The sequence below is a fragment of the Sciurus vulgaris genome (assembly GCF_902686455.1).
Source record: "Sciurus vulgaris genome assembly, chromosome: 3".
In the NCBI taxonomy this organism is placed as follows: Eukaryota; Metazoa; Chordata; class Mammalia; order Rodentia; family Sciuridae; genus Sciurus; species Sciurus vulgaris.
This window is the reverse complement of record NC_136463.1, coordinates 81,418,872-81,540,767: the sequence shown is the minus strand read 5'-3', so window position 1 is coordinate 81,540,767 and position 121,896 is coordinate 81,418,872. Positions and strand designations below refer to the sequence as shown.

At 48.2% G+C, this 121,896-nt stretch overlaps 2 protein-coding genes, 2 long non-coding RNA genes and 1 pseudogene across 5 annotated transcripts; all 5 read left to right on the top strand.

Annotated features, from left to right (window-relative positions):
* The first annotated feature begins 4,058 nt into the window (after nucleotides 1-4,058).
* RALB (RAS like proto-oncogene B) lies at nucleotides 4,059-48,110 on the top strand. The gene is made up of 5 exons (XM_079132186.1): nucleotides 4,059-4,218; nucleotides 26,697-26,862; nucleotides 39,381-39,589; nucleotides 43,800-43,977; nucleotides 46,583-48,110. The coding sequence occupies exons 2-5, from the start codon at nucleotides 26,749-26,751 to the stop codon at nucleotides 46,700-46,702; spliced, it is 621 nt and encodes a 206-aa protein (XP_078988312.1). The 5' UTR covers nucleotides 4,059-4,218; nucleotides 26,697-26,748; the 3' UTR covers nucleotides 46,703-48,110.
* Nucleotides 26,869-29,534, top strand: LOC306656689. Its single transcript, XR_013762607.1, has 4 exons — nucleotides 26,869-27,295; nucleotides 27,332-28,131; nucleotides 28,162-28,790; nucleotides 29,234-29,534. It is a non-coding gene; the product is annotated as an uncharacterized lncRNA (long non-coding RNA).
* LOC306655978 (coiled-coil-helix-coiled-coil-helix domain-containing protein 2-like) lies at nucleotides 34,871-35,678 on the top strand (annotated as a pseudogene). Its single transcript has one exon. The product of its transcript is annotated as a coiled-coil-helix-coiled-coil-helix domain-containing protein 2-like (transcript).
* A 10,737-nt stretch (nucleotides 48,111-58,847) lies between the features above and the next one.
* Nucleotides 58,848-67,881, top strand: LOC306656913. Its single transcript, XR_013762664.1, has 3 exons — nucleotides 58,848-59,583; nucleotides 66,618-66,822; nucleotides 67,709-67,881. It is a non-coding gene; the product is annotated as an uncharacterized lncRNA (long non-coding RNA).
* Nucleotides 67,882-92,547: 24,666 nt separating this feature from the next.
* INHBB (inhibin subunit beta B) lies at nucleotides 92,548-104,128 on the top strand. The gene is made up of 2 exons (XM_079131236.1): nucleotides 92,548-98,971; nucleotides 101,405-104,128. Exons 1-2 carry the CDS (start codon nucleotides 98,524-98,526, stop codon nucleotides 102,178-102,180), a joined length of 1,224 nt encoding a protein of 407 aa, XP_078987362.1. The 5' UTR covers nucleotides 92,548-98,523; the 3' UTR covers nucleotides 102,181-104,128.
* Nucleotides 104,129-121,896: the final 17,768 nt, after the last annotated feature.

Genomic DNA, 121,896 nt, shown 5'->3' with positions numbered 1-121,896 from the left:
ACAGGGATGCTGGGGCTTGTCTGAGCTCTTTCTAATAATATCATCTATTTATATATCCTGCCAGCTCAAGGAAGCAAGTCTTTAATGCCTGGTGATGTTCGAGGAAATTGGCCAGCTGTCCTTTCCACACCCTCCCCCATTTCCTGTATGGCTTTTGAGCACCCACCTCCCTGTGTCAAAGCACCTCTGGGGACCTGTATTGCAAACATTTCCTCAGGCTCCTCTGGGGTTTGGCAGCAGGACTCTCAGGGTTTTCTTTCCAGCTCTCTTGCTCCTCTCATCTTGCAAACTCCCCACATGGTCCTCTTATCTGAGGAATGAGTCCCCTCTCTAGCTTCTGCCTCTCTGGACCTCTGGAATGGCCTCCTAACCTTCATTCCCACATCTGCCCCTTACTGTTCATTTTCCAGTTAGAGAGATCTTTTAAACACTATGTTACTTGGCTTTCCATTACTGTGACAAAATACCTGAGATAAACAACTTAAAAGGAGAAAAAAATATTTTGGCTCACGGTTTTAAAGGTTTCAGTCCACGATCACTTAGCCCTGGTCTCAGCCTTTAGCAGCACAGTATCTCATGGCAGGAGCACACGGCAGACTTCTCTGTTTACCTTATGGCAAAGAGAGACAGAAGGGGCCAAGGGCTCAATATCCCTTTCAAAGGCACACCTTCAATGACCTAACTTCCTCCAACTAGGTTCCACTTCCTAAATGTTCCATCTTCTCCCAAGAGCGCCAAAGACTGCTGAACAAGCTTTCAATGCATGGGCTTTTGGAGAACATTCAAGATTCAAATTGTAGCAAAAACCTAAATCAAAGCATGTCAGCCTCCTGGCTTGGACCTTGTTGGCAGCTTCTAGCACACAGCAGTAACCTACTTAGCAACACCTAGAAACCTCTGCATGATCTGCCTCCCATCCCTCTCCAGCCTTGTGTGGCTCAACTTCCTTGCTCAGTTCCAGTTCTCCTGGCTGTTCTCAGTACCATGGTTCTTTCTTTTTTTTTTTTTTTCCTTTTCTCCCTTCAGATCTTGCACAGATCTTTTACTCTGCCTGAAATATTCCTCTGTCCTTCCTCTCAGCCCCAACTTTGGCCAGGATGGATCAGTTCCTCCTCATTCTTCAAGTACTAAGTCACCTTCTAGGAGAGAACATTTTTTATTTCCCAGTCTAAAACAATTTATAAGAGCACACTGCTTTTTTGTTTACTGGTTTATCTGTTCTTTGGTCTGGGTTGTCCATCACTATATTCCAGCACCATGCTTGGCACATCATTGGACCTTTTATCAGTCAGTATGGGCCAAGTTATGCTGCAGTAATAAACGACTTCCAAATCTTAATGCTATGGTTTTGGTGTGATTTGCATGTCCCTAAGGCTCCATCATGATTAAAACCTTGGTATTCAGGATGGTGCTGTTGGGAAGTGATTGAACCTCTGGGAAATAGGGCCTAGTAGGAGGTCATTAGGTCATTGGGGGTACTGTCCTTAGAAGTGATTGTGGTGCAGCAGTTTTTCTCTGCTTCCTGTTGGAGATGTGACTACTCACTCTTATTTGTACTCCTACCATGATTTGTCCCATCTATTGCATTCACCAGAGATCAAATCAATACTCCCCAATCTGACCTTGGACTTTGAGCTTCCCAAACTGTAAGCTTAATAAACCTTTCCTTTTCACAAGTTAGCTGCCTTAGTTATTGTGTTATAGTAACAAAGAACCAACAAATATAGTGTCTTCAACCCATAAAGGTTTATTTCTCAGTTATGCTGAATGTCCATCAAAGGTTGGTTAGGGGGGTTGTGCTTATTGTAGGAGCCCAGGCTAATGGAGAAGCTACCCTACCACACATTTCCAGTACCAAGGATGAGAGGGCTCTTCAGGGATTCACTTTGGCAATTAAATTCTCCAGCCCAGAAAAATGTATATGTCATTTCTGCTCACAAGTCATTGGTCAGAGCTAGTCACATGGCTCCAACCAGAGGCATCTAAGAAGTTCAGTTCTATCATTCTTAGAGAAGTAGAAATATTTGCCAAACGACACTAAAGACTCACACAGTACTTAATAAATAGTTCTGAAGGAGGGACTGCCTAGGATGTTTCCATAGCACAGTGAGTTAGAGGGGCCTTACAGAGTCTTGCTGCTCAAGCCCCTGGCTTTACCAGGAGCCAGACTTCTGGCAGGAGAAGCTCAGCAGAAAAGAGATCCTCTGAGACCTGGCATGAGCCATCCCAGAGACAGCTGAGGCCACTGGCCTCTCAGTGCCCTTCCCCAGGAGGGACAATTATCTGGCCCAGTATCCTGTATGAAGCAGCAAAAGGGTTCACACAAAAGGGTCCTACCACTTCTCTTTGACTTTGCCACACTCAGCCCAGGGCCTGGCAGGAGCTGAATAGATGATCCTGCTGCTGGAGTCCCAGTAGGATCCTTTAGAGTTCTGGAGGTGGAGGGGGTGAGTAAAGAGTGAGTTAGCCTTTCTTAGACAGTCCAGCACATCCTGCTGCTAATACAAAGGAAAGGTAATCACCCAAGAAAGTTATTTTAACAGGGTCTTGAGTGCCCATCATAATCTCTGGCTGCTGCCACAGGTCACAGCGTAGACTCGCATTTGTGGAGTTCCCACTGAATTAGCACTGGGCACCGTACTTTGAGCTGTAGGTGTAATTTCACTTAAATCTTTATGCCTACAGTGTGTACTCAGCTGCTCCTATTAGACAGCTGGGAAACTGAGGCCCACAGAGGTTAAGTAACTTCCTAAGTAAGTTACATGTACAGCCTTCCTTTGAGACTAAGCTTCCTGACTCCAAACTATCATAAATCCATAGGAAAAAGTTTTGGTGTGATTCCCTTTCCAGGTCATAAAGACCGGAGAACATCCTCTTTGAAAAGTCTCCTACCATTTCTTCCTTAAGAGTACCCAGCAAAGTTTGTCATATCATTAACACTAAATCCTACCTATGCATTATTACAGTAAAAGCCGAATACTTAAGAGACAAAAAATAGGGCAGTCTTCTGGTTGCATTTTTTTTTTTTTATTAAACCTCTGGGCCTTTTGCTATAGATATTGAAGAGGTATCTGGATCTGCTAATATATAGTGGTCTAATCAAAGCACAAAGCTGCTAATATAATATACATGTATCCAACATAATGATTAACAACAGAAGAAGTAATTATTCTGTGCTAGCTGCTGCGGGTAGCACATTGAACAAATTTGGAGCAGAGGCCTACATTTAAATTACAATACAGTGTAACCTGCCATGTTTGTGTCAGTGAGGCCACAAAATGTGTGGAGGTGCAGGTGGTTAGTAAACTCTAGAAAGGGAAGGCTAGTTAGGAAAATCAACATGGGGAGAAGGCCTATTTGATAGAAAACCACAAGTGTTGGGGCTCTGAAGGATGGGTAGTTTCTGGAATAGTTTACTGGAGAAAACCTCTGGCCTTGAGCTTGCCCATTGTACTTACTGTTTCCATCTTTACAGGGGTTAGGGTTCTGGCCCTTGGTTGTGACCTCGGTTAAGTTACAGTGAGGTACGGGTTAAAAAACTCCATTACTGCTAATAGGATGTCATTAGCTAAACTAGTGGTGGGGCGCATGGAGGTGCCAACCCAAGAGTCCCTAGCTGGTGTCTCCAGGATTATCTGGACCCTTCCGAGCACACTTGGCCTCCTCTTAATTTTCCGTGGTTTCTGTTTATCAGGTCTATCCTTCCCTTTTGCTTTTCCTTACTTTGGCTTCGCCTGGCCTACATCTCACAATCCGAGCGCAGCTCCACCCGCCCACGCCCAGCGTCCCCAGACCAGTTCCCGGCTCTTCCACTGCAGCAGCGGTCACGTGCAGCTAGTCCGGCCAGGGCAAGAAGGAAATTGAGGTGGGCGGGGCAGGCCTACCTGGCCCGCCCCTACGGCTGGAGTCGGCTTCCTATTGGCGAAGTCTCCTTCCCGGCCTCCCGCGGCTTGGAAGACCCGCTTCGGATTGGCCGATAGGCGCCAAAAGGGCGTGGCCTCAAGGAGAAGGGCGAGAGCGGAAGGAAGGGCGCGCTCTTGAGAGGAGAGGTTGCCTAGGCGACGCCGGGGGCGCGCTCGGGGGTGGGGAAGCGAGCTGGAGCTGCTCAATGACAAATCGGCTGGGGACTGCTGGGGTCCGGCCCCGGGAGGGGGCGGGGCGCGTTTAAGAGCTGCGGGCCGGGCGCGGAGGGCCAAGGCGGCGCGAGAAGGGTCCCAGGTAAGAGCGCCGCGCCGGGGCCGGGCCCCCTCCGGGCGGGGTGGGGCGCGGACTGGGGAAGTGGGTGCGCCGCCCTGTGCCCTGCAGCCTGTTCGCACGTTCTCCGCGCGGGGCTGTGGTTGGGCAGCGACCGGACACGTCTCTCCCCGGGGCCCGCGGAGGGCGATGCCCGGGCAGCTGCCCCGTTTGGCTCGGGGAGATCCACCCTGGGGCAGTCGCGGGCCTCTCACATCGGCTGGGGCTGAGGAAATGGGAGCGGTGCCCCAGCCTCTCCCTGGTCGCGGTTCCTTCCCTTTTCCCACAAATGGCCACTGCTTCCACTTCCTGCCCTTTCGGGTCTCCAGTCTGAGGATGGTTCACTCCCTCGGTTCCTTAATTGCCGCTGCGCTCAGGAAAAGAGCGATAAAGTGTTGCAAAAACTTATTACCATAGGAACGCGTACTGGGGGGGACCCGGGGCCGGCTTCTAAAAGTTTTTTGGTTTGCTGTTTGTTTGGGGTCTTGTTTTGTGAAGGAGCACAGTTCCTTCACCCCCGTTCCTTTCTGATGGTATAGAAGCACCCGGACTTTATCTGCTCTGATCCGGCGTCTCTGTTCTTTCCTTCTTGTTAGTAGAGTGTCGGTGGTTGGTTCAGAACTAACTGCTGGTGGCAGAGATCGCTGCGTCCAGACTGCTTGTTTGAACAAGTGCCCTTCCTCTCTGCTCATTTTCAGGTGAATTCTAGAAACGTTGGAACTTTGATGTTGTTATCAAGCGAGTTTTCTGGGGAGAGGTTCTCCTGTCAGGTGGACTGATTTTGTCCGAGGAAGAGCCTTGGGTGATTGTTCATTTGAGTTATCTGTGACTTGACTTCAACTTGTAGAACAGAACTTTCTGCCCTGTCCTAGTTTCCTAACCCAATTTCTTCTTGTTAAGTTTTGGGAATGGAGAGTGGGCATTGATTGGCAGAGGGTATAGCATATCTTTTAGATGTGCAAATGACAGATTTTCTAAGCGGATCAGCAAGATTCTTGGATGTCAGACCTCAGAACGAGGCCGTGTTCCTTAAACCTGGAGCAGTAGAAACACAGTTCTAAGAAACGGGGTGACCATGAAAGGTGGTGCTAAATATTGACAAGAACAGCAGAAGAGTTGAGTTTGTGGAGCTGAGTTGAATACTGGTTCCGGAACTTTGTTAGTGGTCTGATCTGGAGCATTTTTTAAAGTTTTTTTTTTTTTTTTTTTTTTCCCTCCGACCTCCAGAATCAACTGTTTTGGTCATAGTTATTGTCATTGTTAGGATTAAATTAAATAAGAACTATTTAAAGTGTTTTCTGTAGTAATGGGGGTGGTGATGTGCTTTGGTGTTATCCAAACGCAGGTGTATTCAAGTCTTGTTTGCCATCCTCTGGTGCTGTCCTGAGGTGGTAGAACCTTTAAGAGGTGGTGCCTAAGTAGGAAGATTAGGTCTCTGGAGGTTGTGCTCATGAAGGGGTTATTTGGGACCCTGGCCTCTTCCTCTTTTTGCTTCCCAGTCACCATTAGATGAGTAACTTGTTCCACCACACACTCCCATCGTGATCAAAACAGGCCCCAAAGCAACAGACCAACCAACTATGGATTGAAACCTCCCAAAGTGTGAGCCAGAGTAAACCTTTCCTTTTTTTTAACTTGAGTATCTCAGGAATTTGGTACAGTAACAGAAAACTAACACAGGAAGAAGCATCAGGTAGTCTACTTTATTCTGACCACATCTTCTGTGACTTTCCTTCCTTTTTTGGGAGGGAGGAAGAGAGGGTTCTAGGAATTGAATACAGGGCCTCATGTATGCTAAGCATGCTCTATTCCACTGAGCTACACCCCCAACCCCTTTTCTTCCTGTTTACATTCTCATTGGAAATAGCAGATACTCTTATTTGAGATCCTAGCAAGACTCTCCTATGTCTGAGTAGACATTTTCCCAGAATTTGGTGTGGAAAAAGTATAGATATAAATTACTGGATATCTTTTGGGAAAATGGAACGTAGACACATAAAGAGAGGAAAACAAGAATTAAAACCTTAAGTGGAATTTGAAGAGGTCTTGGTGAAAGGTGGAAGAAGTAGAAAAGTTCTAAATTCTTGCCTTTAAATTCAAGTTTCTTGTCCGTAGAAGGCTTGAGACTTCATGAAAAATGTTAAACCTGAGAGTTGAGATATTCCTTTGTACCATACCACTCAATCCCACTAGGCCTATCCACATTCAATCACTAAATTCTTACTTGCTCATCTAATATGAGAGTCAGAAACATTGATGACCTTTTCTGAAAGCTTAATTTGGAGACAACATAACAACCTAGAACTGCAGGGTTGGAAGAGATCTTGGTGAACTTGGAAGAGAACTTGGAGTATTTGAAGGTTTTCAGTGTAACTGGTCTCAAGATAAAGTACAGGACTCCCACTTTTCATTGGCTCCAATTACTGCTAAACAGTCCCCTGCTGTAGGACATGCAGGACACTTGTGTGTTTTGTGTGTATGTGGAGGGGGTGGTGGTAAATGATGCATATTGTTGAGAATTCTGAATGTTAGGGAGCCCAGGGTGCCAGGGAGAATGGGACTCTTCCTTACTTAGGTGATGGGGTGTGTAATAAGGAGAGAAATGAATATCGAGCATCAGTTATCTATTTGGCAGACAACCCACTGATGTAACCAATGACATATAGATATGTGGCCTCGAAGATTTGACAGTGAGCTATTTTCTTTAGTGCCATAGTTCTTCTGGAACTTAGGAATATGAACAATGGTGTGTATATGCACATATTCTTAGATGTTCCAAAAAAGTAATGGGGCCAGTAGGCAAGAAGGTGTATAAGCTTTTGGATGGCAAGAGAAAAAAGAAAGATATAGAGAATGCGGAAACTGAGTGTCAAAGTGGAAAGTATGTGTGGTTATTATGACAACTAGAAAATGCCAGCCAACTCTCAAATTAAGTTTATAACACTTAAAGAGAAAACTGCTTACAGTTTTCCTGAGTGTCCTCTTGAGGGTCCCTCTACCCCCTGCAGTGCTGGGGATTGAACACAGGGACTTGGCATGCTAGGCAAGTGCTCTGCCACTGAGTTAGACCACTGCCTGTGAGTTTGTTCTCCCCACTCCCGCCAGTTAACATATAGATGTAACCAGGTGTGGTGGTGCACACCTATAATCCCAGTGATGGTGGGGGAGGCTGAGGCAGTAGGATTCCAAGTTCAAGGCCAGCATGGGCAATGTAGGGAGATCTTGTCTCAAAATAAAAAATAAGAAGGCTGGGGGCACAGATCAGTGGTAGAGCTACTCAATCCTCAGTACTGGGAAAAAATGCAGAAAAAGGTGTTATTAATTGGTAATCTATGTTGTTGCCATTGCTTTTTGTCATTGCTCCATGGGTAATTTATAGCACATTTTAGACCTACTAGATTAGTAATTCACAGAGCAAGTTAGGCCTGATCTAGATTGAAATATTCCAAGCTACATAATTTTACTTAGTATATGACATGAGTTGAAGGAAATACAGAAGTGGGCCCTTTGTGATTGGCTACCTCTAAAGTGTATTTGCCTTTTGAGTGAGTTTTCTATGGTTTGTAACAAATTTCCCTAAATTCAGCAGTCTATAAACTTTAGTAATTATTTCACATAATATATATTTAGTATTATTTCACACAGTTTCTGGAGTTCAGGAATCTGTTCAATTGGCCAAGTGCTTTTGGCTCAGGCTCTCCCTTGAGGTAATAGTCACCTGAAGGCTTGATAGCTGGAGGAACTGCACTTCCATGTCTGTTGCACTCACATGTCTGTTGGCTGGAGGTCTTGGTTTCACACCACGTGTGCCTCGCTGTATAGGCGACTTCACAAGATGGCAGCTAACTTTCTCCCCAGAGCTAATGGCCTGAGGGAGGAAGTATAAGATAGTGCTCAAGATGGAAGCTACAGTATCTTGGTATCTAATCTTAAAAATGACAGAACATCACCTCTGTCAGTACACAGAACAAATCTGATACAGTGCGAAAAGAGACTATCTAAGGGGCCTTTGGCGTTCTTGGTGGCCAGGTACTACATTGTTTGTTTTGGCAACAATGAGGATTGAACTCAGGGATGCTTTACCACCTAGCTACACCCCCCAGTTCTATTTCATTTTTTATTTTGTTACTGGATGTCCCTAAGTTGCTGGGGCTGGCCTTGAACTTGTAATTCTCCTGCCTCAGCCTTCTGAGTAGCTGGAACTACAGGCATGGGTCAGAGTACCCAGCTCACTTTTTTTTTTTTTTTTTTTTAAACCTTTAGACCAGACATTATTGAAAAAACTATTTAAGATGATTACTAAAGTTTGTAGTACTATAGGAGATTAAAACAGCTGGAGTTTTTGCTGTTCTGAAAGCTTTTGGTAATATACTTGAAACTTTATGTTCTTTCTTCTGGTTCTTCATTGTCAGATGCTAGAATAATTAGCCAAATATGCAGTAGCTTTGGAAATTAGAAATTTAAATCTTGCTTGTCCCTAAACCAAATGGAACAGCTGAGATTTTTTTTTTAACCCTAAAACAAGTTGGTAAAAAACTTATTGCCAAAGTGATTTTCTTGATGAACAGCTTAAAATTAGTCATTAATGATTTGTGTATTCTAAAAAATAAAGCTCATTGGCAAAGTAGCCAAAAAGTTTTAGAGAATTTAAACCCTCTCTCCTTGCCTGCATAATTTAAATCTTTGGACAATGTTTATTTGCCTAGCAATTCTTCAGTTCTCTCTCAATCCTCACACGTTTTAATTATCCACTTGGGTAGAAGGACTTCATTCTTCAGCATCCACATGAAATCTTTCTGAGTGACTATAGGTGGGGAGCAGAGTTTAGGAAACCCTAGCCTGCAGCCTGGCTAAAAGACCTCCCTGTTTTCTTTCATCTCTGAAATTTCTGTGATTCTAATATTTTCATGTAACAAATCTCTTTGAATGAAATATTTATAACAAGAAAGATCTCATTAATCATGTTAAGTTGCAAGAATTGTATTTGTTCTTTGCAACCCATTTGATTATTGGTAGAGTCACAATCAGAAAAGTCGCACAATTTGCATTTTCTCCTCTTCCTATTTTTGGCCCTAGTCCCATCCTCTGTCCTACTTATGAGCTAGTTCCTTTCTTTTCTTTCATCCTACCTTTCCCACAATCCCCCTTCTTCCTTCCGCAGGAAAGGATTGGTGGCGTCATTTATTGTTGGTTAGCTAGTCCTATTGTTAGGAAAGATTTTTATTTTACTTTTTTTGTGGTGCTGGGGATTGAATCCAGGGCCTCCCACATGCTAGGCAAATGCTCTTCTGTTGAGCTATATCCCCAACCTTTAGGAATGAACATGAGCTAATGGACTACCTCTGTTAATACTTGCATATTAAAAATTTTTTAAATTTCAAGTTGTATCTGTTTGTTCAGTAATTGCTGCCATTTTTTAATGTCCTAATTGTTCTAAAATCTAGCCACTTCCCCCACGTCTACTGTCATTACCTTTGTCAAGCCACATTGTCCCTGGCTTGACTTGCTCCATCTCACACATTTGTTCTTGGTTCCTCTGTTTTCCACTCCATAGCTAGAGTGACCTTTTCAACATGCAGGCCCAGTGATGCCACTCATTTGCTGGAAACACTTCATTGGCTTTCCAGTGCCTGTGGGGTCTTGAGTGATCTGGCCCTTATTTACCTCTGGAGTCTTATTGCATGCCAGACTCTGCCTCTTTCTTTTTGCTTTAGAGAGTCACAAAGGTCTTTCTTCAGCTGCCAGTCTGTACCTTGTTCCCCTTTGCTTTGGTTCTTCATAAATGCCCTGAGAGGGGAGCAGAGCATGTGAATGGAACCATAGGTAGGAAGCACTTAGTGTGTTGATGAGACTGAAAGAAGGTTGGCTGGGCAAAGATCTTGCAGACTGCAGTCAGTGGAGGGTTTGGGTTTTAGGCATGGTGAGCCATTAGACCATTAAGCACACTGTCATTTACGTCCTTAAAAAATTTGCACGGTGGGCCGTCTGGACAGCAGATTAGATTGAAGAGGGGTTAAGGTGGCAGCAAGGAGGAACCAGTTGGGAAGCTGTGGCTGGGACTCAGCTGTGACAGAGAAAGTGGACTAAGTGTTTGGATTTGAAGGGTATTTTGGAAATGAAATCAATAGAACTGGTCACAAATTGAGTTGGGGAATCAAAAATAACCTTAAGGCTTCTGGTGTTTATAACAGCATGGGCACACCTGGGTTTTTTGGCAGCTTTTAGATGGGGAGTGAATAGTGGAGAAGGAACAAATTTAAGGGGGAGGAGCAACAGTTCTATTTTGGGACTAAGTTTGAGATTCTGATGAGAGAGCCAAGAGGGGTAGCAGGAAGGCAGAGGGGTCTGGGTTGCTTCTCAACAGTTTGCAAGCTGTGCAGAAAGCCACTAGAATGGATGCCGTTGCCTAGGGAGAGGGAGCGGGAGCGAGATGAGAGGGTGTGTGTCCAAGCCTCAGGAATACTGAAAGGCAGATGCCAGGTAGAGGAGGAAGACCTGGCTTGTAAACATGCAGAAAGCCGCAGACAAATGAGAGCCGTGGAGAGCATGTGAGCTCTAGATGCTGGAAGGGAAGTGTGAGGAGACCTTCCCTTTTCCAGGCAGAACTTCATTGTAGTTGCTCTGTGCTCATTTTAAAAAGGGGGAGAGGTTGGAGAGAAGGAGAAAAGTTTTCTTTGGAGTCAGTTACATGGTGTTTGTTGGTGACCTTACAAGAATCAGTTTGTATGAGACGATGTGAGGGAGTAAGTCAGATTAGAATGTAGTAGTGAGAGAAGGAAGCCCCGGCCTTTGCTATTCAAAGAGGGCTCTGTGGGCCCTGAGCATCACTGAGGTAGGTTACGACTGCAGAAACTTGGGCTCCACCCCAGTCCAGCTCAATCCAAATGCACATTTAACAAGAGTCCCAGTTCATTTGTCACTACATTAGAGAAGCATTGGTTCTATGGCTTGGATGCAGTTTGGCCTAAAAGTTTGTGTGCTGGATGCTTTGTCCTCAGTGCAGAGGGCTTGAGGCAGTGGAACCTTTAAAAGTGGGAGATGGTTGGCTCATAGATTAGGGACATGTGCTGCCCTCGGGAAAGAACAAGGTTCTTGTGGGACCTTGGGTTTAAAAAAGAGCCAGCATGACCCCTCCCTGTTCTCTGACACGTGTTCCTGCCCTGATTCCATTCTTCATGAGGCCCTCACCCGAGAGGCTGAAGAGATGGGGCTGCCTGATTTTGGACTTTCAGACTCCTAAACTGAGCGAAATAAGCCTCTTCTCTCTGCGTGACCTAGCCTCAGGTATTTTGTTTTAGCAATAGAAAATAGACTAATACAATTAGTATAGTTAACCAGATAGTTCCAATTGTGTGGGTAGATAGAGGGACATATGGGGATCAGAGTATGTATGTGTTTAGGATGAAGATGGAATGGAATTGTGTCTTTGCTATGGGGATGATTGTGCAGCAGGAGAAAACTGTTCAATGAGGAGCCATGAGGGAGTTTGTGCTTGGTGGCTTCTATGTTCTCTGGGGAAAATGAGGCAAGACCATCTCTCAGGAGTGGGCATGGGGAGGGAGAGTCATGGCGAGATTTCTAGAACATGTGGCCTGAATGTGCAGTTCTGATTTGTAATCATAAATGCATTAAAAGTGAATTCCATGGGACTGGTTACATGCTTTCATTTCTTGCCAGGTCAGGTGTGGAGAGGAGAGCAGTGGTGTGAAGGAGCCTCGAGGAGGCGCAGAGGCGAGGCGCTGGGGAGAGGGCACTTAGGATGTTGTGCTGAGGGGCCTAAGAGGTGAAGGAGGGCATTGGAGCCCAGAGGAGTTGGTAAGCAGAGAGAACCTGCTGGAGGCCAGTGCCTGAGGTGTCACAAGGGTGGAGAGTTATGGCAGGGGCTATTTATAAATAGCAAGGGAGGGTTGGGATATAGCTCAGTTGGTAGAGTGCTTGCCTCACAAGCACAAGGCCCTGGGTTCAATCCCCAGCAGCACCAAAAAAAAAAAAAAAAAAAAAAAAGAAAGCAAGGGATCTGGAAGGATTGAGGCTGGAGGGTGGGAGGAGAGAACTGTTTGTTTGGTGATGTTCATGTTCAGGGTATGACCATGGCTGTGTTAGGTACAATGAAGGAAAAGGTTTTTGGAGAAGAAGAGGTCAAGTCTTTGAGAGCTCTTTGCTGGGTCATCCATGTGGGTATAGAAGTCACTGAGGAGGAGGATGGAGCTGGGGTAGGAAGGAAGTCTGTGAACCAGAAGCGGATGTCCCTAATAAATGAGGGAAGTGACCGGGAGATAGTAACAGGGTGAGGGACTGGGTATTATAGCTGGGAAGTCCAGGCCTCAGAGATACAGCATTCTGGAACATGGAGGGGACAAGAGAGGCACTGAACTGAAGTGACAGTGGAGAAGGAGGAAGAACACTTATCTGGTCCCCTGTGGCCTGGAGGCACATGGTATGAGAGGTGAAACAGTTGCTTTTAGAATGTGGAGTCCCCAGGGCACACCAGGTATCAGGCAAAGTCAGAGTTGAGAAGGTTTTAGAAGAGGCAGAGGCAGAGGCTCTTGGAGGCTTTGCTGATGTCCCTGAGAGTGCAGGAAATAGGGGCTTAGTCGTTCCAGGGGGTGACTGCAGTTCTGTTGGGCTACATCCTAGTAATGAGGAAGCTTGGGGATGCCTGCCTTTCTGGTGGTGACTTGGTCAGAGTGATGTTCAGGGGTGTGCCACCCTTTGGAGAAGGGTGGGTCTCCTTCTAGAGCTGTTCTTCCCAAGCCTTGGCCGAGAGAAGCAGCTCGTGCATCACACACTGACACAGAGGGAAAAAGATGAGGGACTTTCTCTTAGAGCAGTTCCAGGAGCTGCTGGGGGAAGTTAGGATAAGCCTGTCCTACAAGGCCCATTGAGCTGGTGTGCTGGCGTGCAACCACAGTCCCAGCTGTTCAGGAGGCTGAGGGGGAGAGGCAACATGGCAAGACTCTGTCTCAAAAACAACAACAAATGCCCATTGGCGATACCTCTGAAGGTAACGACATTGTCTTTCGGGGTGATGGAGAAGAAAGAAGGGTGTCAGGGACCAATGCTGATGGGAATATGCCTAGGCTGATTTCTGTGTTGATGGTGCATTTGGTTCATAGCCCACATTTGCCCCTGCCTGGTTGCCCTGTAAGATGGGCAGGGCAGATCTTGGCCTGTTCTTCAGTGGTGGTGGAGGCCCAGGGGATGAAATGTCTTGCCTCTGCGGCCAGGTAGGGGGCACGTCGCTGAGACTAGAAGGCAGGCCTCTGCCTTGCAAGCATATGCACTGGATACTGACTGGCCTCTGTATGAAGAAATCTCCCTGCCCTTTCTTCCTTCTTTAAGGACCAGCAGCTCATCCTGACATAGCATAGACTTGGCTCTGAGGCTAATGTCTTCCTTAAGGCTTTCTAGAATTTTAGAGTTGATAGGTATAAAGCAGTTCCATACTTATTCAGAACTTATTTTGACAGGTACATTTTCATTTGATCTCCCTAACAAACGGAGGAGAGAGCTATCTTCTATTTTTTATGGCTCAAACTGTGGCCAAGAAATGTTAACCAAAGTTATTATCTTCCCAAAGGCAGATTTCAGACTTCAAGTCAAATGTTTTTTTCCTGGCTTATACTGTAGTTGATATATAACTACTTTTCAAAACATTGTGGTAAAACATTCATACATAAAGTTTACCATTTTAACTGTTTTTAAGTGTCTTGAGTCGCATTAAGTCTGTTCCTATGGTTTGCAACCATCACCACCACAACCACCCATCTCTAGAAGTTTTTCATCATCCCATATGAAACTCTGTCCCCATTAAACAAGTCCCCATTTCTCCCTAACCCCAGTGCCTGGCAATCACTTTCTGTCTCTGAAGTTGATTATTCTAGGTGTCTCATGAGATTGAAATCATACTATATATGTGCTTTTTTTTAAAAAAAATATTTTTTTAAATGGTAGATGGACCCAGTACCATTACTTATTTTTATGTGGTGCTGAGGATGGAACCCAGTGCCTCACACATGTGAGACAAGCGCTCTACCACTGAGTCATAGCCCCAGTATATGTGCTTTTGTGCCTGGCTTATTGCACTCAGTGGAATGTCCTTAGGTTCATTGGTGTTGTAGCATGTGTTCAAATTTCCTTCCTTTTAAGGCTGAACTATGTTCTATTGTAGCTGCAGGCCACAGTTTGCTTATCTGTTGATGATTCCTTGGGCTCTTCCCACCTTTTGGCTATTGTGAATAACACTGATGAACATGGATGTGAAGCTATCTGTTCAAGTCCTTGCATTGAGTTTTTTTGTATGTAGTACATTTCCTCCCAGGTCTTTGTATTTGTGTCTCTCTTTAAGGAGCTTTCTGACCCCATATTTCTGGGTCCCTGTAATAAGTTTCAGTATTTCAGGCCCATATTCAAAGGGCTTCCCCACCCCAATCTACACTGTAGACAGTGTAGTGGCTCAGAGTTCTGACTCTAAACCTCAGACTGCTGGGGTCCCAGTCCCAGCTCAGCCTCCTCTCGTTAGGTGAGCTCAGGCAAGTTATGCCAGCTGTGTGGGTATCTAGGCAGGTGATGGAGGAAATATTTCAGTAGAGGGTGCAATTATATATATTTAGTTGTAGGTGGACACAGTAACTTTATTTTACTTTTATGTGGTGCTGAAGATCAAATCCAGGGCCTCAGGAGTGCTAGGCAAGCATGCTACCACTGAACCACAACCCCAGCCCTCTTGGACCTTTTTGATGAGAAGGTCTATCCTGGAAAAGGACTAACATGAGCCTAGACGCATAAACCAGAAGCCGGGTGCTTCTGATAAGAGACTTCAAAGCTTTTATTTTTTGTTCTAGTTTACTTCATTTGTTTTTGTTAACCTAGGTTTATTATTATTTTTTTAAATTTTTCATGGGGATCGGGGGAACGAATAAAAGAGCTATTCATTATTCAGCAGAAATACCTCAAACAAATTTCTTTAGGCACACCTCTGTGTCAATTTGAATTGTTTTAAAGATCTAATATCAGGGGGGAAATCCCCCAAATTAACAGGGAACTTAAGATTGTTTAATTCAGCTCCCTCGTTTTTGTAAATATGGAAACTGAGTCATGCATATAAGTGCATATAAGTGTTCCCTGGCACTAATGACAATAGCAGCTACCCAAAGAAGGGGAGTTTGACCAGGGAGGGCACTTGACCCAAGTGAGTTCTGGGTATGAGACTGAGAGGGCTGGGTCCCTCATGGCTATGCTGGGGGCTGGGAGCCAGAGGGTCCTGTGCATGAGTGAAGCAGGTAGAGGAAGACAGGAGCGGCCCCTCCTGTGGCCTTGCAGACAGTGCAGCCCCTTCCAGAAGCACCGGCCTTCCTCAGCACCAGCCAATTGCCTGGATTTAGGAATGTCAGACTTCTCATTTTTCAAGAGGTGCCAAAAATTTGGACTTGTATGTAAAATTCCCTTTAAAAATGTTAATAATTAAATCAATTTTTAAAAGCACTGTGTGAGCAAACAAAGCATGCCTGCAGGCTACCAAATTTTACAAATTGGCAGCTCTGTTTTTTGCCAAGTAGTGAAAGCTGATCTATAGCAAGAAAGAGACAGAGCCAGCACATGGAGGGAAACACAGTGACAGTCTTGGCAGCATGCAGGGTGCTGATTCCAGCTGCCCCCAAGTCCCAGCCATGTCTTCAGCCTCCTTCCTATGCTTGTGGATTTTTTTTTGTTGTTTATGTTTTCTTCAAAAAATTTTTTCTTTGTATTAGTGATATACACTAGTATTTTCCTGCTAAATCCCTATGGGTATATGAGTTTATTTACCTTATGTTTCTTTGTAATGGGTATTTTTAAACATATACAAAAGTACAGAGAAAAATATAATGAGTTACTCTGTCCCTATCAGGTCAGTGTCAATCAATTTATTACTAATCTTATTTCACCTCTATCTCTATTCACTCTGTTTCCCTTGATAATTTTGAAGCAGCTCTTGCACATCACTTAACCTCATTACAAATGAGGTTAAATGAGGTATTTAAAAAAATTAAAACACTAATTCCTTAATATTATTAAATCTAGCTAGAATTTCCAATTTCCCCAGTTTTCTTATTTTGTTTATTTAAATTAGGATCCAAAAAAAGTCTCTTTGTTTCAACTGGTTGATAGTCTCTTGAGTCTTTTAATATATAGGTTGCTTCTCCTTTTCTTTTTCCCTTGAAATTTGTTTATTGGAGAAATTGGGTACTTTGTTCCTTTGAGCTTCCTACAGTTTATCTATCTCTGCTGTGCATCTCTGTTCCTTGGTCTCCTCGAACTGCTATTAATTGATGGTTTGATTTAGAAGAAGTATTTTTTTTTTTAATTTCAAGAAAGTATCATTGATGTTATATCTTTTTCAGATGTCATTTATGCCAGATTGTCTTTTTTTTTTTTTGAAACAGGATCTCACTATGTCTCTCAGACTGGTCTTGAACTCCAGGGTTCAAATGATCCTCCTGCTTCAGCCTCCTGAGTGGCTAGGACTTCAGGCACATGCCACTGCATCTGGCTGTGTTGTCTCTTTTTGTGGTGTTAGCTGTCATTGATGTTCTACAGCCAGATGCTTAGCATAAGAAGGTGTAAAAAGGTGCTGCCCAAATTTTTCCATTCCTTGGTTTGTGAGATTATTTCTAGAAGGAAAAACTTTGCTTCAGCTGTTAGTTACCCAGTGTTACAGTTTGCATGGAAGCAGGGTACATTTTTGATTATTTCCTTTTATTTGCCTATTTTAAAAATAATGAGTTGTCACCTCCAGAGGTGACAAATGAGGTGCTTTTTAAGTAGCACCATGAACAAATTTGATGTTTCAATCTGTTGCAGTTATCTTTCTTGATCTTTAACTGCCTCTCTGACTAGTCTCTTCAAATTGTCTCCTGAGTATGTGGGGGTGGGCAAGTTTGTATTTTTAATTTGTTATTTTTGGTAGCTAGTAACATTTATTGTTAAACCACACTAAAAATCTCTGGGAACGCTGCTACTTTAAATGCTGCCCTTCTGGACAACATTTCTTTAATGGAATGTTAATGAGAAACATGGAGCATGTGTAGAAGAAAATTGTTTACAACGAGTCCTCTTTTTCTTAAAGCTCTTCACTCATGATTCTTCCATCCCTTTATTCATCCTCTGGGCATTCCTGGGTTTCTAATGCCCTGTAGCTCAAAGCTGTCCCTGGGGACTCACATGTGATTAAGATAGAGCTTCTCTGGCAACAGACTGGACATGACACGTGTTCTAGATAGCTATAGGGTTTGTGACGTATCACTTTAACAGTGTGTAGGGACTCCGGGAAGGAGAGGGAGGACCATCAGTGAATGTATGCTTATGTGCACAAACACGCAAACATGGACACTCATAGATGCAATTCCTAGATTGGTGATCTTGTCACAGCTAGTAGTAATTTGGTATTAGATGCTAAGAAGTAAGACTCCAGATTGATTTTCAGTACTAGTGGAAAATGAGAACTACGGGACAATGTCACTGAATTTTACTTTTAAATTATGCAACACTTATAAACCCTGAGCGTCAGTTTGTTTCCTGTGCTACTTCATATGTGAGAGAGCTACTCCAGGGGGTGAATCCTTCATGACTGAAATTTAGGTCATGAGGTTCCTAATTTGGATGGTAACAGGAAGTGGTATAAACAAATGGAATTTGCTTTGGCACCTAGCATGGGACTACTTAAACTTTACTGTGCAGAGGATTCCCCTGGAGACTTTGTTAAAGTACAGATTCTGGTTCACAGGTCTAGGGTACAGCCCGAGAGTCTGCATTTCCCATAGGCTCCTAGGTGTGACTCAAAATGCAGTCCAGACCCGATTGTAAACATCTTTGTAATAGCTTCTCTCCGCAAACTGTAGGGACTTAATGGGGAAAAAATCCTGGTTAGTTTATGTGTTATCTAGCTGTTTAATTTTTAAATCAAACTTTAATATTTTCTTTTATAAAATTCATCATATAACTTACATTAATTTTGAAAATTAAATGAAATGGAGATGTGTACAAGAAAATTGAAGTTGTCCTACTGGCAGTCTGACTCCATTGTTGCCAGTACTAACAGTGTATATATTATTATAAATTTATATATAAATGATCTTATTATGATTATATATACATATGTGCATATATTTTTTTAACAAATGACATTACATTTTGTGAAACTTGTTTTTTTCTACTTAATGATACATCTTCACATTTTTCTAGGTCGGTACATACATATTTTCCTCTTTCTTTTAAGTGGTTGTATATCTAAAATTTGGTTTTATTATAATATATGCAAGTATTCTTATGGGTGGATTTTTTTTCAGATTATTAGAGTATTCTGTGTAATCACAAAAAATCATTCTTACAAGAATATATTTGCATTTTTATAGACTACTCTCCTATAAGTTTTTCAGATTTTTAAAATTTTTAATTAATTTTTGTTAATTTTTCCTCAAAAGGTTGTTGCAATTAATATATGATCAATAGTATCCATTTTCCCAGATTCTTGACAGTACTTTTTTAGCCAGACTGAGGTTTTATTTGCATTTCCTTGAGTAATAGAGAAATTGGATATGGCTTCATTTACTTATTTATGAGCTATGTTCACTTCTTTTCCTGCGAATTACTTATTTTTTTTTTTTTTTTTTTTTTTTTTTTTTTTTTTTTTGGCCCATTAACAAACTGGGTTATTTGACTTATTGGTTTTCAGGGACTTTTTATATTTTATAGATACAACTTTGTCATATGTTGCAAATATTTTCTCCCAATGTATTTGTCCCTCAATCCTTATACTTCTCTCTTGTTCTTCATTGCTTTTTCACTTTTATGACTGTTTAATTTAAACTTTATTGCTATGTTTGATTCCCTGCATCTTTCCATTATTGTTTCCTGTTGGGAACACTTGTTTGAAGAAAATATAGAGGTTGAATATTTATCTTCCTCATTGAGCATGAGATTTTATAAATAAACATGAAATTTCCTTGTTAGCCTAATGTCTAAGCATATAATCTGCAGCTATAGTCTACCAAATACAGTACCACATGAAGTAGTACTGAACTTGAAATAAATAATAATTGCTTAATAAAAGCCTCCTCCCCCTGTACCATGTTCTTGCTTCACTGTGTGGGGCAAAGATGGTTCCTGGAACCTTTGTTAAGCTACATGTACAACGTTTAGGGGGCTGTGGACGCACCTGGGGATTTTACCAAACCTAAAGAGGAACTCTACAATGTTCTCCAGGATACTTGAATTTTATGTGGTGTGTGGGGGAGTGAGTTTCCTCTAGGCTGGTAACCTTCATATCTTTCTTTAACCCCTGGTATCTGAGTATTGTGGAAGGAGCTCAAGGGATGAAATTCTCAGCACCAGTGGTTGGCCCTTCTTTGGCAAGGGAATTTTTTTAGGTAATTGTTATCCAGATCCTGTTAATTATCTTTAATGTGATTAAGAATCACCTGAAAGATCCAGGCTCAGTGGTGCAGGCCTGTAATCCCAGAGGCTCATGAGGCTGAGGCAGGAGGATTGTAAGTTTAAGACCAGACTTAGCAAGACCCTGTCTCAAAATAAAAAGGGCTGGGGATGTGGCTCAGTTTTTAAGGGCCTCTGTATTCAATCCCTGGTGGAAAAAAAAGAAAACAGAAAAAGGAAAAGAAAGAAAAAAAAAATCACCTGGAAGAGTTCGTTTTTGTTTTTTGCCCTGAACTATTGAGAGTAAGTTGTATAAATCATGACTTTATTTCTGAGAATATAGATATTCTCTTATCTGAATATACTCCAGGTATTAACGCCAGTACATTTAACATTGAAACAATACTTGAATCTTGAATCTATTCTTGGATTCCAGCTTTGTCAAGATGAGGGTCTGTTCGACGTGTCCTTATGGCTAAATGTCCTGAAGGTGCATGTCTACCTGCCCCACCTTGGTGTTATTAATTTTGATTATGTGATCAAAGTATTATCTGCTTTTCTCATGCCATACGTACTGTTTTTTCCCTCTTGTAAGTAAATCTGGGGAGACACTTTAAGATCATATCCTTTAAATATCCTTTTCCTCATCCAGATTCTCCCCTTAGATTTAGCATACACTGATGAGTCTTACCTGCCAGACTTTAAACTTGTAAAATACTGATTTTCCAATTCAGGTATATCCTCTGCATTTACCAGGCTGTCCTTGGCCTTCTATAAGCAAGAGTCTCCCTTCTCCTTTGTTTATTTAATATTTATTTTAGGTCTAGATTCCTAATATTTCAGTGATTTGTTTCAATGCTATCTTTGTTTTGGTGCTGAAAGTGTCTCAGAGTAATGCTTGTTATTAAAAGGATTGAAAACCTGGATAACATTTTGGGAGACTCAGATATTGTGACATCCAGGTTACCTTCAATTCATACTCTCTGGGGAAAAAGTGCTAAATTCAGTTCTTTGCGGTGTGTCGTGTTGGGCAATGTGCTGTGTGCTTTGCATACCGAATTACCGGGCTATTGAATTTTTTGAGGTATCTGGGAGAGTTGGCGTCCCCTAGGTTTTCACATTGTTACTTGAGTTTCATGACAACCCTATGATACAGGCAACATGGCAGTTGGATTCTTTTACCTACACATTTCTTCCTTGATTAAATTGAAAAAAAAAAGACTAGTGACTGTCCTCAGCCTGTTAGACTAAAATTCACTGGAAACACCCCTTCTTCCTAATACACGTGGATGGTTTATGTTCACTGAGATTTGCTTTCAAAATACATTTTACTTCTCAAGTGTGTATGTGTTCTGGTATTTGGCTTTATGCTAAGTGGTCCTATCTAATATTACTGTATTAGAACATTATGTAGAAAAAACATTTCTGAACTCTCTTGATTCTTTCCTAAGCTGATTAAATGAAGCATTCTTAGTTTGGAGCATCTTGTTTTTTTTCTCTTTTTTTGCACCAAGGATTGAACCCAAGAGCACTTAACCACTGAGACATACCCCCAGCTCTTTTTTATATTTTATTTAGATAGGGTCTTCCTGAGTTGCTTAGGGCCTTGCTGAATTGCGAGGCTGGCTTTGAACTGGAGATCTTCCTGCCTCAGCCTCCCGAGCTGCTGGGATTATAGGAGTGCGGTGCACCTTGCCCAGTGCATCTTGTTTTTCTTTCCAGTGTCTGTGTTTATTCTTATTGATTCAGTGCTCCTTACAAACTAAGTGGGGCTAGAGAACTCACCTTGCAAGGGCTCCCCATTTGCTCCAGGATTAAGCACATTTTCCTTAATCCTGGAAATGATTTTAGGCCCATTTGAGGATGGACAGATCTATATTTCAAGACTCATCATTCAGGCACTTCCCCTCTCATACCTTATGTGTTAGTATTATGTGACACCTGACCAGACTCTGATCTCCTGTGCCTTTTCTTTAAGATGCTTTGCATCTTTACCATTTGCAAGCTGCACAGAAAGCCCCTGGACTGGATGCCATTGCCTAGGGAGAGGGAGCAAGACAAGAGGCTGGAGTGCTCTTCATCAACTTTGTCTGCTGAGTGGGCTCTGACTGAACTTTGGAGCTTTCCCATTTCCTTTTTCCTAGAGTTCATATATCTTTCCATTACATCATGTATCATCTTTATCAATGCATGTGATATATTAAGATATTTGTGTATATGTCTTTCATAGAAGTCTAAATTTTCTAAGGACAAGACCTAAAACTTGGTTCAACATAGAGTCTAAATGGTTTTTGAGCAAAAATGATTCACTAGAGTGCTTTTGTGCTGGTAGGTGTGCTGTGCTAGTCACCTTGGGCTGCCATAGTAAAATTCCATAGTCTGGGTGGCTTAAACAGCAGAAGTTTGTTTTCTGACAATTCTGGAGGCTTGAAGTCTGAGGTTGAGTTGCCCTCATGGTCAAGTTCTGGTGAGGGCCTCTTCCAGACTTGCAGACAGCTTTCCAGCTGTGTCCTTACATGGTGGAAAGAGCTCTGGTGTCTCTTACCCTTCTTACAAGCACTCCATATCTGTAGTGTCGGGACTCTGCTCTTGTGGCCTCATTTAACCCTAATTGCCTCCTTATGAGTTCAGTCCTTATGAGTTCAGTGACATGGGGCAGGGTTAGAGCTCAACATATGAATTTGAGTTCGGTCCAGGTAGGTGCCTGTTAGGATGTTTCTAGAGTTCCCTGTAGAAGACTGTAAGGTAAGAAACGTGCCAAGATGTGTAATGGGCTCCACTTTCTCCCTTTTGGGAGATGTGTGTTGTGCTTGTTTTGAATCTGCTATCATCCCAAATAATTCATTGAATAGATGAGGAAGTTTGCAGGTGATCCTAGCCCCTTAGATATGGTTCTGAAATGGTTCTCAAAGTCAGTGGGGGAATTACTTGCTTTGGAAACAATAGAAGTCTATGCCAGAGTTAGGGATAAAGTATACTGCTGTCTGTAACTTACACGGAAATGGATCAGAAAATAAGATGCACTGATTAGTGGATAGAAGGATCACAAGTGAATGAGTGAAGCAAAAATGTTGATCATAGAATCCATGTGGGTTTATGGATTCCCTCTAAGGTTACTTCTTTCTCTTTTTGGTAGGGGGAATTGAACCCAGGGATGCTTAACCACTGAGCCCCAGCCCTAGCCCTAGCCCTAGCCCTTTTGTTTTGTTTTGTTTTGAGATAAGGTCTCACTAAGTTGCTTAGGGCCTTCCTAAATTGGTGAGGCTGGCTTTGAATTTGAGATCCTCCTGCCTTAGCCACTAAGATTACAAGCATGCACCACCACACCTGGCCCCCTGTAAGGTCTTTAAACTTGGCTAAATGTTTGAATTTTCCAGAATAAACTGTTGAGGAAAAGGATGCCTGTAATTTTTTTAAGAGCACATGTATCGACTAAGTATATCTATTATAAACTACCTATTAAATCTATAATCTGTTAAATCATACACATGAACTTCCCAAGCTTCATGGAGTCTTCTATTTTTCCCCCTCTCTTTAGTTAACTCCTTCAAGTCTGAGTCTGTAAGTTGCTTTCTCCAGGAAATAGCTGTCTTCGGTTTCTAGAGTGCCCTTTGAATACTTCACCCTAGAATTTGTCACCCTGTACTGTCATCATTTACTGTGTTTGAACAAGTAGACTGTCATTCAAACAAGTTTGTTATGGACAAAGACTATGTTTCTGTAATGTTTTCGGGCATAAGTAAAAACAAAATCAACAACAGTAAGTAGACTCTCTGAGACTTCAGCAGTTAGAAGTTTCTTATCTCTAACACCAGGAGTCTGAAGGTCAGTATTTCTAGGAGTGGTTCAGTGAGGGGCACTTGGCTGCCATTTCTGCCTTTCTTCTATCCTTCCCCTCAGCATGCCAAGTTGACAGAAGCAATGACGTAGGTTGGAATTGTCCACCATAGTTATTTCCGGTTTTGGACTTAGAGCATAGATGTTTTAGCAAACATCTGTGGATTTGTCGAATAGCCTTCAGTTTATTTGTGCTTGTTTCTTCTAGAGAAATTGATGGTGCTTCTTGAAAATAGTGGTTCAGAATTAGACATATTCATGTGTTTGGATAGACCTCTGTTTTTAACCTGGAAAAATATTTGTCCATTTTTCATATAGTTCACAAAAGGTTGCCTTGGAGAAATTGTGGGACGCATGGCTGACTGATTTGAGTGTTGCAGCCTCATTTGGTCTTTAGGAAACTGCCGGGGGCCAGAAATGAGGCCAGAAGTAGTTGCATGTTCCTAGACTGAAGCCTTTGGGGGAGGCCTGCCCCTTATCCCATTTCTTTTATTTTAGTCACAATTCAGATGTGCTTAATTATCTAGTTAATTGCTTTGCTCACTTATTAAAAAGCACATAATTAGCAAAGAGGGAGTGGAAAGAGTGCCTGGTGTAGGCAGGTAAAAAGATTGTGAAATGCAAGGGTGGAGAACCAGTGGATGAGCAGAGCTGTGACCTTGACTTAGAGCAGCCCAAGGCCATTCACATGCCTGTGTGCAGCTGAGGAACCATAAATCAATGTGAAAGCCTGAATTTGGTTCAGTCCGCCTATTTCAGAAAATAGGTATAGCACCTGGAAAACTTGCAAATTATTTAAATATGATCTCAAACTTCTTTTAAATGTAGGAATATATAGATTAAAATACTGGCAGGAAATATAGTTAACAGTGGATATTTCCATATGGGTGCTTTTTTTCAAAGATTGTGGGTGTGTGTGTGTGTGTGTGTGTGTTTTGCAGGTCTGCTACAGAATATTAACTTTTCTTTTTAAATATTAAAAAATATTTTAGGCATTTAGAGTGGTTCTTATTAAAATCTGATCTTTTGATAATATTGTGTTTCTATTATATGTGTGTATATATATTTATTTATTTGGGGGAGGGGTACTGGGTATTGATCTCAGGGGCACTTAACCACTGAGCCACATCCTCAGCCCTTTCTTTTCCTATTTTAGAGATAGGGTCTCACTGAGTTCCTTAGGACCTCGATAAGTTGCTGAGGCTGGCTTTGAACTTGTGATCCTCCTGTCTCAGCATCCTGAGGTGCTGGGATTGCAGGTGTATGCCACAGTGCCCGGCAATATTGTTTTAAATGTTGCTTTTTGTTTTTATTACAGTTGATCACATAATCCTTTGTCTGTTACCTTTCTGAAAAGCACTTGTTGTGTATGCTGACTCCTCTGTGGTGATTTTCCTGTGTGTTCCACAAGTTGGGATGGTGGGCGTTAGCTGTGACACTCCCCAGTGGTCTCCATTGCCCTCGTCTCCCCAGACAGGTTTTAGTGAGCACTCTGCCCGGCACTCCGGTGCTCCTACCAGCCTGGGATCACTTTGCATGTTCATTTCTTGGTTTTGGAGGACTGCTGTGGTTGTAGATTTTTAAGTAAAACTTCCCAACAGCAGGGACTTTGGCACATAAGCTTCTTTGTCATTGTCCCCTGTTGGTGAACATGTCTTTCTACTCCATTCTCCTTCTGTGCTCCTTCAAAGGCCGTGGCCTCTCAGTTCTCAATTGAGAGGTTGTTACAGTTCTCACTCCTCTCTTGTGTGGGTGTTGAGTCTCCTAGCTCTGTGTGTTAAATCCTGTTACCAAAAGCAGCCATTCAGGATGGCAAGATGAGCAATTCTTACTGCTGAGTGTCCCTGTCCCCCCTCTGGGGATTGCTTCTTTTTCATTGAGCTCAGCTGTGCATTTCAGAGAATTTCTCAGCCTTGACTGCCTACTAGAGTCACCTCGGAATCTTTAGAAGTCCCCAGTTGCAGGTTGCATCCCAGACCTATCCCATCAAAATCTCTGGGGTGAGACCTGACACCAGAATGTTGTTATAGCTTCCAGGTGATTCCATTGTGCAGCCCCAGGGATGGGAACCACTGATTTAAGATGATGTTTTATTTTACCCAGTAATTTGTGTGTTGTGTGTATTTGTTTTTTTCTAGTGGGGGTGTTTTCAACTTGGCAACAATTCAAATAGGAGCCCACGATGTTGTAATTAAAAAAATACCATGTTAAAATTGGGCAACCACCATTATTACATCCCTACTCTGTGCTAGATCCTGTGCTTAGGCCTTTCACATGTTGTCTCCTTTACTCCTCAGAACCATCCTGCAAGTTTAGATATTGATTCAGTTGTATTTGCAGATAAGAAAACTATGTAACTTAGAGAAATTTAATAACTAGTCCTAGGTCATAAATGGCGCATAGCTCACAAAAGGCAGAACTAGATTTGGGTCCGTTACCTTTTGCTGAGGTGTATGTGAAATACAGCTCTACCCACCATTCAGTTTTTTTTTTTTTTTTTAAAGATTAGCTCTTGGGTCAGAATAGTGTCTAGGTATCTGTTGAGTTTACTTACGGGGAATATTTCATCTCCCATAATGCCAGGATTGCTCTACTCATTTTCTTACTTTTGAGGAGGACAAAATAATAGATTATTATTTTTTAAAATTTTACATTCTTTTAGTTCATTACTTTAAACAATTTAAATAATTACATGCTTCTTTTAAGTCTGTCCTGCATCATGAGGGAGTATTTACTATTAAAAAATATATTTACTTGTCCCTCTTCAACCCACCTCCTTAATCTATGTAGAGTACTATTAGTGTGTGTGTGTGTTGGGGGAAGAGGGACAAGGACAAGGAGAGGAGTGAGGATAAAGAACTGGAGATCCTGGTCCCCAAGTTGTTCCCTGTTGCACCAGGTGACTTGGGCGAGCGGTGGGGAATTGGGACTTGGAGCCTACCTTTTGGCCATTCTGCCTCAGTGAAGCACTGTGCGGGTGTATTAACTCTTAGTGACAGTGTCCTCCCCACCCTCCCCAGTGATACAGACTTGGGCTATGTGTGCCTGTGTCTTTTCTGTTGACTTGGCATTATTTTGGCCCTGGGTTCTGTGGGGGTAAATGACTTCCAAGTGGTCACAGGACTCTTATCTTTGCCTAGAGCTGAGAAAAATCCCCCCAATTCCCAAAGCATAAGAGTGTTGTACTGCCTCTAAGTCTTTGTCTTTGTCACCGGCAGCTCTCCTACTGGCTCTTCTGTCCCTGTGCCATCACATCCATAAGCCAGCAGGATGGCTACAAACAAGAACAAGGGCCAGAGCTCCCTGGCCCTTCACAAGGTGATCATGGTTGGCAGTGGAGGGGTCGGCAAGTCAGCCCTGACGCTTCAGTTCATGTATGATGAGGTAAGACACACTAGCACGCACTGCCTATGTGAACTCATTGGCTGTGGCAATGTCCCAGCCATGTTTTGGTGCCCTTCCCCCCATGTGCATAGGGATTACTGGAACAAATTTGTTCAAGGCGGGGGTTTCTCAATAACTTTATAGGGGGACTTTCCAGCATAAGATCTGGGGTGCTGATTTTAGATAGTAACTTCAGCTCTGGCGGATATGTGAGGAGTCTCTGCTCATATTATTTCCATTATTGTTCTTGAGATTTCTTTGTGACAGGAGTAAGGGAGGAGAGAGAGGCCTTTGTATAGGTACTATAGTTGGGATCTGGAATGTTCCTCAAAGGCCCATGTGTTAAATCTTGGTCCCCATCCTGGGGTGTTATCAGCAGGTGGTAGGACTTTTAGGAGGTGGGGCCTACTGGAGAAAGCTAGGTCATATGGAGGTGTGCCCCTACTGGAGAAAGTTAGGTCATATGGAGGTGTGCCCTTAAAGGAGATTTTGGGACCTGGCCCCATCTTGTTTCTCTCTTTGGCTTCCCAGCTGCCACGAGATGAGCACCTTCTTCCACCTTGTGATCCTACCATGATGTGCTGCCTCACCACAGGCTCAAAAGCAACAGGGCTTACTAACCATGGACTGAAACCATAAGCTAAAAATAAACTTTTCCTCCTTTAAGCTGATTATCTCAGGTATTTTTTTAAAGTGTTGGACACTGACTAACGCCAAGTATTTCTAAAGAACATGTTAAATAGTTAGCTTTGTGCCTAATCAATTTGGGGGGAGAAGGAAAAGGGAGTTGAATTCTTATAAGAATCTAATCTTTTCCTAAGTGATAGACATCAAATTCTTGATACTCTATGCAGTAATAGAGCTTGTGCCATCCTTGCCCAACACTTTTATTATTTACTTCATGTGATATCAGTGGTGTTGAGTCCAATATGACAGCACAGTCTTGAGTCCTCTGGCAACCAGAGTTCCTGCTGGATGGCCATTAGCTGGAACTTTAGCTAGAGGGCATGGTCAGAGCAAAGCCTACACCTCAGGGCCTTTCCTGTGCATAGCATTCACACAGGTGTATGCTCTGTGAAATTTGCCAAAGAGTGATACTAGACGACAGTTGGCAAAGATCACTATCTCTCTACTAGACTTTTCTTTGTCCCACTTCCTCTTATGTTGGGTGCTGTTGGAGTGGCCATGGGCATTTCAGTATCTAGCTGAGGGAAGTTCAATTAAGGATAAGGGTCAGTTGGGGAATACTGTGTGTGTGTGTGTGTGTGTGTGTGTGTGTGTGTGTGTGTGTGTATGGAGTCATGATAGTGTATGGTTAACTTGGTTAACTTGTGGCTAGCTATGGGAATATTCCTGCCACCCACTGTGCTGACTCACTGCCATTGTGATGTGTATTGCAGGGCCTGGGTGGATCGCAGCATGAACTTGTCCTGTGGTTACCTGGCACTGCAAGTGTGGGGGTGGTGGAGAAGAAACAAGGGCAAAATACATGGAGTTAGCAACTGATCTGGAAAGTTCTTTCAGATCGTACATAGATCTTACATCTATTTCATAGATGTTTCCTTAATGTGACAGTGTATTTGTCTCTTTGTATCTGTGAAGGATTGGTTCCAGGACCTTCCAAAGATTCCAAAATTCATAGTCCCTTTATAAAATGGCATAGTATTTGTACATAATCTACACACAGCCTTTCATATACTTTAAATCATCTCTAGGTTTCTTGTAACACCTAACATAATGTAAGTGCTATGTAAATAGTTGATATATTGTTTTATAGAGGGAATAATGACAAGAAAATAAGTATACATGGCTGTATAAATATTTTCCCTCTGTGATTGGTTGAATTCACAATTGGGAAACCCAAGGATATGGAGAGCAGACTATAGTATTAAAATTTCCATTACCAATAATGTCATGTACTTGTGAATGTTGGAGGCCGCTGCCCTGTAGGGCCCGCAGTGGTAGCTGGCCTCGCCCTAAGATGGCGCCGAGAATCCCAACCGCAAAGAAAAACAACTTTAAGGAAGTGCTTTCTATTGGCTGACTGATCTCCTCCGCATCAGTGCTTAGCTTGTGATCAGTACATGTCCTCATTACCCACCATTAAGTGTCCACGAGTCAAACGCCTGACCCGTTAGGTGATTGGCTGTTACATCCCATAAAGCTGTGTACTTTTCGCGGCGGAGAGGGGCAGCAGCTGCGCGAGAGAGAAGAAGAGAGAGAGCTGTGCGGCGAGAAGAAGAAGAAGACAGCGGCGGTGGAGGAAGAAGAACCAGGCACTCGGCTCAGAAGCTCTCCCATAAAAATTAAGACCTTAAAACTCCATCTGAGAGCCGAGTCTTCATTGTACTTGCTGGACGAGACAGTGAAGCTGAATAAACCTTTTAAAACTGTCAGTACAAGAGAAATTTCCATCAACCATGGCTAAATTATTTTTTATTCTTTATAGAAAATATTTTAAAGTTGTTGGCATATGACAAGATAGAGTATACAGTCAATTTTTAAAAAAGATACTCTAGAGATATCAAGCAGTTAATAACAATATTATATTATCTGGCTGAATTTTGTGATGTCAGTATTTGTACTATTTTCTATAGACATGTAATAGATGACTGCAATTTTAGCAAATACATGTTGAAAACCATTCTCAATTTCCATGGGTCAAGAGTTGGAGTATGATCTTGTCTGAGGCTCAGTTTTCTTCCATGTTCCCTGATTCTTGGCAGAGTCTAGTTGTTTGTGGATGTAAGGCAAAGGCCCTCACTCTACAAGTTGCTCACAGTCCCCTGCCACATGACCTTCTTTATAGGCAGTTCATTTGATGGCAGCCATCTTCAAGGCCAGCAGGAGACTTTCTGGGCTTTACTCAGCTAAGACAGAGTCTTATACAGTTGTTGTTTGGTATCTATGGCGGATTGGTTCTAGGACTTTCTGCTGATACTAAAGTCCACAGATGCTCAAGTTCCTTATGTAAAATGATGTAGCGTATTTTAGTCAGCTTTTTGCTGCTGTAATTAAAAGGACCCAGCCAGAACAACTGCAGAGGAGGAAAAGTTTATTTGAGAGCTCACGGTTTCAGAGCACTTAACCTCTAGACAGCAGGTTCAATTTCTCAGAACTTCAGGTGAGGCAGGACATCATAGCAGAAGAGTGTGGCAGAGGGAAATAGCTCACATGATGAAAAGGAAGCAGAGAGAGACCTCACCTGCTGAGAGAGATCCCAAAGCTATACCCCCAGTTCCCACCTCCTGCAGCCACCCCCTATCACTTCAGTTACCACTCAGTTAATCCCTATCAGGGGATTAATTCACTGTTTGGGTTAAGACTCTTACAACCCAATCATTTATCCTCTGAACTTTCTTGCATTGTCTCACACATGAGCTTTTGGGGGACACCTCACATCCAAACCATAATATAGCATTTGCATTTAACCTACCACATCCTCCTGCATACTTTAAATTATCTCTAGATTACTTATAATACCTAATACAATGTAAATGCAATGTAAGTCGTATAACAGTCTACATTGTTGAGGAATAATGACAAGGAAAAAAGTCTATCCTTGTTCAGTACAGATGAAACCATTGTAGGCCTAACGACATTTTTGATTTGTGGCTGGTTGAATCTGTGGATAGAAAACCTATGGATATGGAAAGCGGGCTGTATAAGGAAAGGGATTCTTGGGCCTAATTCCATCATGGCTGCCATATTCTATGACTAGAAGCAGTTCCAAGGTGTCTCCCTTCACGGGAAGTGCATTATCCACGGGCATGACTCACTGGGGGTTGCCTGAAAGTATATGTGCCCTATCTTTCAATTTTTATAATGAATTGTGATCGCTTCTCTCATCAAGATACTCACTTTTGCATCCAATATTACTTGTGTAATATTGAGTCCTTTTCTTAAGGAGGATCCCTCAAATCAATAAGCATCAGGCCAAAACCTAGATCTCCTTCTAGGTCATACCACTTGTTTTTTTTTTTTTTTTTTTTTTTTTCCAGTGCTGGGGATTCATCCCACGGCCTTATGCTTGCAAGGCATGCACTCTACCAACTGAGCCATCTCCCCATCCCATACCACTTGTATCTTACAGTGAGACACTTTTGTGGTTGATGCCTACTTCTTTTTATCTTAAACTAGGTGCTGAAGTGGATAAGTCTAGCACAATCTGCTAAATATACTTCAATCATTTTTGCTTAAAAGAAGAGAGGAAAGTTGAGAACTCTGCTGTGGAAGTCTTTCTTGTTTGTTTTTGCTTAATAACTTGTAAATTGTTTTCTAAAACTTACATATTCTTCTTTTGTAACAGAGCCTGGGGTAGGGGTAAAAGAATGAGGAGGGAGTTAGGATGAAGGAGAAAGATTAGAAATGCAGTTGTTAACAGAGGTGGGGAAGGGGATTTTGTCTTCAAGGGATATTCAGCAATGCCTGGAGCCATTTTTTTTTTTTTTTTTTTTTTGCGGTACTGGGGATCGAACTCAGGGCCTTGTGCTTGCGAGGCAAGCACTCTACCAGCTGAGCTATCTCCCCAGCCCCATGGAGCCATTTTTGATTGTCACAGCTGAAGGGATTTTTGATTGTCACTGCTAGAAGATAGAGGCCAAAGATGCTGCCGACCATGCTACCATGTACAGGACAGCCCCACAACAAAGAATTATCCACTGTAAAATGATTCTGTTGAGAAACCCTTTTGGGACTGTCTTTGTCTATTTTCTGTTGCTCTAACAATAGCTATGATTGGGAAATTTATAAAGAAAAGAGGTTTATTTTGGCTCGTGGTTCTGGGAGTCCAAGAGCATGGTCCTGCATCTGCTTGGCTTTTGGTGTGGGCCGTGCGCTGCTGCATGCATGCTGGAGAGCAGAAGGGCGAAGAGGAATGTGCAAAGAGAGGAGGGTACAAAGCAGCCAGGTGCCGTATGACCATCACTGTCATGGTAACTAACCCACTCTTGCAGGAATGCTGTTTCCTTTGTGAGGGTGAATCCATTATGGTCTAATTGCCTTGTGAAAGTCCTCTCAGCTCGTAGTATCCTTACGTTGCCAGCTAAATTTCAGTGAGTTTTGTTGGAGATAGCCACATCCAAATCATAGCAGAGTTATGGTGGATCAGAGAATGGAGACTCCTGCAGAGCAGGTGATTGAGAGGCCTCAGGGAGTCAAATGCAAGGGCAAGTTCAGATAGAGTCCAAGTCCCCGGTGACACTAGGACCTATTTTACAGCTCAACCATGCTATTGATGCTAGGAGACTAGGAGAGCCTAGTCTGGATTTGTGTGTGGGGGTGTGTGTGTGTGTGTGTGTGTGTGTGTGTGTGTGTGTGAAGGGGGGGGAGGGGAAAGATGCAGAAAAATCAAGAGGGTTTTTTTTCTTTCCTTCATAAAGACAAGGGAAAGCAATGCTTTCTTTGTTTTTCTTGCAGGCTAAGATTATTTGAAGATCAGATATTGGTGGTTTTTTGAAGAAGTGGTAAAATAAAATCAGGACAGGGTAAGAATAGAAGTGAAGTGATGTGTATCTGGGGGAGTCTTTAATTGATTTTCTAAAATGCTGTTGTGTAGTACATTTGAAATGTGGTTAGTAACTACTGTATCAGCAAGATAGCTCTGGGGTCAGAATTTGCTTAGTAACTCAGTAATTATAATTTGCTTACTAAAATTTTCTGATTTTTCTTCTATAGTGTAACAGAGGCTGGGGACATTGAGGGGGATTAGGATTTGGGATACCTGTGACTATTATGCACTTGAAATGTGGCTGTAGGCCACAATATTGGGCAGGATAGTTCTAGAATCATAATTTTGGAGCTTGAGGAGACCCCGGGCAGTGATTCCTAAGCATAGCTTGAAATAGACTCTCCTTTTTAAAAAGTCTCCTTTTTAAAAAAATGCCTTCTGAAAAACATTTCTGGAGTTTAGACCTAGCCTCCATTTCTATAATGCTCTCCAGGTGCTTCTGATGTATGGCCAGGTGTGATAACTCCTACCTGAGAGATCATGAAGTCAAGCTAGATTTCACAGAGGAGGACACTGAGTCTTATGGTCAGGAGGCCAGCTAACTCATGGGGCATGAAATTCTTTGTTCCTAGTCCAGTGCTTTACCCTTATGTTAAAAACGTTTTAGCTTATATGATGGATTTTTTAATGAAAATTGGATTATGGAAGGAGCCAGTCTTTATTTTTTTCTAAGTTCTCACTTTGACAGTAAATTAGAGAGAACTGCCATGGGGGTGATCAGAGATTTTAAATTTCTAATCCTTGGCCTAACATACTTGAAGATTGTGTTAGTACTATGACAGATATCTGAGATAATAAATTCATAAAGAGGAAACATTTACTGTGACTGGGTTTTCATCTCTGTGTTCAGTGGGCCCTGCTATATTTGGCCTGTGACAAAGCACATATCCTGGTAGGAGTACCTGGTGGAGAAACCACTCACTTCGTGTCTGGAGTGCCAAAGAGAAAGAAGAGACTGGGGTCTCACAGTCCTGTCAGGGGTGCCCTCCCAGGGCCTGAGGGCATCCAGTAGGTGCCACCTCTTACAGGTTTACCGCCTCCCCAATAGCTCCATGGACTGGGACGAGCCTTTAACACATGGACCTTGGGGGATGTTCCAGGTCTAAACTACAGCAAAGATTTTTAGTTTTTAGCTTTTTGCTTTTCCTGGGAATGTGAAGTTGGGGATGAGTATACTTTGGCAGCAGCCACTTCAGACTCAGTCTCCCCCAGTCATCCTAGAGATGGCTCAATAAGAAGGGGTGTGAGGACTGGGGTTGTGGCTCAGTGGTAGAGCGCTCACTTCCCACATGTGAGGCACTAGGTTTGCTTCTCAGCACCACATAAAAATAAATAAAATAAATGCATTGTGCCCATCTACAACTAAAAAAAAAACCAGAACCAAACCAAACCAAAACAAAACCAACTACAAAATGTGTTAAAAAAAAAAAAAAAAAAAAAAAAAAAAGAGAGAGAGAGAGAGAGAGAGAAAGGAGGCATCTGAACCTGAATCACACAAAGCTCTGCAGGGCCAGGAGAGGATGAGTATGTTAAATATTAATGGAGATTTTGGTGATTTTCTGATTCCACCTAAAAAATGTAAACATCAGGGTTGCAATAGAATGTCCTAATAATCCCAGGCTTTACTTAGTGCCGAGGTATGTGGGTTATGTCTGGAAATTCAGACTTCCCTTATCAAAAGGATCAGTGAAACTGGCTGGCTTTCTTCTTGGAAGCTCAGAAACACACAATTGAGATGTTTATGGTAGTATGCAGAGATTCTAAGTGATGGAGGGGTGGTGGTTTTGTCTTTTTTTTTTTTTATCATGTATTGGTCTCTTTGGAAAGTTAAAAGAACAGATACTGTTGCAAAGCATACACAAGTTTTCACATTATAATTATTAGTATGAAGTTAAGGGCTGGGGATATAGCTCAGTTGGTAGAATGCTTGCCTTGCAAGCATAAGGCCCTGGGTTCAAAAAAAAAAAAAAAAAAAAAAGTATGAAGTTAAGATAACCCAGTATTTAAATATTTTAGGATTTTTTTGTATTGGGGATTGAACCCAGGGTCTTGCACATGCTAGGCAAGCACTCTGTCCCTAACCCATAACTTTAGGATTTAAAAAATTTTTAGATTTCAAATCATTTAAACTGGTAGCCATTAATTGGTAATACAAAGCTCTTTTTAGGAGTGTTCTTTGAAGGACCCTTAAATTTTGTTGATATTTGCAATTCAGTTTTTCGATTATAAATTTTTGTTACAACTTTGAGTATATTTCACGTAGCATAAAAATCACTGTTAAAGTGTATAATTCACTTCTTTTGTATATTTATACAGATTTTCAACATTCACCATTGTCTAAATTTCATCACTTAAGAAAAAATCCTCATGTGTTAGCACCCATTACTCCTTTCTCCTCTCCTGCCCCTGGCCTCTGGCAACCACTTTCTGTTTTAATGAATTTTCCTATTCTGGACATGCCATATAAATGGAACTATACAATATGTTGCTTTTCCCCGGCTTCCGCTTGCTTGCGGTGCGGGTCGCCCGCGCCTCGCATTTTGGCTTTCTGGACACCGAGCCGACGAGCAGTTAGAATGCCGCGTGGAAGCCGGAGCTGCACCTCGCGCGTGGCGCCCGCGGCCAGCCGGGCCCCTCAGATGAGAACTGCGCCCAGGCCGGCACCAGCAGCTCAGCTGCAGTGGGCTCACCTGCTGCAGCACCCCGGCAGCCAGGTCTGATGGCCCAGATGGCAACCACTGCGGCAGGTGTGGCAGTGGGCTCTGCTGTGGGGCACACACTGGGCCATGCCATCACAGGAGGCTTCAGTGGAGGGAGTGCTGTGAAGCCCTCAAAGCCCGATATCGCCTACCAGGAGCCTCAGGGAGCCCAGCCAGCGCAGCAGCAGCAACTTGGTGGCCCTTACTTTTATGAAATAAAACAATTTTTGGAGTGTTCCCAGAACCAGGCTGCTGTTAAGCTTTGTGAGGGTTTCATTGAGGTGCTAAAGCAGTGCAGAATTGCTAACGGATTAGTCTAATCGAGAGGCTCAAATTGAAGAAATGGAAAATCGGCTCTGATGACCAAGTAACTTTAGCATAAAAATGTAATCGATAGTGAAAGTATGAAATGTAAGACTGCAGTGTAAATCCTCACCTAATAGCTTCAATGTTTCTGAATGGCAGCAAAAGAGAGTTCTAATTGTGTGGAAGTTCAGTGAATTGGTTCAGATTTGGGGCTGGTCAAATGTTTTGTGCCCTCCTTAAGCCAGCTGTTCTGATGTTCTTTGAGTTTATTAGAATAAAGTGATTTTCTCCTGAAAAAAAAATGTTGCTTTTATGTCTTTAACTTAGCATCATATTTTGCAAGTTCATCCATGTTGTAGCATGTAATAGTACTTCATTCCTTTTTTTTAAAAAAATTGTGATATGATTCACATAAAACCTTCTCTTTTAAAGTATACAATTTAGTGATGTCAAGAATATTCACAGAGTTGTACAACCATCAGCACTATCTCATTCCAGAACATTTGAATCATCCCAAAGGAAACCCAATATCTATTAGGAGTTTTTTCCTATTCCTCATCCTTCAGCCTGGTCAGCTACTTACTACCTACTATCTAATCTGCTTTCTATCTGCAAAGATTGGTCTGTTCTGGATATTTCATATAAATAGACTCATACAATATGCAGTTTTTTGTGTTTGGCTTTTTTTTTTTTTTTTTTTTTTACTTAAATTCGACAAGATTCATCCAAATTATAGCATGAATTGGTACTTCATTACTTTTTTTTTGGTACCAGGGACTGAACTCAGGGTGCTCAACCACTGAGCCACATCCCCAGCCCTTTTTTATATTTTATTTAGACAGGGTCTCTCTGAATTGCTTATGGCCTTGCTAAGTTGTTGAGGCTGGTTTTGAACTCATGATCCTCCTGCCTGAACCTCCCGAGCTGCTGGGATGCTGGGATTATAGGCGTGTGCCACCGTGCCCGGTCTACTTCGTTACTTTTTATGACTGAATAATATTTCATTGTTTGGATAGGCCACATTTTGTTTTTCCATCAGTTAATGGACATTTGGGTTGTTACTGCTTTTTGGCTCTTATGAGTAAGTTGCTGTGAACATGGGTGTTCAAGATAAAGCCATCTTAAATCCCTTTGGGTGTACTTGCAGAGGCACGTGGTTACTCTATTATAATTCTTTGATGAATTGACAATCTGTTTTCCACAGCATCTGCACCATTTTTTCACTCTTACCAGCAATATTTGAGGGTTCTAGTTTCTTCATATTGTAATTGTTCCCACTATTTTTTTTTTGGTCCTGGGAATTGAACCCAGGAGTACTTTACCACTAAGCCATAGCCCCAGACCTTTTTCTGTTTTGAGACAGGGTTTTGCTGAGTTGCTTAGGGCCTTACTAAGTTGTTGAGGCTGGTCTGAAACTTGAGATCCTCCTGCGTCAGCCTCCCAAGTAGCAGGGATTTCAAGCATGTGCCACCACATGCTTATTGTCTCGTCTGTTATAGCCGTCCCGTGGGTTTGAGGTGGTCTCTCATTGTGGCTTGACTTGTGTTTCTCTAATGATGAATGACGTAGAGCATCTTTTCATGTGCTCATTTCTTCTTTGTTTATCTTCTTTGGAAATTGTTGATTTAAATTCTTTCCACCGTCTTTCCCTTTTTTTGGTCCTGAGGATTGAGCCCAGGGCCTCATGCATACTAGCCATGTTCTACCAGGGAGCCACATCCCCTGTCCCCTTTGCCTGTTTTTAATTGGGTTCTCTCTTTTTTTATTGTTAAGTTTTAAGAGTTCTTTATGTATTCTAGAAATCCTTAATAGACATGTGATTTACAAGTATCTCTCATTCTCTGGGTTGTCGCTTACTTTTTTGATAGTGTCCTTTGAAGCGTGAAAAATTTTAATTTCAATGAAGTCCAGTTTACCTGTCTTTTCTTTGTTGCTTGTTCTTTTGGTATCATATCTAAGAATCCATTGCCAAATCCTAGGTCATGAAGATTTGCACTTTTGTTTTCTTCTAAGAGTTTATAGCTTTAGTTCAAGTCTTGACTGTTTTATTCATTCATTCATTCATTCATTTATTTATTTATTTATTTATTTATTTATTTATTTATTTATTTATTTTTGTGGTGCTGGGGATTGAACCCAGGGCCTTGTACATGAGGCAAGCACTCTACCAACTGAGCTGTATCCCCAGACCATTAAGTTAATTTTTTGTATGTGGCATGAAGTAGGTAATCCAGCTGTACTAGCACCATTTACTTTTTAAAAGTACATTGTCCTTAATTTATTTCTTGATTTTTAGATTCATTAAGATCACTTATTTTATACATACCAATATAAAGAAAAGCTTTTAAATAATATCATTATTACTAAACAATACAACCACTGAGAGGAAGTTTAAGATTTCTTTTGAGTTTTTTGTCCTTAGTTTTTTTAAAAAACAGAATGCATTTTTCACAATTCTCTTCTGAGTCTCATAAGTTAATTCTTTTCCTGTGTGTCTTCATTAGCAAATGAATATTAAGGTAGGCTCATTTGCTTCAGTTTTTCTGTTTAACAGCTTTCAATTTTGTCCTTTCAAGGTATCTTTTTGGAAATACATACGTATGTAAAATTGCTCTCCCTATTTCCTTGCGCGGAAGGTTTTTATGTATTGGAGGTCTCAACATATTTGTGGCTGCACAGTATCTCCTGAAATCCCATTGCTGGCTGTTTGGGAAGTTTTTAATCTGCAGTTACACTCAGTGTCACAGTGAGTTACTTTGTAACTTCTTGTGCAGGCTTTCTGGAACTTAGATTCCTAGAAGCAGGATAGCTAGGACAGAGGGTAAAGAATTTCTCTAATTTTATCAGCTGTGACAAATTCTTCCTTATGGGAATTGTCCTGCTTTCCACACCCATTAGCGATGTATGACAGCAGTCTTTTCCCTAATGTTTTCAGACTTTTGGAATTTTGCCAGCTGGTTGGTGAAAAATGGTGTCTCAATGTAGTTTTAATTTTAATTTTTTTTTAAACTAGTGAAGGTGAACATCTTTTTATGTGTTTAGCACCAGGGATCTATTTTTCAGTGAATTATTTATGCCCTAATGGATTGTTGATATTCTTCCTCTGTTTCTAGGAACTTTTTATGTATCAAAAAGATTAACTCTTATAATACGGATTCAGATATTTTTTTCCTGTTTGTCATTTGCCTTTGTTTATGGTGTGCTGTGCAGTACTGAAACACTTTTTTTTACAACTTTTTTCTTACATGGCTTCTGGATTTTGAGTCATAGTTAAAAAGGCCTTTTCTACTTCAAGGTAATAACAGGATTTCACCCATTTTTTTCTTCTAGTCCCTTAGTGGTTTTCTTTTTAACATTTAATCTCTGATCCATTTGGAGCTTTATGATATTGTAAGCCTCTTGCTAAATGACTTTTCAGGTGATTTTTATATTTCTGTTAATTCTGAATAAGAACTGTTTCTCATACTTTCCAGTGTTCTATTATAATTTTATACTGTACTGACAATAATATTGCCAAATGTTCTGCTTTGTGTTTGGTTTTCTCGTCTGTAAAATGGGAGTATCTACCCCTGTTGTTTAAAGTCAAAATAAAAAATAGGTTGAACATAGCTATAAAGAAGTGAAGTTTTGCTATTACACACCTGTAATCCCAGCAGCTCAGGAGGTTAAGGCAGGAGGACTGAGAGTTCAAAGCCAGTCTCAGCAATGACCAGGTGCTAAGCAACTCAGTGAGACTCTGTTTCTAAATAAAGTAAAATAGGCCTGGGGGTGTGGCTCAGTGGTTGAGTACTCCTGAGCTCAATCCCCAGTACTCAAAAAAAAAAAGTGATGTTTCATATAAAGTGTTATTTTATAGTGCCTTTTACATCATATGATAATTATAGGCACCCAATGAGTACTCAGGTGGTTATAAGCAAAGTACCTATATATTGAATGTATTTTGAGGCCACTTTTCTTCTCCTTAACATTTTGCTAATTACCGATAATGTTGTTTATTTCCTCAGTTTGTAGAAGACTATGAACCTACCAAGGCTGACAGTTACAGAAAGAAAGTGGTTCTTGATGGAGAAGAAGTCCAGATTGATATTCTGGACACTGCTGGACAAGAGGACTATGCAGCTATTAGAGACAACTACTTCCGGAGTGGGGAGGGGTTTCTGCTAGTGTTCTCCATCACCGAGCATGAGTCCTTCACAGCAACTGCCGAGTTCAGGTGTGTTTGATATGAAGTAACCTGGGCTCTTCCCTTCCTCTCATATGCCTCAGACTAGAAGGAGCCTGGGGCTCGGCATAGGTGGAGCTTGGAGAATTCTGCCAGAGTGCTCTAAGACTTTCTGAATCTCGGCACATTGTATGCCACCATTGTAATCTCTTCAGGTTTTCTTGTTTTAGGATTTCTGGGTGTAAATTATCTTAAGAATCTTGTCTCTGACAGATGAAGCTATTCCGTATACTCAGGAATGTAATTTTGTTCATATAAATCCAGAGACGCAGTGATGAGTTAACTTTTTAATTTTTAAAATAATTTTACTTATAAATGACAATTTTGATCTATTTTGGTGTTTATGAGACATGGGTAGACAGTGAGCAGTGTGAGTCAGAAAGACCATTTGTTGCTACTGCAAGGACTTTCATGGAAGGGAAGAACCTGGTTTAAACTCTGATTAGACCTGCTTTGAATGAATCCTCTTTGCTATTTACCAACTTTTGATCATGGGCAAGTTTACTGAGCATCAGAAATTGTTTCTTTCTCTGAAAATGCAGGTGTTAGTGGAGAAATGAAGTGAAACCATGCATTAGACTGAATTCCATTCAGATAGGAACTGCAAAATCCATTGTGTCCCTGGCCCCCTCACAGTGCAGGCATATGACATATGACACAGTGGGATATTTACTGCTATAATTCCTTTTGAAGTGACAGTTAAAAGATACCTTAAGTATGTTTTATTATAAAGAAATAGTCTTTTGGACATCCTTCCTATCTTCTCTACCATTTACCCTTTCCATTTCTTTTATACAATTGCATATTACCATACTTGTAAACATAACTGTGTTAGCGAACTTTCCGTTGCTGTGACATAGTACCTGACATTAAAAAAAAAAAAAAAAGGAGGAAAGGTTTATTTTGGCCCATGGTTTCAGAGGTTTCAGTCCATGGTTACTTGGCCTGTTGCTTTTGGGCTTATATAAGTCAGTACATTGTGGTGTAAATTCATGGCACAGGACACATGGCCAGGAAGCAGAGAGAGACTATAGTCCCAGGATGCTCCCAGTGACCTAATTCTCTCCCGCTAGGCTCTTGGTCCTAAAGATTCCATCACTTTCCAGTGGCACAGACTGGGGGACAACCTTTCAATAAGTGGGCCTCTGGGGACATTTAAGATGTAAACCATAGTCATATCCAGATGATATTTTAAGAACCAGAACTACAGTCTAACAAGGAAGTAAAGAGATAAGAAAACAAAACTCAAGTAATTTTCTTCATTCTTTAACAAGTTCTGATCAGAAAGTAAGATAATAACCAAAGGTGAAATGAGGCCACTAAACATCTCCCCAAAATTTGGAAGAAAGCATCAGTGAGCCAGGGAGGCCTTGAGGGGTGATCGCAGGTAGTCCAACAGAGAGAGTGGAAGGGAATGAGGTAGGACTTCAGTTGTTCAGTTGAATGTTCCAGTTCTGTGAAACTGTAGTGTGTATGTAGTAGTAACTGGTTAGAAGACTGGGACTTGTTATGAGAAGTCTTATTAATTTTTCAACTTTTCAGACATACTTAGAGGTTTCAATATTGGATTATAACCCATGCATTCATAATTATGTTTGCCTCTACATAGTCCTGTTTCGATGCTGTCTTGAATATAAAAGCAGGACAGAGGTACACACTACCTTATTTTCTTCCCTGTCCTGAGCCTTCTGATTTCCCATTGCTCCATAACTCACCAAGAAGGGACCTGCTGGACAGTAGCAGAGTCATCTCTAGAAGACAGTTTCCCCTGTCCAGCCCCCTGGTTCACCACACACATGCAAAGAGTATTCATGTGTTCTCATAGAGTTACAGCAAGCCTTGCCTTACCATGGAGAAGGGTTTTGGTCATAAGGGTTTTGGTGGGAAGAGGGCTCTTTAGAAGAAAAAGGATAGATAAATCCCTGAAACAAAAAAGAAAGGGAAATTGGTTCTTCCTATGTGAACTCTGGACTTCGAGACACAAATCTCAGAACTCTCTAGGTTTCCTATGTGTTCGGAAACAGAAGAATGGAGGTAGATCTTCTGAGCACTGGTGCTGACCTCAGTCACTTCAGGTCTGTTAGCAGTTTGAACCCGTAGCATTTCTGTATTTATCTTCTAAATGGAAAGGCCCTAGCATAAAATGAAACATTAATACTTTCTATCTTCCATGAAACTTTTTCTGGACAGTATCCCACGAGCTAAAGAGAGATAGCATGTCATAAGATTCCAGAAGTTGGTACTCCCGTTCTTGGAGCAGTATGTTGATTAATCAGGTATTTATGCCCTGCAAAACTAATGAGCCCAGAATCTATCAGTTTTTTACTCTTTATAGTTTATATTAATTGCATAACTTCTAAGTGTGTTTTGTTCTTTTTTAAATTTTTATTTATTTAATTTATTTTTTTGGTACCAGGGTTTGAACCCAGGGGCACTCAACCACTGAGCCACATCCCCAGCTTTTAAAAAATATTTTATTTAAAGACAGGATCTCACTGAGTTGCATAGAGGCCCATTAAGTTGCTGAGGCTGGCTTTGAAATGGTGATCCTCCTGCCTCAGCCTCCCGAGCCTCTGGATTACAGGCGTGCACGACTGCACCTGGTGCATCATGTTCTTTGACCTCTGTTCAAATGTAGGTTATAACAAAGCTACTTAGAGGTAGTTTTCACGCATCAACTTTTCTTTCTTTTCATTTGTCTTAAAATATTTGATATCTGGTACTTAAATTGATTATATGGAAACTTTCCAGAACTATTTTTAGTATTGTGAAATGTTGCCCTGTCATATAAATACTGGTGCAGAGCTCTACAGAATTGTTTCAGAGGGGACTGTCTTTGGAATTTAGTAGTAAAAGTGTCCCTACTGGTGCTCAGTGGTAGAGTACTTCCCCAGCATGCATGAGGCTCTGGGTTCCATCCCCAGCACCCAAAAAGAATCCCTACTGGAAGCAAATAGTGGAAGTGGAATATTTAATTAAAAAAATACTTGGTTTTGATTAATACTTTTAGGTATGTGATCGTTTTTAGAATAGGTAAAATTGTATGTGCTACAGATGTTTTATTTTTTAGAGAAGACATTTTGAAATACTTTTCCATAGGCCTTAGAGTATTTTCTTTCACTTTAAAGTAGAAAAATGATGTACATTGGAATGTGATTACTGCCTAATGTAGTTGTCCCCATTCCGTTGCCTGGTATGTTTGCTGTGGCTAAGTGGACACTGCGGGTGGGGTGAACACTGAGTTGGTCCTCCATGTGTATGACTTCCTCATCCTCAGGTGGAAAATGTGGTTAGGCCTGTGGTGGTTGCTCCTGTACTGAATATGTGCAGGCCTTTTCCTTGTTTCTCTCTCTGAACAATACAGCCTAATGATTATTCACATACTTTCACACTGTATTAGGTTTTGTAAGTAATCTAGAGATAATTTAAATCATACGGGAGGATAAGAATCAGTTATGTGCAAGTACTGTACCATTTGATATAAGGCACGGTGAATTCTGGTATCCTCAGAGTGCCCTGGAACCGATGTCTCTTGGATACTGAGGGACGCTGTGCACACACACAGGACTAACTGAAGCAGAAATTTCACAAACCAGTACTTACTGTTTCAGATTCCCTTGGATGCTTCTGTTCTGTTATCTCCTGTAATCTATTTTATGAAGAAAAAAATTGCTGGTTGTTACCCCCTAAATTGATTCCAAGATCTATTAACAGGCTGCTGCCTTCTGTATGAAAAGCACTAGACTTCTTAGCTTTTACAGTCATAAGTCATTCCCTTTTTCCCCCACCAAGGGAATTTATTGTGGATTTTGTGAGATACTTCTTTTAGCTTGTTTGTATCCCAGAGATTCACAGGCTTCCCCTGCCCTCCCTTTCCTTCCTTTGTGTTTGTAAGTATTAATTGGGGACCCTGTAGGAATGCATATCCTGGCCCCCTATCCAGACATCTACTTCTGTAGGACTGTTGGGCCCCTAAACCTGCGTTATAAAGAGTGCCCCGGGGATTCCAATACAGGCCAACTGGGAACCAGACTTGAAAAACGACTTGCCTGGTTGGCAGCTGCCTCTCCAGAGTGATTCTTGAGAGCATGCCCTAAATGGAGTGGTTTCTTCTGCCTTAGGAAAGCCTCTGTTTGGATGGTTGATGAAACTAGGTTCTTACTGTAGTTTTCTTGGCTGCTGTACTTTTGTTGTAACACAGGGAACAGATCCTCCGTGTTAAGGCTGAAGAAGATAAAATTCCATTGCTGGTCGTGGGAAACAAGTCTGACTTGGAGGAGCGGAGGCAAGTGCCCATCGAGGAGGCCAGGAATAAAGCGGAGGAGTGGGGCGTGCAGTATGTGGAGACATCGGCCAAAACGCGGGCCAACGTGGACAAGGTAGGCCTGTGTTCTGGGTGTTTCTTGGAAACAGGCTTTTGGCCTTGGCCAAACAGATATCTCACTCACTTGGTTTTGAGGAAACCATTTATGGAAGCCAGACAAGGACTCTGGTTTCTCCAGGTTTCTATGCCATTAGAATAAGAGGCACTGGGCAGGTCTGACCTGTATTCAGAGCAGCCCATGGAGACCTTTCACCTTGCCAGGGGGATTCGCTAGAGAATGCCCGTCACTGGTGCTGTCTCGAAGTCTGGTGAGATGAGGCTGTGGATTGTGAAGACATCAAGGACAGAAACCATTCACTTTCCTGTGCCCCCTTCTCAACAGCCTGTGGCTTCAGGAGCAGGACTGCTTCTTAGGTGTCAGTCTGCTTCTTAGATGGCCTTGAAAGAAGCATGACATGTCTTGATTTTGCTCCTGTTGAGTTGCTGATCAGATTTGTTCTTTTCACCTAAGTGCACGCGCAGAGCCGGGTCAGTGCTCTGCCTGTAGATTAGTCTCTCAACAGCGGACGCTCTCAGCATCAGCTGTGGATCCCTTTTGTCTCTCTACCCCATCCCCAGTGCACTTCTTTCAGCTTCCTGAGGTTCCCAGAAGATCAGCCATGACAATGAAGAATGTTGACAATTTGAAAATCCACCCACCAGGGATTACTACTATTAGGCCTTTCTTTTTCTTTTAAAGTAAGGTTCGAGGTGGTTGCCACACAATGAAAACAAGCAAGCATAAAGCTGAGGCTTTCCTTTTGGCCTTCACTGGTCACTTGGCTCTCATTTCATGACCCCTTTCTTGTGACACCTGAGCAATTATCACTCGGGCACTCGAGTGGTGGTGTCTGTATTACACAGCAGAGCAGCAGCTGAACCCGCCCCTGCATGTCCCTCTCTTTCTCTCTTGTGGAGAAATGATTCCCCTGTGTTTCTTACTTGATGGGGAGAGATTTTTCACCAGGCTTTCCTGGAGCTTGAAGTGATGTTAGAGGACATTGGCATTTGAATGCTGACTCTGAGCCCCAGGCGACGCGTGCAGCAGATGTCTGCAGTTGTTGGCCACTTTTCTTTACATTGTTATCTCAACTCTTAAATTGATTCTTATGCTACTCGGAATCTCTATCAGATGATTTCCTATCTGTGGGGAACACACAGGAAATGCACACATGTGCTTCATTTAAAAAAAATCGGGATGACTTCACAAAACTGCTGATGTGTGTTATTTGGTGGGACGGGGAGCTGGGTGGGGGGTGGCTATTGCACAGCCATCATCTCCCCCTCCTTTCCTGGACCAGCTTGACCTGCCAAACAGGAACCAGCAGAAACTTATGACTGGCAGCATTGTATTCACTGGTAAACACTTTACACGAAAGAAGGCAGTTGATAAGATCAGACCGCAAATAGCTTTGTCATCATTTTAGTTGGATGAGCTCCACGCCCCTCCTCTTGCCTTTTGCTCTTAGGATAAAAAGAAAAACCTATAACATTGGGAGCTATTCATTGTTGCTTTTATGGGCCCTGTGTTTCCTGAGAGGCTGTCAAAAAGGGGTGCTTAGGTCAGCCTGATCCAGTTTGAGGTTCCCTTTTCTGTGCCTGGGGCTCGAGGTAAATGCACGTGGAGTCCCACTCTGCAGAACGTGATCTTGCTTTTCCCCAAAAAGAAGCTACATCCATGAAAATAAAATATGGGAGCTGAGGTGTCATGCAGCTCTCCAGAAAGGAAAACCCACGCTCCCTGTCTCCCTTAGTGCGTGAGGTCTCCCAAGGGTCTCTGCAGGAGGCATATTTTGTCTGCTTGGGTCTAGTTGGTCCTCTGGCATGTGTGCTGGCTGCAGAGCACAAAAATCCAAACTATTGTGACAAAGGATAATCCCCAGCCAACTAACACATTTAAAGGCCTAATCTCACCAGTTCTTGATGAAGGTCCCCTCAGCTAACATCACAAGGCACGGAGCATTGAAGGAAGCACGTACATGGGGAAGAATAGGAGAGGACATCGTGTTCCCTCCTCCCCAGTCCCGGGGCAGGAACCTGCCCCTCACCCAGCTACCTTCCCAGCCTGCTGCTGTGGGGTTAGGCTGGGAAGCTGCCGTGCACGATGCTGTTCCGGCCTGCGCAGGTCCTTACAGGGATGATGTGAGGTGTGTGTACAGTGCAGTACCAAGCTGCGGGCGCTCATGCCATCCTTTCCTTTTCTGGTGGTTGGAAATGCTAGAAAGTGATTCCCACTGTCGCCCTCAGTTTTTATGAACTTCACAAATGGGAACAGATCTGTTCTCTGCAAGAGCACTTCAGCCTTCATTACACTAACCGTAAGAAAAGATTTTATCATGTTGAGATTAGCTGTTGAGTGGTAGTAACTGTGCGGTTCTGTTCTGAGCTTGACCAGTTGTATGATATGAGCAGAGATGTTGTGCATTATGGGATTAGAATTCTTTTTTGAGGTATTCTTATTTCCTCTAGACCCTTTGTTTTTGAATGCATGTGGTTTATAAACCAAAGTTTAGGGATAGGCTATAAAAATGAACTACATATCCTGCTCTTTTGAGTTGTTTCATTAAAATCATTAAATGACTTTTTCCTCCCTCTTCTTTTTACCTTTCTCCCACTCTCAGGTGTTCTTTGACTTAATGAGAGAAATCAGAGCAAAGAAGATGTCAGAAAACAAAGACAAAAATGGCAAGAAAAGCAGCAAGAACAAGAAAAGTTTTAAAGAAAGATGTTGCCTGCTGTGAAGGCCACGGGGGTGGATGAGATCCATTGCCGCCAAGGACATAGGGCTGGGTGGATAAATGGAAGGCGTAGTTGACTTCCAGTTGTGCTTCCTGCTCTCCCCAACCTTATTCACCTGTACTTCTTTAAATGGGGAAAAATAGTCATGAATCAGTGACTGGCAGAAGAAACAAGCCCTTGTCCATGCAAAGGAATGGCCGCTTTGCCAGGACTATAGTTCTGTCCTTCCTGTGTCCTGCCCCTCCCTCCCGGAGCTTAGCTAGGCGTGTAGAGCTATAGGTAGGAAAGAGTCAAGTGTTCATTAAAAAGAAAGAGTAGTGTCACAGCATCTTATCCCCTGCCCCCCAGGTTTTTAACATTACCCTCTTGTTTTGAAATAAAACATTTTATTAGGTTTTGGCAGGGGGGTACTGAGGCAGACCCTCCCATCCCTTATCAGTGTAACAGTAGTACTCAGAAAAATCCATTACGCTTTAATGGCACTGAAATGTAAGGTTTTTTAAAGACAAGTTTCTAGGAGATAACCTGTGGATCTGAAGCATAGTTAGAAAAATGAACTTGATTTGGGCCAGATAGTCAATACCACACTCACAAATCCTCCTCACGTATGAAAAATAAAAATAGTAGGTTGTTTTCTTCATGTTTGAATACTGGCCATTTACAGTCTGCATTGGCTGTTTTCTCCTGATTGTTGTGTAGGAACTTTTTTTTGTGGCCTGGGTGAAGACTCAAGAGTGGTGTACTTTACCAATGACACTCGTTTCTGATGGGATGTCTTTGACGTCTTCTCCGTTTGCTGGTCTCATGGCTAGGCCCCGATTCTGCACTGTGATCACGTCCCTGTCTTCTCCCTCAGCTTCTCTTGGCTTGCAGAGGTTGAGCAAAGCTTCTCTTTTTGTCAGTGTCACACAAGCTCTTCTGAAAAATGTGATGAATTAAAATGGTTTTCTAAAATCATGAAGCCAGAGCCTTCTGCTACCTCTCATAGAATCACTCTGTGATTCTAAATTGAAAGAACAAGAAGGGAGAGAGAAGATAAGCCGCTGCCCTGTTACCTCTGAGAATTGACTGCTGTTTCTAAGGTAATTCTTGTCTGAAATAGTCATGTAGTTAGTTAGAAAAGATTTTTACTGATGAGATATTGTTAATCTTTCTTATTGTATCAGTATTCTAAATTCAGCATTCAGAAGAATTCCCACCGGGAGAGGAGTACTGTGGTAAAAGCCTGGTATTTAGCACATTTCCCCCATTTTCCAGAAGTGAACATTTCGTGTTTAGGTGCCAAAAGTGAATTGGGGTGGGGAGAGCGGGAGCCTTTGAAATTGATGGTTATTATAGAGATTCTGGAAATTATGATCTAACCCCTACAAACCAATCTTGTATCACCTCCCAAAGAATCATGGGCTTTTTTGAATTAAAAAAAAAAAGGAAACAAACTTTTTCAAGATTTTGGTCTTTTTATTTCATCATCTTATCATACATGTGTCATGCAAGTAGTAAGGGAATTGATGGTAAGTTATTATTGTTTTTATCATATGTTCTGTAATATCAGACAAGCTTTATTTCAATTAATCCTTTGAATTAGGAGATAAAATTATAAACAGTGATTTTAACTCCATCCTTTCCTTTTTGAAAGAATTTTAAAATTTTAAAAGTGAAAGGAATCATATTCTTGAATTTGTGAAACCTTTATATTTTTATCCTGTTATGAATTCTAGTCAAGAATATGTACAGATGAAGTAATGACAGTGTAAATTTTAAAAAAGAAGGTATGAATTACTTCATGTTAGAGAAATCATATTTGGTTTATGTTAGTATATTTCTAAAATTATATTCAAATGGATAGCAAAGATGGGTATTCCTAACAAAATAATTTATTATACATATGAGATTCTGTGCCATAAGAAAATAAAGAAGCAATGGTGTATATACATTTGAAATAGTTACTGAATGATTAGATACTATACCCATAGCTTAGCATTAAAGTGCTCATTCCTGGGTGTCAGGTTCCATCCTAGGTGCTGGGGATATGATGCTGAACAAGACAGGCCAAACTTCTAGAAACTTGTTTTAGTGAGGAAAGAGAAATTGAAAATCTTAGCAAAAGGACTTTGAAAATAAAACTGGGTAATGTGATAAGAACTGTCTCTAGGAGGTAGAGCTTAGATGTGGTGGTCAACAGGTTTCTCAAGGGAGTGACACTTAAGATGGGACCTCATGACCTGAAGGATACTGCCATGTTAGCAGCGGAGTGGACAGGACTAGGGGCCAGCTAATCCAAATCCCTGCGGTGTTCAGGAAGCAACCAAATACCAACATATAGCTGGGGTGTACTGAGGGAGGAGCACAGTGTTAGAAAAAGACAGTAACTGTTCATGGTTTCATAAAGTAACATGGGAAAAATACCTAGACAGAATTTCCTACAAGGTCCTATTTCATCAAATCTAAGGACACTAACAATTGCAAGACAACATCATCATTTCTGTACCACTAACAAAACCACCTGCCAATTAATGAAGCCATCCTGATTTTACCCACACAAAAGTACAGAGGGAAATGAGTATTTTAGATGAGGTAAATAATGGTGTATAAATTTAAATTAAATGACAATAAATGAAATATAAAATACACCTCCATTGGCCTGGGAAGCTGCATTTTATCCTAGAAAACTTTCACAGTCCCTTAGGATGTCTGAGAGTGCTGTTACTTCTGGCCTTTATTTCATTGCTGGTTTGGCTTGGAGTAGGATTCTGGGTTTGTAGAAGCTTCACAGTGCATAAAAATTGACAGTGCAAAGTACTATGCGTTATAAACTTCACTTTGATATTTTAAAAAATTCAATCAACATTGTAACTACACATGCTTTAACATTCTGACCATTTCTGCTCCCAGATCATTCACTGTGTACTCTGTATTTCTGAATAATATTCTTGTGCCATTGTTGGTTGATGTCACCTCTGACATTTCCAGTGAGGACTGGACTCAGTAGATGAATATTTAGCTTCCTACATTTCTGTAACTCACCCTGTCCCGCTATCAACAGTAATATCACTGTTATAATCCCTTTATCCGTGGCTGCCATATCTTTTTAAACTATATATTTAAACTTCTGTTGTTCATTACCTTTTTTTTTTGGAGGGGGGTGGTGTACCAGGGATTGAACTCAGGGGCACTCGACCATTGAGCCACATTCCCAGTCCTATTTTGTGTTTTATTTAGAGACAGGGTCTCACTGAGTAGCTTAGCACGTCACTTTTGCTGAGGCTGGCTTTGAACTCGGGATCCTCTTGCCTCAGCCTCCTGGGCCACTGGGACTATAGGTGTGCACCGGTGCCAGGCTCTGAACTTCTGTTTATCATCAATCAGTTCTCAGATGTGTCGATTCTCAACTTTGGAAGGGGAGCAGTTAACACTCCTGACTTCACCCTTGACCTTCTTCCACTGCCAACTCTTGGCAGTTCTTCCTTCTCTTACACCTTTGCCTTTCCATTATCAAGGTGACTGGCATGTGTATTCTATCAAAAATTCAGACTTTTGTGCTTTCTCAATATTCATTCTGAAAGTCAAATACCAGTCCACAATGATTCAATTATTCTGACTCAGATAAATAGGGCCATTGCTGAGGCAAGCCTATGTGGCAGATGCATTTCCTTTACAGTTCCAGGCCACTGCTCTAAGCACAGTCCAGTGTCCAGTGAAGGGGACTCTTTCATTGATTGCTGGAATCATGCCATATTACAGCTTGCTTCATCTCTGGACTATTTCATATGCATTATCCTCTCTCCTCCCACCCTCCACCTTGCCTGAAGTTTGGGTGATTTTTCTTTTTTGATTGACTACGTACTCTTTCATGTCTGATGCCAGTTTCTTTTGGTTTCTTTCCACTGCTTGGAATCTGCTTCCATTTTTATTTTTCTTAGAGCTTGTTGATTGCCCAATTGATGTAATTTGGACTGATCACTTTCTAGCTACTGAGAGTTGCTTTTATCGGTCACTTGGGTTAATTTCCCACTTTCCTGGCCCTCCCATTTTCTTTTATTGGTTTTCTCTCTCATTTTGCTGGAATACATTTTCAGGAAGAATGCACTGGAGGTAAACTTCTGCAGTCCCCTAGTACATCTGAGAGTATGATTACTGTGGGCCTTAATTTGGTTGCTAGTTTGGATTAGAATATAATTCTGGGTTCAAAATCATTTTCCCTCAAAGCTTGAAATGCTTTACTCCAGTGTCTTCAAGCATACCTTGCTGCTGATCGATCTGGTGCCATCCCAGCTGTTGTCCTTTTGTGTAGGTGCTCTGCATTCCCCCTCTGTGTCAGCTTTTTGCCACTGTGACAAAACACCTGTCTAACTTATAAAGAGGAAAGGTTTGTTTTGGCTAACCATTTTGGAGATGTCTGTGGTTGGTTGGCTCTTTTGCTTTTGGGCCTATGGTGAAGCAGCATACCATGGCGGAAGTGTGGGTAGAGGAAGCCACCTCAGGACAGCTGGAAGACAAAGAGAAAGAAAGAAACCAGTCAATATCCCCTTCTAAGTCACACCCCCATTGACCTAACTTCCTCCCATGAGTCCCCACCCCTTAAAGGATCCATCACCTCCCAATAGTGCCACAGGCTGGCAACTAAGCCTTTAGCATATGAGCCTTTTGGGTGGCACTCATCAAGATCATAACACCCTGTCTGTCCCCAATCACTTAGACTCTCCTTGTCTGTAGTGTCTGAAAGGACATGGTGGTGGAGTTTAGTGTGGGTCTTTGATAATCCATCCTGCAGCAGCCTTTCGATGATGGCTCCTATTCAGCTCTACAAAATGTATTTTTGACATTTCTTTTAATTGTTCTCTTCTGTTTTCAGAACTCCAGTTACCAGATTTCAGAGTTCCTAGGGTTATATGTGCTTCATTATTTCCTATATTTTATATCTTTATTTTCTTTCCAATTCATCTTCCCTCCCTGTCTCTTTCATTGCCTGTGATTTGCCAAGTAGTGGTCTAAGTTCTCAAGATACAGCAGTGAAAAAAGCAGATAAGACCCTTTGCTCTCCTGGAGCTTGCACTAGTGAAATCTACCTCCTCTTCTCACCTGTACGCTTGTGTGTGTGAACAAAAGCTTTCTTTGTCTATAACTGTGCCTCTTTCTCCTAACTACTCTTTTTGGCCTTAAGGCTTTCTAAGGATGTTAGAGCTTTTGGAAGCCATATTCTCATAATTGCCTTTGTTTACTTTTTTTTCAGATTTTCCCTTTGTTCATTTTTGAAACTTCTGGTTTCCCTCAAACATTGAGTGATTCCTGGTTGTCAGCCATATTCTTAGGAGGAACTTGGAAGTCGGCCAAGAGCTCTATGGAGCTGAGTGGGGCCTGTGAGAGGGTAGGCTAGGCTTAGGGAATGCATGGACATCAACTGCCAGGTTCTCTCCAGACACATTCCATAAAGAGATAAGCCCTGGTGGCAGACACAGTTGCCTGCAGGGTGGGGCGAGCTGTTTCCTAAACAGACCCCTCATTGGTTCCTGTGCTGGCTGACCGCAGCCCCGCTTCTCCAACTCCCACCTTAGCTCAGACTGGTCCTGTTAGGCGGGTCAGCTTGTCTGCACACCCTTGCTGTTGTTTCTACCAACTCTTCCAGATTTCAGTGTCATTCATTTGTCAAACTCAGCCACTAGCTGGTGGCCTTTTCCCGTGCTTTTGGCCCTTTGGATCTTTTTTTTTTTTTTTTTTTTGGCTTTGAACTTGAGATTTGAACTTGAGATCCTCCTGCCTCAGCCCCCTGTGCTGCTGTGATTATAGGTGTGTGCTACCATGCCTGGCTTGTCATCTTCTGAACGAAGGAATCCTAGGTTCTCCCTAAGCCTGAGTTAATTTTATTTATCCTTTTTTCTTTCCCTGTCAGGTGATGAGTTTATTACCTGCTATGAAGTAATAAATGTGGTTGACTTTGGATGATTTCTTCTTGTCATATGGTTAAGAAATTTGTCAACGTACCTGTGCTGTTAGTGACTTTATAGATGTCTTGTCATCAGGCTATGAAGTTTTTGCTTTGCGGTTGTCATTGGTGTGTTGTTATCTTTGCTTCTCAGCAGTGCTCAGTGGTAGAGCATGTGCCTAGCATGCAAGATGCCCTGGGTTCATCCCCAGCACCAAAAAGAAAATAAAACATATTGCTGACATAGACTTCCTAATTTCACAAATTGCTGCTACATGGTTTTCACTTTGATAACTTTTGGAAAGTATGTTATAAAAATTTTGAAACTGATTTGGGTCCTTGGAACTATGACTGGTCTTCTTTCTTTGAATACATGTAGATGAGGAAAGTTACTTGCTCCAACGCCCCCTCCACGTCTTTGTTTTCTTTAAATGCACGTTCTGACACGCAGCACCCAGCTCTTTACTTCCACTCATTCAGTTGTGCACCACCAGGCCCGATATTTTCAGTTATACTCATAGTTCTGTCGGAAGCATTGCCAGAATGATTCACTGCCATACATTGTCACTTATTAAGTCAGAAATGGGGCCATTAGTTGTGTCTGAGAAGCTCAGAAATATGGTGGAGCTGGGGATCAGCCTCCTCTCCAGGTTAGTGGAGACTGCTCAGCTCTGTGGGCAGAAATGAATCCCCCAACCAACTGAGGGTGAAGTGGCTTCTGCAGCTCATCCCTTGCCCAAAGGTCAGGCTTCTCATGTGGCATTGAAAGACCAGGGATCTGAATGATCTTCAAGTTCCAAAATCCTTTGGAAAGTTAAACTCTCAACTTGATATTTTAAAACAAGTTTAATTATTTCTAGTACTTAAATATATCTTAAGTGTTCATATGAATAAAAGGGCTAATTGGGTTAACTTCAGAAGGCCTACATCACCAATTAATTCTTGTGTGTTTTTGGTAGTTAGAGCTGGAAACACTTTCTTAAAATCTGATTTTCTCAGTGAAAACAAATGTATGATATCATCGTTTTAAACTCATGGTAAAAATATGTAAATATAGGCTGTGACTTACATTCATCAATCACACATTGGCTTGAGTGAGAATGCTAAGACAAGATGGTGTGTTGGCCCACGAAGCGTCTTCACGGCTGCACAAATGAAAATGTAGCTGCAGGCCAGGGTTTCTGGGCTTACTGGGAGGGTTACAGGTATCTCAGGGATTGGCGGCCAGGTACGGATGGGAGGTGCTGGGTTCTGGATCTTGGCTGTGGAGACTCTCAGTGGAGTGTCACTCACCTGTGTGACAGTTGTCTTGATATCATCTCTCTGTCAAGATAAGTGTAACTTTAAGCCAGCACTTTCCCAAGTGCAATTGGCTATCTTAACTTAAGCTGTGCAAATCATGTTCTTTGTTCAAGAAAAAATTTTTTGATGTGTATTCAGATTATTTTTCCTTGCAGAGACCCTTGAGTTTTATAGGCATGGGACAATATGATCCTTTTTTTCTTTTTGTCTTTCATGGTTAAATCACACTACTTATCTCAGGCTCGGGGGCATGGGCTTCATGTTCCAAAAACACAAAATGGTACCCACTACAGTCTGCTCCCATTTCTGCCAGGCTGTTTGGGGCAAAGTCCCAAGTAACTCTCTCCTGCCAGATCAGAGGGCCTTTTTCAGTCTCTACAGCATTTGCAAATGTTCCCATGGCTTCCCCTTCTCCTGTTCTCATCGCATCTCTTTGACTCCTTGACTTCATCTCATTCTTTTGCTGGCGTCACCCTCTGCTCCCACCCGCAGTGGGTTCAGGTTGATTGAGGCATAACGGCCTGGTGAACTATCTTTATGAAGCCCAGATGTGACGCTCTCCTCGCCCTTCCGTACCTGGAACGTAGGGTGCCATGCAGACCAAGCACCCTTGCTGCCGCGGCCTTCCTCCCAGGCCTCCTGGCTGTGTGCCAGCCCCCAGGGTGCTGAGGGCTTTGCTTGACTTTCCTCTCCGTCCTCACAGCTCCCTGCTGCCTCCCAGCCTCCTCTCAGTCCCCACGGCTGTGTGAGCAGCAATGAGTCCTATGGGTACGGGCCAGGTACAGTTCAACTCTGTCTCCACTGCCCCATATCATTTGGGGCTCACTGTGGAATCACAGGGGTCTGCTAAACTGAATTAAGTAGCTTAAATGTAATGTCACATGGTTTTTAAAATATATATATTTTAGTTGTAGGTGGACACAATAACTTTATGTGGTGCTGAGGATCAAATCCAGGGCCCTATGAATGCTAGGCGAGGGTGCTACCACTGAGCCACATCCTCAGCCCTGCCATGTGGTTTTGACAAAGTGTTAAAGTTTAGGACTGGGCTGGCGTGGTGGTTCATGCCTGTAATCCCAGTGGTTGGGGAGACCAAGACAGGAGGATCATGGATTTAAAGTCAGCCTCAGCAACTCAGCAAGACCCTAAGCAACTCAGCAAGACACACACACACACACGGGGCTGGGGATGTGGCTCAGTGGTTAAGCACCCCTGGGTTCAATTCCCAGTACCTAAAAAAGAAAAAAAACATTTGGGGACAGGACCTAGGGCTTGGCTCAAGCGAGGCACCTGTCTTGCACTGAGCTCCGCCCCCTGCCCTAAGGCTCAAGGCTCTCTTATAAGGACTCGTGCCCAGAGACACAGGGAACGAAGAGCTGGAATACTTACCCTCGATGTCTGCTGAGGTGTTTCTCCAAGCCCAGGTTCGAGACAGGTGTGTGCCCGCAGAAGCCTTCTGCTGTGCTGAGAGGGGGTTTGCTGTGGGCCCTGGGGCCAGCCTTCGCCTCTGTGGAGGAGCTGACCTTGGAATGCTTGGCTGTCCTCTATTTCTTCATGTGTGTTGGTTCTCTTTTCTTCTCCCTGGCCCCTTCTAAACATGGATATTTTGTTTTTATTTTCTTTTTATCAGTGCATTATAATTATACATAATGGTGGGATCCATTGTGACATATTTGTACAGGCACATAATTTGGTCAGTTTCATTATTCCCTGTTGCCTCCTCTTCTCCCTCCCTCTAATCCCCTGATCTCTTCTTCCTCTACTTGACTATCTCCCTTCAATTTTCATGAGGTCTTTTTTTTTTCCACTTTCTTCCTCTCTAGTTTCTCTAGTTTTCTCTCTAGTTTCTCTAGTTTTCTCTCATAATGAGGGAAAACATTATGACCCTTGACCTTCTGAGTTTGGCTTATTTTACTTAACACAATTGTCTCTAATTCCATTCATTTTCCTTTAAGGACATAATTTCATTTTTCTGACTGAGTAAAGTCCATGTGTATATATACCACATTTGCTTTATCCATTCATCCATTGGATGGTTCCATAGTTTGGCTATTGTGAATTGTGCTGCTCTAAACATGAGTAAGCATGTATCACTGTAGTAAGATGACTTTAATCTTCAGGATAAATACTGAGGAGTGGGACAGCTGGTTCATATGGTGGTTCCATCCATGCCTAGTTCGTTTTTTTTTTTTTTTTTTTTAATATATACAGGGTCTCAGTGAGTTGCTTAACGCCTTGCCGTTGCTAAAGTTGGCTTTGAACTCGCAATCCTCTTGCCTCAGCCTCCCCAGCCGCTGGGATTACAGGCATGTGCCACCCCGCCCGGCTTCTACGCCTTGTCTTTTGAGGAACTTCCATACTGATCTCCAGAGCCCTTGTATTAATTTACAGTTCCACTAACAGTGTAAAATTGTTCCCCCCAAATCCTCTCCAGCACTTATTGTTAACAGTGTTCACGATGCCTGTCATTCTAACTGCAGTGAGAAGAAATCTCAATATATCAATGGGGATATTTTCAGCTATTACTTTTAATTCTGCTTTTCTTTTTTTCTGACCCTCACACTTTGGGGACACACTGGTGGTCTCAGTGGTCTTCCTGTTCAAGTCTCCCCTGTCTCACAGCTGGTATAAAACACCTCCCAGATTGTACCCTTGCTGGTATCTACAGAGTGAGTAAAAATTATTTTGCCAGCATTCAAAGCAAGTGATGGTGCTGCCTCAAATAAACATCTCCTGAGTTACGATCATGGCTATCAAAGTGCTGCTTCTCATAGGCCCCAGCGTCTCCCCTGCCGCAGCGATTTCGCCAGAACTCTAGAGATTCCGCAGCACCCCCCCAGAGCCGCAGGGACCTTCCCCCACCCCCGCATCAGCTCTTACCTCCACCTGCTCCCTTGCCAGCCTGAGCCCTCCTGCTTCCTGGGCAGCCCCCGAGCGTGGTGTAGGGAGATTGCTGCAGCTCTGGGGTCACCCACACCTCTGAATTCTGGCTCTGCCCCACGTGTGCTTTGGTGGCAGGGCACTTCTTTCCCATATGGAGTGGAAAAAGACACTGGGCAAGCCCTTTCATTTCCCCTCGCTGTCTTTTCTCATGCAGTTCATTCAATCTTCAGTCTTTTCCTCCTTCAGTTTCAGACATGCGCAGCAGCCGGAATCTCTCATGGTGGACCCCAGTGCTAGCCTGTTCAGGCACCTCTGCTCCGATGCTGTTTCCTCCTCCCAGAATCGTGTCCTTCCTCTCTTCAGCTCCTCCTGGACTCCTGCCTTCACTGTCTGCTCTGATTCCCCTCTGACCATCCTCTCAGGAGGGGTGAGGCGGTCCTCTGTATTCTTGTGGCATCTGACTCAGCTTCTTCCACAGCAGCCCACCAGGCATTTGCCTTTGCAAGGGGATACTGAGGATACAGCTTCTTTCACAGGAAAATGGCAAAAGCTATGACAGAGAGAGCCACGCATCACATACCCCACGCCCCGACTGTCTCGTTGGCACGTTTCCTGACAATCTTTCTGTTTTATGGGCTGGAGGATCTTTATCTTTCAAAGACCACTCAGCTGCAACTGGGGGCTTCTCTTTCCAAGGCTTTCTTGAAATGAGTGTGAAATATACAAGTCTAACCATAAGAAGAAACCTGCAGAGTGCTTGCACATACAAGGTGTGCAAGAAAGATTTGCTGAATGTGTGAAGCTCACCTGTTGTGTTAACTTGAAACTTTGAGTTATTCCTGGGCATGGCATGCTTCTTTGCTTTCTGGATAGATTGCTACATAGACTTTGCAAGTAGGCATGCCCTGCAGCTCTGTGGTTGTGGTCGAAGGCTCAGAGCTCTTGCCCTAAGGTTTGACACATGCCAGATCTGCTCCAGGATTTGAACTTGAACTGTGCCAGTGTAGACAAGCTCTGTCCAGTACCATCACTTGGGTTAGTTACCTGAAAGTGAGTGCTCACGGTCAGGTGAAGAAAATGGCTCAAGACATTTCAGAGGCCCCACATACACCCATGGCACTCTGGCTTGTGTTCAATGTCACCCTGAAGGTGGTTGTGAGCTTCGGTACTGCACTAACTCAGGGAGAGAATAATTCTGGTAGAATTTCTGTTTAGCGAAAGAAACAAAACTTTTTTTCCTATTCTACCTATTCATCAGAAAAACAAGTGCCACCCTCCTTCCTCCAGAGAAAGCAAAGACCTACTCAGAAGGTGAGTAGAATGCCCCTGATAACTGAGTCCACATTGTTAAAACAACCTGTGGAGGACAAGGCATGATGGGATAAGCCAACATTCCACTTAGAGAAGGTACACGCCTCTCTTCCATACAGAGTCCCTGGATGGTTTTTGTAGAACAAGAGCCCTGTATGTATTATATATATATATGTAAAATCTCTTACTGAACAATAATAATGATTTTTTGCTGGTGGGCACAGGGGTAGGACTTTTTTTGAAGATAAAAGTAATTTTAAAATATGCCTTTGGGGAAAAATACACAATGGTATACCATTGTCTGTATTTAAGTTATTTGGGATGTTCATGAAAATGTCTTTATGCATTTTTAAATTGAAAAATCCATAGACTTTACAACGTTTTGTAAAATATGTTTATTCACAGCTACATCAGATGGGCCTATTAGCAGTAATTAAGAGGTCTGTCTAGTATTTACGCTTCAGTTCTGTGGCTGTCCATTCTGTTGAGGACTAGGACTCTGGGCTGTCAACCTGTGCCCTTTCCAGGCAGCAGTGACCTGGAATCACCGCTTCCTCCTGCCCTGCAGACACTTGGCCATGCTCGGTGCTCCCTGGACCAACACAGCCGGCCAGGACCACTAGAGGTCTCAGTCCTTTGTGCTCCAAAAGCTCCCAGAGGCTCGCTGGCAGGGCACTTAGGCTTCTTAGCACCCAGGCGGCAGCCCAAGGTCATCAGGAAAATGCCTTAAGGTGAACGGGGCTGTCAGGGCTGCTGGCCGATGCTCCTTCCCTGGGAAGGAGGACCAGGACCCCAGCCCGCCTGGGGGAAGCAAGTGGTCAGTGAGAACAAGTACTTCCTCCACTTGCAGGAACGCCTGGGCGGGTGGGTGCCAGGTGGGTGGCGGAAGGGCTTCAGCAACGAGTGAACACCAGCCCCGCCTCCCCCTGCTCACACCCCCACTGCTGTGCTCTGTCCCAGCTTTGGGCTGAGCAACGGGGGCGAAAAATGGAAGAGAACATGGCCCTGACCTCTGGGAGCCTCCGGGCTGTTGGGAGGACAAGCGTGGACACTGATAAAAGTGAAATAATTGGCCGGTGTAACTAGCGATCTCGGCGGCAATGGGCAGCGCTGACCGCGTGCTTCTGTGTTAGGAAGGCAGGGGGATCCATAGTCCAGAGCCGTGGCGGGGAGGCCACGGTGAACTGAGACTTGAAGGACGAACCTGGAGGGAGGCGGCCAGAGGAATTTGAGGGAGAATTTGAGCGCAATCGCGAGGAACCGGCCGCTGCGCGTGGGGGCTGCAAGCGGCTCCACTGACCTGACTGGAAATGGAGAAGCCAGAGGTGACAAGCTGGAGGTCACATTGTGGAGGGGACTCAGTTCCGCTTCCAAGTGCCTCTGGGGGGAGTGGCCTGTCAGGCGGGGGCAGCACCAGGACTCTAGCCATGCTGGGTCCAGTGCAAACATCCAAGAAACTTCTGGAAGGTCCGGTCCTTCCTCCAAACTGCTACCTGCAGGGCTCCATCCTCAAGGGTGGGATCAGGGAGTCCTCAGCAGCCTGGGTATTTTAGGGAGTGGCTGTGCAAAAGCAAGCTTCGAATAGAGTGACTTCAAGCCTCGGCACCAAAGCTCTGCGCCTGTGGGAGTTGTTAAATCTCTCTGAGCGTCATTGTCTCATGATGTCTCTGAATGGAAATAAGGGCACTTTTCTTTTGGAGGTTTTGAAAAGATTGTTTTTGGGGGGTTAGGGCTTGAACCCAGGGGTGCTTTACTACTGAGCTACCTCTCCAGCCCTTTTTATTTTATTTTGAGACAGGGTCTTACTAAGTTGCTGGAGCTGGCCTGGAATTTACAATCCTCCCGCCTCAACCTCCTGAGTCACTGAGATTACAGGCGTGCAGCACCATGCCTGTCTCTTTGGAAAGATTCAAGGAGTGTGTGTACATAAATATGACCAGTGCTTAGCTTGTGGTAGATGCTGAGTATGGCCTGGGATGATCTCGTCTCCATGAGCAATATTTTTAAAGGAGTAGAAGGCTGGAGGAAGCGAGCTCTTGAAGAACTATTTGAAGGAAAGGGTTTGAACTGAGTGGTGGCTGAGGAGACACAGAGAGGGTTTTGAGTTGAGAGATTTTTTTTAAGAGGTAAAATCAGAAAGACACAGTGATGGATAGAGGTTGCTGTGGTCTGAATATGGTTTGTCTCCTCTAGAACTCATTTTGACATATGATTGCTGCTGTGGTGGTGTTGGCACATATGGTCTGTGAGAGGTTATTTAGTCTTTAAAAGGAATGAATGCCTTTCTCCTATAAGTGAGTTCTTGCTCTTGTAGGACTGAGTTTGTTAGGACAAAGAGTGCTGTTATAAGCAAGTTCATCCCTCCTGTTTTGTCTCTTTCATGTCTACCCATCCTTCCACTTTTCGTCATGAGTTGAAGCAGATGGTGCTATGCTCTTAGACTTCCAGCCACCAGAACTTTGAGTCAAAAAAAGCCTCTTTTCTTTATAAGTCACCCAGTTTCTGGCATACTGTTATAGCATCAGAAAACAGACCAAGGAAAGGGGTGAAGAAGGAATCCACAATGACTTTCAGATTCCTGCTGTGGGTGATGGAAGCCTCATGGTATGCCATCTGAGAGCAAGACCACAGGGAGATGAACAGTTTCCAGGGAAAGATGGAAGTAAGTCAGGGAAGAGGTGCATCGGAGAGCCAGGCCCATATAGGGCTTGAATATTGTCCAGGATGCCTCACGACTCTCGCTGGCCCACTTAGGGACAGATCACGACTCTTGAGGGCCCCCTCAGGGACAGGCATCTGGTGTTCCCTTCCCTGCCAGCAGCCCCTGTCTGTGACCCAGTGCATCTCTTCCTATGTTTGCTACATCTGCTTTGCTGCTGTCACCACCAACGGATTCTGTTTCTGTGCATCTCAAGTTGAGCCTGACATTGAACACCCTTGCTTGGGGGGTGGGGGGGTATTCACTACATGGATTATCTCACATTTCTGTGGGCCAGGGGTCTGGGTACAGCTTTTCTGGGCCCTGTGCTTGGAGTCGCAAGCTGAAAATGAGTGCCAGCTGGGCTGTTCCCAACTGGAGGCTGAGTTGGGGCAGAGGCCGCTTCCAAGCTCCTTCAGGTTATTTATTGATAGAATCCATTTTCTTGCGAGGAAATAAATTCTGTCAACAATCTGAAGGAGTGTGGACGTGAGAGTTTCTGTTCTTTGCTGACTGTTGAATGGCTTCTACCCTCATTCCTGGGTCTTCCACGGTTTCCTGCTGGGTGGCCTTTCCAGGGGCAGTTTGCAACATGGCAGCCAGCCTTGGGCAAATTGTAAGGCAACCTGAGTCACCGTAGGACGTGTCTGTCACATTGGCCACATTCTATTGGTTGGAAGCAAGTCACAGGTCCTGTCCACATTCCAGAAGAGAGAGTTACACAAAGCCAGGTGAGCAGTAGAGGTAGGGCTCCCGGGGACACCGTAGGCTCTGTCTGTTGCCACAGTGGGCTAGTTGCTGGGCTGGGTAGAGTGTACCACAGGCTGTGTTGGCTTCTTTTGGGACTGGGCACAGTCCTGGGCCCAGCTGCTGTGGCCAGAAGTGGAAGGTGTCTTGCAGTTGTGAGCATGGCAGTTTCCTCACACCAGCTGCTCTGCCTCCTTGTTCCAGGGGGTGTCTGGCACTGCAGGCTCAGGGTGCTCTGCAACTCAGAGCAAAGCAGGGGCTTGCTTGCACCCTGTGTTAGTCAGCTTTCTGTCACTGTGGCAAAATACCTGAGTTAACCAGCTCGAGAAAAGAAAAGGTTTCTTCTGTTTGGCTCAGAGTTCCAGAAGTTTCAGTCCATGATTGCCTAGACCATTGCTTTGGACTCTGGAGGAAGATTCCCTCAGGGCAGGAGCCTGTGGTGGTGGACTGCTCACCTCTTGGTGGCCAGGAAGCAAAGAGAGAGACAGGAAGGGACCAGAGTCCCCATATGCCAGGTGGGGCACAGCCCCAGGGACCTCACTCCTTCTAGGCCCCACCTTTTAAAGATGCCGCCACCTCCCAGTAGCACGGCAGGCTGGTGACTAGCATCTCACACGGTGGTGAAAGCCAAGCTACTTGTGGATCTGCTTGCTCTAGTGAAGTAGGGACTTCAAGTCATCTGTTTAATGATTGAAATTGACATTTTGAGGTGTCTAAGCTTTCCTGTGGTCCCACCTCCTCAAAATTGGCAATAGCGCTTTTATAGAATTTTCTATAACCCTCGCATTAAGTCAACTTTTCAGTAGCTGCCTTCTCTTCTCATCTCCTTTTAAAATACTCAGCATTCTCAGTTTTCTGAAGCTACAAAAATTTTTGACATATAATAAACAATAGTTTGATAAAAATAGTCACTGCTACATATGGGAATGTTGTCTCTAATTTAAAGGGAAAGTCACATGACTTTCTGTGCTTCAGTGCTCAGTCTGTAAGCCGCGGGAGGCAGGGAGCCACCTCTCTGTCTCAAGGCTCTGAACTTTGGGGTAGCCATCTCCCGGGTCCCATGGTGAGGAGTGTAGAGAAGGCGGCCGGTGAGGGCGCTGGCTGTCCAGACACAGCTGGTGCGGCTGCAGTGACCCTTCGGGGTCCCTCTGTGCTGCTGCAGCCTTTCTAAACAGTGCTCCCTTCTCCAGGATCTCACTCCTGTTTGTCTGCAAGGCTGACGTTTGTATATGGCTTTTCAAAAACCTGTTCCACTGGGTGAAGTTCAAGCATGACTTACTGAACCTTAGGCCCCCCAAGGTCACTGGAAATGCTCGTGACAGTTTGGCTCTGTGCTTTCCTGACTACACTTCCGCTGGTGTCCGTGCACATTTCCCTCTCTTTCATCACGTCTTTGTCTTGTTGCCATGACTTCAACCAAAACCGAGGGCTGGGAGCAGCTCAGTGGTAGGGTGCCTGCTTAGTGTGCTCAAGGTGTGATCCCCAGCCCTGGGGGAAAACAAAAACAAAAACAAAAAATCTCCACCAAATTCTGTAATAGGGTAGTTTATACAAGTGCCAGGAAGACATAGGTACCACAACATGACTTCCAGTCAATACCGTCCTGAGCGTTCTATACAATTGAAGTACTCCTCAAAAAATATTGCACAAAACACTAGCTCTCAGAAACACTACTTGACTTTTTAGGAAAGAATTCTTTGACCAAACATGCTCATGCTACACTGCCTGTTAGAGTCCACCTTTTGGGACATCAAAGTGCTCATTAGAACACGTTATTTTTAATTCAGTATTTTCTGAGCTTCTTTGAACAGGATACACTTTTTTTATTAAAAAATTTTAAAGCAAAACATCTTAACATCCTATAGATCAGAGCAGTGCTACATATGTGCACAAAAAGGGTTTCTTTTGAACATTTACTTCAGTTCTGGAAGACCCTAGACCTAGATGCTGCTGCCTAAATCCCGTGACCTGATTCCTTTAATTTTAGACTGCTTTTTAAAAGCACATAGGCTGCTTTGATCAGTTTCTCTTTCCTTGCAGTTTCATGGTTCACTTGGAACTTAGCATGAGAGTTCCTCTTCTGATTCACGAGGGGTCATCCAGCCTTTCCTCTTGACCCCCTGCAGGCTGGAGCCTCATTTCCAATTCTGCAGTGGCCTGGCCACCCTTTGCCATCTGATGGTTCTTGCGCCTGCCTGGTGGGTCCACGGGCACAGTTACCTGGCAAAGCCAAATGGGAAAGTCAGCCATGGATCTCCAGTGGCACTGTCCTCCACATTTCCAGAAGCACTGGGGCTGGGAGATGGCCCAGGAAATTCAGACTCACTGGCACGGGAAGTTCTGCAAGGGCTCCTCTGGGTCCACCCCTTTCCTTCCTGTCTCCTCAATAAAGTGAGAGATGGATTTCTTCCTCACCATATTTGAGGACTTCACCCATGTAAAACTTTCAGGTGCTTCTCATAATATAAACCCTTTATTCCTTTTGATGTGGACAGGACAGTTGCTCAGAAAAATGACATTTTAGTAAGTCCCAGGATATGCACCCCCCACCACCTTTTGCAAATGCCTAGCGCCACCTAGCGGCCACAAGGAGGTTCATTTTCCCAGCCAAGTGCCTGGCTGGTTACATCCCCTTTGTAGAGAGGGTAGGTAGCGTTTGATAACACCTTGTAAACTGATTCCTGGGGAGAGTGCCTGCCTGAATCACTCCCTTGAAAAAGATCCAAATGCAGTTGTTAGTTTAATGACCTGCGTTATTATAGGCTTTGGATTTTGTGTGTGTGCCAAGCCAGAACGGTGAACAATACACAAACTCTTGAGGGAAACGCTCCTGCAGAGTGGGGCAGACAACATAAGCCCCACTGTCTGTGAGGGCTGGTGGTTTCAGTCGCATTTTTATGGCATTAATCAATTTGCCTTTGCAATTTATAGGAATATTGTTCCCACACTGAGTTTTGTTTACTGAGAAAAGATTTGGAAGTTAAAAGGGAAGCCCTGATCCCTCCCCAGAATCTCAGCTAACTTCCTCCATGCAAAATGGAAGCAGATCTACAACCCAGTCAGACAGAAAGGCCTGCCAACCTTGGCAAAGCATCGTGGTCCCCCCACCCCCAAAGAGCACCCAGACCTTGATTTTAAGAAACATTTCTGCCAGGGGTCAACAGTAGCCCTGCTTTAGTAGTTGTTGCTGCGTGCCATTTGGCTGCGATCAGATGCGATGGCCTCTGCTTCAAGGACTGCTTTCTTCTAGCCCAAACAAACTGACTTCAGAGGCCTGAGGCAGCTGGGTGGGTGGACACATCACTACCGTCCACGGGCAGTCCGAGTCTGACCATGACCTGTGAGCAGCACCAACAGGGCACTTTTTGTGCACTCTGCTTGGGAGGGTGGCGGGCCATGGAAAGCCCTGCGCATTGTATTTGAACTGCATCTGCATGATGCAGAGCTATGTGTCTGTCTCTCTCAGTGGCAGAGAGTGGCCCTTGGAAACAGGCTCACCTCTCAGACCCTGCAGCTCAGCCCTGCCTGTGGTAGTTTAGGACGTAGCTGGCAGAGGAAAGCCACTTACTTGCACACGCTGAAGTTGTGACCATATGCTGTTTTAAATTTCAAAGCAGACTTTTAATAGCAGTTTCGTGTTACCTAGCTAAAAGTAGCTGGGGCTTCTTGCTATATACTTTCACACCTCTTCCCCCTTGTCCTGGACCATTCCTTCTGTGCTCCCTAAATTGCATATCCTGGCTGCTTTTGAGCATCAAAAGACATCTTTGGCTTCCGCTGTTCGTGGACGCAGGTGCTATGTCAGCGCTGGCCTGCCCCAGCTCCCTCTGCCCCAGTCCCTCCCCAGCCGTCTTCTCCAGCCCTCCTCTCCTCCACCTGTACGTGATGGTTCCCTGGACTAGCTCCAAAGCACTTTCTTTCATCCCTTGATTGGGGTTTTATTTTTAAGAAGAAAGCCAAGCACATTTTTAACAGCCGCAACCAGATGGACTGAGCTCCTCCGAGGCAGCACGAAGGCAATGAAAGCCTGGGCGCTGGTGCGGCCAGCCCAGCGAGAGGCCCGGGGCCGCCTGCCAGCTCCCCTCACCTGCCCAGCGCCTCTGCTGTGTAGGAGGCAGGTAACCTAGGGCAGTGTTTTGCTGACTCTTTCTGTCCTTAAAACAATGACCGAAGTCTGTGTCTTCCTATCCCCAAGGCTTTTCCATCCCTGTCTTGGATGCTCTTCCCTCCTGTGCTCCGTGGTAACTTTGCCTTCTTGGGAGCCCTCTTTGTGGGTAGCTGCTTCTTGCCTCTTCCTTCCTTCTCTCCCTCCCCCTCTCTCTTTCTCCCTCTCCCTCTCCCTCCCTCTCTCTCTCTCTCTGTCTGTCTGTCTCTCTCTCTCTCTCTCTCTCTCTCTCTCGCTCTATCGCTCTCTCGCTCTCTCGCTCTCCCTCTTGTTCACATGGACAGGTTAAGCCATCATTATGTCTTTTCCTTTGAACCATAATCCTTTCCTTCCCTGCTCCTGCTGACCTTCTGGAAAGGACTCTGGCCTGCTGGCTGAGGGCAGCCTCCCACTCTGAGCATCAAGGACCAGGGCTGGACACCCTCATTCTTCCCTGGCCTCGCCCTGGTCACTGACTCGTGCTGCCCTTTCTCATGTATTTCGAGTGTGCTCTGTCCCACTGCCCTGCTGCCCCTTGGCATCACTCCACAGCCACCATTTCTCACCTTGCTGCCCTTTGTCTCTCAGACAGTCTTTTACACTAATGCCAGCATTTTACATAATGCTCAATGGCACAGGTCTAAAGGTGCCACTCACCCTGTGGAGGAGCCCCTGTGACCACATATCCCACCAACCAAGTGGGTGTGGGCCTGGCAGACCCCCTGGCCCCTCCCGTTTCCCCAGGCTTCATCCTAGAGCATCATTTCCACAAGCTGGATGGGACACAGGCTGGGCACGCTCACCCCATGGCGTGTGACTTGTCCTTTTCTGGTTGCACCCAGTACTGTGCCTGTGGTTCAAAGTGTGCCCCTCCCTACAGGCTTCACCCATTTGGCTCCTTCTGTTTCCCAGGCACAACCAGAACTGGCTTCTCCCCAGCATGGTGCAGGCCGCCCCCACGGCATTCCTGTTGTAACCTCTGGACACAAGCTCCTCCTCTGAAGCCCTTGGTGGACCTCGCCCTTGCTCAGCAAGTACAGGTACAATGAGCAGAAAGCATCTTGTCCAGCCCTGGTGGCAACCTCTGTCACTGCCTAGTCCTGCCACCATTTTAGAGGTCAGAACCTGAGGCCCTGAGGGGTTGAATAACTTGCCCAAGTTCATGGACTGCAGTGTAGCCACAAAGCCTCTGGAACATTTTGCAAAAAGTGAAGAGGTGGGCCTGACTGCACTGAGGCCAGGGAGGGACAGCCTCAATGCCAAGGCTGAGGAGCCCAGGAGCTGTGGTTGGTTCAGAGGATGTGCCCGGGGTGGGAGTGGTGTTGGAGGAGGTCTGTTCCAGCTCTGAGATGTTGGACAATCTGGACAAACCGGGAGAGAGAACTGAGACACACAGTAGGGCGGCCCTTCCAAAACCTCCAGTGGATGCCTGGAATCACAGACAGTACTCACCCTTATATACCAGCACTGCGATACCATGACCGTCTGTCTAATAACTAGGATGGCAGTGACGTGATTACTGGGCAGGTAGCATACAGAGCGTGGATACTCTGGACAAAGGGATGATTCATATCCTGGGTGGGACGGAGCAAGATGGTGCCAGATTACATCACACTGCTTAGAACAGTGTGTGATTTAAAACTGACCATGGTAACTGAAACTGAGGGAAATGAGACCATGGACAAGGTGTGTAATGCTTTGGATCTGGAATGTCCCTCAAAAGCTCATGAGTTGAAGGCTTGGTCCCCAATGCAGTAGTGTTCAGAGGTGGAGCTTTCGGGAAGGCTCTGATGGCATCTGTGGATTAGTAATTTAATGGCAGTATTGGGATCGTAGAAACTGTGGGAGGTGGGCCCTAGTTGGAGCCCCTGTCCTTGGGGGCATGCCCTTGAGGAGCACATCTCACTCCTGGCCCCCTCCTCTTTCTCTGCTTCCTGCTGCCAGGAGAGGAGCAGCTGTCCTTCGCAGCACCTGTCCACCATGATGCTTCTGCCTCGCTGCAGGCCTAAATGCAACAGAGCCAGTGGACCATGGGCCAAAACCTCTGAGACTGTGAGCCAAAATAAATGGTTGTTTTTCTCAAATATTTGGTCACAGTGACAAAAATACTAACACAAGGGGGGGCTGCTTATTTCAGAAGACCTCGAGGGACTTGGAGGGTGAGTTAATGTGAAGTGGGAAGAAGAACAGAGACATCAGGATGTCTGGTGTTCTGACCTGGGGATTGGCGGAATGGGTGTCATTGCTAGAGAGGGGGAGACATGAGGGCTGGGGAGATAGCTCAGCTGGTAGAGTGCTTGCCTCACAAGCACAAGGCCCTGAGTTCGATCCCCAGTACCTCAAAAAAAAAAAAAAAAAAAAAAAAAAAAAGAGAGGGGGAGACATGAGAGACGAGTCCTGCTGGGCGGAGGTGAGGGGTGCGAGGGGACCACGCTCACCCTGATGGAGGGATTGGGCGGCAGCAGCTAGAGCTGCTGGGGTGGGCTGGGTTCCTGCCATGTCAGTGGTGGAAGCCACAGAGGGTTTTGCTGAACAGAGTGTGCAGGGTCATAAGAGGACCCAGAGCAGAGACTGGGGACACAGCAGCATGGGGGCAGGTGGGCAAGAAGCCAAAACCGGGACCAAGGACAGGCAGCTCACAATTGGCCCACCTGGCCGCCCATCCTTGCCGATGAAAACTCTGTCCCTCCCTTTTTTCTTTTTAAAAAGTCTAACAAAATGAGGTTCTCCTATAAGGGAACCTTTCCTGCCTCAGCTGTCTGTGGGGGGCAGTCAGAAAGCACCCTTGCCAGCTGGCTTCTCTATGTTACCACCTTCTGGTGTTCCAGCTCCCTCGGGGCCTCTTTAGCATCTGGGAAGAAGCTGTGGCTCACTCACTGGCTTGGTTTAGAGTTGTTCTGGCTCCCCTTTCAGAAGCACTGTGCTTCACTAAGCATGTCTCTACTCACCCAGGGAAGGAGTGGGATGTGCCCTCCTCTCCCTCCAAACCAGAGGTAGATAAGCCTTTTCTGTAAAGGACCAGATGCTTTGGTTTCACAGGCCACACAGTCTCTGTTATAGAACTCAAAGCTGAGGAAATAGCCCCAGTTGATAGTAAAGGAAAATTGTGATTGTGTTTCAATAAAACTTTATTTAGAAAAACAAGTAGAGGGCCAGATTTGGCCCATGTGTTGTTTGCTGACCCTAATCTACTCTAATCATTCCTCATCCTGATGCTGGATAATACCCAAACTTTCTAGAACCAGCAAGATTGGGACTGGGCCCCTGGTAAATGCAAATAAATATCCTACCATGGAAGGGGGAGGAGAGAAGTGGGACCGAGAAGTAGGACCGTTTACTCCATGCCTAAGTGCCAACCATGGGAGCAATTTAACTTATTTTTCTAAGTATCTCCATGCCGTCAGATGAGAAATTGAAGCTCAGCGTTAAATGGTTCACCCAAAGGACAGGCTCAGGGATAGATTCGAACTCGGGACTCTCAAGTGTGCTCTTTGTGGAAGCCCTGCTGGTGCTCCGCCCCTGGCAGCATGGCCGGCCTGATGGGGTGGCGCAACTCTACCCCTTGGGAGCAGAGAAGGGGATGATGAGTCGGGTGATTCCCTCAGGAGGGATGTGGGGGTGAAGGGGTTGGATACATCATTCTGTGCAAGAGGTGAGGTTGGGCAGGACTGCAGGATCTGCTGAAGGGACTGCAGAGTGGCCCAGGGTCACCTGAAGCTCCTGGGAGTGAGCAGGAGGGTCATGACCAGAGGCAGCCTGTGTGGGAGAACCAGGAGACTCGGGGCTCCTTCCTGGGCCCTCTCCTCTGCCACCCTACAGCCTCTCGCCCAGTGACAGGCCTGAATGGGACGGGCGCCCCGCCAAGCTCCACTCTTGGCACATGCCCTCCACCCTAGCCTGGAGGGACCTATGATTACTGTGCTTCCAGGTAGGCTGAGAAGGGAAGCTGTTTTCAAGAATGGTGGGAGGGGCGTGTGGAAACCAAGCTGGCAAGACAAAGGCCTATTGATGGGTTTGTTTGTAATGCAGGTGGAGAGAAAGGATGGGCGATCCTGGGGTCTGCGGGAGGGGCACTGGGTTTTGAGGTGGGGGAGGGAAGCCTGCCTCCAGGAACCCGTTCCAATGTGAATATCAGTCTTCTGCCCTTCTGAGAGGGTTCCCGGCCACCCGCCCAGGGCTCTGGGCATGTGCTTTCTGCTCCTCTAGAGCCCACGAGACCAGGCATTGTCTGGTCAGCTGTATAGTGACCCTGGGGTGGCAGCGGGCAGAGAGGGCGTTTCGAGTGGAGTGGAGTTGATAAGTTCCAGAGAGAGCGCAGGCAAAAAGAAATGGTTTGGGCTTCTTCTTCTTTTTTTGGTACCAGGGATGGAACCCAGGGAGCTTAGCCACTGAGACACTCTTTACGTTTTATTTAGAGAAGGTCTCCCGGAGTTGCTTAGGGCCTCGCTAACTTGTTGAGGCTGGCTTTGAACTGGAGATCCTCCTGCCTCAGCCTCCGGAGTCGCTGGGATTACAGGTGTGCACCACTGCCCCTGGCCTGGGTTTCTTCTCCTTCTCCGGGGGTTCTAGGTGTTGCTGGGCACTGGTGTACAGGCCAGTTACCTATATCAGCACCCTGGCAGGTTCTACTGATTACTCTCAATTTATGGATGAAGAAGCAGAACCATAGAAAAGTCAAGTCTCTCGGTGTCACAGAGCAGGGAATGGTATGGTGGGGCTGGGTCTATCCGAGTTCTGTCCAGGACCACCCAGCCTGACCAGACTCTTCCCGTCTAGTGTGTGAGTCCCCAGGTGCTTGGAGAATGCTGGTGCAATCTGAGCACACCAGCAGCGTGGAAGCCCTTCCTGCACCCCCGCTGAGCTAGTGAAGGAGCCCTGTCCAAGGCTCAGGCCCACAGGCCTGCTTTGAGCAGGTCTGCAGAGTTCAAAGCCATCGGGATGTTGTGCCATTTCCTGCACACCTCCAGCCTGCCATTTACAGCCTCATTAGATCCCCAGGCCTGCCAAGACTCTGGCTGCCTGACTGCAGCTCTCCCAGCCTCCCGTTTCCCTTCGCCGGCCTCTGCGTGGGCTGCAGGAGTGGTGGGTGGTAGGTGTTTTGGGTTGAACTTTACACACTAAAATCAGAGGTGGCTGAAATGTGGCTCTGGAGGTCCCTCTAGGCTCTCGTCTTCTCCGTTCCAGGGCAAAACAGTGCCTGTGCCCAAGGAGGTCTGTGCTAGAGCCCACCGCACCGGCCCTTGCTGAGCAGTGGCGTGTCCATCCGTACACTCAAGCAACTAAAGGAGCAGTTAGGCTTCCAGGCAAATGGGGAATGAATGAGCGTCTGTTCTCTAACCTGACCACATGTGTTGGAGGCAAACAGACACCTCGCGTTTGCCCTGTAAACACACCTTGTGCAGGTAGATGCTTGTCTGCTCCCTTTGCCTGCATGGGAGCGAGCGATGCCCTTCTCGTGCCCTGGCATCGCTGGCTCTCCACTGCTCAAAGGACATTGCAACTTTGAAGCAGCTGCCTGCCTTCCTTCCAGCAGGGATGAAATGATCCATCAGCAAGGCCTGGGCCCTCAGCAGAGCCTGGCACGGCCCCTGGGAAGGCAGGTCACCATTGAGCAACACCGACACAGTCTAGCATTCATTTCCAGATGCCTCTGGGGCTCGATTGTTTTCTTCTGCCCTCCCTCCTCTTCCCTCCCTCCCATAGTTAGATTCTGCAAGATCCGCACAACACATGTATATGGATCCATGCCTCCTAAGTCCTTCGGATGGATCCTCAGTGCTGTGTTGCTTCTGCTCTCTCCAGCGCTGATGGTTTTCATCAGCTGCACATGACAAAGCTTCAGGATGGAAGCTACAGGTTATTAGCAGCACTCACGTGGCCTCCCTTGTGGGCCTTTGTTTTCTTGGAGTGGGATAGGATGGGCAGCACAAACTTCTCCAACAGGCCTGGGAAACTTGTTCTGAGTTTTAAATGGAAGACAATATCCTCGTTTGTGATAAAGAGAAGGTGTGGGGAACTCTGAGTTCCTACTGAAAAAGCCAGTTCCCAGAACAAGAAGCAAAGGGAAAATGTTGAGATCTCCTTCAGAAGACCTTCTTCACACAATTCCCTTTCTGAGCTGGTGTGGCTGTAATGGACCAGCAAGGCACCTCTCTATCCAGCTGGTGGGGTAAAGATGGTGGGATGCTCAGCAATGCCTGTGGAATTCTGGGAGGATCATTTGAAAAGCCATTGCTAGGGCTTCGTGTCTTGGGATCGGGGGGGAAAGCATTTTGCTGCAAATACTGTCCATCTTAGGTGTCAAGAAACAGCAAATACAGCTAAGGACATCTTCCTGTGGTACAGATGTGTGACCAAGGCTATATGTCCACATGTTGGAAGCATAGAATGAGCCAGGGTTTTGCAAAAGATTGGCTGAGCTGACACAAGTGTGATGAACAGGTCATTTCCCATCACCTACATGATTACAGCCACAACTCATGAACTCTAATTACTGGAATTTTCTCTTCTTTATCTGAGACCTCATTTGGGGGCAGAAATGGCTGTGTTTCCATCAAAATCTGTTTTCTTTTCTTCTTAGGCACCCAGGGAGACTACTTTTTTTTAGCTCCCGTAGCTCCCGTTGGGTGTGGCTGTAATACTGGGGCCTGACCAGTGAAATGTGGGTGCCAGTGTTGTGTGCTGCTTCTGTGCCTGCCCAGAAAGCTTCCCACATGATTCTCCACCTGCTTGCTCCTCACTCCTCTCCAGGAATGGTGCAGACACCAGAGGGAAGAAACCTGGGTCCCTGAATGTGCAGAAGACTGTTGCTCTCTGGTAACATTGGAATTGGACTTTGAAGGAATGAGAAATAAGCTTTCATTGAGTGAATCCCGTGGGGCTTGGGCATTGCTTGTTATAGCAGCTAGCATTGCTTATCCTTTCTACTATAGACTGACAACACTTCCTTGGCCCTATCCCTTGTCTTGCTTTCTGCCCTGGCCCTGTTTCTTGCTTTTCTGGGCTGTTCTGTGTCCTCTGCATGAATTCCAGCCCCTTTGGCTTGGTACTTCTTTATTCCCAACTCCCTTTGCCCATCCTTCTCTCCTATTGCAGAGGATAAAATGTCTTTTCCTTTCGAATCTAATCTTCCCTGCTTGTGTCCTTGATTCTGACCCCACCCGTCTTAAGTTCCTCTTCAGTTTTGCCCTGTGAATACTTTTTCTCTCCCACAGTTTAAATCCTTATCTTTTCTTGGCTTTGTTCCTTCTTGTCTGTGCGTACGTTCCAACAGCCACTATTTAAAAAAAAAAAAAAAAAAAAAATCCCCTCAACCTTGTTACTCATGTATCTGTTTCTCTTCAATATCAGCCTTTTGGAAAAACATTCTCCACTGGCAGCTTCCTTGCTGTCCCCCACCTCCCCCCAAGGCAGGTGCACTCTGCCTTGCCTCCCACCACCTTTGGCTGATGACCTGCCCAGAGCCAGTCCCAGTGGTTACATTTGCCAATGTCTTGGCCGTTCCCACGCTCAGCCTTCTCCTGGCACCGGGCACCTTCTGCCAGGCCCTCCCTCCTTGGTGCTTTCCTGGTTTTCTGGTAGCTCTTCCTTTTCCAGCTCTGGCTGGCTCTGGGTCCAGGAGACAGGAAAGGCATTCCTGTCTCAAGTTTTCTCCTCACATTCTCATTTTCCTGCTGCCCTCTCCCTTGTCACCTAGGTCAGCTCCTTGTGCCCATGTGCCCCAGCCCGCCACTTGTGGGAGTGTCCGTGATGAATGACAGGTGTGAGTGGGCAGCCCAGAGCCCTGTTGGTTCTCTCCTGAGACTCCTGAGTGTGCCCTCCTGGTGGTTATGCGGTCTCCTCCTCGTTCTCTTCTCTTAATCAAGCCTTCGAAGCGGCCAAGCGACCACCTCCTTGTTCCTCACCTCCCTTCCATCCCGCCTCCTTTTCCTGCCAACCTCCAGTGGGTGCTGACTGACAGGGGTGGGGAGCATGGGCAGGCAGGTGGACGCGTCGCGTGCCTGGACGGAGAGACGGGAAGAGCGTGGGCCATGAGCTCGGCAGATCTGGATTCCTGTCCTGGCCCTGCCACCCAGGAACTGTTGACTTTGGCAATGACTTAATCTTTCGGAGGCTCGGGTTGTACATGTAAAACGTGATAACACCTACTTCAACCGGGCTGTGAAAATCAAGTAAGGGAGGCGCGGCCACCCCCAGGGCACATGACAGGTGTCCAGTGGCCACAGCTGCCTGTCTCCCTCTCTTCTGCTGGGGGAACATCTGGCCTGGGCATCTGTACTGAGTCTGGGCCTTGTGGACTTGGGAGTGTGAGACGTGACCACAACTTCGTCAGTCCTTCAAGCTGCCTGAGGGTCTTGCAGTTCCCATGAAGTACCCCAAGATCTTAAGACAGGATCTTTCATCCCCCCTTTTTTTCAGGATACTGGGGATGAACCCAGGTCCTTGCACATATTAAGCAAGTGTTCTTCCACTGAGCAACACACCCCAGCCCTTGACCCTCATTTGGAAACTTTTTATTTCTAGGACATTTATACAACCTCCTTTAGAAAATTAGGCCACTGGAGACTCAACCGATGTGCTGAGGATGAAACCAGGAGGCGTGGACGAGTGAGGACCACCTCTCCAGGAGGGCTGCTGGCGCTGGGGGTGGGGGGTGCGTGGGAGGCCAGGTGGGGCAGTGGTGCCTTAGGAAGAGGCCCTCACAGTTCTGACCAGACCAGGACACCAGAAGGGGAAATCCCACACAGCTTCTGTAAAGGTGTCAAGGGTGGCCCTCAGGTAGCTCCAGCAGGCCAGCACCTGCCCAGTGTTTCTGGTTCTTTATAAAGGCCTTGAAATTGTAAGCCAGGCTTGTTGTAAAGGTTAAAAAACAACAAATACATAAAACCGTGAAGGGGCCCACTGCAGAGACAACCAGGTTTCAGAGGGTCCTGTACCAGTCCAGGGGCCTTCGCCTGCCTGGTGTCCAGCTGACCAGCACCTTCCTCTGGATGCCTATTGAGGACAGTCTGGTCTGTGGGGTAGAGAACACTGGAGTGCCATGCTGGACATCACCACTTGTCCACTGGGGAATTCAGGACAATCTGACCACTGGACCCCCTGGATGTCCAGCCTCGATGAGGATCTGCAAAGCTCGAGCTGGTCATGCGTGTGATGGGCTTTGTCCCCTGAGCCTCACGGGGCTTGTGTGGCAGCAGGGCCTGTGCAAACCTCCTACAGATAAGCAGGGAGGCCTGGGGACCCAGAGTCAGGCTGGGTCCGAGGCCTCGACTGCCCCAACCCCCATCTTCCCAAGGGGGCATGGAATTTGACAATGTAATGGATATGAATGCCCATGTCACTGGGTCAGGAGGACGCAGCCCTGAAACGTCTCTGTTCCTCCTAGCTTTGGAGACATCTTAAGAAGACAAAACCCAGAAAACCCATGGACAGAAAACTGAATGGCTATTGATGAGGTGATGTTTGTTCCTTGTTAAGTTTTATACTTTTCCCACGAAATTTAATTCTTTTTTCCCTTATTTATTTATTTATTTATTTATTTATTTTTGTGCTGGGGATTAATCCCTGGGGTGCTCTACCACTGAGCCATGTCCCCATCCCTTTTATTTATTTATTTTTTATTTTTATTTTTTGAGATAGGGCCTTGCTAAGTTGCTAAGGCTGGTTTTGAACTTCTGATCCTCCTGTCTCAGCCACCCGATCTGCTGGGATTACAGGCGTGTTCTGTTTCACCTGGCCATTAGTGATTTTTTTAAGAAGAGGATGAGATACCCTAGCCACCATGCTTGCTGTCCATTGTCACGTGGTGCCCTCTGCCACATTATGACACAGTAAGAAGGCCCACACTAGGTGCTGAACAGATGCCAGCACCACGCTTTGGACTTCTCAACCTCCAGAACCCTGAGGCCATACTTCTATCACTTATAAATTCCCTGGTCTTAGGTATTTTGTTATAGCCACAGAAAATGGACTGATACACATCGATCTGTCCCAAGTTCAGAGATGCCTAAGCTCTTGATTGCTGCGGAAACATGAAAGGAGAAAAGCTTTTGCCAAAAATGGAAACAGGCAGTAGCAGAGGTGAATTTACTCAGTATGTCTATCCTCACCTAATAACAGACCAGAAATACTTTAAAGTCTGGGGTCACCTGTTCATGACAGTCATTACAAGCCGCCCTTCCTGCTGAGACGGAGGGAACTACAGTTGTGGGAACTGGTGGCCCTGGTGGGGCAGCCACCTGCTGCCTGGTTGTCCTCTGCAGGTTCCGGTACATTCAGCAGAAGCACGGAGGGGAAATTATACCTTCACACTTTTTTTGGGTACATGAGCTCTTTTGAAAAACATTTTAAAACAGGTATATCATTGTAGTGGGTGTGGTTAACATTCCATCAGGGACAAGTCTGAACACAGACCTTGGTCGTGGTTTTGGGTCCTGCCTTTCATTTCTGTGTGAGGATGAAGAGAGGTAAGGGACTCGTGCTAAATTAACTCGAAATGAGCTTGGTCAGGCCAGCGTTGTCATAGAACCCCTGAGGGCTGCCTGTCCCCTTTGGATTCCCCAAAGTGCAAATGTGGGCCTCTGCATGGGACGTTGGGGATGCTTGTGGGACTCATACGAGGGTCTCCTGAGGCTGACATGCTCTCTGTCACTGTGTCCAGGGTACCTCTGGGCTTCAGGTCAGCAGCTGGGTACTCAGTTGCCCAAGGAGCTTCATCGGTTTGTGAATAAAGGAAAGGAGGCAGGTGAAGAGAGGGTAGGGGTGGAGCCAGTGAATGTAGAGGAGACACCCTATGGAAGTGGGACCCATGGAGGGGCCAGGCAGGGTCTGCCTGGGGGATATCTGCAGGGTGGGGAGGAGCGGGGGCTCTGCAGGCTCCATCCTGGGGCCCTTCTGCTCTTCAGACTAAGTGGGGTGACCTTGGGCAGGGTGCTGCCTACTCTAAACTGCTTACTCCACTCTGACATGGGGACCCTGGCACCTTCCTCCTATGGTGGTTATAGGACTCAAAGCATTGCTGTGTGTGAAGCACCCAGAGACCTTGCCCTGGAGGACCCCCTATGGGAGCTCAGTCGAGCAGGTGGAGAAAGGAAGAAGAAGCTTGTCGAGGGCTTGACATTGAATCTGAACTGGACAGATGAGTAGAACTTGGTCAAGTGTGAACTCAGGGAAGGATGTGCCAGAGAAAGCGACCTCCAAAAGTGCAAAGTCTGAATGGGCCTGGTGTGTTCTGGGAAATTTCAGTGGGGCTGGTGGCAAGGCGATGTTGGTGAGCCATGAGGGGCAGGGCTGGCTGGGCAGGTACTAGCCACGTAAGGCTAAGACTGTGTCTAATGTAGTGGGAATCAGGGAGACTTTGCAAAACACAGAATAGACGGCCCTAAAGCCTATTCCAGGAATAGTTTCCTTGATTGGGTGGTGGTGTTTTTGTAGTGCTGGGCTCGGAACCTAGGACCTTGGGCATGCTAGGCAAGTGCTCTACCACCGAGCTACACCTGCAGCCCTGTGATTGAGTTTTTAATATTTAGCCAATATGTCTGAAGCTCAGAAAATAGCTTTCTTGGAGTCAAGACCTCCTGAGTAGGAGGAGGCTTTGTTGTTTGGGTTTGGTTTAGTTGATTATTCCAGAAAATTCAAACATGTAGAATAGCATGTACCGGTTCTCAACTTCAATAGCCACCAGCCTAGACAAGAGTTTCCAGGCACAAACCATGGGTTTCAGATGTGTTTTGGAAGCTGACTGGTGGCACCTAAGTGTGATTGTGCAGACCCACAGTGACATCTTAACAGACACACGTTCCAGGAAGAATGAAGGCCTCAGGATGCAGACAGCACAGAGGGCTGGGACACAGTGCCACACAGGGAGCCACTGAAGGTTCTGAGCAGAGGAAGACCTGATGGAAAGCACACAAAAGAGGAGGAGGAGGAAGAGCAGAGAGAGAGACCTGTCAGCTCCTGCAGACCACATCAGCCCCAACTTTTACTGTTCAAACCTCTCTGAATTGTGAGAAAAGGTTATGAAAGAATCCCCCAAGTCAGTGATTAATAGTGGACATACAGAACTTTCTGAGAGGTTAACTTCCAGCCTTAGTGTCTTAGTCTGTTTTCTATTGCTATAATAAAACACTCAAGGCTGAGAAATTTATAAAGAAAAGAGGTTTATTAGCTCATAGTTCTGGAGGTCCAAGTGCATGATGTTGACGTCTGCTCAGCTTCTGGTGAGGGCCATGTGCTGCATCATTTCACGGTAGAGAAGTTGCAAGGGAAGCAGGTGCCTGGGAAGGAGCATGTGTGGAAGGGAGAGACAGAGGATGGCTGTCTTTTTAATAGTGCTCTCTCCAGGTAACGACTGGAATCCTTTGAGATCTAGCTCAGTCCTGTGATACCTAATCTCTCCAGAGAGCTAATCCAGTCTCTCAAGAGGCACCTTATGAGGTGGTGCCCCTATGATCTAATCATCTCCCACCAGGCCCCATCTCTTAAAGGTCCCACCACACTGGGGACCAAGCTTCCAACACATAGACCTTTGAGGGATAAACCACATTTAAACCACAACACTTAGATTTTTAAAGATTTTTAGATTTTTTTGATTTTAACTAAAGAAGAGTCAGTTGGGTATATCTTTGTGTCTGTGATTCAACGTGTTCACAGACACGTCTGTGTGTGTGTGCGCGCGCGTGCTTGTGTATGTTATTAACAGGTGGAGAAATTCACAGGAACTCAATAACCTGAGAGGTGCTGGGGTTCTCAGGGGCTCCATTTGGGGTCCTCAGTGTCCCCTATAGTAAAACAGCCTCCATCTCTTTCACTATGGGTGCTGAGTCGGGCCGTTTAATAGCGTGTATGCTAATGGAAGTTCTGCTGTGTGCTGGGAAGTGACACAGGGTCTCATGTGTGTGACAGTCATTTTTGGAAATGCTTTCGGGCAGTCCTCAGTGGAGGACTTCCTTGTCCCTATTCACCCCAGCACTGGGCCAAGGTCCCTCCGTATAGCCTTCAAGGCTGACCCTGTCCACCTCCTCCCATCCGCATCCCACTGGGGACCATGGCACATGGCCTGGGGGTCTCTCTGCCTGTGGCTCTGGCCACACGTGTACTCCTGGCTCCCTTGGCCTGGAAATCCCTCTGTCCCCATGCTTTTCACCCAAGCCTCCCTGGGCCTCATGCACCTCCCATCTCTCCCATGGAGTCCGCCCACTGCCCTCCCCGCCTGCCCGTGGGTGCCCTCGTCCCCCAAGTGCGCAGCTTGCCTTCGTTACTGTTTGCTTTGAAGTCTTCTGTTCCAGAGCTGAACTCTTTTAAAGGAGATAAGTTTCCTCCACATCTTCTGAGTTCTTAGTTCAAGGGCAGACCCTCAAAAATACATATATGTAAATTAATTGGCTATCAGTAAGGTGAGTGAATGATGGGTTAAGTGCTATTGTACACCAGGCTTAAAAAAACAAGCAGACGGGCACACACCTGTAGTCCCAGATACTGGGGAGGCTGAAGCAGGAGGATTGCCAAGTTTAAGGCCAGCCTCAGCAACTTAGCAAAACCTGGTCTCAGAATAAAAAATTTAAAAAGAGGGGCTGGGGATGTATCTCAGTAGTAAGATACCCTTGGGTTCAACCCTTAATATTGGGGTGAGGGGAAAAAGTCCATCTGATTTCAGAGGTGGACAGAAAAGTGACTAGAAATGCGTAAGGACTATAGCCTGGATGCAGACCCTCTGAGTTTGGGACGACTGTCAGATGATCTTGACCATCTCTTTGTCTTGTTTGTCTCTTTTTACTGAAACGGAGAGTGGCTGGCCCTTGGCTCCTGAGAGAATTGGTGAGAACAGGCACAGCTCTTGGTTGAAGGTTATGATCGATCCTGTGGGGCTTTTCAGGAGCTGCAGAGCGACCTCCCGACCTCCCGACCTCCCAGCGGGCCTTCCCCACCACCTTTGCATAAGTGCCTGTGCGTGCAAGACGGCAGGTGTGGAGGCACGCCCCGCTGCACGCTCCGCCCCATCTCCTGTCCAACGGTCCCGGTCCCATCCGCCCTGCGCTCTGTTGGATGGTAATCCTGGCAGCTGCCAGACAAGTTGCTCTCTGCAACTGTACCAGTCGGTTAGCTCCAGGTGGGTCGCCCAGACCGGGCCACCCTGTTACTGCTGGTTCCAGGCCATTGGGATCCCTCAGCTACTGTCACTCCTCAGACGTTAATGTCTGCCTGACATCCCAGGGCAGGATGGGAACCACGGAGGTAATCTAGTTTCCCATCCTGCCTCTAGGTGAGACCACACCCAAGTTCAGCCCCATGGCTGAGGATCAAGCCTGTTGGTTAGAACTCAGAGGTACTTCCCCCAGGTAACTTGCTCCAGCACTTAACCAGCCCTCTACCTATGCATCCTTGCTTTGAATCTTGCTGCTGCTTGTCACCAACGGGGTTTTGAATACCCACCTCTTAACATCTGCTGACGTGCGTGGGAAATTGCCTAGCTGCCATTCCTGAGGCAAGGGCAGAGTGGACCAGCAACCCAGAGAGTGTGGGGGTAAGGGACGTTGGGCCACCCACCCATCTGTGAGCTGGATGGCACCCCAGGCAGCCCCAGCTCCAGACTACCCCTCCCTCTTGGTAGATGGTGAGTCTGGTCCAGAATTCTACCAAGCTCTAGCCATTGTTCCTGAAAAAAAAAAAAAAAAATGAGGATTTAGCAGGAATGAAGTGAGGCCAGAGCGGGAGGATAGTCAGTCAAAACTGGCTTCTTTGCCATCGCCATCGCTCATCCAGCAAGTGCCTGCTGAGCCCGGCCACGTGCTAGGCTGTGCTAAGCTACCGAGTGTGTTCCCTTCCCTTGGCTACGGAGGGCATTTCCAACTCCAGCTTGCAGGACACCAGAGGGGCCTACGAAGTCTGAGCCACCCCTGGGAAGATAGGGTTTGAATATATGAAGGCTCCCCCTCTCCTACGGTGGTTCCAAGACCCCAGCAGATGCCTGCACTCCTGGATAGTACTGAATGCCATGGATACTGTTTCCTCCTATACATGCACTCCTATGATGAAGTTTATCAGGCACAGTTAAAGACTAACAACAATTACTGATAATAAAGCAGAATAATTATAGTAATATACTGTGATTGAAGTTATGTGAGTGTGGCCTCTGTCTCTCAATATATCTTCTTGCTATCCTTATTGTGCTCCTCCTTCCTATTAAGCATAGCTAATAGAAAGTACAGACAGCAAACTCATGAATAAGAGGGGGAGTGTATTTGCAAAGCCTGTCTTGCATGCTCCTGGCATTCTGGATGGTTCCACAGACTGTTGTGAGCATCTCCTTTTGGTGCTGTCCTGTCCTGTCACTTCATGCAATGGCCTCTGGGGTCGTCTCACACTAGCCTTGGCCTGACCTGCTGCAGCCACTCAGTGAAAAGCTAGAGCTGGCTGTCCACCATCTCCATGCTGACATGAGCAAGGCCACCATGGGCTACACACCACTCTAGGCACCAGTGACGCCTCTGCCAGCACCTCTGAGTTGTGTCCCCTCAAAATCCACACACTAATGCCTGAGTTGTGTCCCCTCAAAATCCACACACTAATGCCTGAGTCCCTGAACCTCAACATGTGACTGTACTTAGAGAGAAGGGCTTTAATCTACTCCATGTCCTTATAAGGAGAGGAGATTAGGACACACACATACACACCAGATCATGTGAGGACACAGGGAGAAGACAAACTTTTGCAAGCCAAAGTGAGAGGCCAGGAGAAACCAGCCTAGCTGACACCTTGGACTGCCAGCCTCCAGAATTGTGTTAAAATAAACTTCTAATGGTTAACCCACCCAGTCTGGGTACTTTGTTATGGCCTCCTTTATCAGTCAGTTTTGTGTTACTACAACAAAATACTTGAGGAAACTAATAAAGAGAAAAGGTTTGTTTAGCTTACAGTTTTGGAGGTTTAAGCCTAAGATCAGGCAGGCCCATTGGTTTGGGCCTGCAAGAGTGCTGAATGGCAATGACAGGGGTACATGTCAGAGCAAGTAGTCATATGGGAAGCCAGGGAGAGAGAGAGAGACAGAGAGAGAGAGAGAGACAGAGAGAGAACTCAAGAGAAGTTGAGTGGAGTCTCACAATCCAATCCCCTTCAAGGCAGTACTGGGACCCAGTACCTGGATGACCTAAAGATGTCCCATTAGGCCCCACCTCTTAAAGTCTCCACCACCTCCCAGTAGCTCCACCCTGGGGACCAAGCCCTCACCATGTGTACCTGTCAGGGGACCCTACCCATACTGAAACCATAGCACAACCTTAGCAAACTGATGACTTCCAAGGAATGGGTTGTCATTCCATCTTGTGACTGAGGCCTGTAACTCTGCCAGACTCCACACATGGAATGCTGGGCCAGGCCCTAACCTCTCTGAGCCTGTTTCCTTATCTGTAGAAAGGCTTAATGATATTTTTGTGGTAAGAATTCAATGAGATATGATGCAATGAATATTTGTCCTCACCCACATCTTGGCCAGAGTTGATGGAGAATCCCATGGGCCCGGGCAGAGGCTGGGTTCCACCTGGGGTTGGCGGTGGTGCTGAAGATCGATAATAAAAAAACTCAAACCCCCCAAATCTGTAGAACCTGGAATCGGAAGGGTTCAGGTTGCCCTGGTGGGCAGATTTCTGACTGCACTTGAATCAATGTCCTATGGCTCTTTGCCTCGAGGTCTTTCAATGGCAGCCTCTGACCTGGTGAAGGAGCGCGGGAGGGCACGTCTTCCAGGCACTGTCTGCCAGCCTGCTCCTGGTGAAGGGCTCAAGGGTGCTGGAGCCCAGAGACCAAGGCCCCAGACAAGGGGCATGGCCAGCATGAACTTGGGGGCCCTGTGTGGGTCTGAGCCATTGGTGCAGAGTGTCCACCAAGAGGAACTTCCTCATGTAGCACCTCAGTTGGGCTGCCGGCGTCAGCTTCTTGTCTGTCTGTAGACACCTAAGGGTGCCCAGGATATGTTCTTGGGACAGGTACAACTTCCGGCTTTTATTTGGAAGTTGTCTCCCAGGTGAAGCATCCTTGGAACTGTGTGACCTTTCTTTACTCCTGCACCTTACCCTCCTGGAGGGCCACTGAAGTCCTAACTATCACCCTATGAAAAGCCCTGTCTGGGAAGGGCTTGAGGGGTGGGGTGGGCAGGAGCTGATGGTTCTGGAACCTTTCTTTGGGTTGGTCCATGGGATCTGCTCTGTACCCCTCAATTATATTTTTAATATCTATCTATACACTTTCACACCACAATGACGGAAACATTGTTAATTAGGTTACACACACACGCACACACACACCCAGCTTAATAATGATAGAAAACGCCAAATTCCAGTTGACACCAGGCCAGCCGCCCAGCCTTTCCTCTGGCTAAACAGAGGAACCCATTATGCTGGAATAGTATTTTCTCATGGTTCGGAACCATTACATCAGCCTTGATGTAATAACATTGTTTAACTTCAGAGGTGTATTTATTTTGGTTTGGAGTTCAGATGGTTTAGCCGTTAGCCAGGGATTGAGCAAAACCCTGACAAAGCCACTGAGGTTTGAGATGAACCATTTTGCGTGTTCCCTCTCTCCCTGCTTAAAAAAAAAAAAAAAGACACTTCAGATGAAGTTTTCAACTCACAGCAAAGCTGGTGACCTTGGTGCTGATGGGTTTGGGAGGCGATTTCATTTTTTTTCTCGGGTCATCAGCCAATGTGTTATCCACCAGCTGGATGCCAAGTGGGTCACCAAGCCCCCAACCCAGTAAACATGGGGGAATCCGGTTGGGCAGTGGCTTCTGTGAAGGCGTCTCTGATCTTTCCCCGGAGACTCCACAATCTCCGATTTTCCTCTTAGAGGAGGAGTGTGGGTGAGAACCTGGGACCACAGCTGCCAGGCACACAGGGAGGGCTCTTGTTCACGTCTGAGCCCAGCGCTCCAGACAAGAGTCCCTGGTTTGAGAGAGTTCACTGGAAGCTTCCGATTGCTCCTCCTGAGCCCGACCCTGGGAGGACACCTGGGGGTGGAAGGGGCCGCCATTCCCTCCTGATGGGACGCAAGTGTGTGGGCCAGTGGGGCTGCACCATGGAAGCCCCTTGGTGGTGACGGGGGCTGGTTGTGCTTTTCTTCCTTTTTGGATTTTCCACCAGCAGCTTACAATAAAATAAACTCCTGGCCCCCATTGTCTTTGGATACCCCCTTCCTCCCTCCCCTCAGGGCTAGGGAGAGGGAACCGAGGCAGGTGGAAGAAGGGAAGGCGGGGAAGAGCAGGGTGCAGAAGAACACGTGCCACCTCCAGGCCCGCAGGATGAAGCCATGTCTGAATGGGCGTGGTGGCTGGGGAGCGTCGGGAGGTGGCTGGAGGTGGTTGAAGGCAGGAGGACACCCAGCTGTCCCTGTGCAGAATTGAGATGTCAGGGTGTTTTGCTCACAGGACGGCACGTGGACATGACCTCTCTGGGGTTTGCCAGGAGGGAGCAGCCTGCCGTCCACGTTGCCACAGTCAGAGCTCTGTAGCTCAGGACACTGAAGCCACCAAGCACACCTGTCCCCCTGCAGCTGTTCCACCAGCCCAGCTCTGTGAGGCGGAACCCAATACCTCCTTGGTTCTCAGCCCAACCCTCCATCACCTGGGGGGCGTTATCCCCTCCCGACACCCAGCAGTTGCCCTTCCTAAGCCCACGGGAATCCTGAGGAGAGGCCCATGTCAGTGGTTTACAAGGCTCGCTGGTGTTTCTGGTGTGCAGCTGGGCTGAGTGTCACTGGCCCCTCAGTGGCTGCTGGGCCTCCATGTGGCCGTACCTCACTCAGCAGGAGCAATGTCCTCCCACAGAATCACCCTGTTACATCCAACTACATTGTGTATCTCCAAAGAAATGTAGGTCTGGGGACGCTCAGCTGGGGTGCGCTATGCCTCCAGGTCAATTTGTCCATCCATGACACCAGATCCCCATCAGGGAAGAACAGCCACTCCAGCCATGAGGGTGGCCTCCTGTCCAGCCTCTGTGGAGGACGCCATGCGGGGGCTGGGGAGGTGAGAGGAAGAGGGAGACCTGCTCTCACTCTCTTTTGACTGTGAACTGACCCAAAAATCCACTGGATATGCCACCTAGAACCCACACGCACACACAAACACAGACACAGATGTCGCTGAAACTCCAGGGTCCCGAAAGAGCATTTACGTGAGATTATAAGTTATCTTCTATTCTATTTATCTTTATTACATTGGGAAAAATGAGCATCCTGATCCAAGAAATGTGGACCCATGAGCCAGTCTTGTTTGACAGCAGGGGTGTGAGAAACTGCTGCAGGCAGTTGGCAGAACTAATTCTGGGTCCAAGTGACCAACCTCCTCGTCCACCTGGAGATGCCCATAGGGAACGTTGTGCTGTTCTCCCTGCTCTTGTCTGTACTGGGGGAATCTCTACAAAGAGCTGAAGGCAAAGTAAAGCCCCAGTCATCCTAGCTTCACCCCTTTCCTCCCTGAATGCCCAGAGAGAGGAGGGCCAGTAGGCCCAAGGAGACTGTGGACAGAGGCCCAGGGAATGCTGTCCAGGATGCACTTGGGTTGCCAGCACCTGCACAGACCCCATTCAGCGGACCTGATTCAGATGTGGCTTCAGGTAAGTCAGGTGGAAGTTCTTCACTCTCAGATGGTGAGCAAGCAGGTGACACAGGTAACTGTTCCCAGCACAGGGATCTGTGCCAAGTAGGGACTCAGTCCAGCTCTGCTTGGCTCTGAAGTGCCCCACGGCCCCTCATTCCCACTGTGAGGGTGTAGCCCTCTGTGCCCGAGTGTGCTTCAACCCGTTCTGTGTCCACTGGTTCAGGGGATCTGCAGAGCAGGGTGGAGATGCACTGTTCTCTGGAATGACCCTGGGCACTTGAGCTTGACAGTGGGGACCCCCATGACCTCACGTCCCTCCAGTTCTCATTTCTCTGTTCCTGCACTGTGGCACTGTTGGGGAGTTTCCTGGCTGGTCCCCTGTTCCTCTGCTCTGCTTTCCAGGGCTTCCTCTCCACTGCGAGAGCTGGCTCTTGCCAGGGTGGCTGCCAACTCACGTGGTCAGATCTGGGGTGAATTCTCGGCTGTCACCATACTTGATGCACTAGGCCCCTGGCCCGTGTCCCTCTGCACCGCCCTGGCTGGCTTTTTCTCTCCCTTTGCCATCTCCCACCTCTGACAGCCAGAGGGCCCAGGGCTGGTCCTTGTCTGGTCTCCATGACACTGTACACTGGTGGACTCACCTTGCCCTGGCTTTCAATACTGGCGGTTACTGGGGGCATCCAGATTTGTTTGACCTCCACCCTGAATCCCAAACTTCCACTTCTACCTACCGATGACACAGCCTTGCTTAGCAACCTAACGGGGTTGAAATCAGTATATTTGGGAGGACACGTGATCGGTCCCTGCTCCTCTTCCTATCTCTCCCAGCCCCACGAACGAGCCGCACATCTTGTCTGCTCAGTTTTGTCGCCTGGGATTCGTCCTTTTTCTTCTTCTCTCTTCCCTTCAGACCCACCCCCAATCTATCAGCAGGTCCTGCCGGCACCAGCCCCAGCCGGAGGCCAAATCCAGCCGTTGCTCCTGGCCTCGCTCTGATGCGCTGGCTGAGTTCCCTGGTCTCTCTCCTGGATAAGGGCTATAGAGCCCTTCCCATCTCCCTGCTTCAGCTCCTGCTTGGCTACCGCTCCCTACACCTGCTGCCACAGTGATCCCACTGGCTAAATCCAATCACAGCAGCTCTTGATGAAACCCTCAAGCACCTTCCTATTGCCCTTAGAACAAAACTCAGGTCCTCTGTGCCCACTCATAATTTATTCTGTGTTTCTACTTTCTGATTGAAATCTTGTTCTATTTAGAGCAGCACAGCACCCAGTTAAATAGCTGTATGAATTTCGAGTGGGGCTTCTGGGATTGTCCTTCTAAGGGAACTAGCTCAGCTAAAAGAATGCAAAATTTCGCTCTTCCATGCTTTCCTCCTTTCCACTGCTTGAAATGGAGATATGATGGATGGTGCTCCAGTAGCCATTTTGTGATTATAAAGCACCTTGATGATGGAAACTTCATAAGAAAGGTAGAAGGAGCAGGAATCCTGAATGACACGAAGCCACCCAGCTTGAAATCACTAATACTGAGCTTCTTCTATGTAAGAAATATGTTGTGTTAGCTGCTGATTGAGGCCAAATCTAATCCTAAGCAGAATTTGCAAAGTGCATTATTGATCTGGCCTCTTGTTTATTTCAACCAGTTTTTGATTTTCTGCCATGTCCCACCACAGTGGTTTTCTTTATGTTCCTTGGATTCACTTAGTTCCATCTGGAGCCCTTCTTCCAGGTCTCTGTGACTATCTCTTTGTCTTTCTCCTTCTTCCTCCCGCCCCTCCCTTTACCCCTCCTCCTCTTCCTTATTTTTCGGTACCGAGGATTGATCCCAGGGATATTTTACGACTGAGTCACATCCCCAGCCCTTTTAATTTCTACTTTGAGATAGGGTCTCCCTACGTTGTGGAGGCTGGCCTCAAACTTGTAATCCTCCTGCCTCAACCTCCCGAGTCACCAGGATTGCACCTGCCTCCTTCTTAATTTTTTTTTTTTTTTTTTTTTTGCATTGCTGGGGATTGAACGCAGGACCTGTGCTTGCAAGAGTAGAGTGCTTACTCTACCAACTGAGCTATACCCCCAGCCCCTCCTTCTTATTTTTGACATGACCTCTTAGGCCTTTCCTGACTTATGTAGCTCCTGACCACTCCACTTTCCCTTTTTACTTTTCCCTCTGTGAAATCATTTACTTTTAAAAGCATGTGTACTACCCATCTGCTCCCCTTAGGTCAGTTCCATGAGAACAAAGATTTCTGACTACCTGGTTCACTGCTACATCCCCCTAATGTGGCCCATGATAGGTATTTTAAAAGTCTTTGTTAAATAAATAAATGGCTTAATAAACAAATGGTTAAATAAATAATTGCTAAATAAACAAATGGTTCTTTTTTGAAAGGACATTTTCTTGGTCATGGCCATACATCACAGAATCCCTTCCTGCTACATTTGAAAACACTGTTGGGTGTGGTGGCACAGGACTGTAACCCCAGGGACTTGGGAGGCGGAGGCAGGAGGATTACAAGGAAACTTGGTGAGACCCTGTCTCAAAATAGAAAGAGCTGGGGTGCGGCTCAGTGGAGAGCACCCCTGTTCAACTCCCAGCACCAAAAAAAGGAAAGAGTAGATAATAGCTCAGCTGGCACCCTGGACTCACCCCTGACCCGTCTGGCTCTGCCAGCAGCAGGGATACGGTGGCAGTATAAGTCCTCGCTCCCGAAAGCTCGGAGCCTCGTGGGCAAGACGGGGAGTCCAGCTGATCTGGATGGTGCTGTATGGTGTGCTACGTCGGGGCCCCGTGAGGTTCCGGGAAGACAGGGGGGACCACGTGGTAGGCTCTCGGGTTTTCAGGGAGGCAGGAGCCGATGAGGAGAAGCCTGATGGGGTGGCTGGTGCTCCTGGCTGTCCAGGTGAGGGGAGTGGGCGCCGCAGGCCTGGCAGGCAGCAGAAGTCCAGCTGTGAAGTGTGGGACACTGCAGCATGACCTGCGTGTCTGAACCATCCTGCTTTTACCACGGGAAGTCCCACGTCCAGGGAAACCATGTCCCAGGGAAGCCAAGATGGTGGTGATCCTAGAGCCAGGGCTAGTTGGGGGTCCCAATAAATGCCTCTCGGTGGCTGGAGAAGAAAGCAAGCCCGTGGACTGTGGGGAGAGGAGGACATTCTTCATCCAGAGCTGAGAGTCCTCAGGGGCTGGTCCTTGTCCAGGCCTCCTGGACGGGAGGAAGAATGTGAACTTTGTCCTTAACGGCGGAGAATCACTCGCACAGACTGCAGGGTGGGAGTGAGGTGAATAAATGGGCATGGCTGACTGAGGGATCCGCCCGCTGGGCCACTCGGCACCTTTCGGCTGGCATGGCTCTGTCTCCTAGGGCATCATGTGTTGCACCCAGGGCCAGCTGGGGACAGGCAGCTGCTTGAGGAAATAGCCCCAGGCTCCCCTGGGCTTTGCATGGTCTAAAGGCAAGTTGCCTGCGAGTCTGGGGACTGACGTTCAGGTGAGGTTCTGGGGAGGGTCACCTGCTTCCGCTCAGCTGTCCCTTTGGAAGCTGTGACATAGGAAGACTCCCTCCTCTGCCTCTTCCTCTCGTCCTGCAGGCCAAACCTTCCATACTAACCTGGGGAAAGGCATTCTAGGGGATTTGGGAAGCCTTTGCTTTCTTTGGCTGGGGGCTGCAGGAAAAGCAAGCGTACCTCACCAGTCCACAGCTCTGCAGCCCATGGGGGATCATGGGTGGGGCTGAGGGTTTGTCTCTAAGGCCAGACAAAACACATGCCTGTGTTTGGTGCCTATCTCTATAAACACACCCCAACATGTCCCCCAACATACATACCCCGAGACACGTATCCCAAATACAGGATACACAGCAGATGCCTTGACACACACACCCTAATACATACATCGTGCCACATACACCCCCAAACACCCCCAGTACACACAAACTAACCTACCCCAACAGACCCCAACACACACACCCCTAAACACACAGTGCAACACATGTGCCTCAAAACACACACTGACACATATACAGCAACACAATACACCAACACGCGTACTAATACATACCCCTGACATGCACAGCAACACAGCTAGGTCCACAGATCCCATACCTAGATCCATATCGAACACACACACACACACACACACACACACGTTGATGCCATTTAGCTCTTTGAATGCACTTCCTGCATTGACCTTCCTGGCCCTTGCGCCTCCCATAGGCAGGGCAGCAGGTTGAGCCCCATTTCCACCTCTGGGTCTAGGAGGCCCGGCAATGCTTTCCTCCTTCACTCTCTCCGTGCTGTCCCGTGAGCTGCCTCTACTTCTGAGTGTAAGCCTTCCCTTGGCTCCATTTCTAGGGACTTCCCTGCTAAAGTGACCCCTAGCAGCCCCCACCTTCCAGCTCCGAGCACCCATTGATGGAATGAGGAGGGCAGGAGATGCCCTGTGCAGGCCCCGTTCCTTCCTCGCCCCTGTCAGTTTGTAGGTCCAGAGACCACCCACCTCCCGCCTGCCACTGCCCACAGCAGCAGCCTCTCTGAGCCTCCCTGGGTCACCCAGGCACTCGGCATCCCTGGTCCTGCTCTGGGGCTGACTCTAGCGGCAGGACACCACTCTGCCCTGGTCTCCATCCGCCCCACGTTGTGCCTGCTCCTTTCCCCACCTGCTCTCTAACCGGGTGCCTAGCCACCTCAGCTTTAAGTCTCCTTGAATCCCCGAACGCTAAGTTTGGCTGCATAGAATGGAAAACCCAAAACAACAGCGGGCAACCCCTCAAGGTTTTCTTCTCTCACGTCAGGGCAGCACTTGGGCAGTGCTTGGGCGGCAGCTCAGCCTGCTGAGACAGCTCTGCAAAGTCACCATGACCCTACTCCAGTCTTTGGGAGTTGGCTGTCTGGGAGGCCCAGTCAGACACCCTTTCCCGACCCTGACCGGCTGGGCTCTACCTCCTCCAGGGTTGCTCCAACCCTCGGCATAGGCCCCAGGAGGCTCTCCCTATGCCCGCCTCTTCCCTCACCCTTTACAACCCCACAGTGCCAGGGCCCCTCTGGCTCCTCAGCCTTCAGTGTGGCCCCGCACTGGACACCAAAGTGCCTGGCCCTCCCAGCCACTTGGTCTTAAGGCAGGTCAGTGCCATAGCCTGTCAGTGCCTGGAACAGTGCTGTTTCTACCAGGCCCTAGGTGCAGGCAGATAACAAATAAAAAAGCAATAGGCAGAGGCATCAGGAAGAGCTGGAACATGCTGAGGGCCCTGAACCCCAACCGGCTCCCCGCGATCCGTGTGCGTGCCTGAGAGTGCGCCTGGAGTTAACTACTGAAGCACTTGCGGGTAGCCGGGCTCAGACAAGTACATCGTGACTCCCTCATTTACAGAGACACCATGTCCTGAAGGGACTGGGGGATAATGCACATGCTACCATCTTTTGCTCGTGACAGCCAGCGTCACTGAGGAGTGGCCCAGGCGGGTATCCTGAGGAGAAACAAAGCTTTGGCAGCTGCTTCTTTTAAATTGTCATTAAGTTCCTTGTTCTGTGCTATTATTTCTGAATCCATGGCAGGTGTAGGGCTATGAGAAGCACTGGACACTAAGGGAGACGAAGGTCAAATGGAAGTTTAAGGTTTTATATTTCATCTTAAATATGCCCATTGTCTGTTTGTCTAGCTCACCTTCCTTCTTCTCTTCCTCCCTCCACCTGTGCACCCCCCCCTCCCTCTCCTTCTTCCAGAAAGGTATATAAGGGCAAACCCCCAAATCCCTGGCTTGAGACCAGTTTGCATGGAAGATCTCTGGGCTGACAGGTCCCATCGGCAGGCGGAAGACTGAGGACGCTGCCCGGGCTACTTGGGGTCCTGTTGCCGCTGACTGATTCTTTTACCAACTCAGACAGCAGATGCACAATATGGATTTGTCCTCCTATGGGCCCTAAACTAAACGAAAATACTGGCCCCCTTCACAGTGGGAGCTCGTAATTAGATACAAATACACTTAACCCTCAAGCAAAAATCCTATCCTTCTCTTTTCATTCATAATTTTTTCTCTCTCAACCCATAGTCTCACGTATGGGAAAGGAAGGCACTAAAGAAACTGAACACACTGGGGCCCAAGGAGGTAAATGAGAGAGGTCTCCTTTCTTGGATTAGCACCTGAGTCACGACCCAGGGATGGGAAAGAAGAGAGACAGAGGAGCCCTGTGGGAACAAGGGCGCCTGCCCACTGTGAGCCCATGGACCAGGCTGAGAGGTGAGAGGGCCTGAAGCCATCACAGCTGCAGGGATCAATCAACAGGCTGAGCTGGGAGAGATGAAGCTGGCAGTGTCTCTGGTGCATTCCTTCTTCTGGGACCACCGTGGCTCCCTTGCAGCATTCCTCTCAATGTCAAGACCAAGGCAGTTTTACTAACTGCAAACATTCAATCAGGGTCTTTCACCAGGAGGGGCAGAAATGATGTGAAGCCCAGCAGTACAAGGGGTCTTTTTCTGAACTTCCTGGTGGTGGATGCTCCACAGTTTTGAGTTAGATCAATGGGGAGTGTGAATGTATAGCAGGCAGTGTGTATGGGGGTGGTCTCCCTTGGCCAGGGAGGTCCTCAGCTCTCATATACATACATGGGCTGAGTTTAGTGATTTTGTTTAAAAAGTGATGATCTTTCTTGTCTGAATATATGCATAATTTCCTTGATTTCTATTTCAACCCTGTCACCTGTAAGAGCATAAGAAATGCTATTTGGGGCTGGGATAGTGGCGCACACCTGAAATCCCAATCACCTGGGAAGTGAAGACAGGAGAATTACGAGTTCAAAGCCAGCTTCACGGGGCTGGGGGTATAACTCAGTTGGTAGAGTGCTTGCCTTGTAAGCACAAGGCCCTGGGGTCAAATCCCCAGCACTGGGGCTGGGGAAATAGCTCAGTTGGTAGAGTGCTTGCCTTGTAAGCACAAGGCCCTGGGTTCGATCCCCAGCACCAAAAAAAAAAAAAAAAAAAAAAAAAAAAAAAAAAATCAAAATCCCCAGCACTGAAAAAACAAAACAAAAACAAAACAAACAAACAAAAAAACAGCCTCAGCAACTTAGCATAGGCCCTAAGTACCTAGCAAGACCCTGTCTTTAAATACAATATAATAGGCTCATGGTTGAGCACCTCTGGGTTTAATTCCTGGTACTCCACAAAAATGCTATTTGGGGTCAATTGTGCATTTCTCCTCCTTCTTTCTCAATTTCCCCTTCCCCTTCTTTTTTTGTGCCTCATGGGACAGTTAATGTCTTATCCTCCAAGGAGAGATCTCAAAGGTCAGCTTTGAAGTTCAAGAATGCCATTTAAGGGGAATTTGGTAGTTGGAACCAAGGGTCCAAAGTGGACACAGTTGGGTTTGGAGACCCTAAGCAAAAAACATCTTAGAAATACTCTGTCTTTCCCTTGTTAGTTGCAAAATAACCAGCTCATGGGGCTCTTGGCCACACGTGGGCACATGGGTGCTGCCTATAGGAACATGAATCCCCAGCATGGAAACGGTCTTCAGCTCGTCTTGCTCAGGCCTCTGGCATCTCAGAGCTGCCCAGTCCTGGGATCCTGGGGCAAGGAGTCCAATCCCTCTACATCCTCTTTTGGTCCCCACTGCTACCACCTTTCTTCTAGCCCGTATCTCCTCCCAGACTCTGGTGTCTCGGTCACTACAGTGGTGCGATGCCCTCCCAGAATGCTCCTGTGGGGAAGCACATGCCCTCTTGGCCTCACTCCTCTTTCTGGGCTGACAAGGTCCCCTGCCCCTCCCGTGGCCTGGTTACCTGGACTCACCCTGGATGCCCGGTGGTTCTTCATGCAGACCCCATCCATGATGGCTTCCTGCTCAGATTCTGCCTCCACAAGACTCCTCCTGGCAGGTTTAGGTGTCCTCTGCTGCATCTCCACCGCTCCCTGGACCACACAGTCCATGTTTCGTTCTTGCCAGCATTCTGAGAAGGGTTATCAGAGACGACGCCTCCTGCTTCTGCCATATCATATCCAGCGACTAAGCAGCTCATCACGCTCACTGAATGAAAGGGAAGGAACTAGGAATGGTTTGTGATTAGTAATTTGAAGTGGCCCACTAACCAACTACTGTATTTAGCACCTCCATTTTTTTTTCTAGAAGATATACGACTTGGACAGCCATCCCCAGGGGCCTGCTGTCAAATATTTCCTGAGTGTTCAAAACATGTTAAATCCTACTCTCAAACAGCCTCCAGGAACCCCACCCACAGGCCGACGGTGAAGTGGAAGAGGTCCTCTCAAGTTTGCTTCTTTGGGTTCCATGGTCTCACTGAGAATGGGGCCAGAACACAGTGATTCGTGTGGTTCTTGATAACAATCAACTGACTCCAGGGCGTTAGGAGCTGAGGAATTCAGTTCAAAAGTAACGCTGGGGATGAAAAGCCCCACAACATGCCTCTGTGTTAAAGCCTGTTGAGGCAACAGAACGGGGGTGTAGAAGGAGTGATGGGCCGGTGTGGCCAGATGCTTATGCCTGGGGAGGGACAGGAGCACACAGCTGGCCTGCTGTGGGTCTCCGATGGATTCCCAGGCCTACGGCTGACCTTCAGGGAGTTGGCCAAGCCACCAAGTGGCCCTTCAGTTTTCCGTGTGTCCCATGTGATTAATCAAAGCACTAAATCAAACACTGGGCACTGGCAGCTCAGCACAATGGTGCTGGAGCTCATGAGCAACCAGATCTAAGATGAAGACAGTCACAGGGGCCCTCTGTGGCCAGTGGACACTGTCCAGCTGCCCTGGTGAGACACATGGAGATGTTTCATCAAAATAACCCTCCCATGCCCACTTGTTCATCAAGAACTTGGCTCTGTGATCTCAAAAGCATGAGGTAGCTTGAGAGGTTCTGCAGGGCTCCATGTTGGTGGCTGAGCTTTTCAAAGAGCAAGCTTGGCCCCTGTCCCTTCAGGGCTGCCTCTGCTGGATCCTTCTTTGCACTTGGCTCCAGGCTTGCCTTGTCTATCTCCTGTGCCCTAGGCAGGACACCACAATGAGCCGGGCATACAGCTCCTGCCATGTAGATACAGAGTTGTTCTAGAGCGGCGTGATGTAGGATGGTGACATCTGGCAACAGTGGCTCCTCCATCAGTGGTAGAAAAGTGAACGCCAGGTTCTTGAGCCCAACCCTTCCAAAATATCTCTCCAGCCAAGGCCTTCTCTTCCCCGATACCCTGCAGGAGCTGTGTGGCCAAGAACTGCACCTGGGTTCTTAATTCATTTTGCAAATGAGACCTCAGTCTTGCTTTTATGGTTTGTCTTGTCACTTTGGAAATTTTCACCAGCCACAAATTGACACTTAGCAATGGGTTATGCAAACAAACAGAAACTGGTGTGAGAACAAAGTGCTCTGTGGAAGATACCGCTTCTATTTTCTGTATGCCTGACTACGGTATCACATACTTCCTTCCTGCCTTCTCCATTGGGCCCGAGGTCTTTGATGGCGGCAGGGAGCCAGCATCTTGTGTGGGGGCGGCCTGGTCCTGCAGCCTGTGTGCTGGGCGTTGGCTATAGCATCGCTGTGCATTATTGTATTCAAAACTGACAGGCGCAGTCCCATACCTGGTGGAGATTGAAGGCTGAGGTCACCAGCACACGAATTGAGCCCAATACTAAATGAGGCTTCAAATCAACAGGAATAGGTCCTTTCCCCTCAGGAGGGGATGAAGAGTACCCCACCTCCAAAAAAGTACAAGGTGATCTGGAAGGACTCAATTTACACCCTTGGCTCCTGTGGGCTGGGGGATCAGCAGAGGGCGGGATAATCCCAGCTTCACGAGCAGATGGTTTCTGACTACCGCTTGACCCAGTTCCCTCCCAGCAGATGACTGGCAGCAGGGCTGACAGCTCCTCCACCAGGGGAGCAAAGTGTGGACGCCCCCCTTCTCTTCCCCCCTCCCACGGGCAAGGACACAGTAGCTTTTGCCTTTCTCAGGTGCCAGGTCAACAGGCAGGATGCTGCACCTTCCTGAAGGTGGGGAGCCCTTGCCCACCCTTCTTTCCTGTCCAGCCCAGGTGAGGCTGGCAATAAGAAGGGTTGAAGCTGGGCAGACCAAGAATGCTAGTTCCAGGGCTTGTGCTGGGGGATGGGATTGGTGGTGTTAAATCCTTCACTGGCTTAATGACTTCCCTCATTCATTCAGTCAATCATTCTTTCAGTAAGTTCCCTGATCACGTCAGGTCTGACACTAGCCAAGGCCCATGAATCCTGGTTCCTGTGCTGGAGATAGACAGGTAAGGGGATAGTAGCCAGGCACTGACACAGAGGTCTAATCAGGCAAGTAATCATCCAGGGCACAAGAGAACTTTGTCAAGGAAGAGAGACTGGACTGGATCTTAAAGACTGAGAAAGAGTTTACTAAGTGGTCAGAGGCTCTGGTGATGGAGAATGCCTGAGGTCACAGTGTAGGTGACCACAAGAAGATGAAAGCAAAACCACCAAGATGGGCACTGCCTGGTTCAGGGTCATCTTGCAGGATGTGCTGGCCAGGTTACCTGGGAGGCAGAGTGCCTCCTTCCTGCCCATGGATCACAAGCTCCAGACAGGGCAAAGGATGGAGTCTGGATGGGAGCAGCAGAAAACTGGATTCTTGAGAAGTTTCTAAGCAGGCAGGAAGGCTGCCATCTCAGAGCTCTTGCTGGGTACCTGCTTCTGACTTCAGGTTGGCAAATTCAGATCCGCCCTAGTTTTGGCCCTTGGACTTCTCGGGTAGGTTCCTCTGATTGGGAGGGAGGGGGCGCTCCGCTTCCAGACTTTCGGGGCCTCGGCTGGCCTGCGGTCCTGGCCAAGCTCCACAGTGCGCTGCTAGCCCAAAGATTCACGATGGGGGGCTGGGGGGGGGGACCCTAGTGGGAGGCCTCGCTCTGCCCAGGACATCCTGGTTCCTCAATGTTGGAGGAAAGCCACAAGGACCTCCCATCCTACTTCTTCCTCACAGTTCTGTCTGCTGCCAGGTGAGGCCAGGGTGGACAGGGGTCCCTGCTAGGGAAGGGAGAGGCAAAATTGTGTTCCTGACCTCAAACTCTGTGCCCTGTGGGCACTGTTGTTCTGCCCCAGACGCAGGTGGGGGCATGAGAAGGGACAAAAGGAACGAATGGCACTCGGGGTTCTGGACAGGATCTGGAATCAGATTTCCATTGATGGTGTTTCTTTGGCAGCCAAAGAACAGCTCCTTGGAACCCTCAGTTCTGTGAGGAGCTTGGCTCAGTCACCTCATTTGGGCCTCCCAATCAGCCAGTGATAACAAGGTGTCTCCGAACCTCCTTTACAGACGAGGAGACAGAGCCTGGAGAAGGTGAGGACTCTATCCAAGAGCACTGCTATGAAGCTGGCAGTGGCTGTCCCGACTGAAACCCGGCTTTGACTGAAGCCACGGTTTGCCAAGGCGGGGATGGGGTTGCTGCAGACCCCACCAGTCCGGCAAGCCCAGAGGCCTCTGAGCCTCTGGGCCTGGAGGCTGGGTCCTCGCACAATGAGGGCACTGCAGTCCGGGAGTGGCATCCACCCGCAGAGCTCAGGAGCATTGTTGCCCCGCCTCACCGGGTCGGCACGAGAAGGAGCACCCCCGGACCACCGGGGGCGGGCGCGCGGCGAGAGTCGTCAGTCCTGGTCCGGGAGGACGGCAACTGGGACAGGGGCAGGTCCTGGGCGTCCGCGGGTAAGGGGCGGGGGCTGGGGAGTGGCGAGCGCCTGGAGCCCATCGGTGCCTCGGTCGCCCAGCTGGGCAAGGGTCCCAGGCACCCACGTGGGGGGAAAGTTTCCAGGCCGCAAAAGTGGCTCGGCATTGCGGGGGGGGGGGTGCGGGGGAACAGAGAGCAGACTCACCTCTCCATAAGGCAGAAAGGGAAAAAGCGGAGGGAAGCGGAGGTGGGCGGGGGAGCGGGCAACACCGACCTGAACAGATTCCGCCTCCCCCTCCGCCCCCGGGAAGCCCGAGTGGGGAGGCGCGGACCGTCTCCTCCCGCACGGCCAGGACGACACTCCCCCCCTTTTCTGCCAACGTCTATCTCAACGCGCGCGCACATACGGAGAGTGTGCAGCTTTTTTACCCCTCGGGAGAAAAAAACGGGGAGTGTAAAAGAAGACAGGGCAAAGCGAAGAACTCCTCCTCGGTGTGCTCTACACTCCTTGCCGCGGCTGAGCGCGGGGACGCCGCTGCCACCCGCCCGCTCTCTCCCGGCCCTGCAGCGTGTGCCAGTGTGAGCGCGAGCTAGGGCATCCGCTCTCGGGGACGCCGGGAGACTTTTAGGTGCTCGAGCAGACCTCTCCACCGCCGCGGCAGGCAGAAGAGACAGGGACCAGAAGGGCCCGGCCTCCGCCTCGCCTTTCTCGGCCGGCGCCCCGCGCCCGGCCGGCCCGCGCAGGCAGGCAGAGGGAGGCGGCGAGGAGGCCGGCAGAGCAGAGGCCCCGGAGAAGCTCGCAGCGGCTGGCCCTCCCGCTGCCCGCCCGTGGATGCGGCGCCCCGGGAGCCTGGAGACAACTTTGTCGTGTGACGCGCCGAGAGGACTGCAGGGCCCGCGGCCGAGGGCTCAGCGCCGCCTGTGAGCTGGCCCGCGCGGCCGGCGCTCCCCAACACCGCGCTCGCTCCGCGCCGCCGCCCGCCGGCCCGCGGCGGGGACGACCTGCCCGTCGCCGGCGGCGGCGGCTCTTTCTCCGCGCCAGGCAGCGAGGGCGAGGCGCTCAGGTGCGAGCGTGGGGCCCCGCCGCAGCGCCCGCCGCAGCGCCGCGCCAAGCCGCGCCCGGCTCCGCTCCGGGGGCTCGGGCACCTTCTTCTCGGTCTCAACCAAGTTGCGTCGACCGGCTCCTTCGCCACCTTCCCATCCCCGCGACTGAGTCGCCGCTGCTGCTGCTTTCGCTTCACCCAAGCAGGGGCTGCGGGGCCCCGACGCGAAGAGGATGGACAGAAGGCTGCAGATGCTGAGGCTCCCCGAGACGCCCGTGCGGCAGTGACCCGCCCGCGTCCGGCGCGCCCCTCCGGCCCCAGCGGCCCTCCGCGCCCCTTCTCCGCCGCGCGGGAACCCCCGCGGCCCGGCCGGCCCCCTCCCCCTGCGAGCCGGCTGCGGCCCTCCCGGCAGGCGGGCGGGCGGAGGCCCGGGCGGGCGCGGGCTCGGGCGGGGGCGGGGCGGGGCGGTGCGCCCGGAGCCCGGAGCCCGGAGCCCGGCCCTGCGCTCGGCTCGCCTCGCGGCGGGCGCCCTCGTCGCCAGCGGCGCACCATGGACGGGTTGCCCGGTCGGGCGTTGGGGGCCGCCTGCCTTCTGCTCCTGGTGGCGGGCTGGCTGGGGCCCGAGGCCTGGGGCTCCCCCACGCCCCCGCCGTCGCCCGCTGCGCCGCCGCCGCCCCCGCCGCCCGGACCTCCAGGCGCCTCGCAGGACACCTGTACGTCGTGCGGCGGCTTCCGGCGGCCTGAAGAGCTGGGCCGGGTGGACGGTGACTTCCTGGAGGCGGTGAAGCGGCACATCTTGAACCGCCTGCAGTTGCGGGGCCGACCCAACATCACGCACGCCGTGCCTAAGGCCGCCATGGTCACGGCCCTGCGCAAGCTGCACGCTGGCAAGGTGCGCGAGGACGGCCGCGTGGAGATCCCACACCTCGACGGCCATGCTAGCCCCGGCGTCGACGGCCAGGAGCGCGTCTCCGAAATCATCAGCTTTGCGGAGACAGGTGGGTTTGGCCTTCGGGCGGCCAGTCGCGGCCGGCGCTCCCTCCCTCTCTCTCTGCCAGCTCCTGCGGCCGCAGCCACAGCCGGCACGTCCCAGGGGCAACCTGGACTTACCGCCCGGCAGCTTGGCCGTGGCCCTCAGCGCTCAGCCCTTCTCTTTCCCCAGATCATAGACCCCTTCCTGGTTCCCCACTCACGCTGCCGAGCACCCTGTCCTTCACCCTTGCTCTTGGGAATCGGGCCCCAGCGCCTCTGGGCGCGCGTCCCCCTCCCGGCAGATGCGCGCGGCCCTGGCTCTGTGGGCACTTGCTTGGTGATTGCTTAATGTTTTTGTTTCCCACGATCGGAGTGTAGGCTTAGCAGTGTGGATGGAGATGTGTGTGCTTGTTGATATACGTGGGCCGGAGGAGTGTGTATATGTGTGTGTGTGTGTGTGTGTGTGTGTGTGTATGTATGTGTGCCTGCGTGAGAGGCCCCCGGGGCCGCTTCCATCGCTGGGCGGCGTGGGCTTGCCAGGATTGCTGAAGCCTCGCTGGGGAGAGCTAGGCAACCTCTCTTCCGATTGTGTGGGCACCAGGATCAGGCGGAAGGCAGGCTTCTCAACAGGTCCATCATTTACACAGAAAGATGCGGCTCGGGAACAGCCCCGTGCCTTTGGCTTGCCTGGCAGCAGCGGCAGCCCTCTGGTCCGAGCTGCAGAGTTCTAGTTAACAAAGGGTAGGACTCCTTTCTGGAATTTTCCCCACAGCCCCCGATTGTAGATCTCTACCTCTGTCTAAATGTAAAAATCAGGGAGAGAAAAATCTTTGGGAAGTTTAAAAGAAGGAGGAAAACGTGCCTGCGCTGAAATGCTGCAAGTGCTTTCGGCTCCGCTGTCCTTTTCAGGACTTGAATGAGCCAGGCTGGCTTTTGTGCCTGGAGCTCGGCCCCATTTGTGTAGAGGGGACTGCAGAGAAGGTCTCAGAGGGGGAAGGACCGGTGTAGGCAGGGACGGAGGACAAGCAGGGAGCCTGGGAGGAGGGGGGTCGCTTGTGCCCCTGGCTGCAGATGCCCCCCCAGCGCTCCCCCAGGCAGCAGTCAGCCCGTGCTGATGCTGCCCGGGGATGAAAGGGGATGAAAAGTTTTGCATGGCCGAGTGTGGAGAAAAGCGGGGACAATCAGGGCTGGTTTGTGCTGAGAAAGAAATGCATTGCCGTTTTAGCTGTCCGCCCGTCAGGGGAAGCTCGACATGCAATTAGAGGGCTTGGATTAAAAGGTGCTTTGGGGCCCAGGGTAGAAATGTGACTCTGGAAGGTCGAGGAGGCCTTTTGGTCCCGGTGGCACAAAATGACAGCGGGGGCTGTTATATTTCTGGTCTGTTTCACGGATCCAGCTCTTTGACTTATAAATAACAGATTCAGGTCACAGGCAGCTTTTAAGGCTGCAGCTTCCCCCATTTCAAAGTCAGATGTCAGTGTTATTAGAGGAGCCAGGCGAGGCCTGAGGAGGGGGTCTGGGGGGGCATGGTGGGAGGTTTGATAAAACTAGCTGTGTCCATAGAGTTGCCTGATTCCTGGGAAAAAGAAAGAAAGAAAGAAAGAGAAAAAGTAGATTGTCAGAGGGAAGGGTCACCAAAATATAGGATGAGAGGGGAGTCATCTCCTGACTGGCATAGCCACTCTTCTTGTTGAGCCCAATTGTTGGGAAAACTAACAAATCAGCCTCTGCTTTCCTTGAAGATTTTGAACGTTCATGAACAGGGAACCAGGGTCTTGTCAAAGGATTGGACTTCCAAGTTTCAAGGCTGAATGTCCTGTCCCTTGGAACTACTCAGAAACAAGGGCTGCACTTTGCAAGCCTGCAGAGCACACGTTCCTGTCGGAAATCTGAGCAGAGCTTGCTTGTTTGCTGTGGAGGTTCCACTGGGGGTTGGATCAGATCATGCTTAGGTAAACACTGGAAAGAGGCGGTAGGTGGCTCAGCTCGATTTTGCAATGCCCTAAGTTAACCAGAAAAAAAAAAAAAAAAAAAAAAAAGCCCTACTTAGAATAACCCACCCCCAAATCCTCCCTTCGATCCTGGTTTTGTTTTTCAGATTTCACAGATACCCATAACAACTTGTTAAGATCTTGGCCTCCTGACAATTTCCTCTATTGAGCTTTGAGGCCTGACAGGCCGTCTCCAGGGAGTCCTGGCCTGGGAGAGGTGAGGCCGGATTTTATAGACCTGGACCTTCCAGCTCCAACCTGGTCCAGGTTTCTCAATGGGAAATGATTTTCTCTGCCTCTCCCAGGTTACAAGCAGAGGCCTGGGCCCTAGGATCGGTATTTCTGGTCAGTAACATTTTCCAGCTGTGTGGCAAGTGTGCATTCCAGCATGAGGCAGCAGAGTCCATTTCCCCTGTTGCCTCGTGTTCTCCTTGAACTCACTTGGCCTGTTCTTCCCTTTCTCTGCAGATGGCCTCGCCTCCTCCCGGGTTCGCTTGTACTTTTTCGTTTCCAACGAAGGCAACCAGAACCTGTTTGTGGTGCAGGCCAGCCTGTGGCTTTACCTGAAACTTCTGCCTTATGTGCTGGAGAAGGGTAGTCGGCGGAAGGTGCGGGTCAAGGTGTACTTCCAGGAGCAGGGCCATGGCGACAGGTGGAATGTGGTGGAGAAGAAGGTGGACCTCAAGCGCAGTGGCTGGCATACCTTCCCGCTCACAGAGGCCCTCCAGGCCTTGTTCGAGCGGGGTGAGCGTCGACTTAACCTGGATGTGCAGTGCGACAGCTGCCAGGAGCTGGCCGTGGTGCCGGTGTTCGTGGACCCCGGTGAGGAGTCACACCGGCCCTTTGTGGTGGTGCAGGCTCGGCTGGGCGACAACAGGCATCGCATCCGGAAGCGGGGCCTGGAATGTGATGGCCGGACCAACCTCTGTTGCAGGCAACAGTTCTTCATCGACTTCCGGCTCATCGGCTGGAATGACTGGATCATTGCGCCCACTGGCTACTACGGGAACTACTGTGAGGGCAGCTGTCCGGCTTACCTGGCCGGGGTCCCCGGCTCCGCCTCCTCCTTCCACACCGCTGTGGTGAACCAGTACCGCATGCGGGGCCTGAACCCCGGCCCCGTGAACTCCTGCTGCATCCCCACCAAGCTGAGCTCCATGTCCATGCTCTACTTTGATGACGAGTACAACATCGTCAAGCGGGATGTGCCCAACATGATCGTGGAGGAGTGTGGCTGCGCCTGATGGCGGAGGGCAGGGGCGCAGTGGCAGTGGGGTGTGGACGACAGTCCCCAGTGGGCTTCTTCCAGCCTCTGCGGGAACAGGAGGTGCCTGGTGGGCTGAGCACGGTCGTTCTGTTGGGCTGCAGAGAGAGTGCCAGGGTGAAGCCTGAAAGAATTTCCTACTACTTCATAGAACAACCAGTCAAAACCAGAGGGAGAGCCCTCAGCTGACATGAGAGACTTTCAAATGCACACGTAGACACGCACAGCCAGACGCATCCTGCCACCCACACAGCAGCCTCCAGGATACCAGCAAATGGATGCGGTGACAAATGGCAGCTTAGCTACCAATGCCTGTCAGTCGAAGAGAATGGGGTGAGCAGCCACCATTCCCACCAGCTGGCCGGGCCACTCTGAATCGCGCCTTCTGAGCACACATAAAAGCACAAAGACAGAGACAGGGAGAGAGAGAGAGAAAGAGAGAGAGAGAGAGAGAGAGAGAGAGTGCCATGGAGAAGGAAAGCAGGGTGGAGAGTGTGCAGGCAGGCCGTGTGTCCCCCTGGGCCATGCCAGGCCTGCTCTGCCACCGCAGCTCCTGGCGCAGACGTGTCCACTTCTCCCCACCTGGCATTCTCCATGCTGCGAGACCAGGGAACTGTCCTTCCACACCCTTGTAGAGGGAAGGAGGCCCAGGAAGGACACCAGCTGTCAGAGACTGGAGCAGGGGCAGTGACCGTTCGACTCTTCGTCACTCGGGTCCCTGACATGACTTATGTGTGTGTGTGTGTTTGTGGGGTGGGGCGGGTGGGAGAGGAGAGGGGTCTTAATTTGATGCTTTAACTGATCTCCAACAGTTGACAGGTCTTTTGTGCCAGTTGTAGAACTGAAAAGACTTTCCTATCAGGTATGACCTTTTACGTGAAAAACTGAATTGTTCAAAATGAGAAGAAGAAAAGTTGCAATCGGTGCCCTTCCCTGGGGACGTTCCTCTGGGACTGGTTGGGGGAGGGTGGGAATGACCACTAGGCAAGGGGGTGAGCCCAGAGGAGGCAATGGGGGGGTGGAGGCATTCTGGAAATGCTGGTTGGGGGGCTCCCTCAGCACAGGGTGGGGGAAGGGAGCCGCTCCGCTGGCCTTGGAGAGATGGGGAAGGCTTTCACTGCTTTGCAGAAGTTGCCTGTGTGGGTGGGCCCTGGCCACCGGGGCAGCCATGGACATGGCACCTGCCCACTCACCTGCCTGCCCCGCATAGCACTTGCCAACCTGCCTGAACGCACATGATATAGCACTTGCCGATCTGCGCGTGTCCAGAAGTGGCCCTGGGAAGAGCGCTGAAGTCGCTCTCCTTCTAGATGTCCAAGTGCCACGCGAACTATGCAATTTAAAGGGTCGACCCACACTAGATGAAACTGGACTCGTATGACTCTTTTTATATTTTTTTATACTTGAAATGAAATCCTTTGCTTCTTTTTTAAGCGAATGATTGCTTTTAATGTTTGCACTGATTTAGTTGCATGGTTAGTCAGAAACTGCCATTTGAAAAAAGAAGTTATTTTTATAGCAGCAAAAAAAAAAATGAATACAGTTAAATGTATTATACATAATTTTGGAACCAAAGAGGCCAACAGATCAGTTTTAATTTTTATTAGAATGGTGAGGCCATCTTCTATAGGTGGACGTTCTGAACAATCCCTTGAGTGGCCTGCCAATGTTTCAGGGTATAAACGGATTTTGTTTATTCAGTTCAATGTGTCGTTTCTATCCTTACACACCCAGAAGGTAGAGTAAAAATGACTGGTAGAATGCAGGTGTGTACCCTTAAATCCTCATCTTTATGTTTATTTAATAAAGCTCCCCTTAGGTTCTGTTTCATAATAATTTAAAACCAAACAATTTCCCCATAGACTGGCTGTTAAAATATTTTACGTTTGTGTACAGTTTAAGAAAATAAACGATTGAGTGCCACGGGCTTCCTGCCTTGTGTGATGTCTGAGGCGGTGGGCAGCTGGGAGGAGGGTCAGACCAGGTGTCCAGCTCCCATGCCAGCAGCCTCCGCGGCTCGCTCCCGGCACTCTCTGAGTCCTTGCCATGAGATGTATGTCACTCAAGCTAGCAAAGATGGCAGAAGATCAAAATGAAGGACAATTAGCAAATTCATGAATTACGCATTTGTTTACCCTTCTAGTCCCAAGACTAATTATGTTTCACCACGGCCGCATCTATTACCATTTGCAAGTGGTGAGACCCATCCCTGGAAGGAAGGGTGGAATCTGGAAGGCGAAGCCCCCTGACCTCTCTGCTCACCTCCAGGTACTAATCTAGGCAGTTGTCACCCAGAAGGGGCTTCCTGTCTTGGAGACAAGATCATGAAGAGCTCAGTGTCCTATCCTGTGGGGGCCTGAACTGGTAGAAAGGTGGGTGTTAGTAGTCACCCCTGCCACCATGGGGTGACCTAGAGACCTGTCGTTCCTGTTACCCCACAGCCCCCACATTATAAATCTTCACTTTTCAAAGGTTGGGATCTGGGCTCAGAGAGTCCAGGGCCTGCCTGAGGGTCACTCGGCTAGGATAGGGGCCCTGGGAGTTAGAGCCAGGTGCTGCTACTGGCCTACCATCTCTCCTGGGGGTGTCGCAGTCCTGTGGCCTTGCCTTTCTCTGAGGCCCTGCAGACCACAGGGGCTCTGCCCTGGAGTCTGTGTCAACCTGTGGTCTTCCCCAGAAAATCTCAGGACATTTGAATGTGTACAAATTTAGGCAAAATCTAACCTCATTAAGGTAACAATGGGGGAAACTAAGGGAGGCCAGATGCTAAATTCACACAGCCAGTAGGTAGCAGGGGACATTCTTCAGGCCTCTGTCTTGTATTCTCTGTCCTACTAAGAGAGCTACTGCTTTGTTGGGTTCTTGTACCAAGATGTGAATCTGCAAAGTCGTGAGATGCTGTAATAGTTCATGGAGGGGAGTCGTAACGATGGGTGTGGCCTGGTCATTGGCATTATCTGAAGAGGCTCTGTTTTTTTCTTTCGGTGGTACTGGGGATTGAACCCAAGGCCTTGGGCATGCTAGGCAAGCCCTCTACCAACTGAGCTATACCCCCAGCCTGGCCTGGTCATCTGGGGGAGTAATTCACTACCTAGCTACCCCACTGCTTGGTGGTATAGCCCTGGGCCCTCAGCCCAGCCCCTGCCTTGCGCTGACCTAGGATTTTTTCTTTTATTTTTTTAATCAGGCCACAACCCAGAAAAGAGCATGAGCATAGCCGGAGGGGCCTTGGCTGGCTGGATATTGAGCACCTGTGGGAGACCCTTGGGGCCAGGGTTTCCAGGATGGTTCTGTGGACCTAGTGGTAGCCCCAGGAAGGGTTGAGTCTCCAGAGTTGTGAGGGCAGTGGCTGGCAGGCACGGTCCCTGAGTGACTGCTGCTCCACATGGGCATGTGTTCCTGTGGGGTCTGGCCCATCTGGGGCACTGTGGCTGAGAAGAGCAGGGAGGACAGGCACTGGAGGCCTGTCCCAGGCTGGTGTCCCTCCAATGGGGCTGCATAGCTTCTGGTACTTCCTGGAGCCATGGCTTCCCCTGTCCTTCTTTTCTCTCCCTCCTGCCTTCCTGCTTCCCAGTCTTTACCTTTCTCTGCCCAGTGGGCCTGGTCCAGGGTCGCCATGTCTCCTGGAAGTCGCCCCCGGAACCCTGCACTGCCAGACCCAGCACACAAGCAGCCCGCCGCCCCAGGCCTGGGCCTCTGGCTGAAATCCCTTTGCTGGGCTTTAAGTCGTCTCTGCTGCCCATCTCTCCCACCTTCCCGTGCTTCTTGTGGCTTCTAGGCCATGGCCTCTTATTCTCAACCCAGCCCCACTTGGAAACAGTGGATGGGCAGGCCCAGAAGGCCATTGTCCCCACCTCAAATGTCTCCTCCCTCCCAGATCGGCAATGCCTGACTGTCCACCATGCCAGTTTCATCCGCAATGACTTTCACACACACCCTGATCCTTAGTGACTTGATGGAGCCCAGGGTCTAAGTTGAGGGGGACCCTGCGGGGGAGCACACCAGGAGGACAACACCCACATCTACATCCCCTCACTTCATGTCCCAGTCAGGCAGATGAAGGAATCAGCATCAGAGGACCTGAGGTGTCTTTGGTTGGCATTTTCTCTCTTGACCCTCTTGGCCTGACTCAGAGTGGGACATGTAAGTGGCTCCCTGCAGCCCAGCCCAGATTGGGGGCAGCATTTAGGAGGGGCTGTTATGTGTCAGAGCTTAATGCCTGCTACCTGTGATGTGATGCCATCCCACTGGCAGGCGGGGTCCTGGAATCCAGAGGACTTGGGCAGCGCTGACTGTGACCTGGCCCCCCACCCACCTGGAACTTAGGCTGGCACAGGGTCCTTCTGCCAGGCGCTCTGCCAGGCCCTGTGGGAACCAGAGCTGGGGATCCCCAAGGGGACTTGCAAGTCATCTTGCCTGGGGAATTATGCAGTGCCTAGACCTCCTGGGAAGAAGAGCGGTCAGGAGATGGGGTGTGTGTAGGCGAGGTCACAGTTTGCCCGCAACCACAGACCTTCCTCGGCTGGAGAAAGCAGGCCTTGGTGGGTCAAATAGCAGAGTCAGCTCGGTTCCGTGGGCAGAGGCCCTGGGAGCTGCCCGGCCCTGGTGCTAGGCTTTCAGTGGGGTGCTGGAGCAGGAGGCGAGTTCCCAGGGGGTTGTGAGTGTTGCTGGGGTCTGGCAGAGAGGCTTGGGGCGTGAGCGGGGCAGGGTATCTGCGTGCAGCCGTGCGGTGCGGGGTGGTGGAGGGGCGTGGACCGGGACCGTGGGTGAGCTGGAGTGATGTGCTGGGGTGTGTGGCTGGCTGCATGTGAGTCTGAGCGCGCTTGGCTGTCTCTGAGGTTGGCGGTCGCGTGGGTGAGCGTGAGACTGGGGCTGGGGCTGGCTGAGGGTGGGCTGCGGTTGCCTGGGTGGCTGTGGGCATTTCCTGGAGTTTCCGTTTTCTCCCTCTTCTGGTCAGTTATGCATGTTGGCATTGGGGCACCTATATTTTTAGACTGGGTGATTGCTGGGAATCCCGCTGGGGATTGGGATCCTCTGTCTCCCTCGTGCCTGCAGGTGCTGGGGAGGCTGGGCTGGGTGGGCACAGGCAGCACTGGTTTCCTGTGCAGGTGCCCTCGATGTCTCTTCATGGCCATTCAGTGCCAGGACATCAGCATGGCCTCCCTGCAGCCTCAAAGCCAGAGCACTTTAAAAGTGGAAAGGAACTCCTCATCTAGTCCTTCACTCACTCAATGAACATTTCTGGGGTGCCTGTTATTATGTTCATGCATCATCTCAGTTTAGTCCTCACAAGGACCTGGGGGTGGAGGGAGCAGGTTTCACTCACCCCATTGTATAGGTGAGAAGACTGAGGCTGGAAAGATAAGCCATTCATTGGAGGCTGCACAGCTCTGAGTAGCTGAGCGTGGATTTTCCCCAGTTTCCAGATCACAAACAGCCCCTGGGCTGCCCAGGAGAGGACCAGGCCAGAGGGCAGCTGCTCTGGGGACTACCTGGAAGAGAGGGGAGGCTGGGGCTCAGGGTTCTCTTGGTGTTCGTTTGGAGGAGTCCTGCTCTCTGCTCTGGCCCTGACTCCACCCCAGTGCATCGCTTCACACTGTTCATTGAGCTGTTCCTTTCTCTGGCTGTGGGGACAGATAGCTAAGTGTCATCTCCACTCTCTGTGGCCAGGTGGGTGTGATGACTGTGAAGGCCAGGTTTGGGGATGAGGGAGGGGGTTGGGAGACAGACAGCTTATGGATTGAGGGTAACTGGGCAGGTGCAGGAAGCTAGTGACCTTACCTCTGTGCTCTCTGATGGAGGAGTGGACCTGGACAATCTTCATTATGACAAGGTGTCCATCAGCCTGGTTTTCTACTCCTCCAGCCTGGTCTCCCCTCTCAGAGTCCTCATCTGCAGAGGGACAATGACAGGGCCAACCCCAGAGGGCCTTGCAAACGTACCTAGAGCAGGGCCAGGCTCTGGGGCGGGTTCGCCGTTGTGTTTTCTAGCTTCTGCTCTGTGTCAGGAAGGGTGCTGGGTGCCCAGCCAGAGCCCCGCCCTTCCTCCAAGGGGCTGTCTCTGCAGCACACCTTCCTTCTCAGTTATTCATTCGATAAATATTCACAGAGACCTTGCCGATGATATCAGCAAACATTTATTGAGAACTAACTGCATATCTGATGTACCCTGTTGTGGTTCAAATTTACCGCCTCCCATTGGACAGGTGAGGTATGCGCATTTTACTGATGAGGAAGTTGAGGCTCAGGGAAGCTGAACATCTTGTCTGAGTCTTTTTTTTTTGGTACCGGGATTGAACTCAGGGCCACTGAGTCACATCCTCAAGCCCTACTTTGTATTTTATTTAGAGACAGGGTCTCACTGAGTTGCTTAGCTCCTTGCTAAGTTGCTGAAGCTAGCTTTGAACTCGAGATCCTCCTGCTTCAGCCACCTGAGCTGCTGGGATTATAGGTGTGCACCACCATGCCCGCTGTCTGAGTCTTAATGGCTGTTCAAGGGGAAGAGCCAGGCCTGTGGTCTTCAGTCACTGCCTTCTCTCCCTTCATTGTTCCCAAGAGACCTTTGGGATCTTAAGTCCCAGGGGACTGGGGAAACAGTGGAGGAAGTTTCAGGGAGGGCTATAAGGTCAGAGGGGGTCTGGGGCCTGCAAGGGATATCCCTGGGGGGGTCCATCAGAAATCCTCAACTGCACCACCTCCCTTCTCCCACCCCATCCCATCTCCTTAGGGGTCACCCAAGGGTCTATCTACCTCCAGATCACCTGTAGGTCCCATCCAGAGAAAATAATCTCTCTTATGAATAGAATCGGGGACCTACCTGGATTATGGCAGATCCTTGGGGAGTCTGATGGGGTGAAGACCCAAGGAGATTCTGAGGACATGCACCCTGAGCACATTTTCAAGTGGGATTTCAGGGAAGAGTTTTGTACTTCTTGGGTGAAATCACCAAGGAGTGGAGGAGAGGCGGGAACTGGTGGGAGGCAGAGGGAGACGCAGAAGGAACCTCTCACTCCTCATCCTGGAGAGCTTGGCGCCCCGGTCTGAGTTCTGCCTGAGTTCTGCGGGAGGGGCTTCAGGGAGGGAGCTGTGGTCTGTGCTGGGGATGCAGAGTGGATGGGGGTGCTGCTGGGGAGGGACCCTGGGTCAGCTCACACTGCTGTTTTTGTGGTTGTCCCTGCCAGGTCGCTGGTGGCTCAACGGCTTGTATTCTCTTTGCCCCTGGTCTTCCCCGGCTCTGCTCCTGCAGCCTGCCCCACCCAGACCCAGGAACTGGGGTGAGGGTGGGTCTCCGGGTGCTGCTTCCAGCTTTTGTGTCAAGTGAGGGGTGTGGGAGGCTGGGCTGGCCGTGCTCAGAATCTGCCGCCACTGCGTTTACTGTGGGGCCTGCGGGTGGAGCATGAGACAGGGCCCAGATCCCAGGTGAGGCAAGGGAGGGGATTCCTCCCCGGCCACTCTGGGCACCTGTGTGTGTGTGAGGAAGAGGGAGACATTAGACACATTTCCTCTCCACAGGGAGCTCTGGCTGGAAGAAATGGCCCTCAGCCTCCCTGAGCCCCAGCCTCAGTTCCAGGCCCCAGGGTGGGGGTGGGGTGAGGCTCACACTGACCAGTGGGTGAGGGGACTGCCCCTGCCCAAGGACCACTCTGTGAAGTTGCCTGACTTAGGGCTGTGGCTTTCCGGGTGTCATCTCCCTCCTCACAGGAAGTCTTGGAGGGAGGTAAGTCAGGACTATTGTCCCCTAGGCAGGGGAGGCTGCCATGGTGGCTGCTCCTTAATTTTCCTGCTTGGTGGGGTGTCTCCCAAGATTTTTCCTTCAAAGAGGGGGCTTGGGGACCCTCTGAGTACCATCAGCCCACCCCCAGCCTTCCACTTGCTTGCTGGTGGCCCGAGGTTCTAGACAGCTGGTCCCATGGGCGCTTCACCCTGGGACCTCAGGTCTGCCTTGGCACACCACGCCACTCCAGAGCAGCAGCATCGGGAGCTCGGAAGAGGCCAGTGCTGATGAGATCCTGCTCAGACCTGTGCTGCAGGTGGCCACAGAAAAGGACAGAGGCTTTTCCAAAAGCTCTCCCCTCCTAGTGACCATCTAAATGACCCTGTCACTACTATGGCCCCAGACATGGGGTCTGGTGGCCTGTGGGCTCCCTGGGACACCAGGCTGCTCTCGTGCCCATCGAGAGCCCTCCCTGTGTGCCACGCTTGGGCTTCAGGCCCATCCACAGCTTGCCTCCCTCGCCTCTTCTCTGAATGCCCTCCCCTCCCGGGACAGCTTTCTCCCCTGCTTTGCAGATGGCCACTCACACTTCAGAGGGCTGGGGTGGAGCTGGACTCCCAGGGCTCGGGAACTCCACTCCCAGCCCCACCTGCAGGGCCACCGACCACGTGCACGCCTGTCTCCCCTGAGAGGCTGCATGACCAGATTTCCCAGGAGCTGCTCCCCCATGCCTTCCTGAGACCGGGAAATAACGAGTGCTCAATAAACACTTCTTACCCCAGTGAAGAAATGCCACGAATGGGTGACAGGCAGGTTGACTCTAGTCACCCAGATCCCTGTTGGGGCAACTGAGGCTGAGGGTGTTGGCAGGACCCCCACGGGGAGAGGCCCTGGCTGAGACCAGAAGCCAGCCCTCTGGTCTGTTGTTTTGCTTGCGTTTAAGAGCACCTCATGCCCCACAGGTGATTCATGTAAACACCATTTTTCAAAAGCCCATAATTTACCCCTGTGTTCAGCTCCACGGAAAGCGCAGCCTCTCACACAGGCTGCCGCCACTGCTAGAAAAACAGTGCCAATTCAAATGGGAGGCACCCAGGGCCCCGGGGGCCAATGAAGACCTGTGTTGGCTTCCTGGTTCCTCCCTGGCACCCCGAAGAAAGCATCTCTTCCTGCCCTTGTCTTCCACCCTTGGGAGAGTGTGGTTTGTCACCCGAGGGTGTCTTGTAAAAACTCAGCTTTAATTAATCAATCGCTGAGCTAGGAATTGGTTAATGCGAGCCCCACTCCCCCTCCTGTAGATGACTGGCACACTAATGAGTGCCAATTATTTCAGCATTAATAATTAATCTCCAGCCGCACTGGGGAAGGACTGGAAAGTACACAAGACTTGAATCAGCTCTGCGAGCCAGCCTGCCACCCAACGCTGCTCTCTGTCTTCTTGGAGGATCCGGATGGGACCTCATGGTCAAGGGTCTTCTTTGCTACTGTGGGGTGGGAAAGTACCCAGGGTCAGGGTCAGTTAGGAGCAGGACTAAGCTCCAGGAGGGCAGGGACTGGGTCAGCTTGTATGCTGCCGTATGTCCAGCACCGGGGATGTAGCTGGCATACAGGAGGCGTCAATAAGAATTGTTTGATTGGCAGTCTCATCCAGGCCAGCCACTCAATTGTCACGTGACTCAGTCAACTTTCCCGCATCTTAGCCTCCGTGGTTCTTTGGATGGGGCAGGATGCTCTGTGTGTTTGTTTGCTTATCCATCTTAATCAAGGGCCTCCTTTGTGCTGAGCTCCTAGTTCTCCACCTGGAAGCAGCTCCCTGTCCCCATGAGGCCAGTTGTCTGCTGCCTCTTGCAGGTCTCTCTGTCAGAGAGGGAGGGAGGGCCCTTGGAGGTTCGGGATGGCATCTGGAGTGGCAAGTTATCCAGAGCCGGCTTCATGTCAACCTCAGGTCTCGGGCAGAGGCCCCCATGTGCCTGCTGGCCTCCCCTTACAGGATCATTCCGGAGACCTCGGTGGTGGGGCAGTGGCACTCGCTGTGGTGGCAGGACAGAACGCTGGCTTCCAGGCAGTGCTTGCACCCTCCTGAGTGCCAGTCCACAGGGGCCCTCACCCACCCGAGGGCCAGCCGCATGGTGGGGGCGGGAGGGAGTGAGATGTGCTGGCTTGGCAGGGCTCCTCTGCTCAGTTACTCAGGAAGGCTCCTCTGCTGTCATCCATGGGTTGGGGAGTCGTGGTTTGGAGGTTGGGTGGAGGACCTTCTGAAGGCTGCTTGGGTCTGAGAACCATAGAGAAGCCCCATCTCATTCTAGAAATGGGGGAACTGAGGCCCAGGGCAGGGCTATGACTTATTAACTATGACGTCCATAGCTGATGAAGCTCCCTGTAGTAGCTCAGATAGAGTCCAAACATTTGTTCTATGCACAAGGCATGAGGTGCCTTCTTGTCAGAGGCCAAACTCCCAAAATGTCATCCTTGCTGGCACTGTGGTGTACTGAAGTGTGCCTGTGGCCCTGGAGGGTGAGAGGGAGGAAGGGGAGAGTGGTCACACGGAGGGCTTCCTGGAGGAGGCACTTTCCTGCAGGGTCCAGCCTGGGCCCAGGGCTCCTTCCTCCCATCCCTACCCCTATGGTTTCCCTGGAGGGTACATAGGCTGGACACTAAGAGAAGGTTTTCAGACATGACTTTCTAGAGCACAGCTCCATCCTACTGTGTGCCCTAGAACTGGTTGCTTTAACCTTTCTGTGCCTGAGTTCCTTCATCAGGCAGGGGAATGAAAAATACTACTTCCATCATGAACTCTTTCAGACTAAATGAAATAGCAGCACCATGACTTAGTGGGCACTCACAATGGGCCAGGACATTTACACGAATGTTTTAATACAGTGGATCTGCCGCAGTTCTAGGAGCTATTCTCATTTATGTTCCACTGATGAAGAAACAGGTAGACAGTGACTTGGCCAAGGTCAGTCCGTATGACAGGGAGGACCTGGAATTAAATCCCAGGTCACGTGTTCTGGGCTCTGAGTCCCCAGTCAAGACCTGTGTGGTCTGTACCCTGCTGGGTCATAAAGTTGACCCGCCTAGGTGGTGACCCAGCCCCTCTCTCCTCCTGCCTGTCTCAGGGTGTGGAGAACCAGGCTGGTCCTCTCAGGGCCACCAGGTTGGCCACGGTCCTCCCTCCAGGACAAAGCCAAGACAGACTCTGGAGTTGTTTTAGGGAATAGTGAACCAAGCTAATGCCACACTGTTTGCCCCAGAATTCATGTTACCTTGTTCCCTATCTTTAGCCCTAACTCCCCTCTGCCATCATGGGGTCACAGAGCTGGGCATGGATGGATGAGCGATGCTAACGGAAGCTGAGGTCGACGCCCTTCTGGATTTATGGTCTGCCCATGGAATTGGGACGCCCAGGAATGCCTGACCCCACTGAGGCAATCAGCCTGCAGAGAGCTGGGGACACATGGCTTCACAGAGCCAGAACAGCGTTTGGCAAAACCAGAGAACGTAGCCAAATCCACAAGCTAAGAATGGCTTTTACATTTTTAAATGGTTGCAAACACATCAAAAGAAGAATGATATTGTATGATGTGAAGATGATTCAACATTCATATAACATTCTGACTTAGTGCCTATAAGTAAAGTTTTATTGGAATGCGGCTCCCTCAGTCATTTATACATCAGTCCAGATGGAGACCCTTATGCCTGCAAACCTCCAGCGTGTGCTATCTGGCCTTCACAGAAAACCTTGTCTGGCCCCTGACTTAGAAGGCTCCCTGGCAAGGCAGGTGTCGCAGCAGGCACCGAAGTTTCCCCCATCCTCGTCCTGGGAGGCCCCCCATCGCCTTCCAACTGCAGATGGCTGCAGAGGTGGACCTGTGGCCCTGGCTGAGACAATCACTGCCACCTGGACGTTGAGTCCGTCCTCAACATTTAGAATCAGGGCCTGGAGGCTGAGGGTGGGGCTCTGTGGCTCTTCAGAGCCCTCATAAAGCCAGCGCTGAGTGGCATGAGTACACAGTGACCAGGAGATCGATACTAAGCCAGCAAGAGCACCTCATACTCACTACGATGGCCACTATCAAAACCGCAGAAAGAGCAATGTTAGTGAAGATGTGGTGTCGCTGGAGTCCTAGTGCCATGCTGGTGTGACTGTGACCCTGTGGGAGTCGGTATGCAGCTTCCTCAAAATATTAAAATAGGGCTGGACCAGTGCCACACCCCTGTAGTCCCAGCTACAGAGACAGGATGATTGCTTGAGCCCAGGGGTCAGAGCCAGCCTGCGCAGCACAGTGAGACCCTGTCTCAAACAATCAATCACAAAACTACCAAACTAAAAGTAAAACCCCTAGATTCAGATGTTCCACTTCTGGATTTATTCTCCAAAGAATTGGAGCCTGGTGCAGTGGCGCACGCCTGTAATCCCAGTGACTAGGGAGGCTAAGGCAGGAGGATCGCGAGTTCAAAGCCAGCCTCAGCAACTTAGCAAGGCTAAGCAACTCAGTGAGACCCTGTCTTTAAATAAAATACAAAATAGGACTGGGGATGTGGCTCAGAGGTGGAGTGACCCTGAGTTCAATCCCTGATACCCACCCCCCAAAAAAAAAGTAAAAGAAAAAAGAAAGAACAAAGAACTGGAAGCAGGTCTTGAAGGGACATCTGCGTGCCGGTGCTCGTAGCCACATTATTCACAATAGCCCAAGTGCAGAAGCAACCCCGCCATCCATCAATGGATGAATAAACAAAATGTGGAATATACATGCAGTAGAGGGACTGGGACGTGGGTTAGGGTTAGAGCACTTTCTAGCACGTGTGAGGCCCTGGGTTCAAACCCAGCATCACCACCAAAAAAAAAAAAAAAAAAAAAAAAGAGTCTAAAGAGTCTATATGCAATAGGGTTTTATTCCACCTCAGAAAGGAAGGCTATTCCAACACCTGCACCGGCATCAACGGACTGGAGGCCACCATGCTTGGTGAAGCAGGCCAGACCCCAACTGAGGAGGGCTGCGTGTCCCCTTGCACGAGACACCTGCAATGGCGGCTGCCGGGTCTGGGGCGGGCGGGGGTCGGTGTTGAATGGATGCAGTGCCAGTTTGGGAAGATGGTGGTGGCAGTTGTACCACAGGAATGTGCCTCATACCCTGAAGTGTACACTCAGGAAGCCCTGAATTTTATGTTAGGAATATTTTACCACAATTAACAATTCAAAAAACCAATGCGATACCACCCAGTAATGGATACCACCACTGTGGCCACCCATCTCAGACCTCCCTGGAAGCAGACATTGGGTCTTCCTGCCCAGGGAAGGCTGTTGTGGGGCTCCTCTGGCCTCGGCCTCTCTCTCCCTGTGTGGCTTCCCCTGTGAATGAGGGGGTGGGTGAGTGAGTGGGTGGCTGTGAGTGGCCTGTTCCTCTGGGTGCCAGGTCTTCAGCTGGGGAGAGTGGGAGGTCGGTGTCATGCCCACCAACAGAAAGCTCAGCAGTGGTGCCAAGGGTAGCCACGAGGGAGCAGGTTGCCCAAGGAAGCACCCCAGGGAAAGCTATGTCCTCATTGTTGATGTCAGGTCTCTGCCTGAGGCTGGCCTCTGTGAGAAGCCCAGTCCTACTGGCCTGGTGGGGTCCAGTCACAGAGTTCAGAGACTCACCTGGGCCCTCTCTAGGCTGCTCAGACTCTTCCCTTTTGGAGCAGGTGAGCCTGGTGGCTCTGAGTGTGTTCCCTTCACCAGACTCACTGTATTCTTATAAAATTCCTCAATGAGCTGGGCATGGTGGCTCACACCTGTAATCTCAGCAGCTTGGGAGGCTGAGGCAGGAGGATCACAAGTTTGAGGCCAGCCTCAGCAACTTAGTGACACCCCGAAGCAACTTGATGAGACCAGTCTCAAAATAAAGAATAAAAAGGGGCTGGGGGTATAACTCCGTGGTTAAGTGCCCCTGGGTTCAATCTCCAGTACAAAAAAAAAAAAAAATCCTCAATGAGACAGGGCACTGTGAATTCCTGCTTATCCTTGGGTGGCCTCCAGGCTCCAGACCAAAGGATCTGGAAAGCTCTGGAGCTGGTGCCTTGCCAAGTGGAGCTCTGAGATCCAGGGGCTTTGAGGAGGGGCCAGGAGGTTGCCAGGACCTGTCAGAGATGGTTGGCATCTGCCCCTTGACTCTTGTCTGAAATTTCCTGCTTGGGCCTTGAGCATGGGCCCTTGGCAGCTGATGGGCAGAGCCCATTGGAGGCCAGTGTCCAGGACAGAGTGGGCAGCAGTCGGGAGAGCAGTGGATCCAGGAGGCCAGGTGAGCCAAGAATGTAGATGGGGCTGTTCATATGTGTTCTACATGCTAGAGGCGATCTCGAGGCATGTTTGAAACATTGTGCCCGCCTGGGACCCGGGAGGCCACTGTGGGATCCTGAAGGCTGAGGATGCGGGGATCAGAGAGGCCTTCCTGGCAGAGTTAGTCCCTAGACCAAATTTTACAGGACAAACGAGAGAGAGTCAGCTGGGAAAGAAGGGGAGGAGGATCGGTCTTGTGGGAATTGGATACAGCAGGAGCCAAGGCCCAGAGCAGGGTTCCCAGGCCTCCCTGCCCCAGCCAGGCCCCCAGAAGGCCAATCCGCCCAAGGCACTGCAGCCCTGCCTCCCAGCCCCTCTCCCCACACACCCTCCTCACGCGCTTGCTCCTCCAGGCCTTGGGCTGTGACCCCATCCCGATTTCTCAGGCTCTTCAGCAGAATGAATTTATTTGAGAATGCCTCTCCACCTGGGTGAGGGGACACTCACCTACAATCCTAGTGACTTGGGAGGCTGAGGCAGGAGTATCCTAAGTCTGAGTCCTACCTGGGCAATTTAATGAGACCTTGTCCAAAATCAAAGGACTTGGGGTGTAGCTCAGTGGTAGGGCATCCCTGGGTTCCATACCTAGTACCTATCCCCCCAAAAAAGAATAACTCTTGAAAGGGAACACTCACATCTTCTTTATCTATCTATTCTTTTTTTTTTTTTTTTTTTAATTTTAGAGACAGGATCTCACCATGTGGCCCAGGCTGGCTCTGAACTCAGGCTCAAGTGATCCTCCTGCCTCAATCTCCTGAGTAGTAGGGAGCTACCACTGTCTGGTTAAGTTTTGTTTTTGAGTTTTTTTGTTTTTGTTTTTGTTTTAAAGAATATCATTGCTGGGTGTGGTGGCTCATGCCTATAATCCCAGCCACTTTGGAGGCTGAGGCAGGAAGATGGTGAGGTCAAATCCAATCTCAGCAATTTAGTGAGGCCCTAAGCAACTTAGTGAGACCCTGTCTCAAAATAAAGAATAAAAGAGTCTGGGAATGTGGCTCAGTGGTGAAGTGCCCCTGGGTTCAACCCCCAGCACCAAAAAGAAAAAAAAGAGAGTGAGAATATAATTTACTGGTAGTTTCATTATCATGGGCACAGGGCATAGAAACGGAGAGAATTAGGAAATCCCGGAAAAATAAAGGGAAACAAACCTCACCAGTAATCCCAGCTCCCGAGGGTGCACTCAGGGAGTGGGCTGATGGATTTGCACCTGTGTGGGGCTGTATGGCAGGTGACAGTGTACAGCTAAGCTTAGCTTTTTCTTTTCTTTATTTTCCTCTTAATTCTTCCTTTCTCCTCTTCTTTTTTTTTTTTTTTTTGGTACCAGGGATTGAACCCAGGAGTGCCTAACCACTGAGCCACATCCCCAGCCCTATTTTGTATTTTATTTAGAGACAGGGTCTTGCTGAGTTGCTTAGGGCCTCACTAAGTTGCTGAGACTGGCTTTGAACTCGCGATCCTCCTGCCTCAGCCTCCTGAGCTGCTGGAATTACAGGCGTGTGCCACTGCGCCTGGTCTAAATTTAGCTTTGCCATGTAAAGTTACAGTTGGAGCACTTTCCTATGCGACCAAACATTCTTGAAAGAGCACTCTGGTGGCCATCTCTTAATTAAGGACGCTTTTCCTACTGCTGGACATGTGGGATATTCCCAATTTTTCTCCCTGATCAACAGCACAGTGTGGTAACCTGTGGTGACCGCCTGGGTGAGCTTTTGACCACCAGGAATGGTACCATGATGGTACCTGGGCAGGCGCTTTTCAGATACCACTAGGACACCCCAGGGGTCGAGGTGGGCTGGAGAGTCTACCTGTCTTCTCAGCCCCCGGGTGGGGGAAGCCAAACTTTGAGCAGCATGGCTTCTGTGAGCAGCCCTCCTCAGAGCGTTGGCTCCCATCAGGGCGTCTGTGCCCTGGGCACTTGGGGAAATTCAAACGCTTCGGCAGTTGCCCGAGGGACCCGGGCAGTAAGCGGCCTGCAGTCTCCTCCCTGCAGAGCCGCCGGGGCCCAGACTCTCCGCGCTGTAGGGTTCTGGGGCTTCCCTGTGGTCAGCCTTGTTCTGGCTCCGTGTTCAGCAGCATGCTGAGCTGGCTGGCCTGCGTGGGTCCTCTCCAGCTTCTTGGGCCATCTGCATTGCCACTGCTTGATTGCTGTTTGGGGCTCCTTTGTTGGTGGCTGTTCTGTGACAGCTGCCTCATTTCCGCTGTCAGTGGCATGGGCCAATCACAGGGCTCATGCTGCAGGACGGGTGTGCCATTAAGGTGATCTGCATATGGTGGTGGGCCCTCGAGTGGAGGTGGAACAGGCTGAGCTGGCTCCAGGGCCCACCTTCCTGACAGTGGCCCTTCATCTCCACACTTATCTGTGAACTTTCCATTATTTCAGTGTCTCGAAGTAAGATGTCAATCACTCTGGTGCCAGGCTAGGGATTGGGGCAACCCAAACAGAGGGAATGGCATGTGCTAAGGACCTGAGGCAACGAGGCCCAGAGGAGTGAAGGGAAGTGAGCAGGAGAGTACACCACAACCAGAGGTCAGGGGACAGTGGCTTGCTTGGAGCACCAGGGTGGTTTGGGGCAAGAGCATGGTGTGACCTGACTTAATGTTTCCTAAGATTCCATCCCTCTAGCTTCTGTGTGGAGAATAGACCTTAGCAAGTGAGAGGGGCAATGCCTGACGTTCCCGGGTGTCCAGGTGGGTCTGAAGATGTGCAGAAGAGTCTGAACTGGGCTGGACCTGAAGGCAGGACTGGCAGGCCTCAGCTTTGCACAGGGACAGGCTTGGGACATGCATCTTGAAGCTGTGGTGTAGATAGGGAGGCAGGAGACCCACGCAGGAGGCCGGGCCACTCTGATTGCCGAGCATTGTCCCTGGGGTGGGCCAGGATGGGAGCCCCAAGGACCAAGGGTAGCCTGTCTTGTTGTGTCCAGGGTGGCATGTGAGGGTGGTGCCCTCATGGCCCGACCTTCCCCTGCCTAGGCGTCCTGGAGCCAGTCTGCAGAATCAGCTGAGCCCTCTCGTCTCTGTGGCCACTGGCCTCTCGTCTTGGGCCTGGGAGATGGGGAGCGGCCCCTGACAGGCCATGGAGTGGCCTCACAGGCCTCCTCCTCCGACAGTCTCATTTCTTGTGAAGGAGGACACTGAGCCTTCTATGGGGCGGAACTCCAGGGCTCCCGTACCCTGGTGCCCATGAGAGATGCTCGTGCGCGCGCAGGCGCGGGTACACCCTGGCTGGTTTTGGGGGGATGCTGCCTGAGGCGGGGTGGGCCGGGCACTGGGAGCAGCTGGGAAATGCTTCAGAGCATCCTTCCCAGGCAAGATCCCTCCCGGCCTCAGAACCGTTTCCAAACCTGCAAAATGAAAGCCAGGGGATTTCCTTTTCCTGCTGGGGCACAGGCAAGAGGCTGAGGTCGCCGGACACGGTGGCGCATGCCTGCAATCCCAGCAGCTCTGGAGGCTGAGACGGGAGGATGCCGAGTTGAAAGCCAGCCTTAGCAACTTAGTGAGGCCCGAAGCAACTCACTGAGACACTGTCTACATAAAATATGAAGAGGCCTGGGGATGTGGCTCAGTGACTGAGGGCCCCTGGGTTCAGTTCCCGGTACCAAAACACAAACGAACAACCACCAGAATCACTGACGCATGTTGATTGTACTGGAACAGTTGGGATTCTGCCTCTCGAGTACCGCCAGCCCTGACCTGTCCCCACACTTTGCACAGCGCATTCCCTACCGGCATGTGCTGGTGGCTGGGGTAGGACATGGCTAGTCAGATGAGATCCCTTATGCCGGAACTGGTTCCCAAACACTTAGGAGGCCTTGCAAAAACCCTGGGCCTGGGTCCCACCACTGCCGTCTTAGGAGTTTGGAAGGTCCTAATCTCACCTGATCTAATGTCTTCACTGACTGCTGGTGAAGGGAAGCCCAGAGACATTGCTGGACTTCCCCAAGGTTACACAGCAACTAGAAGACAAGTAAGAATAATCTCAGCCAACAAATTCAAGGACACTTGGTTAACCAGAGGCCCTTGGAATCTCTCCGCCCTCCCTTCCTCCCTTCCTTCCTTGTCACTCAAGAAAAATTTATTTGAATATCACCCAAGGCCAGCTCTGCCCTCAGAAATTCCTAGGCTGTGAGAGACTCCTCCTAGGGGGTGAGGGGCCCTCCGCCCTCTGAAGGGCGGGCTTGTGGGTAAACTGCTGTGATGAGCTATTTCTAAGGTAGGAAACGGGAAACTAGATCACCAAGCCCTAGGGAAGGGCTGTGGTTGGCACAGAAAATACCTGATCCCATCAGGAGGCAGGCGGGGCAGGGGGCTCCTCCTACAGCTGGGCTTTCGGGCTGCTCCTGAGGGGTCCTCTGGGGTCCCAGAGAAAGTAGCAGGACTCATCCTCGGAACCTCATTCCAGAAGGTGTGAACTCAGGCCAGGCGGAGGCCCGGAAGCACCTGCAGCCTGTGGGCCCGTGCTCCGGGCGCCATGTTCTGCCTGCCTGCCTGCCTGCCTGCCTGTCAGCTGAGTGCCGGCCTTACTCACTGGGCCCTGAGTCACCTGTTCCTGGACAGAGCAGGACACCAGAGGTGGGCCTGAGTCCTTTCTGCACATGGACCTGTGCCCCAGGAACCAGGCGGCCTCCATGGCCTGAGTGGGCTGCCTGGGGAGAGCAGAGGACACCCAGGTTGTCACGGGGCAGTGTCATGCCAGGCAGGCCCGCGGGGAGAGAGGAGTGGAGTGGCCCCGGGAACAGAACGCATTCCTCCCGGGGCTCAAGGCTGCAGGCTGCCTCAGTTTGAATCCCAGCCCCACAGCTGTGTGTCTTTGGGCCAGTAATTCCCCGTCTCTGAGCCTCAGTTTCCTCATCTGTGAATGGGGCTAATACTAGCAGTGTGGGCCTTGCGGGGTTGTGATGAGAATTAAATGAGATAGGGCACATGTCTGCGTAATGTGTTGGGCGTCATCATTGTCACTGTCACGGTCATCAGGAGAAGCAGACATGGCCTGGCCCCTGGGAGCTCAGGCAAAGGGAGGGAGTGGGGAGTGTTCCTGCGTGGCTGCATGGTGCAGGGAGAGGGGCTGGGGCAGAGAGGGTCCTGGGACTGTGGGAAGTGGGAGGGGAGGGAAGAGTCTGGATCGGAAGGAGGGCACGCCACAGGAGGTCTTGTGCCCACCACGCCAGCCCCTGCCAGCCCCCTCCAGCCCCCGCCAGGCCTTTGTGAGCCCACCGCTCTTTTTAAATTTATTTTTAGTCTTAACAGCGTCCTTGAGATAGAACTCACACACCAAGCAAGTCCATGTGGTTCACTTAAAGCGTACAAGTCATTGATTTGAAAATATATTCACAGAGTTCACCCCAAGTCACCACGATCAATTTTTAAAAATCCTCGTCACCCCCCAAATGCCACCCCAGATGCACTAGCAGTCGCTCCCCTGCCCCAGCTCTAGACCACCTGCCTGCCTGACTCTAGATTCGCCCCTTCTGGACACTTCATGTAAATGGAAGTCCACAGTAAGTGGCCTTTTGGCTCGGCTTCTCCCACAGAGCGTGATGTGTTCAAGGTTCATCCATGTACCAGAATTTTATTCCTTTATTTTTGATACCAGGGATTGAACCCAGAGGCACTTAACCACTGAGCCACATCCCCAGCCCTTTTTTAAAATTTATTTTTTATTTAGAG

Excerpts from the sequence above, each read along its gene's own strand:
- RALB (XM_079132186.1), top strand. The coding sequence starts at position 26,749 with ATGGCTACAAACAAGAACAAGGGCCAGAGCTCCCTGGCCCTTCACAAG. Across the intron at positions 39,590-43,799 it reads ACAGCAACTGCCGAGTTCAG|GGAACAGATCCTCCGTGTTA; the intron begins GTGTGTTTGATA and ends GTTGTAACACAG. Across the intron at positions 43,978-46,582 it reads CGCGGGCCAACGTGGACAAG|GTGTTCTTTGACTTAATGAG; the intron begins GTAGGCCTGTGT and ends TCCCACTCTCAG.
- INHBB (XM_079131236.1), top strand. The coding sequence starts at position 98,524 with ATGGACGGGTTGCCCGGTCGGGCGTTGGGGGCCGCCTGCCTTCTGCTC. Across the intron at positions 98,972-101,404 it reads CATCAGCTTTGCGGAGACAG|ATGGCCTCGCCTCCTCCCGG; the intron begins GTGGGTTTGGCC and ends CTTTCTCTGCAG.